General features: G+C 42.5%; 1 protein-coding gene across 1 annotated transcript; it reads left to right on the forward strand.

The window, feature by feature from the left end:
* Window positions 1–65,200: 65,200 nt before the first annotated feature.
* Window positions 65,201–119,845, forward strand: EDARADD (EDAR associated via death domain). Its single transcript, XM_056113644.1, has 5 exons — window positions 65,201–65,254; window positions 70,097–70,136; window positions 79,773–79,831; window positions 101,651–101,696; window positions 118,862–119,845. Exons 1-5 carry the CDS (start codon window positions 65,201–65,203, stop codon window positions 119,242–119,244), a joined length of 582 nt encoding a protein of 193 aa, XP_055969619.1. The 3' UTR covers window positions 119,245–119,845.
* The last annotated feature ends 5,312 nt before the right edge of the window (window positions 119,846–125,157 follow it).

Raw genomic sequence — 125,157 nt, forward strand, 5'->3', positions numbered from 1 at the left:
TAAATTAATATCTTGACTTAGGTATAAATTGTGGTATGTGCTTGGTGATAAGATTTCTGATATTTACATCCTCCTTCCCTTCGAAGGTTAACAGGATGAAAAAGTCACTAATATGAGTGCACCGTCTTTCCTAAATGTTTATAGAGCTGTAAACCTCTCAAGTTCTTTTTGCTAGACAGGATAAAGTTAGAATGATTTGTATTGCTAAAAGAGGTCATACAATGAGAAATGTCACTTTGGAGAAAGCTCATTTTTATAGTCAACACATTGACTAGGCTGGCGATTAACAAGTGGTGTGCTCAGGATGAAAAACATAAGAAATTCAATGACTGGTGAACAAGCTCTTTAATTACGTCCCAGTGTTCCACAGAGCATTGTCTCTAGCACAGAGATTCCCTGAAAATCAGCTAACAGGACTGGCACCTAGAGTAGCTTTAGGGAGGAAAATGTTATTTTTTTTTAAACTTGATCATCTTGACTTGCTACTTACTGTATAAAATCTTCAGGAAGCAGCCAGTGAGAGGTCCGACGGCTCTTCCGCTGACTGCCCGCGTTCGGGGGGTCCGGGGTCGCTCGCCCACCTGGGACAGCCTGGGCCATGGGGTAGACAATGGACAAAATGGGGGCCAAACTGGTTGATTGATCAGATGCCATTTATTCCTATCTCATCCCCGTTCATTCCTGTCTCTCTCTCTCTCTCCTCTACTGGGCCCTGATCTGGAACCCCTTACTCCTTCTGGCTCTGGCTCTGGATCCCCCAGCCCACTCTTACCACCTAGTTAAATCCCCAAAACCTGAGGGGTTGGGGCTTACACATAGGTGTGGTTACAATCAATAGGGGTAAAGTTCTTTCAGGGGATGCTGCTTCTAGGACATATTCTCTTTCAGCAGAACGACCCACCCCAGGGCAGAATCCCATGGGTGTGTTTCTCCTCTCCTTCTCCAACAAACATATAAACTGGTAGCATGGTAGCACTGTCCTCCCATTGTTCATCAATTTGCTCGAGTGGGCCCAGTAACATCTCCATTGTGAGACTCGTTGTTACTGTGTTTGGCATATCAAATACTTCACGGGTAGCTTGCCAGGCTTTGCCGTGCGGGCGAGATACTCTTGGTAGCTTGCCGGTCTCTCGGAGAGAGTTGGAGGAATCACGAAGGAATGAAACCCGGCTCGGCCGGGCTGGCTGCGTGCAAGTTGAACGCCCTACCCGCTGTGCTATCGCTCCAGTCCAACATATAAACATTCATAATATTAATCATGTTGTTTGGACACAGTAAAAGATCCATTAAGCTTATAGAATTGGTCTCCTGGGGGTCATCTCCATCTCAGACTACAGTGCTCAGGCCAGATTAGTCTTTCCTATCATTAGGAGGGTCCTAGTCTTGTCATTACTTTTGTATCATGACAGCATTTGTCCATGACCATGCTCTTAACTTATAGTTAAGAATCGTGGCTCTCACCAGTTGCCCCCACGAGCGGCTCTCCAGCACGGCCACAGCCCTAGAAGCACAATGACCTAATGCAGAACCCAGCAGCTTGGAGCAGAAAAGTGAAAGGACTATGCGTTAATCCAGGCAATCATTTCTGCCCAGAGGGGAAAGGGTGTTGCTCCCTTCCGCCCTCCTCCCTCTGGAAAGAAAGATGGCGGCCACATGGGAGCCTTGTGGACAGCAGGTATGAGCCGGGGGTGTGGGGGCGACTAAAACCTCATGGGAAGGGGGGCATTCTGGTCCGTCCTTCACGCCCTACCGAGGTCACCAGTTGCCCCCCGCGAGCGGCTCTCCAGCACGGCCACGGCCCCAGAAGCACAAGGACTTAATGCAGAACCCAGCAGCTTGGAGCAGAAAAGTGAACGGACTATGCATTGATCCAGGCCATCAAGTCTGCCGGAGGGGAAAGGGTGTTGCCCCATTCACCCTCTCCTCTCTGGAAAGAAAGATGGCGGCCACATGGGAGCCTTGTGGACAGCAGGTATGAGCCGGGAGTGTGGGGGCGACTAAAACCTCATGGGAAGGGGGCCGTTTCGCTCCGCCCTTCACGCCCTACCGAGGCCACCGGTTGCCCCCCGCGAGCGGCTCTCCAGCACGGCCAGGACTCCAGAACACAGAAACCAATTTCTTAACTATCTGACTTTCAGTAGAAATACTTCCAGGGTCAATAGGTAAAAGAGCAGAAATCCAAAACCAACATTTAATTCTTGAACCCAGCCGTAGAAAGCAAATCACTTCACAATGCTTTTTCAGCATGTCTGATTTGGGAGGGGGGGTAAACTCTAAATAATAGTGGTGAATCTTTTATTGAAACAATGAATCTAATCAAAGCAGATAGAGTGTTAACTAGAATTCATCTGCCTCACAGGGACGGGGAGGGGTGGGGGGTGGGGTTTTATTGGGGTTCTTCATGGTAAAAAATAAGTATTGGTAAAGGGAAATGTGTTTGATATTTGCATGACTGAGACATAAACCTGAAAGCTTTGTAACCTTTCCCACAGTGATTCAATAAATAAATAAATAAATAAAAAAAGAATCGTGGCTCTTTGGCCGGCCCATTTTGATGCCAGGGTAGCTCACAGCTTGCCCTGGGTCCATTCAGTCCCTTGTCAAGACCCTGCTTTTGGGGTGTTAGAAACTGGGGGCAACTGAGGCTCAAGTTAAGAAAGCAGATGCCCGGGAATGATTAATATTTAAAGGCAACTAAATCACAAGTTACAAAAGCATAATATTAATAATTGTCTTCTTGTGTCTAGACAAAAGAACATTGCTTGAATGTAAACTATTCAAAAGACATAAGGAGAGGAGAAAGGCAACATTAACTTACAATATAAATTCAGTGTCCTAGAAAGATCTGACCTTACAAATTAACAGAATCTGATTAGGGGGAAAAGCTGATTAACTGGTTGGGGAAGAGAGCATAAAGAAGTGGTTACAGATGAACAAAGGAATGGGAGTGACTCAGGAGCACTTTGATGGGATTAACCCAATAAACCTAAACTACCTGAGGCTATGTAGGAAGGACAAAACAGTGTCATCCTACAACTTACTTTTATAAATAAGATATAGAGTGTATTACTCTGAGACATTTCTATATTGTGATGTGAAAATTGCCTTCTCACTCCCAAACACTTCACATAACAAGCCTACAATACTACCATAACTAAACACATTCTTAGGGTCTGCTTGTTTCCCAAGAGTGGAAAGGATCCCTCAGGAGTCCCTCCTTTCCCACTCCATCAGAATTGCTTTTTCTACTCTTATCTCATGCCTAAGAGTTTGGTCAAGCAGATAAATTCACCAACTTTAAGGAATGAGAAACCACCACCAGATTACAAAATTTCCAGTAAACCAGAAGAACCAATATCTGCCTTTTCTACCATTCAGATAAACTTAAACCATATCTTCGTTGAGTGTGAACAATCATTGAAAATGACTAACATGTGTCCCTGTAAATACATGATATTTGCACACAGATTTTACAAACTCGCCAACCAAAAAATGAATTCAAGCAAGTGTCTTCTATGGTTTTTGCAATGTTGCACAAATGGTTAGATTTTGTTAAATCACTATGACAATGAGAGTTGTAAACAATCACTCTGGACAAGAACTGAGTGCTGAGGGTAGAACATACATGATAACCTTTCAACACCTGTATTGCAAACCATAATGCCCAAAAGGAAAGGGGGAGAGAGAGAGAGAGAGAGAGAGAGAGAGAGAGAGAGAGAGAGAGAGAGAGAGAGAGAGAAAAGAAAAATTTCTACTACAGAGAAAGTCTGGGGTGTGGGTGGGGTGGTGGTGGGGAAATTGGAAACATTGGTAGTGGGAAATTTGCACTGATGAAAGGGCAGTTGTTGGAACATTGTATGGCTGAAACGCAATCATAAACGACCTTGTGATCGTGTATCTAACTGTGATTTGATTTTAAAAAAATCCATTTTGAAAACATAAAAGCATGCAGCCAGGCCTCTGAACATACCCAGGGCATTCTAGACCTTTCAGAGTTAGCCTCTTAGCCCTGCTGGCCCGTGAAGGGGCTGCATGGGGCCTGGTGAGGACAGAATGGGGATGGAGTGTGAAAGAGAACAGACTGGTTTCAGCCTGCTGGGAACAAAGCCCATATCTATTTTTAATCTCACCTCCACAACCTGGGTCGGTGCTCAGTGCCTGGAACAGCATAAACTCGCCCAAAGTGATAACAGTTGCTATTTGCTCTATCAAGTCACTACTAAGCTCATGTTGAATGTTGTCCAAGAGACAAAGCCAAAGGGCCTAAGGTGGAATTTGACAGAGTACTCCCACCTCCAATAATGGCCCCAAGTGGCTACCACTATTTCTCTTCTACTGAAAGATGTTGACCTTAATGTGCTCAGGTATCGTGAGATTAGGGATGGTAAGAAAAGTTTAACAGACCCAAGATTGCATCAGCTTGATTATGTGACTAATGACTTTACCAGGCCTTCTCTGAGTCCTTGGACTAAGAGAATAGTGCCTGAGATCTCTGGTTCAACTCTAAACCTCTGTCTGAAGTCCATGTACCCATTTGTATATTGGATTTCCTAATGTCACAGAACAAAACCTCATCTGAAACAAAAGTAAATATTACCTCTCTTAATAGAACTTTAGTACATTCTTGCGCTCTCTCTCTCTCATACACACACATGTACACACTCACACATGCATGCACATACGCACATATACATGCTTACACATTTAAGAACAGTAGCAAAACATTTCCCTTTCTAATTACTGGTTAAGGTCATTCTTTAGAGTCAGGGAGTTAGCTCAAAAGGCTGAAGTGCATATCTGTCAGGTCCTGGGTTTGATTGCCAGTACTGCATGACTCTGGAGGATAGCTGGCTGTAGCCCTGGTGACCGTGGCACTGAGGAGCCCCTCCAAAACATCAAAGTCATTCTTTATGCCTAAAACTGCTTCTTTACTACACTATTCTGTTCCATGACTTCTGACTAAAGCAGAACAAGAGGTGGTGCCTGTCTCCTCCTAGATATCTTATCCCTCTGCCTAGGCTCCTAGGCATTGCCAGGATTTCCCCCTTGTACTGTCCTTTCTTGAACATTCCCACTCTCCTAAGGGGAAGTGAAGCGATGTTTGCTCGTCACAATATACAACAAAGAAACCAAAGACCAAAGGAATCTGCAGCTGGTCGTGGATAAAATAAACTCCAGGGCTTGTGACCCAGGATACTGTTGTGTAGTGGTAGAAGGTAGATGGCTTGGGGGGGGGGGGGGGGGGGCGGGGCACAGACAAAGATACTCCAGAAGTTCTAGCTCCTACATAGGTGCTTCTTTTTTTTTTAAATTTTTATTAGTGAAATACCATGAGGTACAGTTGTAGACTTACAAATTTTTGTGCTTGGGTTTCAGTTATACAATGATCGAGTACCCATCCCTCCACCAGTGCCCATTCTCCACCACCACTAATCCCAGTACATAGGTGCTTCTTAATGCATTATAGCACCAGACTTCTTGGGACGAATACTTTTCAATCCCCAATTCTTAGTTCTGCTCCTGTTTTGGTTAGGGCACCACACCCAGAAGTGTGCTTTGGGGACTGACCCAGTTTGACAGCATGTCAGGCAAGCGCCTTACTCCCTGTTTGATGTCTCCAACCCTCTTTGTCTGCAGTACTTCAGACACTCATGAGTGTCTATTTTAAAGTCACCACTGGCTGAAAGCCGTGATTGGCCCAGAATTCCCTGATCTCTTCCCTTCAAGCTTATTTGTGCTTCAGACAGAACTGTGGAGAATGTGTCACTTTTCCTTGAGTATCTAGCACTATCCCTCCACAAAGGCACCAGCGGTCCTTCTTTTATACTGGTGCAACTTTTTCCACTTCCAACACCTCAGCTTGAGCACGCTAGCATTAACTCCATGTTTTACCCCTTGCACTGATTGCTATGGACTGAATTATGTGTCCCCACCCCACCCCCAGACTCCTAAAAGCTCAGTCTAGTTCCCAATCAACTATGTTTGGAGATAGGCTTATGGGGGAGCAAAGGTTAAATGAGGTCATCAGAATAGGTGCTAATCCAATTGGACTGTTATCCTTATATGAATAGTGAGATATTCCTGAACTCTCTCTCCCCTGAGTGTCCTCATCTCTGAGTGTCCCTGGAGAAGCAGCCAGCTGAGAAAATAGCGAGAAGCTGCCCGCAAGTCAGGAGTGACCTAATGGCAGTGAACAACTGCTGGCACCCTGATCTTGGTCTTCTAGTCTCTGCACTTCAGAAAAATAAAGTTTCATCCTTCAAGTCTCTCAATAGGGTGTTCTTGATCATGTCAATCTAAGCAAATACAGAGAGAAAGTCTTCGCATGGGTATTTTGAGGAAGGATCTAAATTGTCTCTCTACAGCTTCCTTTATATTTCAGTCAGAGAAGGCACAGTCACTCGAAATACACATAACACACACACAAACACACACATAAACACACACGTGCGCACGCACACTCCTAATGCAGATATCAGGCTGTGTGACTATTTTTTTTTATCCTCTAAGCTAAATGTGGCCTCCTTTTCTGACTGCTTTACCATCTGCCATGAGTAGTTACTCCTGTCTACCACTCTGTAGCCCAGGAAACCCTCCCATAGATTTCTTCTGATTCTGAAGTGGACCCTCCTAAAAAAACTATTCTAAAGCAGAAATCCAGAAAAGAAGCAACTCTAACAAGCATACTAATTCCTAGGATAAAACCCTAAGATTGGATTTTTTACGCATCAATAAGTTGTTTTTTTTTTTAAGGACAAAAGACCAAACATGATGGCCTCTCATTATCTGTATTGCAAACCATAATGCCCAAAAGTAGAGAGAGAGAGTAAGACGGAAATTATCCACCATAGAGGCAGGGGAGGGGTGGGTTGGGTGTAGGGAGGCATACTGGGGATGTTGGTGGTAGAAAATGTGCACTGGTGGAGGCATGGGTGTGAATTATTGTATGAAACTCAAACATGAAAGCTTTGTAAGTGTAGCTCATGGTGATTCAATAAAAAATAATAATAAAGGACAAATATAATAAGTCAAATGATAAGAAGAGCCCTACAGAGCACAGGGTTTAAAATCACTGTCATGTGGATACTTGGAGTTCTTCCAGGCAAGCAAAGGTGGGCTCTTGCAAGAAGAGCAAGTGGAGGACTGATAGCAGATCAACAAGGGCAGTGAGTAGCCCTGAGTTGAGTCTGGGGCAGGGCGAAGGGGGCTTGTTAGCTTAGGAACCTGCATTTTGAGCACAGGTATCCAGGGTGACGATGAAGAATTGATAGAATGAAAACATTACTTCAGTCTGTGCTCTGCGCTATGATTGAAACTGGAAATACAATATGTCCACCCACAAACACCTTTGCATACCATAATCATTTCTTTTCTCTTTTGAAAGTGAGAGGGCACTCTTAAGAGGTGTTCAGGAAGACCAGAGGCCCCATAAGCAATTCTTGGCAACCCTACTGACAGTTCAGTGCAAGGGCCCAAGGATGTGATGCTGCTGGGGCCTTGGGTGGCAGGGAATATGCAGGCCACCTCCATAGTGCTGAGGGCCTCCAGGGATTCTAGGATGGCACCCTACAATGCTCAAGGGACTTTGTGATGCCAGGAATCAAAGTCAGGTCCAGTGTATTCTAGGCACGCCCCCTAACCATTGTACTAAATTCTGGCCACCGTTTTTTAATTTAAAATACTTTTCTGGGGGTTGGACACAACTGACAGTGGTCAGGACCTAATTCTGGCTCTACTCAGGAGTCACTCCTGACAGTGCTCAAAGGCCACAGGGTTTCACACATGACACTTTACCACTTTTGAGCACCACCGCCGCCTCAAAGGGCCATAACCGAGGTCAGCTGCAGTTAAGGTGCTATCCCATCCTTCTAGCTTCTATTTAATAAATATTTTTTTGCTTTTTGGGTCACACCCAGCAATGCACAGGGGTTACTCCTGGCTCTTCACTCAGGAACTACTCCTGGGGTGCTCAGGGGACCATATGGGATGCTGGGAATCGAACTCGGGTCGGCCGCATGCAAGGCAAAAGCCCTAGCTGCTGTACTATCGCTCCAGCCTTATTTAGTAATTTTTAACAATGATTATGTTCTTTATGTATTCTCTGCTACCTACCCAAAGAATATTGAAATCACACGTCTATCAACTAAGTGCTTATATGCTGAAAATAGTAGATTTTCAAAGTTCTTGACTAAAAAGAGAAATATTCAAATATTAAAGCATGGCAGTTAACAAACGAGCAACAGTTAACTGCATTTAATCATGTTCCAGTTCTACTTTACCATTTTATTTTATTTTAGGTTTAGTTTACAATACTGTTAATGATAGGGTTTCATGCATACACATTACAGCACCATACCCTGCACCAGAGTGGCTACTTCCCTTCACCATTGTCCTAGTGACCCCGCGCCCTCCTCCCACTCCCCCTTCCCTCCCCTGTGATGTGCTTCCTACTAAAGATCAGGTCTCAGTTTCTTAAAGAGCAGGAGCACAGGTATTCAGCAGGAAACACGCCACTTGAGGGGGCTAGGGAGTAAGACAGGGAAAGGTGAGTGGTGGAGGGACCTTCAACCAGGGGGAGGTGGTAGTGCTCAAAAGTGGTCAAGTGTCATGTGTGAAACCCTGTCAGCAGCAGTACTGTAAAGTGCAAAAGCTGTGGTTTTGCATATCTTTAAAAGCTCCTTATAAATTCAGATTGGTGGATGGATGGAGGGGATTGGTGGAGGGACGTGAAGTTGGTGAAGGGATTCATGTGGAAACACTGTATGTCTGAAACCAAACATGAATTACTTTGCAATTTCATTGTGACATAATTTTTTTGAAAGTTCTAGTTTCTGTTACCTTTGCTTGTTACTTATATCCCTATATTGTTTCTTTATATTCCACTCATGGAAAGATCACTCTGTTTCTGTCTCTTTCCTGCTGACTAACCTCACTCAGCTTCATACTCTAGATACATAGCAGTCAATTGCAGGATTTCATCTTTTATTTTCTACAGCTCAGTAGTATTCTACTGTGGATCTGTGCCATGGTTTCTTTATCCAGCCATCTGTTCTTGGACTCCTGGTTTGTTTCCAGATTTTGAGTATTGTAAATAGAGCTGCAATGAACATAGGAGTGCAAATGTCTTTTCTGAATAGAGTTTTTGGGCCCTTGGGGCAGATGCCAAGTCATATGGAAGCTCGATTCCTAGTTTTTTTGAGAAGTACCCATATTGTTTCTATAAATGGCTGGACCAGCCAGAATTTTCAAAAGAAGTGAATCTCTTTTTCCCTACATCCACACCAACACTCATTGTTTTTGTTCTTTATGATGTGTGCCAATCTCAATGGTGTGGGATCATATCTCATTGCTGTTCTGATTTGCATTCCCTTAATAAGTGATACAGAGCATTTTTCATATATGTTTTGGCCACCTGTATGTCTTCCTTTTTTTAGCTTTTTGGGTCACACCTAGCGACATTCAGGGGTTACTCCTGTCTCATGCACTCATAAATTACTCCTGGCGGTGATCGGGGGACCATATGGGATGCTGGGACTCGAACCCGGGTCGGCCGCGTGCAAGGCAAACGCCCTACCCGCTGTACTATCACTCCAGTCCCCCTGTATGTCTTCTTTGAGGAAGTTTCTGCTCATTTCTTGTCCCCATTTTTTGATGGGGTTGATTGGGTAACCTCTTGTAAAATTTTACCAGTGCTTTATATATCTTGGGTATTAGCCCTTTATCAGACAAGTGAACAAATATTTTCCCCAGTTGGTTGGTAAGCCTTATTATTCTGGTCATCATTTCCTTTGCAGTACCAGAACTTTTTGGTTTGAGGTAACCCTATTTGCTTCTCCTGGCTGCTATTTGCTTGTCCAGTGGCATTGACTCCTTGAATATACCTCTAGCTTCAATGTCAGTGTTCCACCTATGTTTTCCTCAATATAGCTCACGGATTCAGGTCTGCTAATGAGCTCTTTAATCTATTTTGAGTTGGTCTTGTGCATGGTGTTAGAAAGGGGTTTGAATTCAATTGTTTGCATGTGACCAACCAGTTTTCTAGCACCATTTGTTGAAGAGACTTTCCCCGGTCCATTTCATACTTTTTGTTAACTGTCCACATCCCTGAAGATCTCTCTTCAATACTACAATATTTTGATTTCTACAGCTTTTTATTCTAAATAAATTGAAGCTTTTTATTCTAAATAAATTTTTTATTCTAAATAAATTGGCAAACTCCCCGTGGCCTACCAAATATGCCAAATACCAGTAACAATGATGGGTCTCATTCTCCTAAATAGCCTTGAATATAATCTCAGGGCTAGGATGAAAGAGACGTTACTGGGGCCTGCTCGAGGCAATCGACGATTAACAGGATGATGAAATGAAATGAAAAAAATTGAAGATGGGGAAAGAAGCATTCCATTTTCTCTTTCCCGTAGGATTTCTTTGGCTACTTTGGCAAGGGGCAGGCTGGGTGGTGTGTTTCATATGAATTTCTACAGCATTTAATCTATGTTTTTAAACAGTGTTATGGGTATTTTTAGGGACTGCATTTTTCTTTATATTTTAAATGCATAGTATTATAGTAACAGAACTCAAAGGTGTCTTACCTAGATTGTGGAAACCAACCTGATTCTACAGTGCTTTACTATACCAAGATAAAAGAGTGTGTAAATTTTAATTTCAAATCATAATTTTCAACAAATTATGTCAAAGATAATGTGGATAAAAACTTGTCTATGCAACATAAAATATATTAAAATAATTTCTGTAGCAAAGTTATTACTGGTAAATTTTTTCATTTATCTTTAATAATCCCAGTAAAAAAGTTTGGATACTTAAAAAGTTTAAGATACTAAAAAACAGTTACAGGGTCTGGAACGATAGCACAGCGGGTAGGGCATTTGCCTTGAACGTGGCCGACCCGAGTTCAATTCCCAGCATATGGTCCCCCAAACACCACCAGGAGTAATTCCTGAGTGCAGAGCCAGGAGTAACCCCTGAGCATCTCCGGGTGTGACCCAAACAGTTAAAATAAATAAATAAATAACAGTTACAGCAAGGATTAGAGAGATAGTACATGGATTAAGGCACTTGCCTTGTATGCTATCAAGCCTCACACCCCTCAACCCTGCTAGGAGTAATCCCTGAGAACAACTGGGTGTGCGCTCATGTCCCCCAAATAAGTTACTGAAAATTCTTGAAAGGCCTCCTTGATGACTTTTTATTTGTCCTGAGAAATAGGGTTGAAAATCTGGACGTGGGGGAGGGTGCAGAGGAAACTGACAGAGTAACTGGCTGAAATATTAAAAAAACAGGAAACCGCACTAAAATTCAACCTTTTGAAGGAAAAGAAAAAAAATAACCCTTCTCTTTTTTACTCACTATGTAGGCTTGAGTATGAGAAACAAGCAAATGGCCCATGGTTGTCAAGCTCAGAGGCCAGGTTGCCCCAAGGCAACCACTGCTACCAATCCTGCCTCTTCTCATTTTTTTTTTTAAAGGAGGGTAAGGTAGAGAGGTTGTAGATCTGGTAGGATGCTTGCTTTGTACACGCTGACCCTGGATTAGATACCAGCATCAGATACGGTCCTCTGAGCCCTGCCAGGAGTTATCCCTGGGGAGAGTCAGGAGTAAGTCATGGCTACTGCAGTGTGTGACTCGAAATCAAACAAACAAAATATGAAATTAAAACCTGAATTCTGGGGCTGGAGCGATAGTACAGTGGGTAGGGTGTTTTCCTTGCACGCGGCCAACCCATGTTCGATTCCCAGCATCCCATATGGTCCCCCTGATCACCACCAGGAGTCATTTCTAAATTCATAAGCCAAGAGTAACCCCTGTGAATGCCGGGTGTGACCCCCCCCAAAAAACCCAAAAAACCTGCATTCCCTTCCTCTCCATCTACTGTATAACTAACAGGTTCTTTCAAGTACAAAAATAAAGGAGTGGAGAGAGAGGAGATAATATAGCAGTGCTTGCCCTACTGATTCCAGCACACATGTTCTCCTAAGCATCATGGACTGCTTTCCTGGAGACTCCCCAAGCACCCTCAGCTGTGGCCCTAGAGGCACCCAGCACCACAAGATTTGCCCTGGGAACCCCAGCACTGCTGGGCCCAAGCAATCACATCTTTGGTCCCTGACTCTTAAGCAACTGCAAAGCTGGCTGAATCAAAGCTAGGGCCCCACACCTGCCCTCTGATAACTGTTTGGGATGCCACCACCACCCCCCCCACACACACACAACAACACTGTAGCACTGTCCTCCCGTTGTTCATTGATTTGCTCAAGCGAACATCAGTAACGTCTCCATTGTGAGACTGTTAATGTTTTTTGCATAATGAATATGCCACGGGGAGCTTGGCAGTCTCTGCTGTGTGGGCAGAATACTCTCGGTAGCTTGCCCGGCTCTCCAAAAGGGACGGAGGAATCAAACCTGGTTCGGCCACGTACAAGGCAAACACCCTACCCGCTATGCTATTGCTCCAGCCCCATGAAACGACAACAACAGCAACAACAATAAAATGAGACATAAATCAAAACCACAAACATTTCAGAGAAATCAAACTATGAATTAAAAACAATTTTCATTTTTAAAAAATGGAAGGAGGGAACAGTCAAATGCTCTACCCCTGAACTGTGCCCCCTACCTGCTTTGCTATCACTGGAGCGATAGCATAGCGGGTAGGGCATTTGCCTTGCACGCAGCCAACCAGGCCAACCTGACTTCGATTCTTCCACCCCTCTCGGAGAGCCCAGCAAGCTACCAAGAGTATCTTATCGCATGGCAAAGCCTGGCAAACTGCCCATGATGTATTCGGTATGCCAAACACAGTAACAACAAGTCTCACAATATTACTGGGCCCACTCGAGCAAATCAAAGAGCAACGGGAGGACAGTAACAGTGACAGTGTGTGTGTGTGTGGGGGGGGGAATACTTGACATTGTTCAAGGCTTACTCCTGGCTCTGTGCTCTGGGATTACTCCTGGTAGGACTCAAGGGACTGCATGGGGTGCTGGGGACTCAAACCTGGGTTGGATGTGTTGGAGTCTAGTGTCCTACACGCTGCTCTCTCTCTTTTACACCTCTTTTTGCACCTGAGGGAACTTTTTAAATTTTTTTTTTATTTTTTAATTTTTATTAGTGAGACACCTCTGCAGGATGAAAGAGATGTTACTGGGGCCTGCTCGAGGCAATCGACGAATAACAGGATGATGAAATGAAATGAAATGAAAAAGTGAGACACCATGAGGTACAGTTGTAAGGTAAAAGGTAAAGGCCCTCCCGTTGATCGTCGATTTGCTCGAGCGGGCCCACTAACGTCTCCATTGGAGACTTTGTTGTTACTGTGTCTGGCATATCGAATACTCTCGGTAGCTTGCCGGGCTCCCCGGGAGGGGCGGAGGAATCGAACTCGGGTCGGCCATGTTGGCCGCTTGTAAGGCAAACGCCCTACCCGCTGTGCTATCGCTCCAGAGGTACAGTTGTAGACTTACAAATTTTCGTGCTTGGGTTTCAATTATACAATGATCAACTACCCATCCCTCCACCAGTGCCCATTTCTCACCACGGATCCCAGTGTCCCTCCCACCCCCCACCCCTCCCCATGAGGGAAGTTTTTTTTAAATGAGTGATCATGGCATCAAGATCAACATAATTTTTTAAAAAATGAGACCACTATTTTATCATACCATGAAATGAGATCAGGCAAATACTTACTGAAGTGATCTATCAAAAGTCTCCTAAAAAGACGCCCAGTTTAATGTGAGATCATCCCTGCTAGAACCATCAGTTGTGCTTTACATCCTTCTATAGTCAGCTGTGCCCAAAGACTCTAGATTCCCCTCTGTCATGCAACTCTGAAGCTTAATTCTCAGGGTTGACTACAGGTCTCCTGCCCATTCACCTCCCAGAATTAACTAATCCACAGAGAATTGAAACTTCCTATCCAAGCAGCCCAGAGTCATGCAATAAAATAGTCTTCAAGACTATACTAAGCAGACCTCTCTCTTTCTCTCTCTCTTTCTCTCTCTCTCTCTCGACTTCTGCTGCGTCAGTCTGATCACGATCACGATCACGACCATCCTGTTATTCGTCAATTGCCTCGAGCAGGCCCCAGTAACGTCTCCTTCGTCCTAGCCCTGATATTTTTTAGAAAGTGCCATATTCAAGGCTCTTTCAGAGTTAGGAGAATGAGACCCATCATTGTTACTGGTATTTGGCATATTGGGTACACCACGGGGAGTTTGCCAGACTCTGCCATGTGGGCAGGTTACATTCGGTAGCCAGCCAGTTTGTCCAAAGTAAGAATGAGATAATAAGATGTCCCACGGCCACAAATGCGGCTGCATGCTTCCAGGAACTGGTTTTATAGTCTCTGGGTCTTGGCCATTGATGGGATTACACAGCACCAGGGGGCCAGTTGGTGGGTGTGACCCCTTCCTACTGGAATTTGGAGGATCTGGGTGGAGGATGCTCAGCCCCGATCCTAGTAGGCTTGGAGATCTCAGTCCCGGGACCCGCATGCCTTTGTTCCTATGCTGGTACCTTCATGTGTGGATAAAACGTGGATAAAAGCTTGAAAATATTCTAAGTAAAAGAAGACTAGAGAGAGAAGATGACATATTGTATGATCCTATTTCTGTAAATCTCACTTATCACTTAATCACTTAACTTCCCGTTAGTCGTCGATTTGCTCGAGCGGGAGCCAGTAACGTCTCCATTTGTCCCTGTTGCGTGCTAATGTAGCCCAATGGCATCTGTTCGCTCCGGGAACATGAAGGGCCTCAAACCGATCGTTCATGATCTTGACGAAGAAGTCTGACCATCTGGAAGGTGGGCGGCCACGCGGTCTTTTGACATCCCGTGAAATCCAGTCGGTAACAGCTCTAGTCCAGCGGTCGTCTTTAAATCTCATTATGTGACCAGCCCATATGATTTTCGACACCTTGGCAAATGAGACAGCGTCCCTGATTCTTGATCATCGACAGATGTCAGAACTCCGGATTCTTTCTCTCATTTGAGTGAAACGTGATATTCCAAGCATAGCTCTTTCTATTCTTCTTTGGGAGACCTGAACAGCGTTCTCATCTTGTTTGCGTAGGGCGCAGGTCTCTGAGGCATATGTTAATGCAGGAAGAACAGTGGAATCAAAGAGATGTGCCCGGAGCCGGAGGTTCTTCGTCCTCTTAGCTATTTCTTCGACGTTCTTGAAGGCGTTCCAAGCCGCTTTCTTCCTCCTGCGCAGCTTGGGTGCCAGGTCATTTGTCATGTTGACCTCTCGACCTAGGTACACATAGCTGTTGCATTCGGAGATGGTTATTCCATTGAGAGCAAATGGGGCGTCAGGAACAAGGCTGTTTCTCATAAACATTGTCTTCGTAAGATTCAGCTTTAGTCCTACCTTTCCACACTCACGGTCAAAGTCGGCCAGCATTTGTGCCGCTTGGCTGATGTTTGGTGTATTAAAACAATGTCATCAGCAAAGCGGAGGTGGTGTAGTTGCTGACCATCTATCTTCACTCCCATTCCTTCCCATTCCAGTCATCGCATGATGTTCTCGAGGGTGGCACTGAAGAGTTTCGGTGAAATGGTATCACCCTGCCGCACCCCTCTCTTGACATCAACGGTCACTTCTTTGTAGAATGGTGAGATCCTGGTAGTGAATCCGCAATACAGCTCACGGAGGATCCTGATGTATTGGGCTTGACAGCCCTGATTGGCTATGGCTTCAATGACCGCTTCCATCTCAACAGAATCAAAGGCCTTCTTTAAATCAATGAACGTTAAACAGAGCGGCATCTTGAACTCCCGAGAAACCTCAATGAGCTTGGTTATCACGTGGATATGGTCGATGGTGCTGAATCCTTTGCGGAACCCGGCTTGCTCGCATGGTTGTCCTTCATCTAGTGTTCTGCCAATCCTATTCAGGATGACTCGAGTGAACAACTTGTAGATGACAGACAATAGGCAGATCGGGCGATAGTTGCCAATGTCATGCATGTCTCCCTTCTTGAACAGTAGTACGGTCTGCTGGTTTTCCATTGGGACGGAACCTTGCATTCAGACAGGTAGCAAGTGAAGAGCTGAGCCAGTGTATTGATGAGTACTGACGGCAGGTTCTTCAGGTGTTCAGGTCTGACCTTGTCTGGGCCGGGTGCTGTTTGTTTCTTTACCGACGAAATGGCGTGTCGGATTTCGGAAGGGAAAACGTTGGGAACGACATATCCATCCTGTGGAATTTGGTATGTCGGCAAGTGGACATGGCTATTTCCACTACCCAGCCGTCGCCACACTCCAGGATGCTTTCTGGACCCGCGCGGCAGCTCCGGGCGAGACCCACGCACGACTGAAGACCCACAGAACAAGATAAGCGGAACTCTCTGAGTCCTTGGACTCCAGGCTCAGCGGACCCAGGGACAGAGCTTCTCTGCTTGCTTCCACCACCACAGGTGACAAAGGGATTCTAATCAGGAACCCCACCCTACCTTGCCCTGTCTGCTTCCATCAACCACCCAGGGATCGAATTGTGCACAGGAGACCCACCCTACCCAGATAAATACCCCACTGGCAGACTTCCACTCTCGACACTACTTCCACTACCCAGCCGTCGCCACACTCCAGGATGCTTTCTGGACCCTCGCGGCCGCAAGCGGCCATGCGACACATCATAAGACACTAAATACCCATCTTCTGGAATTGTTGTACCATATCTGATAGGGTTCAAATATGGTAACACCTACAAGGGTGATTAGAGGTCGCCCCAAAAGCCTCTATCCCTCTTGGAAAGACTGGCAAGCAACCGAGAGTATTCCGCCCGCACGGAAGAGCCTGGCAAGCTATCCGCTGTGTTTTTGATATGCCAAAACCAGTAACGACAACTGGTCTCATTCACCTGACCCTGAAGGCTTCACCGACATGGCAGCACTGAGAAGGATGAGAAAGGAGAGGCCAACAAAATCTCAAGGCCGACGTAGGCTGCCACAACGAAGGAAGACAAAAATGATCGTCTGTACTTTCAATGCACGTACGCTAGCATCAGTTGCATCCATCGAGGACCTGATGGTACAAGCGCGAATGATCAAGTACGACATCATTGGTCTGACCGAGGCAAGAAGGCACGAATCTCACCATGCCGTTTTCGACACTGGAGAAGAATTGTTCCTCGGAACATGCGATAAAAGAGGTGTTGGAAGTGTCGGTGTCCTTGTCAACACAAACTTGGCCAAGAGCATTGATTCATTCGAATGCCTAACAACCGGAATCGGACGTTTACATTTGAATAGATGTGGCTCACTGCCTGCAGTTTCTATCTTCGTTGTCTACGCACCAACATCTCATTATGATGAAAGAGAAATCGAGAAGTTCTACATGGAGCTAGAGAAGTTCTATAAAGAAGAACACACCTTCTACAAGATCATAGTGGGTGATTTTAATGCCAAGATAGGACCGAGAAGATCAGCTGAAGAACTTCACATCGGGACCCATGGCCTAGAATGGAACGAACAGGGTGAGAGACTGTCTGAGTTCATCATGTCGACCAAGACCATTCATGGTAACTCACAGTTCCAGAAGGCAGAATCTAAACGATGGACATGGGAGTCTCCCGGTGGACGATTCCACAACGAAATAGACCATATCATATTCAATCAACGGTTTTGCCTGACTGATGTCGCTGTTGTCCCAAAATTTCGAACGGGATCAGACCACCGTCTCCTTCGTACAAAATTCTACTTCACAGAGCGGGGAGAAAGGGCTGCAAAGTTCAAAAAGAGAATTCCCAGAATGACCACCAACTGGGAACTCTTTGGTACTATTGCGGCAACATGGGAAGATGCCATTGTTGACAACATTGACGAGGAATACGATCAACTGGTTCAGCACCTCCATGAATGTGCGAGGAACGCCAAGAGATAGCCACAAAAAATCGTCTATCTTCGAAAACTCTTGAGCTAATTCGCCAGCGTGGTTTAGCGCATGCCTCAGGCAACCGCAAGCTAACGTCCGAGCTCGCAAAGCAGTGCAGAGATGCGATCAAGGAAGACCTCAAAGAGAGAAGAGCAGAAGTACTGGTAGATGCGGCAGAAGCTGGGAAAAGTATTCGTAACGCCCGCCTGTCCTTCGCCAACTATAAGACCAAGATGACTGTCCTCCGACGTCCTGATGGATCCATCACATCCTCCAGAACGGCAATGGAGAAGATTATCCATGACTTCTACTCAAATCTCTTCGATAGCCATGTAAATCTCAGAATAAGTAAATCAGTAAAAACAGATTAGCAGTTGGAGATATGGAGATAAAGGAGAGAGTAACTGTTTAATGAATAAGGCACTTTATTGCGGGGTAAAGAAAAATGTCTTGGAAGTGGAGAAAAGTCATGGTTGCCAGTTTGTGACTGAACTGAATGTCCCTGAGTTATTCACTTTAAGGCCACAAGCACAATTCTGGAAGCTGGAGCCGTTTTTAGCATGCTCAGAGCCCTGGGTCCATCCCTGTGACTGCTTAGACCTTCCAAGCACCCTGGGAATAACCCTGGCCATCCTTGGCACTACTGGAATTGTTCCCCCAAAAGTTGGGCTTTTTGGGGGGGGGGTCCACACATGGCAGTGCTTATTTCTGGCTCTGCACTCAGGGATCACTCCTGGTGGAGTTTGTGGAACTATATGTGGTGCCAGAGATAGAACCTGGGTCAGCCACATGCAAGTCTTACAAGGCAAGACTATATTTTTACTTTAAAGTGAGTCTTTCTTGGGCCAGAGCAACAGCACAGCAAGTAGGGTGCTTGCCTTGCACATTGCAGAATCAGGTTCTATCCCCAGCACCATGTATGAACTTCTGAGGCCTCCAAGAGTGTTCTTTGAGCTCAGTTCAGAGCCAGGAATAAGCCCTGAGCTCTGTCAGGTGTGCCCTACCAAAAAAACAGATGTAGGATTTTTGTTTATTTGAGGGGAACACCTCTATACCCAGCAACACTCCTGGAAATGCTGGGGGAACCTTGGTCGTCTGTCTGCAAGGCAAGCACCCTGCCTGCTGTACCATCACTCAGGTCCCAGATGTCATAATATATCTGCGTGCTAATGAGAACAATTTGCTCGAAAGGAAAATTGACAATGCAGGGGAAGAGAGAAATATAGAAGGAAACCAAGAAGGAATGGAATGAGGTGTAGAACTGGAGGGTGCAGGCAGGAGTGAGATGGGAATGGAGGGAGGTGCTAGTTGGCTTAAAAAGCATCTCTAGGGGCTGGAGCGTTAGCACAGCCTGTAGGGCATTTGCCTTGCATGCGGCCAACCCCGGTTCGATTCCCAGCATCCCATATATGGTTCCCTGAGCACCTCCAGGGGTAATTCTTCAGTACAGAGCCAGGTAACCCCTGTACATCGCCAGTCTGATCAAGGTACTGTTTCAATGTTCTTTGCTCTATTTAAATCATCTCACTCTCTTAGAAATTTATTTTACCACCCCAGATCCAGCAGCATCTCCAGTCCCTTCACTTTTTGAAAAGAACTGACCAGAGGTCTTGGGAATACAAAAAGCTAGTGAAGAAAAAAGATAGCTTTCAAAGATTGGGTGAATAGCAAAATGAATAGGGCTGTAAACCAAACTAGAGCAGCAAAACCGCAAGGCAGGGAATTCTCCTAAGAGCAACACTAATAAGAACAAAAAAGACCGAAGTTTTGTAAAGGTGCCAGGAGATTTCCAAGAGCTGAACCAAGCTTTGCATTCAGGAGGCCTGGGTTTGATGTCGGGGACCTTCAGATCTACTAGGAGGACCGCCAAGCACAGAGCCAGGAGTAGTTCCTGAGCACGACCGGGTATGGCTCACAAACAAAGAAAAATTATGAAACGATAATCACTATAAACTGCGGGTATAGAATTATGGGAGACCTATCTAAAAACTACAGACAGCCGTTGATTTGGCTGTCATCCTTCCCTGCTTATCCTCTCAGCAGATTGAACCACTTTAGCTGTTGAGCTTCTTCCCGCTACTCCCAGTTACTGTTGAGCCCCAGAGTTTTCACCCTCTCCCTAACAGCACCTATAATTTCCTGGGCTTCAGACAAGGGCCCCCCACCCCCGCCAGAAGCTGAGGATCACAGTAGCTCCAGTGCACCCTAGCCTTTAATTCTGCGCCTCCACAATCACTAGTCCGAGGCGCTGTCCCTGTTCGGCTCCCTACCTACAAGTCTAAGAACCCGACCCAGGTCAGAGGCTGAGATGCTGCCAGCGAAGCGGCGCTTTTCAGTACGGCCCCGCCCCTCGGCTGAGGCCACGCCCCTCACCCCGGGGCCATGTGGGAGTTGTAGTCTTGAGGGTCGTCTTGAAGGCGGAGCCAGCGTCCAGGCAAGCTTGAGAACTGCACGTGCTTTTTTGCAGCCAGTGAGCCGCAACCACCCGGGCCTCCCAAACTAGAGAGGGGTACGCGCGGTCTGTCTGAGCTTGGGCTTCTGCCGCTGCCCCCTTGGCCCCTGTCACCCGGCCTCCTGGTGACTCTTACAGTGACTGCCCAGACCATGCATAGCTTTGTGACCATGCACAGCCCCGCGGGCTCAGGATTGGCTCGGGCTTTCCAAAACTGTCACTACCCGTTCGTTTTCCCTTTCCTTCCTTCTCTATTCTTCCATTTCCCTTTAGGTCATGGCACATAAATACTACGCAGTGCTATCTTACATAACTTGAGCCACCCCAACGGCCTTTCCCCACTCCCCTCTTTCTTATAGCCTCAGACCGGCGCTGATAAATTACGCCTTGATTTGTGGGATTATGGCGTAAACAGAGGCTGTTCTCAGAAACCTACTGTCCTGCAGGTAGCTGAACTCACCCTCCTGCCCAGTGAAATTACAATGCATGAACGCCCAGAGGAGGTGCCCGCCTTTTCAGGTCCGCAGTGAACCTGTTTGAAATTTAATCCAATCCCGGATGATGAATACTTAGAGCTTTCTACTGATTTGTATGAAGAAAGACATGCGTGGGTTTCTCCTGTGACAGTCCAATAAGTATTTGCTTTTAATTCTACTGTAGGGAAGGAAAACACTTTTACCTTCTGTCTTCCTAGGTGTTCCAGCAGGAACCCTGGAAATTAAACTGACAAAAGACATTAACAAGAGGGGCTGGGAATTTCAGACGAAATAAACTCCAGGAGGACGCCCACATGATTTGGAAATGAAAAAGAAGCTCAAAGCTGTTTGGGAAAACGAAGGGAGCAGGTAATGTATGATAAATAAAAGATGTCTGGGTTAATGTGGCTTGAGAGTTTTAGATGCAAAAAGTTATTTCCAAGTGAAACTTTCTTCCTGGGACAGAGGCACCTTTATAAGTGGAATTTTCCTTTATACATGCTTTTTTTTTTTAAACAAAAGGTATACTTTAAAATATCCCCAAAGGGATATTTATATTCTATTTTCAGTTCATCAACCAGGAGGTAAAGAACCTCTCCTGTATCCTCAACTTGCTTATGCTAAAGTTTTTCGTGGCCTTTAGCTCAAACTAATCCTTATGCGAACGAGGCATATTTGGGGTGGGATACTCTGATGTCCCTCAAGACATAGCTTGGAGCACATAGTAAACAATACTCACTTTAATGTTGATTCAAATACTCACACTTTAAAGTTATTATATTACCAAAATTTATTGGTTCTAAGATTTATTCCTCCCCCATTTTATTTTATTTTATTGGGGTGGGGGGTGGGGGTTAAACCTTGTTGTGCTCACGGCTGACTCTTGGCCCTGTGATCAGAATTGATTTCTGGAAGGACTCAGAGAAACATATGTAGTGCCTGGAATTGAACCCAGGTAGGCTTCCTGTAAGTCTGGTCTTTACCCACTGTACTAATATCTCTGGCCCTCTCCCAAATTATAATGTCTTTTAAAGTGAAATCCATCTGTCCCTCGATGATATATATGTGACCTTTTTTCTCAATATTACATAAAATACGTTGCATTTGGGGTCAGGGTGTGGTTCAATGGAAGAGTCTGGATATTTCTTATCCCTAGTATCATCAAGCATTGCTGAGTGTAATCCCTGACGTTACAACTACAGAGAAGAGGGAGAAACGTGGCCGAGCTTACTTCTGAGGAAGTAAAATCAGTCCGAATAAAACTTCTCCTTGCCTTCCCTTTTCCCCCAAAGCCTAACGTCAGTTTATCCTTATTCCAAAACCTAAACTTTACTTTGTTCAGGTTAGCAAATAAGATGGAGTATGGGGATCAGTCCATCAGGGGATTTTATTGTTCATTCTGGCATCTAGTAGTCTGCAACCCACTCTTTCTAAAAGCTTCCCTGTCCTGTTATTACCACCATCATCATTATCATTATTCTCTTATTACTCTTCCAAATAATAACCCCTTTTTATGATTGCGAAGACAATATGGTTGCTTTGAAGACAGGAGTCCACCATCTTCCAACCTGCTCACTTATTGCCGATTACGTTTTTCCTGACCAGTCACTGTGTCTTTTTAATGTTTGGCCTTTGAGCAGCAGTAAAACTAGATCTTCGATTCAATTAAATTCTCTCTTAAGGCTTGTGACTCTAGCTATCTTAATACTCTGGTGGTTCCTCTTGCCCACACAGTAGTAATCCTATTCATTCAGCCTAGTGTTATTATGGGAAGGTAGGAAAATGAAGGCCGGATAACCAAGGTAAATCCAATTGATCATTTTAGATCTCACGTACATAGAGTATTGCCAATCATGTATATATACATATATCATATATATATAAACAGCAAAGTATAGGGATAAGTAATGTACATAAATGCAGACCACAGTATAAGTAAGCATTCAGATGTGTGGACATGGACTTTGGAAACAAGGAGAGAAAGACAACAACTGTGAGAACTCATGCAGCTGCTGTTGGGGTTTCAATCCCAGGCATGGAAGTTTCTGTTTCTGGGACTGTTACAGCCTGCAGAGATATACTTACATGAGCTAGAGAATGAAGAGCTATTAACTAAAGGAATTGGGACACTGGAGACGTCCAGATGACCAGTCATCTGGTCATCAGATGTGGACCTCGGAGTGAGCTGATTTTGCTACAATGGCACATAAACTACTGCACCCCTATTCCATATTCTGAACTCAAACTCTATCATGAGATGTCTCATCTTCCACGCCAGCCCTCTCCTACCAGAACCTGTGACTATTCTGACTGGTAGTTTCTCCTGCCAGTTAAAAAACCTGGCACATTCTTACCATTCTTCAAAGTTGTGCTCAAGCATCACTTTTTGGCAAACCTTTTGCTGGGCCTGCAGAGATAAAATAGCTCAGTGGTTAGGGGAACTGGCTTGGCAAGGGAGTATCACCAGAAAGTGGTCTCCAGGCCCTGGAGTAACTGCCCTACCTTCTACACTTGGCAGTCTTTATCTACATTACACTCTCTTTTACTGCACTGTGAGTACTTTTAACAGCAAAGCTAAATTCTCAATCGCTGTTTTAATTTCAACTTTAAAACTCCATCTAGCACTTGTTCTGTTGTATCTGATTTCCTTCGCCAGGCTCATGATTTTTATCTGTGGTGCCCTCTTCTGGACACTTCATAGATGGCATCCCTCACCTACCACAAAAAAATTGTAATAGCCATGAGACTTTTCAGTAAAGGTGTTGTAGAAATTTCTAGAACCGTGAGGAGGGAGGGTTTATTCAGAAAGAAGTCTGCAAGTTGTTTCCTAACACTGATGATCATTACAAGTTTGCATAGTTCATTATTAGCATATTCTTTTTGGGGGGTGGGGGTTTGTCAGGGATTGGTCACACCCAGCAGGCTTACTTATGGCTTTGTGCTCAGGGATCATTACTGGTAATACTCAGGGCATCATATTTGCTACGAGGAATTGATCTTAGGTCAACTGTGTGAAAGGCAAGCAGTTTGCTATCTTTCTGGTCCTGTTAATATATTCTTATCTGATCAATATTTTTGGGAAATGAGAAAAGAGTCACACGGCTCTAGAGTCATTCCCGTTCAAGGTCTGTTGGTCTGGACTTGCAATAGGTATCGATTCTTGCCAGTGACTGAGCATAAATTAAGGTCTTAAAAAAATCTCTCTTTGAGGATAGATATGTGACTCCAGCACTTGCCTTATACATTGTGACCCCAACTGTAGAGCTGGGAGTAGCTTATGACCATTGCTGAGTATGGTCCCAAAGACTATTTCCGGTTATGAAAAGTGGTTTCCTTATTCTTTTTCACCCAAATAAATAATAAGATGCTTCTCTGAGTGAGTTATAACTTCTGCTTAAACAGTCATCTATCTTTTAAAAGGATTTAGATAATTTTAAGTTCCATATATTTACACATGTAAATGCAAATGTTCTCATTTTAACTTCTCTGATAAATGAAATTTAGATGCCTTAAACTCCAATAGTGAAAATATTGGTACTTTGATGGTAGTTGTGATATAGTCAAGTATATTTTGAAGAGGCATGAAATTAACCTCCTAAAATGTATTTAGGCAGGGGCTGGAGAGATAGAACGCAGGTAGGGTGCTTATCTTGCATGTGACCAACCCAGGTTGGATCCCAAGTATTTCCCATATGTTCCCATGAGCATGGACAAGAATGATCCCTAGACACAGAGCCAGGAGTAAGCTCTGAGCACAGCCAGGTATGTCCTCAACCCCCCCCCCCAAAAGAAATTAAAACATACATAGTCCTGTAAATTGATGCTGGCTTAATTTTCAAAATAAAAGTCTACTGCTTTTGGTTAAATTGTTTCTTATTAACCCATCATAAATGTGTCTGATAACAGTGTAATGTTTTAATAAACATTATCAAGAAAAAAAGTTTAGTTATTTGCAAGTATTTGCAGTATAAACATTTTTCACATAAAAACAATTCATTTTTTCACATAAGAGAAAAAATTCATATGTCATTGTAACAACAGGAATCCATAATAAAATCCTCAGGAACCTACAAATATCATCAGTCATTTATCAAATAGATATTAGTCCCCTACTAGAGTCAGACCTTCAGAGAATGTGAGCAAAAGGGAAAGTATTGTTTTTTATTTTCTGCTACTATATTCATTTCCTCATTATTCCAAGAGGCCTTCTTAGTGGGATATATTTTCTGTTCACCTAAAGATAATCAAACTATGTTTATGTTTTTTCATTCCTCAAAGCCTTTGAAAAACAAAAAAATACCAAATGGAAAATAATTTGTTCCATTTTTTATGAGCATTTGTGGTTGTTTTTATTAGAAGTGTTTATACAATACTGTCTAAAATCCAACTATTAATAACTATAAATCATGGTGCTTTGATAAAATTTTAAAAAACTGATATTTTTTGCCACTGATACTATACATAATGAGAATGAAGGCACAAGTTACTAGAACTTATGGGACATGGTAAAAGTTGTGTTAAGAGAAAAGTTTATAGCTCTATAAACATTCCTCAAGAAGGAAGAGCGAATCCACATATCCTTACAGCTTAAGGTCTTAGAGAATAACCAACAAAAGGATCCCAACCCAGGAAGGAGGAAGAAAATCATAAAACTTAGAGGAGAAATTAATGAGATGATGCCCAAAATACAATCTGAAAGATCAATGAAACCAAGACTATTTCTTTGAGAAAATAAACAATATCCTTTCTTTTTTTTTTATTAATTTTTATTAGTGAAACACCATGAGGTACAGTTGTAGACTTACAAATTTTTGTGCTTGGGTTTCGATTATACAATGATCAAATACCCATCCCTCCACCAGTGCCCATTTTCCACCACCATGGATTCCAGGATCCCTCCCACCCCCATTCCTCCCATCCCACCCTGCTTCTGTGGCAGGGCATTCCCTTTTGTTCTCTCTCTCCTTTTGGGTGTTGTGGTCTGCAAAAGAGGCATTGAGTGGAAATGATGTTAGGTCCATAGTCTACTTTCAACATACATCTCCCATCCTGGGAGGATCCTCCAAACACCCTTTATTTGGTGCTCCCTTCTCTATCTGAGCTGCCCTTTCCCCTAGAATACCCGGCTAGCCTCTAAGCCATGGAGTAATCCTCCTGGTACTGATCTCGGCTATTCTTGGTTATTAATCTCCTATTTTGTTGCTTTATGTCCCCCAGATGAATGCAATCTTTTTATGTCTATCCCTCTTTTTCTGACTCATTTTGCTTAGCATGATACTTTCCATGTAGTACCACTTGTATGTAAACTTCATGACTTCCTCTTTTCTAACAGCTACATAGTACTCCATTGTGTAGATGTACCAAAGTTTCTTTAACCAGTCATCTGTTCTTGGGCACTCAGGTTTTTTCCAGATTCTGGCTATTGTAAAGAGTGCTGCAATGAACAAACAATTGCAGATGTCACTTCGACTATGCATTTTTGCCTCTCTGGGATATATTCCCAGAAGTGGTATTGCTGGGTCAAATGGGAGCTCAATTTCTAATTTTTTGAGAATCGTCCATACAACCGATGCTGGCGCGGATGTGGCGAGAAAGGGACACTCCTTCACTGTTGGTGGGAATGCTGACTGGTACAATATCCTTTTCAAGACTCACAAAGAAAAGGAGAGAGAAAACCATAAAAAATAGAATCATAAATGAAAAAGGGGGCATCACAACAAAAACTACAGAAATTTAAAGGATCATCAGAGATTACTTTGAGAATCTTTATGCCATGAAACAAGAAAATCCAGAGAAAATGGATAAGTTGCTGGATTCTTATAGCCTCCCAAAGTTGATCCAAGAGGATGTGGAGTACCTGACAAAACTATCCCCATTGAGGAAATTGAAAGGGTAATCAAAAGTCTCCCCACAAACAAGTCTTGGCCCAGATGGATTCACAAGTGAATTCTTCCAAACCTTTAAAGAGGACTTACTCCAATCCTTTTCAAGCTCGTCTAGTACATTGAAGAACCAGAAACACTTCCAAACAGTTTCTATGAAGCAAATATCACCCTGATACAAAAAGCAGACAAAGGATACCACAAAGAAAGGGAATTATAGGCCATTATTCCTGATGAACATCAGCGCAAAGATCCTCAACAAATATCCTAGCAAACAATCCAATGACTTATCAAGAAGATCATGACTAAGTAGGATTCATTCCGGGGATGCAAGGATGGCTTAACATTCTCAAGTCATTCAACATAATCCATCAGATCAATAAAAGATAAGAACCATATGATGATATCAGTAGATGCAGAGAAAGCATTTGCCGAAGTCCAGTACCAGTTTATCATGAAAACTCTCAACAAAAAAGGGAATAGAAGGAAGTTTCCTCAATATAGTCAAAGTCATCTACCACAAGCCCATGGCAAGAAACTGAGTTTACACCTGACCCTGCAATACCAATTCTGGGAATATATATCAAGGGTGTAAAAAAGCACAGTAGAAATGACATTTGAACCTATATGTTCATCACAGCACTGTTCACAATAGCCAGAATCTGGAAACAATCCGAGTGTCTTAGAACAGATGACTGGTTAAAGAAACATTGGTACATCTACTTAATGGAATACTATGCAGCCGTTAGAAAGATGAAGTCATGAAATGTGCTAAGTGGATGGACATGGAGAATATCATACTAAGTGAAATAAGTGAGAAAGAGAGAGACAGAAATAGAAGTACTGCACTCGTTTGCGGAATATAAAATAACAATATGAGACCAATGCCCAAGGACAGTAGAGACAGGGCCAAGACTATTGCTCCATAGTTGAAAGCTTGCCTCATGAGCTAGGGGAGAAGGCACTTGGAATAGAGAAGGGATCACTAAGTCAATGATGGTTGAGGGATCACTCGGGATGGAAGATGTGTGCTGAAAGTAAAGTACTAAACATGATGGCCTCTCAGTATCTGTATTGCAAACCAAAGTAAAGAGAGAGTAAGAGGGAAGTTGTCTGCAATAGAGGCAGGGGGAGGGGTGGGATGGGTGTGGGAAGGAATACTGGGGACATTGGTGGTGGAAAATGTACACTGGTGGAGGGATGGGTGATTTATCATTGTGTGACTGAAATTCAAACATGAAAGCTTTGTAACTCTATCTCACTATGATTTGATTTTTTAAAGTGTACATAATGTTCTGGCAGGAAAAATTTGAAGGTTTAAACTGAAAAAATGAAGAAGATAGGTTTTTCAACAAATGGTGGAATTGCACATCCAGAAGCAAAAATGTGAATTTTACAGATTTAAACCTCTTCACAAAAGAGAGCATAAAATGGATCACAGATACTATTTCTATTCTACATGATCACAGTCCTCCCGTTGTTTATCGATTTGCTCGAGCAGGCCCAGTAACGTCTCCTTTGTGTGACTTGTTACTGTGTTTGGCATAGAGAATACGCCACGGGTAGCTTGCCAGGCTCTGCCGTGCGGGCGAGATTCTCCGAGAGGGGTGGAGGAATCGAACTCGGGTCAGCCATGTTGGCTGCGTGCAAGGCAAACGCCCTACCCGCTGTGCTATCGCTCCAGCCCCCATAGATACTATATAACTATATAACTATATAACTATATAAATAAAAATATAAGTCAATTAGGTACCATTGAAAAAGCATAAATCATCATATATATGGCAAGAATTTTTGGGGGAGGGGGACACCCCCAACAATGATCAGGAGTTATTCCTAGCTCCATGCTTGGAGTTACTCCTCAAGGTGCTCAAGAAAACCATATGCGATGCTGAGGATCAAACCTGGGCCTCCTGCATCCAGTGCATGTGCTCAACCCATTGAACTATATTTCTGACCCATGGCAATGACATTGCAGATACAATGCCAAAAGTATAATCCATGAAAGAAAGAGTTGATAAACTGGACCCTATTAATAATAAACATGGCTACTTTGCAAAAGACACTCTCAAGAGTAAAAGCAGTGAAGTCATAGGCCAGAAGGAAATCTTTGTAAAAGACATATCTGGGACAGAAGACATAGATAGCTTGCCTTACATGTGACCAACATAATTTATATTCCCACCACAAAACAGATCCCTAAACACAGAGCCAGGAGTAGCTTCTGAACACAGCTAAGTACAGTCCAGAAAGCAAAAAGCAAAAAATACCACATCTGTTAAAGAATTTTTCTCCAAGAGAACCAGTTCTTTTAAGTGAACTTTTATACTAAACTATAAACTACTAATAAACTCTTTAAAAAAACTTAAAATTAAACGAAAAAATGACCAAGTTATCTTAAAAATATTATTGCATTAGCAAGTACTTTGAATATGACATCGAATGGAAGCAATGAGATAGGTCTTTTGTTTTCCTTGTTATTGATCATAGCAAAACATCTGTTTCTCCGTATAAAATATGTTGTGTTCTCTTTGGAGATGTTCTCTATACATGTATATGTCCTTATGCACATATTTGTGTTTATGAGTATAAATAAATACAAGAATATATTCAGCTGCAATTTAATAAAATAGTTGATACATAAGTTATATCCAATTGATGAATGGTGCTATTAAATCCATCTGTATCCTTACTGATTGTTATTGGACTTGGCCATTTCTGATAGAAGGATATAGAACTCTCCAATTGCAATAATGAATTAAATCTATTTCTCTTTGCAGTTCTGTCAGTTTTTGTTGCTCTCTTTTTAGGCATATTTATATTAAGGATCAATTCATCTACAACCATAACACTATACTACAAATATTACTCAAGAGCACAATAATTTCAAATCCTAGTTTCATAAAACAAAATAACAAGTACAACAAAAATTCCAAATTGCCATATAGATATATATATAACTACTTCTTCGCTTACTCATCTGAACAATGTGATAAAAGTTTCTGAATCAGACTGACAGCATTATTATAAGTTAGGTATACTGCTGATTAATCTTCACTCTCTGTCTAGTGCATAAAAATAGCCTTTTCAAGAGTTGGAGAGATAGCTCAATAGACTGGTCTCATGCTTTGCATTTTTCCATTTGCTTGTGTTTTCTATTTTTTTTAAACAGTGCCTTAGCTTTTTATATATTTTAACTTCTTTTGTTAAGTAATTTTTAGGTGCTTCTTGATGCAGTATAAATAGAATTTTCTTGATTTTTTTCTTCTTTCTTTGTTTCTTGCATGTAGAAAGCAGCAGATTTCTGAATATTACTTTTGTAATCTATAATTTATTATATTGGCTTACTCTCTTTGTTGTTGTTTGGGAGACCTCAAGTAGAGCTCAAAGAACCTGGAGACCATTCTCACTAATAAGCAATCCAGTTGTGTGAAACTTACAGTCCACAGGCCTGGCAAAGAGGTTCTACTTAGACCCAGTGGTGCCAAGAATTTTCAGATAAATTACCTGGTGGTGCTCAGGGGGTGGTGTAGTGATGGGGATCATGTATAGGGCCACCCATGTTTTTCAGCCTTTTTCAACAGCTCTTTGGTTTATTTTGGTTTATTATTTCTTTCTTTTTCTTTCTTGCTTATTTTTGAGGGGGGACAGAGTGGTCCTGGGCCGTGCTCAGGGTTTACTCATGTCTTTGTGTTCAGAGATCACTCCTGAGGGGCTTCAGGGGACCATATGTGGTGCAGTAGAACCAATGTTGATCATGTGCAAGGCAATGCCTTACCCACTGTATTATCTCTCCAGCACCCAATGTATTATTGCTAATAGTACTTTGGTGCAGCCTTTGTCTACATCATTTCTGTTATGTCCTTTGAAAATTCCATTTTTTTAATTTTTATATTTTATAATATTTTATAGGGTTCAAATATGGTTTGAACCATGGGAACACCTACAAGGGTTATCAGAGGCCGCCCCAAAAGCCTCTATCCCTCTAGAGAGACTGACAAGCTACCGAGAGCATCCTGCCCGCAAGGCAGAGCCTGGCAAGCTATCCATGGCGTATTCGATATGTCAAAACCAGTAAATGCAATGGGTCTCATTCCCCTGACCCTGAAGGAGCCACCAATACGGCAGCGTTGAGAAGAATGTGGAAGGAGAGGCTGATAAAATCTCAAGGCTAGGCTGCCAAACTAGGTTGCCAAAACGAAGAAAGACAAAAATGACTGTCTGTATTTTCAATGCACATACGCTGACATCGGATGCATCCACTGAGGACCTGATAGTACAAGTGCAAAAGATAAAGTACAACATCATTGGTCTGACCGAGAAGAGAAGGCATTAATCACATCATGCCGTTTTTGACACTGGAGAAGAACTGTTCCTCAGAACATGTGATAAAAGAGGCATCGGTGGTGTCAGTGTCCTTGTCAACACAAACTTGGCCATGAGCATTGATTCATTCAAATGCCTAAAACCCAAATCGGATGATTACACTTGAATAGATGTGGCTCACTGCCGGCAGTTTCTATCTTTGTTGTCCATGCACCAACTTCCAATTATGATGAAGGAGAAATCAAGAAGTTCTACATGGAGCTGGAGAAGTTCTATAAATAAGATCACACCTTCTACAAGATCATTGTCGGTGATTTTAATGCCAAGATACAACCAAGAAGATCAGCCGAAGAGCTCCACATCAGGTGCCATGGCCTAGAATGGAACAAACAGTGTGAGAAACTGTCTGAGTTCATCATGTTAACCAAGACCATCCATATTAACTCACAGTTCTAGAAGGCCTAATCTAAACGTTGGACATGGGAGTCTCCCAGTGGACAGTTCCACAACGAAATCGACCACATCATGTTTAATCGACGATTTTGAGTGACTGATATCGCTGTTGTCGCAAATTCTAAATGGGATTGGACCACTGTCTCCTTCATGCAAAATTGTACTTCACAGAGCAGGGAGAAAGGGCTGCAAAGTTTAAGAAGAGAACTCCCAGAACGACCACCAACTGGGAGCTCTTTGGCACTCTTGCTGCAGCATGGGAAGATGCCGTTGTTGACAACACTGATGAGGAATATGAGCAACTGGTTCAGCACCTCCATGATTGTGCGAGGAACGCCAAGAGAGAGATAGCCACAAAAAAATGCTTGTCTTCGAAAACTCTTGAGCTTATTTGCCAACGTGACTTGGTGCATGCTGCAGGCAACCGCAAGTGAACTTTCGAGCTCGCAAAGCAGTGCAGAGAAGCAATAAAGAAAGACTTCAAAGAGAGAAGAGCAGCAGTGCTGATAGATGTGGCAGAAGCCCAGAAAAGCATTCGTAACACCCGCCTGTCCTTCGCCGACTACAAGACCAAGATGACTGCCCTCCGACATCCTGATGGATCTATCACATCTTCCAGAAGGGCAATGGAGAAGATTATCCATGACTTCTACTCAGATCTCTTTGATAGCCACGTCTATCTGCCCACATACCAAATTCTGCAGGATGAATCTGTCATTCCCAATGTTCTCCCTTCCAAAATCGACATGCCATTTCATCAGTAAAAAAACGAACAGCACCTGGCCCAGACAAGGTCAGACTTGAACACCAGAAGAACCTGCCACCAGTACTCACCAATACACTGGCTCAGCTCTTCACATGCTACCTATCTGAATGCAAGGTTCTGTCCCAACGGAAAACCAGAGGACTGTACTAACTGTACAAGAAGGGAAACATCCACTACACTGGCAACTATTGCCTGATCTGCCTATTGTCTGTCATTTACAAGCTGTTCACTCGAGTCATCCTGAATAGGATTGGCAGAACATTAGATGAAGGACAACCATGCGAGCAAGACAGGTTCCATGAAGGATTCAGCACCATCGACCATATCCACACCATAACCAAGCTCATTGAGGTTTCTCGGGAGTTCACGATACCGCTCTGTCTAATCTTCATTGATTTAAAGAAGGCCTTTGATTCTGTTGAAACAGAAGTGGTATCAAAGCCCTAGCCAATCAGGGCACTCAAACTCAATACATCAGGAACCTCCGTGAGCTCTATTATGGATTCACTACCAGAATCTCACCATTCTACAAAGAAATGATCATTGATGTCAAGAGAGGGGTTCTGCAGGGTGATACCATTTCACTGAAACTCTTCAGTGCCACCCTCAAGAATGTCATGTGATGACTGGATTGGGAAGGAATGGGAGTGAAGATAGATGGTCGGCAACTACACCACTCCGTTTCACTAATGACATCGTTCTAATAACACCAAACATTAGCCAAGCGGCACAAATGCTGGCCAACTTGGACTGTGAGTGTGGAAAGGTTGGACTACAGCTGAATCTCATGAAAACAATGTTTATGAGAAACATTCTCATCCCTGACGTTCCATTCGCTCTCAACAGAACGACCACCTCCAAATGCAACAGTTATGTGTACCTAGGTTGAGAAGTCAACGTGACGAATGACCTGGCAACTGAATTGCGCAGGAGGAAGAGAGCAGCTTAGAACGCCTTCCAGAGCATTGAAGAAATAGCTAAGAGGATGAAGAACCTCCGGCTCCAAGCACATCTACATCTCTTCCATTCCACTGTTCTTTCCGCATTAACATATGCCTCAGAGACCTGGGTCCTACGAAAACAAGATGAGAATGCTATTTGGGTCTCCCAAAGAGGAATCGAAAGAGGTATGCTTGGAGTATCACGTTTCACTCAAATGAAAGAAAGAATCTGGAGTTCTGACCTCCATCGATGGTCAAGAATCAGGGATGCTGTCTCGTTTACCAAGGCATCGAAAATCAGATAGGCTGGACATGTAATGAGATTTGGAGATGCCCGCTTGACAAGAGCTGTTACCAACTGGATTCCACGGGATGTCAAAAGACTGTGTGGATGCCCAACTGTGAGTTGGTCAGACTTCTTTGTCAAGACCCTTTGTGTTCCCAGAAAGAGCAGACACCACTGGACTACACTAGCACGTGACAGGAATTAATGGGCATGTTATTTGGGCCCACTCGAACAAATCGATGAGTAACGAGATGTCAAGTGATCAAGTGATTATTATAATATAAATATTTGTATAAAACATTTTAATATGTCACTGTATCACTGTCATCTCGTCGATCGTCAAATTACTCAAGTGGGCGCCAGTAATGTCTCTATTTCTCCCAGCCCTGAGATTTTAGCAGCCTCTTCTTACTCATCTTTTCCCAATGATTGGAGGCTCTTTCAGGATCAGGGAAATGAGACCTGTTGTTGTTACCGTATTTGGCATATCGAATACACTACGGGGAACTTGCCAGGCTCAGCCCAGGTGGGCGGAATAGTCTCAGTAGCTTGCTGGGCTCTCCAAGAGGCATATTTATTTATAAATACATAATATTTATATATTTTTCTGTATGATTTGTTGCCTACTGTCTGAACCCCATGAGATATGGTGTAGTAATTGTGGAAAATGGGTAGGAAGTGTCTTATAATGTGTTGTGCACTGCAAAGTGGCTGCACGGCCCAGAAAGGGTCCTGGAGTGTGGTGGTGGTTGGGTAGTGGAGGCCAGCTGCCAGGGCTGGGTCTCTTGGGGCGGGGAGGGCTCTCACCCGCCCCACAGCCTGACTCGAGTCTGGTGGCATGGTTGTGGAAGTCTTCTTTTATACTCCCATCTGGGAGGAGCATTCTGAGTTCTGGAGGTGGCCGATGAGGAGATTATCTGGTGCCAGCAGGCTGTGGCTTATGGGTGTGATCCCTAAGTCACGGAAGACTTGGCGAATCAGGCAGAGGATCTCTGTTCCAGGACTCTGTTCTTGGAGTCTGGAGTCCAAGGTAATGAAGTTCCGCATTACCTGGGTTCCATGGGACTTCATTCATGTGTGAAGCTCTGTGCCAGGCTGTGGGGACTCCGCATCTGGCTGTGGGGTGGGTGAGAGCCCTCCCCACTCCAAGGGACCTAGCTCCGGCAGCCAACCTTTACTACCCAACCACCACCACACTCCAGGAACCTTTTCGGATGCTCAGGCTGAGCCTCACGCATGAATGAAGTCCCATGGAACCCAGGTAATGCAAAACTTCGTGACCTTGGACTCTGGACACAACAGGACCCCAGAACCGAGATCCTCTGCCTGCTTCCCCCAGTCTCTGGTGACTCAGGGATTACACCCATAAGCCACACCCTGCTGGCACTAGATAATCTCATTGGCCACCCTCCAGAACTCAGGATGCTCCTCCCCAATGGGAGTATAAAAGAAGGTTTCCAGAACCATGCCACCGGACTCTGCACCAGGCTGTGGGGTGGGTGAGAGCCCTCCCCACCCCAAGGGACCCAGCCCCGACAACCGAGCACCACTACCCATCCACCATCATGCTCCAGGACCCTTTCCTGATGCTCAGATTGATCCTCACGCATTTTAATATAAAATATCTTATGTTTATTTATGTTAAATTTTATATAAATAAAAATTCCACTTGTATTTATTTTCATGTATATTTTATTTTCATAACATTAGTTCACAGTAGTTCATTACAGATAATTTTCAAACACCAAACCCACACCTTCCCATCACACCTTCCCAACACAATAATATAGAAGTATGTGAAGGTTGTTGTATTTCATTCTGGAGCCATTTAAGCCCAAGTATAAGAGAATACAAGCAAGTCTGTTAAAACCAGACAAATGTGGTCTACTTTTGGTAAGTAAATGGGTTAAAGTATAAGAGGTTGCGTGGCCACATTTGGCCGCAGCTCTAGGAAATTCTGCAGTGCTAAGCTTTAGTTTATAGTCTCTGAGTCTTGGCAGTTGATGAGATTACATGGTGCCAGGGGAAGTTCATGGGTGTGACTGCCAAGCTTCTGGAAAACTGGAAAGCTGGGATGAGCAGGCTTGGAGATCAGTCACGGGTTCCCTTATACCTGGGTTTTTCTGCTGACTCCCTCTTGGGTGAGACATCTGAGCATGTGGAGAGAGGCCTTGAACATGGTGGTGGTTGGGTTCTGGAGGTTTTTGGCTGCCAGGGTTCTGCTTGGGGTAGGCAGGGAAACTCAACCCACCCTCCTCCGAGTTGCCCCGGTGAAGACAGCCTGGCGCAGGGTCAGGACATTCTGCGGCATGAATACCTTTTACTTCTATTTCTTTCATAATTGTTGTAGTTAAGACTCCCAACTACTACACTGAACAATAGTGGTGAGTGTGAACATCTTTTCCTTTGCCCAATCTTAAAGAAAATTCTTATATTTTTCACCATTGAGTATGATGTTACATTGAATATGGTGTTTGTCATGAATGACCTATTTTGAGGTATGTTATTTTTACCTCCATTTTGTTGATTATCATTATCATAAAAGTGTGTCAAATTTTGTCCAAAACTTAATATACCTTTATTCACATAATAATATCATTTTTAATCATTTCTGTTTTCCACATGTTGTATTGCATTAAATTATTTGCATATTGAACCATATTTATATACCCATGGTAGCTTCTACCTGTATGATGTATCCTTTAAACATGTTTTGAATTAAGTTCACTATGATATGATCATTGCATCTTTGCTTATCAAGTATAATGGCTTATACTTTTCTTTCTTGTGGAGTGTCCCTACATGCTTTTGGTAAAGGGTAATGTTGACTTCATAAAAAGTATTTGGAAAGATTCCCTTTTCTGTATTTTTTTGGGCATCTTAAGCTCTCGCGAAACCTCAATATGCTTGGTCACCATGTGGATATGGTTGATCGTGCTGAATCCTTTTCGGAACCCGGCTTGCTCTCATGGTTGTCTTTCAACTAGTGTTCTGCCTATTATATTCAGGTTGACTTGAGTGAACAACTTATATATGTCGGACAACAGGCAGATCGGATGATAGTTGCCAATGTCTTGGATGTCTCCCTTCTTCTATAACAGAATCGTCCTGCTGGTTTTCCATTCAGACAGGACCTTGCATTCAGACAGGTAGCATGTGAAGAGTCGAGTCAGTGTATTGATGAATACTGGTGGCAGATTCTTCAGGTGTTTAGATCTGACCTTGTCTGGACCAGGTGCTATACGCTTCTTTACCGACAAAATGGAGTGTCGAATTTTGGAAGGGAGAACATCGGGAAGGACATATCTATCCTGTGGAATTTGGTATGTGGGCAGATGGACGTGGCTATCAAAGAGATCTGAGTAGAAGTCATGGATAATCTTCTCCATTGCCCTTCTGTAAGATGTGATAGATCCATCAGGATGTCAGAGGGCAGTCATCTCGGTCTTGTAGTTGGCGAAGGACGGGCAAGCATTGCGAATGCTTTTCCCAGCTTCTGTCACATCGGCCAACACTGCTGCTCTTCTCTTTTTGAGGTCTTCCTTTTTCACTTCTCTGCACAGCTTTTTGAGCTTGGACTTTAGCTTGTAATTTCCAGAGGCTCGTGCCAAACCACGTTGGCGAATAAGCTCAAGAGTTTCCGAAGACAGGCATCTGTTTGTGGCTTTCTCACTCTCGGCATTCCTCGTGCAGTTATGGAGGTACTGAACCAGTCGATCATATTCCTATTCGTGTTGCAGCAATAGTGCCAAAGAGCTCCCAGTAGGTGGTCGTTCTGAGAGTTCTCTTCTTAAACTTTGCGCCCTTTCTCCCTGCTCCGTGAAGTAGAATTTTGCATGAAGGAGACGGTGATCTGATCCCATTTGGAATTTGGGGACAACAGCGACATCAGTCAGGCAAAACTGTCGATTAAACTTGATGTGGTCGATTTCATTGTGGAACTGTCCACCAGGAGACTCCCATGTCCAGTGTTTAGATTCGGCCTTTTGGAACTGTGAGTTACCATGGATGGTCTTGGTCGACATGATGAACTCAGATGGTCTCTCCCCCTGTTCGTTCCATTCTAGGCCATGGGTCCTGATGTGGAGTTCTTCAGGCGACCTTCTTGGTCGTATCTTGGCATTAAAATCACCGACAATGATCTTATAGAAGGTGTGGTCTTCTTTATAGAACTTCTCCAGTTCCATGTAGAACTTCTCAATTTCTTCTTCATTGTAGTTGGATGTTGGTGCATAAATGAGGAAGATAGAAACTGCCGGCAGTGAGCCACATCTATTCACGCATAATTGTCCAATTCGGGTTGTTATGCATTTGAATGAATCAATGCTCATGGCCAAGTTTGTGTTGACAAGGACATCAACACCACCAATGCCTCTACTGTCTAACGTTCATCGATTTCAAGAAGGCCTTTGAGTCTCTTGAGACTGAAGCGGTCATTGAAGCCATAGCCAAACAGAGGGTTCAAACTTAGTACATCAGAATCTTCTGTGAGCTGTATTACGGATTCACCACCAGAATCTCATCATTCTACAAGGAAGTGATGATCGACGTAAAGAGAGGGGTTCGTCAGGGTGATTCCATTTCACCAAAACTCATCAGTGCCAGCGTTGAGAACGTCATGCGATGACTGGAATGGGAAGAAATGGGAGTGAAGATAGATGGTCGGCAACTACACCACCTCTGCTTCGATGATGACATCGTTCTAATAACACCAAACATTAGCCAAGCGGCACAAATGCTGGCCGACTTCAACTGTGAGTGTGGAAAGGTCGGACTGCAGCTGAAAATCACCAAAACAATGTTCATGAAAAGTGAACTAGTCCCTGACGTTCCATTTGTTCTTAATGGAATGAACATCTGCGAATGCAGCAGCTATGTGTACCTGGGTCGAGAACTCAACATGAGGAACAACTTGGCACCAGAACTGCGCAGGAGGAAGAGAGTAGTGTGGAACTCCTTCAAGAGCATCAAAGAAGTTGTTAAGAGGACGAAGAACCTCCGGCTCCATGCACACCTTTTCGACTCCACCGTTTTTCCTGCACTAACATACGCCTCAGAGACCTGGGCCCTACAAAAACAGGACGAGAACACTATTTGGGTCTCCCAAAGAGAAATCAAAAGACCTATGCTTGGAATATCACATTTCACTCAAGTGAGAGAAGGAATCGGAGTTCGGATCTCCATCAATGATCGAGAATCAGGGACACTGTCTCATTTGCTAAGGCATCAAAAATCAGATGGCCTGGACACGTAATGTGATTTAGAGATGACTGCTTGACTAGAGCTGTTATCGACTGGATTCCATGGGATGTCAAAAGGACACGTGGCCACCCACCTATGAGATAGTCAGACTTCTTTGTTAAAACCCTGAACAGTTTAAGGCTCTTCGTGTTCCTGGAGTGAGCAGATGCAATTGGGCTACACTAACATGCGACAGGTGCTGGTTACTGGAGACGTTACTGGTGCCTGCTTGAGCAAATTGAAGATCAATGGGATGACAAGTGACAAGTCAAGTGACAAGTATTTTTTGGAAAAAGTTTCAGAAAAGAATAAATCATCTCTGAAGGTTTGGTAGAATCCACTAATAAAACTTTCTAGAGCTGGGCTTTTGTTTATGAGGACACTTTTGATTAAGGTTTCATTTTTACATAAAAATGTTTCATTTTTCATTTTTTCTTCATTTTTCTGTTTAGGTTTTCTTTTTCCTCATGATTCAGTCTTGTGTGGCTGTATGGTTCTAAGAGCTTCCCCATTTCTCCTGGCTTCTACAGTTTAGTGGATCTAAGTTGTATTTGGTAGTCTTTTGTGATTATTTGTATTAATATATTTTTATCATAAATTCTCCACTTCAATTTCTGCTTTTATTTATTAGGGGTTTCCCTCTTTTTTATTTTTTGAGCCTAACTTTTGTCAAAAATTATTCCTCCTTTAAAAAAATCAATTCTTGGTTTTACTAAACTTTTGCATTCTCTTTTGATTTCTGTATTTTATTTCAGAAGGTGTGGATTGGGCCTAATCCAGTGGTGCTCAGGAATGACCCCCGAAGTGCAACAGGGAACCATGGGTAGTGACAGAGATTTTAATTGGGATTGGCAGGACACAGGCAAATGTTTAATCCCTGTACTATTCCTCTGCTCGTTTAGCTCTAATTTTTATTATATCCTTTCTTTCACTGACTTTGGGTTTCGCTTTTCTTTTTGTAGTATTTTTTTTAATTGAATCACCAAGAGTTACAGAGTTACAAAGTTGTTCATGGTCAGGTTTCAGTCATACAGAGTTTCAACACCCATCCCTCCCCCAGTGCATATTTCCCACCACCAATACCAATGTCCCTATTTTTAACTCCTGCCACCCTCCACTCAGCCTGTCTCTATGGCAGGCACTTTCCTTCTCTCTCTCTCTCTCTCTCTCTCTCTCTCTCTCTCTCTCTCTCTCTCTCTCTCTCTCTCTCTCTCTCGCAGTTCTTATCCAGTGATCATTTCCAACTATCTTTCCTTCTCTATCCCAACTGCCTTCTCCCCTAACACTATAAAGATATATGATTTATTTTTGATTTCTCATTTTCTCTGATCTCAGCCTGTATTACCATAAACTTCCCTTTAAATACTGTTTTTAAAATATTCCATTGGTTTTGACAATTTATATCTTATTCTTTCTGTTTCCAGTAATTTAAACAATTTGTCTTTGATTTTCTCATGAGTCCAGTAGACAGTAGAATGTTATGTATTCTCCAAGTAGCTGTTTTTCCCCAGATTTCTTTTGCAGTTATTTCTAGTTTTATTTCATAGTGATCTGATTTCAATCTTTGTTACTATATTACTGTAATAACACTTGTTTTCTGTCTCAATATGTGGTTTAGCCTCGAGTGTTCCATGTACACTAGAGAAGAGTATTTATTGAGATTTTTTTGTTGTTGTTAGGGATGGGGTGGAGAATTCTGTAAATATCTATTAAGCACACCTTATTCAATTCTCATTTAAGGCTGTTTCCTTATTCATTTTCTGCCTGATTGATCTATCCATTAGTGAGAGTGGGGTGTTAAAGTCTCACAAATCTTTTTTTTGTTGATATTTTTAACAATTGCTTTATAAAATTTTATGCTTGCTTGGTGGATATATGTTAATTATGAGTGTTAAGTACTCTTGGATTTATCCCTTAATTGTAGCATCAAGTCTGACTCTGTTATCTTTTTTTAATCTTGAAACTTATTTTTGTGTAAGTATGTTGCTACCTATTTTCAGACTATCATTTGCCTGCATGCTTATTTTCCAACCTTTTTCATTAAGCCTATGTTTAGCACTGGAGTTTCCTGCGGACAGTACGTTTTGTTTTCTGATGCATCTAGTCTCTCTGTGGCTGGTGACAGGTGGGTACTGACCATGGAGGTCATGAAATAATCGATGTAAAAGTATTCACTGCCATTTTTCTATATTTTGGTCGTACTGCAGTTCATTTCTGTTTCTTTGCTCTCTTACTTTCTCTTCTTGTGCTGTGATATCTGTTTAGGGATCAGATTCTGTCGGTCTATTCTTTGCTTCTTTCTTCTAGGTGTTTTTATTCAATTTTTTTGAGGTTGCCATGAGATTTACTTCTAAGCGTCACACTTATATTCTAGTTTAAGTTGAAAACAAGAATCGAATTCATTTTAAGAGTCCCAATTATCCCTCTCCTTCAGTTCCATACTTTTAATTTTTTTAGATCTCATTACCTCCTAGTGGGATTTACTTTCTTTTTATAGAAAACTATTTAGTATTTCTTGCAGAGCTGATAATAGTAGCAATGAATTTTAACTGCTTTTGATCTAAAAAACATTTTTCATCACTCCCTCAAATCTGAATGATAACCTATCTAGGTTAGAGCACTCTGACTGGAATGTCATTTTTTCCAACTTTTTTAACATACACCATCCTCTTCAGGTATGTAGAGTTTTGTTGAAAAATCTGCTTGTCTTACAAGTATTTCCTTATATGTAATAGTTTGATTTTTCTCTAGCTAGCTATTTTTAAAATTCTTTCTATATATTTGATTGATTTTTCCATTTTAATTATAATACTCTCAATGTGTATCTCTTGGGTTTATTTTTCTTGGACCTCTTGAACTTTCTGGAGCTAGGTATCTGTCTATCTCCTCAGTTTGCGAAAATTATTTTGTACAGCACGCAGGACACTTGTCTTGCATGTGACCGACCTGTGTTCAATCTCTGTCATCCTATATGATCCCCCAAGCCCCACCAGGAGTGAACCCTGTGTGCAGAGCCAGGAGTAAGTCCTGAGCACTGCTGAGTGTGACCCCAAAACAAAAAATTCCAAAAAATCAGAACATTCAGTCCCTTTCTCTCTGTCTCTTCTCTTTCAGGAACCCTTATAACTCAAATATCACTCGTCTTGATTTTTGTTCCATAAATATCTTATATTATGGACTTTTTTTTCAATCTTTTATTCTCTCTTAATATCTCTCCTCTCTCCTTTTCTTCCCAATATTATACATTTCTTTCAATAAAAACTCTTTTGCTTCACTAAAAATTTTTAAAAATTCATATTATTTAATAAAACATATTTTTTACTTCTTTCCTGATCTTTTTTAATGACTTCTTCCACTCTATCCTTGAGTTCACTAATTAGAGCTTCAACTTCTATTAGCCTACTGCTGAACCCCTCAATTTAATTTATTGTCAATTTGTTACTTTATTTGTTAGGTCTGTTTGAATGTTTCTTATACCTTTTCTGTCCTTATGAAGTTCTCTTCCATTGATGTTATTTCAGTGGGTATCACTAGGAATATTGCTTTGAAATCTTCTTCAGGGACTTTGCCTGTCACCGTTATGCTTGGAATTCCTCTAAACCTTTTGTTTTTATCCATCAGTGTGAGTTTATCTGTTATTTAACTGTGGCTTATGCTACTTAAGGGCCTCAACCTGGGTCCATGTTCAAGTGTACCTGGGATGGTGACAAGAGTATATGATCATGAATGCCAGACAGTGGCTATGGTACCAAGTTTGTGTGGGCCTGGGAATCTTCAGGGTCATGATTGTCCTTCAGTGTCTGGATAATGGGGGTCAAGTAGACTGAGTGGAAACCAGGAATTGTACCTCCTAGTTGCTAATATGGTAACAGATATTGCACCAAGGCTGAGTGGGCCCACATGGTGATCTCAGTTTATGGTTGTTTGTGTCCAGCAGTAGAAATGGCACTGATTTCAATGGGTCTGGCCATCAGCTGAGCATTCACAGTGTAAGAATACAGCAATGGTTGTGATACTGGAGAGGCAACAAAGGTGGTTTTCCTGGTTGTTCCTAGCACATATGAGTACCTGATAAAGACTGTAGCATTGAGGTCATGTTGACATGTGTGGTGCCCAGGGCTGTATGGTAGTGAGTGTTTGGCAATGTCTATGGCACCAAATTTAAGTAGACCTGGGTGACAACCAAAGGTCTGAAGTTATGGGTACCCAGTGGTATCTGTGCTCCAAATTCAATCATAACTAGGTACATCCAGGGTATTATGGTATGTGTTACTGGGTTTGAATGATTCTGGGTGGCTAGGGAATCTGTGCTCAGAATCTCTTTCTTTAGGCTCATTAGCTCAGCTATTTACTAGGGATAAAAATATCTTTAGATATTTGGCTTATGGTCTGTCACTAATGGAGCATAAGAATCAACATGGAGGACTGGAGTAATAGCACAGTGTTTGCATTGCACGCGGCCGACCCAGGTTCGATTCCCAGCATCCCATATGGTCCCCTGAGCACCTCCGGGGGTAATTCCTGAGTGCAGAGCCAGGAGTAATGCCTGCGCATTGCTAGATGTGACCCAAAAGGCCCTCCCGTTGATCGTCGATTTGCTCGAGCGGGCCCAGTAACGTCTCCATTGGAGACTTTGTTGTTACTGTGTCTGGCATATCGAATACTCCCGGTAGCTTGCCGGGCTCTCCGAGAGGGGCGGAGGAATCGAACTCGGGTCGGCCATGTTGGCCGCGTGTAAGGCGAACGCCCTACCCGCTGTGCTATCACTCCAGCCTGGAGCACAGCGGGTAGGGCGTTCGCCTTACACGCGGCCAACATGGCCGACCCGAGTTCGATTCCTCCGCCCCTCTCGGAGAGCCCGGCAAGCTACCGAGAGTATTCGATATGCCAGACACAGTAACAACAAAGTCTCCAATGGAGACGTTACTGGGCCCGCTCGAGCATGTGACCCAAAAATTGAAAAATAAAAAAAGAATCAACATGGGGTGCATAAATGCTACTATCAATACTATCAATAAGGTTATAAAAGGTCATCAAGATGGTGCTTGCTAACAACTTTAACCCCTGTTTATACCTATAAATTTCTTGGCTCACATTCTAGTGCTATACTTTTAGGGCTGTAGGATTAAGGTACTGGATGTTCTGTGCAACTTCCCTCTTTGCAGGAAAGCAAAAAGATTTCACCTACAGTGTTCTACCTCTTAAAGTCAAGGAGACATTTCCTTTTGTGGGACTCCTTCCTCTATATCCTTGGCTTTCATCATGCCACATGTGCTGGGCTCTGCAAAGCCCAGGTTGTCTATTTCTTCCAGTCTGTGATTATTCTGTTACCTTAACTAAGCACCATTGCTAGAATTCTTAATCCTGTCATCTAAGATCCTTCTAGCCATCCTGGTGGACTCACCACACTAAATAGCTACTTTAACTTTTTTTTAAATACATTTTGTTTTGATGGTCGGCAACTACACCACCTCCGCTTTGCTTTGCTGATGACATTGTTTTAATAACAGCAAACATCAGCCAAGCGGCACAAATGCTGGCCGACTTTGACCGTGAGTGTGGAAAGGTAGGACTACAGCTGAATCTTACGAAGACAATGTTTATGAGAAACAGCCTTGTTCCTGACGCCCCATTCGCTCTCAATGGAACGACCATCTCCGAATGCAACAGCTATGTGTACCTAGGTCGAGAGGTCAACATGACAAATGACCTGGCACCCGAGCTGCGCGGGAGGAAGAAGAGAGCGGCTTGGAACGCCTTCAAGAACGTTGAAGAAATAGCTAAGAGGACGAAGAACCTCCGGCTCCGGGCACATCTCTTTGATTCCACTGTTCTTCCTGCATTAACATATGCCTCAGAGACCTGGGCCCTACGCAAACAAGATGAGAACGCTATTCAGGTCTCCCAAAGAAGAATAGAAAGAGCTATGCTTGGAATATCACGTTTCACTCAAATGAGAGAAAGAATCCAGAGTTCTGACATCCGTCGACGATCAAGAATCAGGGACGCTGTCTCATTTGCCAAGGTGTCGAAAATCAGATGGGCTGGTCACGTAATGAGATTTAAAGACGACTGTTTGGCCGCCCACCTTCCAGATGGTCAGACTTCTTCGTCAAGATCATGAACAATCGGTTTGAGGCCCTTCATGTTCCCGGAGCGAACAGATGCCATTGGGCTACACTAGCACGCAACAGGGACAAATGGAGACGTTACTGGCGCCCGCTCGAGCAAATCGACGACTAACGGGAAGTTAAGTGATTAAGTGATTTGTTGTTTGCATTTCTTGAACCAATACTCATAGTTGCCATTGCTATTTTATAATATCTTGATGTCATGTAGGACAAATCTTCTTCCTTTGCTACTCTTTTCCAAAATGAGCTTGAATTTACCCTCCAAATAAATTTGGGATCAATTTTATATTTCAACAAAACCTTGTTAGATTTGGTTTGCACCAAATCTAGGGAATCATGTCTACCTTTAAGACATGGAATCTCCTTACCTATTCACCTAGTATAGCTCTTAAATAAATAATTTATTCTTAGGTAAAGATTCATAGTTTTTGTAGTATTTTTACAGTTTTATTGAATTTATTCCTGGTCACTTTGTCACTTAAGTTGCTGAAGCAAGTGTGAGCTTCCCCCAGTCCCCAGCCTCACTTTGTTCTTGTTGGTATGTAAGAAAGTTGTTGGTTTCCACATGCTCGAACGAGCCCCACCCGTGAAGGAACTGGCAGAGGAACCCAGGTATGTGGGACCCATGACTGAGATCTCCAAGCCTCTCAGATCGGGACTGTGCCTCCTCCACCCAGCTCCCCAGTTTTCCAGTAGCTTTGTAGTCACACCCACAAACTGACCCCGGCACCATGTAATCTCATCAATGGCCAAGATCCACAGACTATAAAATAAAGCTCCTGGAAGAGAGCAGCGCAGTTTTTCTGTGTGACCTCTTGTACTCTACTCTGATGTACCTAAAGTAGCACACATTTGTTTGGTTTTAACATACTGGCTTGTATTCTCTTATATATGGGCTTAAATAGTCAGAATGAAATACAACTTTCACACACTTCTCTCTAATGGTGATGAGAAGATGCTCGCTGGTGGGGTGGGTGTTTGAATATTATCTGTAAAGAACTACTGTGAACTACTTTATGAAAATAAAATGTATAAAAATCGCAAAAAAAAAAGTTGTTGGTGTTGTATATGTCGAGCTCCCAGCTTAATTCATTTATTGGTTCGAATAGATTCTCAGTTGATTCATTTAGCCTTTAGTTCACTTTCTTAGCTTAGATCTAATAAATTCAAATCAAAGTTTGTTAAAAAAAAACTGATGACCTTTTGTTCTGGGAACATTGGAGGGTAATGGACATTGGTGAGGGCATTGTTATGGAACATTTTATACCGAAAATCAATCATAAATATCTTTGTAACTGTAAAAAACAAATTTTTTTGGTATTCTGCTAAAAACTGATGATTTTCTAAGTTCCTGAGTCACCAAAGTTTTTTTTTTGTTTTGTGTGTGTGTGTTTGTTTTGGGGGGGAGGCACACCCAGCAATGCTCAGGGCTAGTGGCCAAAAGGTGACAGACAGGATGCAGTACTATATTTATCTATCTATTTATTTATTTATTTATTTATTTTTAATTTTAAAAATATTTACTTATTTTTATAAAGTTGTTCATGTTGATTTGTTACATTCAATATTCCAACACCAATCCCACCACCATTATTTTCAATTTTCATTATTTTTCCAACCACCCCTCAGCCTGCCCTTATAGCAGGCCCTGAATAATTTATTTTCTATTGCTTGTTGTAAATAATTTGCTAAAATTGATCAAAAAATGTTTCCTTAGAAGAAAGTATGTGAAGATTGTTGTATCTCGCCATGGAGCCATTAAGCCCTTGTATAAGAGATTCCTAAAATGGTGTTACAGGTTAAGTCTTGTGGGTTTAAATTTTATTAAGTGAAATTAGTTGCCAATGTGGGGACAGCACTATCTTTATTACTGGTCTTTGTCCCCAGCGGGGAGCATGCTGAACCCTGCAGAGCAAGTGTAACTCTGCCTCCAGTGACTGTTTCCTGGAAAGGCCAATGGGGGAAGCCACATTTCTGCAGATAGATGTGGGGATTTTTGTTTCTGCTTTGTTGTTAGAGCCATACCTCAGGGGTTATTTCTGGCTCTGCTCTCAGAAATTACTCCTAGCAGTGCTCTGGGGACTATATGGATGCTGGGGATTGACCTGGGCTGTGTATAAGGCAAACCCACTACCCACCATACTACCACTCTTGCCTTGGTTTGTTTAGTGTTGAGGGAGAGGGGGAAGGGTGGGGGGGAGGTGTGCACACTTGACAGTGCTCAGGGCTTAGTTCTTACACTGTGCTCAGGAAATCACCCTTGTGGGGCTGGTGAGGGGGTGGGGGGATCAACTGTGGTATTGAAAATTAAACCTGGGTCAGCTGGATGCAAGGAAAGAGCCTTACTTCACTGTATTTCTCCATCCCACCAATCACAGTCTTTATTCTGCATTCTAGGGATACAGAGCACAGGAGGTCAGACTCTTGTGTGTTAACACTGTAAGTTTTAGTTGGCCATTAATAATCCTGGGTTTACCTTTTCCTCCTAAAAGAAAAATACAGAAAATATTCTCTAACTGACTCCAGATAGCTGTTTCAGGTCAATTTCTTTGCACAAGAGGAAGAAAAAAATTGCAATTTACAAATATTCATTAAGAGGAACTGTAGCACTTGCCTTGCATGTGGCTGACTCTGGTTCAATTTCCGGCATCCCTTCTGATCCCCTGAGCCCTTCAGGAGTGAATCTGATGACAGATCCAAGAGGAAGCCCTGAGCACCCCTGGGTGTTACCCACCCCCAAATGAAAGAACATCAGAAAAAATTAAAAAGCAGCTGGCAATGGTGCTGAGGACCAGAGCGCACAACTCACCTGTGATAGGTATAGTTTCTAGAATAAAAGTGCTGTCTGGGCTGGAGAGATAACTCAAGAGAACTCAGTCATCTTTTCCCCGTTTTTTCTTTTCTCTCCACATCTCCCACTCCCACCCACGGAACTGTGGTTTTAGCAATGTATCATACTTGGAATTGCCTACGCTTTTCTGTTTCCTTTTGAGAAACCAAAACCAAGAAAAAAGTGGTTTCTAACTCATGTGTTTTAATAAGTAAATAATTGGAAGTAAAGTACAATCCCTGGCACCACATATAGTTTCCTGAGTCCTATCAGTGATCCCCTAACACAGAGCAGGAGTGGGCCCGGAGCACCACCAGGTGCGGCCTCAAAACCCAGCCTCCCCAAAAAGACATTCAAGGAGTGAAAAACAGAGGAACACTTAAACATAGAATATCAATTTATAAAGATATATACTCACCTATGTTCACTGCAGCACTCTTTATACTAACCAAGATCTGGAAACTTCCAACAATTCCCAAGCTACAAGATACTACAAAATTGTGCATTTTAATGTTTTAAAGTTTTATTTTTAAATTTAGCTAAACTATTTTAATTGAAAAATATTAATGCTTAAATACATACACCATAATGCTGTGCCTTGTCAAACAGGGCTTGTCAGCAAAAATGATAATACTTATTTAAGCTTTTTAGTCCTTGTAACGTTTGGAATGCAACTTTTGCTGCACATATGCAAACCTACAAGGCAATCAGTTCCTGTCAAACAAGGAAGGCTTTAAAAGGCAACTAAAAAACACTTACAATGTTCAGATAGGAGTTTTTCTCACACTTGGGGAAGTATAGAAATTCAATTCTGTAATAAATTACAGTGTACTGTAAAGATTAAATGGTCCCTGGGTCTGCCTCCCTCCTTGCTCTGTTCTATCCTACACACAGCTGCCAGACTAATCCTCCAAAAACACCAATTTTCATATGCCACTTTAAAAAAAACCTGCTTCCTGTTGACTGAAAAATAGTTTAAAATACTTTGTCTAACATTCAGGGCTCTTCATGATGCAGTCACAGACTCCAGAGTCAAGGGTGGCATTGCCACCTCCTAATATATCATGGACCAAGAGAGAGAATGGTGATACTCCAGAGGAAAACTTTTTTGTTTGTTTTGCTTTTTGGGTCTCCCGCCAGCAATGTTCAGGGCTTACTTCTAGCTCTGAACACAGGATCACACTCTAGGCAGTGCTCCGGGGACCATATAGGATGCCAGGCACTGAACCCGGGTCTGCGACAGACAAAGCAAACACCTCCCCACTGTATTTTTGTTCTGAACGCCCCCCCCAAATTGGGGTATTTTTAACTGGAAGTTAGATGGCAAGAGAGATGTAGTACCACTGCCTTAACTCACGCTGAACAAGATCTAACAAGTATCTGTTCTAAGCACAGAAGACAAAATGATCTTATTAACTCTCATTTAGGTCTCTTCTATGCAGGCACTTTCACAAGGTCTTATCAAGAAAACTTTACAAAGGGACTCTCCCATTCTGGAACACAGTGAGACTCCCGTAATCCGGAATTCTTAAATCACAGACATTGCTCTTCTAGCTATTTTTATATAGATCAGACCCTATCAGGGAACCTTTCCTAGGTTCATCTGTACATGACACGTCTGCCCTTTAAGATAAAGAAATATGAAATTCAATCATAAAACCTATTACCTTAAATTTCATACGTTTAAGGCACACCCCAATTGGTACAAAATAAACAAAAACAACAAATCAAAAAATGAATCAAATAAAGTATACTCATTCAAAGATTGCATTCCTGATAATCATCTTTATCGGTGAAGATATAAGACTAACACATTCCTCCCATTTGAGGCTATACTGTCGTGAGTGAAATTCTCAGAATTTGCGGGAGTTTTCATGGCAAACTCAGTCTTAGTTACCACCAGAGCACTTGCTTTCTTATCTTCAGTTCTTTCTTTCATGCACACTCACCTCCTTCCATAGTGAGAGAGAATTTGAAAATCTTCCTTGATCACCAGCTCTTAAGAGTTAGGAATTTCTCACTTTGGTTTCTCAACAGTGTGGCATTTTATTTGGTGCATGGGGGGGGGGGGGGGGGGGGCATTAGGGATTAAATCATTATATTAATGAAAAGTTGTACTAATTATTATTACCAATCAATCCACCAATCAAAATTATACACAAGCACTGTAATAAATACTGGTGCATTTATTTTTTGGAATAAGAATATAAATTCTCCTAGTAATCTAATTCTTTTGATAGACTATTCCAAGGGCAGAATGAAGATAAGAAGAATAGCTGACTTATCTGTACATATTGGCACTAATTTTGATCTTTTAACATAGACCAAATTTTATCAAATTTCCACAACCCTGGGAATTCTTACTGACTCAGAGTTTGGGCTACCCACTAAAGTAATGCATTCATGATGTCAGTCTCATGATGAGTCAAATGAGAATGTTTAACTTGGTGACTGCCGAGTCTGTTCTTCCCATTGACTGCGATCCTAAACCATGAATATTTTGTTACTGTTTGTTGGTTTGGCCACACCTTATAGTACTCGGGTTTTATTCCTAGCTCTGCACCCAGGACTCATTCCAGGCCGGGTTTGGGAGACCTGATGTTGTGCCAGAGATTGAACCCGGGTCTGCAGCATGCTAGGCAAGTGCCTTGCCACTTGTACAACTGCCCTGGCCCCCATTTCATTATTATTCTTAAACATGCCCCCAAACGGTCAAATTTATGTGAAAACCCTGGCAAGCATTGCAAGTAGAAGAAAACAAGCACTGTAATCAAGTGTGGGACCTCTAGAGACCAGCATTGCCAAGAGCAGGCCTGCAGCAACCAAGCGTTTGTAACCCAGCTGTATTTCTTTTTAATTTTTATTAGTGAAACAGTTGTAGACTTACAAATTTTTGTGCTTGGGTTTCAATTATACAATGATCGAGTACCCATCCCTCCACCAGTTCCCATTTTCCACCACCACTGATCCCAGTATCCCTCCCACCCCCCCCCAACTCCCCCATCCCTGGAGCGATAGCACAGCGGGTAGGGCGTTTGCCTTGCATGCAGCCAAGCCGGGTTCGATTCCCAGAATCCCATATGATCCCCCGAGCATGCCCAGGAATAATTCCTGAGTGCATAGCCAGGAGTAAGCCCTGTGCATTGCCAGGTGTGACCCAAAAAGCCAAAACAACAACAACAACAACAACAACAACAAAATACTCTTTGAATAACAACAGAAATGAAAGCAAGACATACTGTGATAGCAAGTAGATTTTATGAGACATTTAATATTAACTTATTGGGGTCTCAATTGTGGGTGAGGGGTGCTCACACCTGGTGGTGCTGAGAAGGGGGACCATGTTGTACAGCAAGGAAGTTTCTGTGCTCTCCCACTGAGTCACAGCCCCACTCCTAACTTTCACTGTGTTTTTGTAAATAGAAAAAAAAAACCCAAACAACTCTTTTTGCATCATCTCTTATAAATTCACAAAGCACAAGGGAAAAATAAAGATCATTATGGGTTTTGCTTGTAATGCATACGAAAGGAGGTAAAAGGCAATGAAATGAAAGGGTGATAACCTCAGAGTCACTGTCACTGTCATTGTCACTGTCCTCTGGTTGTTCATCGATTTTCTCAAGCAGGCCCAGTAACGTCTCCATTGTGAGACTTTGTTGTTACTGTGTTTGGCATATCGAATACCTCACGGGGAGCTTGCCAGGCTCTGCTGGGCAGGCGAGATACTCTCAGTAGCTTGCCGGGCTCTCCGAGAGGCGTGGGGGGATCGAACTCCGGTGGGCCATGTTGGCTGCCTGCAAGGCAAACGCCCTACCGCTGTGCTATCGCTCCAGCCCCCAGAGTCACTTTCTTCAAAAAATTCACTTGCCGCATTACTGCCACCCACCATGTATTGATAGAAAAAGGAAGGAGTTGTCAAAAGAGAAATTAGAGTTCGAGTTTTGAAGAGCAAGCCAGCTTTACAGCAACGCTGGAGGTTGTGTTGCTAATCAGATAGCCTCAGTTGATAGTGGTTGGGGACAACCAACCTCAGAGCGAGTTCTATCTGCATGAGAAGTACAAGAAGAACCACAAATCAAACCTCGAATGCTTTGTCAGAGAAAATACCCTTTAAGAAACGTTTCCCGTTTCCATCAGAAGGCACTTACTAAACGGAAGTTTATCCTCCCACCCACAAATTTCCCAGACCGTTTCATGAGATTGTATTCTCTCTTTACACACAGCAGGGCCTTCTATGAGAGTCTCTGATTTCTTCTATGGCTTGCCTGGGAGAATAAGAAGGCAACCTGGAGCGCGAAATGGGCCTCAGCACTACTAAAGAGATGGGGAAGGACACACAGGCAATCCCTGGCCACCCACAGGGTATGTAAAGCCTTGCGCCTTCCTGCATTTCCCCAGGACGGTGCTTTTAGCCAGAGGCTGATCCACTGTAGCTTGCTGCTAACTGCGCTCTTCCTTTCAAACCAGCTTCTTTCTATTCAGGGGCGCAGGAAGACTCAGCTAATCTAAAAAAATTAGAAAGAAAAAAATCTCAAGGAATTCCTATATTTAAATTGCTCATGTCTGCTGTATAATGAATTTGTGACTGATGATAGGTTTAATTGAAATGTCACTGTCACTGTCACTGTCACTGTCCTCCCGTTTTTCTTCATCGATTTGCTCAAGCGGGCCCAGGTTGAAATGTAACAATCTTAAATACATTCTTAGCAAAAGATCCTACCCGAGGTTCACGCAACTAGGGTGAAATCCCTTTTAAATAAACTTTATCCCTGCCCCCCTTAAAGGACCACTTCAGCACTTCACAGAACCCCCTTCAGAGCTGTTTTTACCAAGAGAGACTGGGGGTGAGGGGTGGGGGCGACTCTCGGAGGGTGGGGGCACGTCTTTTTTTTTTCATTCCCATTTATGCGGCACTTACCCTGGAGGTCATGTAATAACTAATGCCAAAGGGGGTAAAAATCAAAATAGAAATTATAAGCGTGTGCCATCACGCAGCGGCATACTCTGGAAAGATCAGGAAATGGTTTAAATATCAGACCGCCGGCGGGCATCTCAGCCCAGGCCTGTGAGAGGAGACTTGGGTGCCTGCTTGGGGGGGGGGGGGGGGGGTGTCAGGGTGCGATCTGGGAACAGAGAAGGCAACTCAAGTGGGCCGTAGGTTTTGGGCGGGGAGGGCTGGTGGGGAGAGGGGGCAAGAGGGGTTGCTTTTTGTTCTACTGGGGAGTGAGGTGGGCCACATCCCGCCGGTGCTCAGGGCTTCCTCCAGGCTCAGAGCTCAGGGATCACTCCCAGGGGGGCTCGAGGACCACTTGGGGCGCCGGGAGGGTCGCGTGCCAGCGCCCCCCGCGCGCCGTACTAGCCTCGCAGCTCCTGCCGCGGGCTTTCAAGCGAGGGTCGCCCTCCTTCCCCGGCAGCCCCGCTCGGAGCGCGGCTGGGGGACCCGGAGAGGGACCCGGAGGACGCCCCGGGCGCGCGGGGGCCGCTCCCCACGCCGCAGCCCCGGCCCCGCGGCCCCCGGAGGGAGGGCCCGAGGGCCGCGCCGAGAAGGGGCAGGAAGTGAGCGCGAGAAAGGAGCGGGGGAGCCGGGGAGCCTCGGAGGAGGAGCGGGAGGAGCGGGAGGAGGAGGGGGAGGAGGAGCGGCGGCGGCGGCGGCGGCGCGCACGGGCGGCGCTGGGCTCAGTGTTCCGGCAGGACCGTGCAGCCCCGACGTCCCGCTCTGCTCGCTCGCCGGGCGCCCTCCTGCCCGCCATGGCTGCTCCGGACGACCCTCTGCGCGCAGGTAAAGTCACGCACCTGGAGCGGGGACCGCGGCCCGGCCAGGCGGCGGTGATGACTCCCGGGGGCGCCCTCGGACGACCCCGAGCCGGGGTTCCCGCGGGGCGCATCGGGCGACAGCGGCCGTGTCCGCCCGCCGTTACCCCGCGGGGTCCCCGTCACTCCACGCGGGACCGGGACCGGGACGCCTCCTCCCGCCTCCCACCCAGCGGCCGCCTTGGTTCTGGATCGGGAGCCCGGGTGGAAGCCAGTTTCCCCGACTGTCTGTCCGTCTGCCGGCGGATGGCACGCTCTCCCCGGGGCGCTCTTTCTCCCGGCTCCCACGCGGTCTCGGTTCTGCGCTTTCCGCCTTTGGCTTTTCTGCGTTTGCGCTGAATAATGGCCCTCCGAGCGCTTGCACAAACGAGTGTTCTCCGCACCAGCAGGCCCTGCCCACCTTCTTCTGCACGATGGATCCCACCTGTAGAGATTCGTGCTTGGAACGGCCTCGAGTTCAGTCTTGATTTTGAAATCGTGTGTGCTCCTTACCCGAGATCCAGATCTGGATTTTCTGCTCAGTTTCTCGCTTGGGAGTAAAATCCTCCGCCGACTTCATCTTTTAGAATTTCTATTCTTGCTCTTCCATAACCTAAGCCTGACCTCAGCGAAGGTTAATGGAACAGAGGTTGAATGACAAACTGTCTGGTCTGGTCACATCTCTGTTGACCTGTGATGTTCTGGGTTTGGGGATTGCCTGGGTTTCCTTCCTTCCTTCCTTCCTTCCTTCCTTCCTTCCTTCCTTCCTTCCTTCCTTCCTTCCTTCCTCCCTCCCTCCCTCTCTCCTTCCTCTCTTCTTTCTTTCTTTCTTTCCTTCCTTTTCTCTCCTTCTTTCCTTCCCTCCTCTCTCATTCTTTTCTTTCTCTCTCCTTCCTTCCTTCCTTCCTTTCTTTCTTTCTTTCTTTCTTTCTTTCTTTCTTTCTTTCTCCTTCCTTCCTTCCCTCTCTAGTTCTTTTCTTTCTCTTTCTTTCTCTCCCTCCCTCCCTCCCTCTCTTTCTTTCTTTCCTCTCTTTCTTTCCTTCCCTCCTCTCTCGTTCTTTTCTTTCCCTCCCTTTCTTTCTTTCTCTCCTTCCCTCCTTCTCTCTCATTCTTTTCTTTCATTTCCTCTCTTTCTTCTTTCTTTCTTTCTTTCTTTCTTGCTTGCTTGCTTCCCTCCTTCCCTCTCTAGTTCCTTTCTTTCTTTCTTTCTTTCTTTCTTTCTTTCTTTCTTCCTTTCTTTCTTTTTCTCTCTCTCTCTCTTTCTTTCTTTCTTGCTCTCCCTCCCTCCCTCTCTCTCTTTCTTCCTTTCTTCCTTCCTTCTTCCCCTACTATTTTTGGTGTTTCGGGCCACACCCAGAGCTGCTCAGGGCTTACTCCCAGCTCTACACTCAAGAATCACTCCTGACAGGACTCGGGACCACATGTGGTGCTGGGGACCCAAACGGGGCTCACCACCAACTTACCTGCTATATTATCACTCTGGCTCTCATTGCCTGTGGTTTTTCAAAGTAAATCCTAAATTATTCATCAGGTAGGAAATAGTAAGCATTTTCTCAATTGGCCATGGAAAATAAGTTGCAAATAAAATGTAAAATAGTCCCCAAATCAGTGGTACCAAAGGGACGGTCAAATAACAACTCAGTGTGTTGAAAGCCTCCTCAAGGGTTCCTCATGTGATGAGGCCACCAGGGCAGTTAATCATCTTAAATGACAGGGTCCAGAATTCTGGTGATGGTGCTTGACACAGGATGTAGGGATGCTCACAGCCTGAAACAAACAGGCAATTTTGGAACAAAAGGACTTTGAAACCCAGCACCTGCGGCATGATGAGAGCTGAGGGTGTGATATGAGCAGGGCTCTGGCAGAAGAGACTGTCTCCTAGGCTCTGTGAATTCAAACAAACTCATAGGAGCAATCTTGTTGCCCTTTTAAAGAGAGGTGGGACTCTTCAGTAGCAGTTTCCTAGTCACTTCCAGAGATGTTAAAGATATTTTCAGGCATTTGAAGACTGTCCTCCTGCCCTTACTCATTCTGAGCTCCCAGCAATAGGAGGATTTATTGCTAGGAAGATGTATTCAGATGTATAAATGTCTTCCTCTTCGAAGACTGCAAATTAGCTCTATAATCTCTGGGATCCATTGGCCTACTCCGTCCATGTTGTAGCATTTGCTAAACTGAGTTTTCTCTTTGCCCCCAGACCAAGTTGCACAGTCGTGGCTCGATTTCCTATTCTCAGCCTCTGTGGTTGTTTTCCCACCCACTCTTGCCTTCTCCTTTCTCAATCACCAAAAGATAGCTAATGTGACCTCTGTAGACACCTGCATTGATTTCCCACCAAATCTTCCCTCTTCTGAGGGTTTCCGCCCTGTACATCTGACACCACCTGTCTCACATCCTCATGGTGTTTCCTTGAGTGCCTTGGACCCCTGCTTCCCAGAACCAGATACAATTGGAAGGTCACTAGGAAGCCTCCCTGACTCCTTACCTTTTCCTAATTTCAACTTAAAAAGTCATTCAGCAGGGCCAGGAGATAGTACAGTGGTTAAGGTCCCTGCTGGGCTCAGTGCCCAGCATCACATGGTCCCTCGAACATCACCAGGCATGCCCTCTGACGCCTTCAGCACCACTGAGTATGCCCTGGCCCAGTACTGCAGGGTCCAAGCAGCATCGCACCCTCGGGCTTTTGCATTGAACTAGACCGAAATTTGCCAAATGGGCCCCTCAACCTCCTGAGGGTTTAGGAGGCCCCCCCAAATATTACCTAAGCTTAGGAGATAGCTCAGATAGTAGAGCTCCTGCCTGGCAGATGAGAGGCTCTGGATTTGATCCCCAGGATTGTTTACCACTGCCCAGCACTGCCGAAGTGACAATGGTGGCCTCTAAGCACCACAGGACCTTTACACTGCTACATGATATTGCTCTGTGCTCCCTGAGCATTGCTGGGATGACCCCTATTTAAAAAAGGACCTATATCCAGCCCTATGTTATCCGCTCTCAGTCATTCCATACCTTCCCTTTCCAGCACTCACTAACATTTCTGTGATTATTTCGTAAATGGCTCACACCAACACACTGCACTCTGTTAGACTTTTAGCTTTTAGATAGATCATTGCTCATCTCACCTGCTTTATTCCCAAACTTAATTTCAAACATATTATCCAAAACATAGTAAGCTCTGGCTAACTAGGAGTTAAGGAGAAATATAAAACAAATACTTCAAACTGCAAACAGGACACCCTCCCATATTAGTTAGTCCTAGGAACTTATTTGTGAGATGAGCACTGATAACTGAGAAAGATGTTTACCCATCTGCAATAAAAAAAAGTGTAAGTGTATTATCATGATGCTGTGATGAATTTAATTCTAAGAGCAATGTTTCATACTAAGGAAACAGACCTGAGGCCACCTGCCTGCCTCATGAACCCCAGCAGCAATGGAGCTGCAGTCAGAACCAAGGGGGCACTGCTTTCAGAGGGACCGTTGATTGAAGAGCGAGATTACCCTGTAATCATTCCCAAATTACCAGAGTGGAGGCAGGTTTTGGTTTTCTTCCCCAGCCCTGCTTCTCCCATTTTTTCCTCTCGATGCCACTGCATTTCTTTTCCTTTCTTACCCAGTCATTGCTTTCTCTGTTTTCTTCTCTCTACCCTGCAAAATTTCCCTTGTCTGAGCCTCCTCTTTCCCTCCTATGTTCCACCTTCCTTTTCCTCTCTTCTATGTCCCTCTCTTTGTAGGAGGGAGCACTTGTGCTTTGCTACCCTTTAAGATACGCTACAGGAGCACACTCTCTTGATTCTTGGTTCTCTCTCAAGAGGATCAGCCCTTGCTCTCAGGTCTTAAGATGACAGAGTGAGGTTGTGGAAAGAAACTGAGAGAAGATAAAACAGTCAGCATGCCTGCATGGCTATATGGTTCTTCTGCTGTCCTGTGCCTTTAGCAATAGCACAGTGGGAAGGGCGTTTGCCTTGCATGCGGCCAATCTGGGTACGATTCCTCTGTCCCTCTTGGAGAGCCTGGAAAGCTATTGAGAGTATCCCACCCGCACGGCAGAGCCTGGCAAGCTCCCCGTGGCATATTTGATATGCCAAAAACATAACAGTCTCACAATAGAGACTTTACTGGTGCCCGCTCGAGCAAATCGATGATCCACGGGAGGACAGTGCTACAGTGCTACAGTACTGTCCTGTAAGCTTCTGGAATCATAGTTATGGTTAGGATTTGAGGCCTGCTTTACAATCAGCCCTGGAAATAGTGTTAGGTCCTAAGAAAAGCTTTGGTACAAATAACAATCATCGTAATTAGTATGACTCTCCCAACAGATAGAAGCTAAATTAGCTCTGAAATCACAGGTTGAAGGCAGTGCCCTTCACTCTTTTCTAGAAAGCACAAAGGCCCCTTTGTGAGTGTGATATTTTGGAGAGCCAGGAAGCTCTGACATGTTTCTCTCTTTGTTTTCTCCCAAATGACATCTTTCCAGGGCAATCTTTGAACTGACTTTGAGAAACTGTCTCGAGGAACTGTTGGCCCTCATCTAATGTGACTAATCAAGGGAGATGTCAGAACGTGACATCGAAGCTGCTAGGCAGCTCACCAGGATGTGTATGTGTGTGTGTGAGTTTGTGTGTGTGTGTGTGTGTGTGTGTGTGTGTGTGTGAGTTAATAAGCAATGCTGCCTTCTGGAGAAGCAGCCGGAAGTGGGGCCAGGCAGAGATTCTGATGAGTCCAGGATGAGATTTGGGTCTCTTTTGTGAATGGCGGATTTTGCATTTGGAGTTGTCACTGGAATGGTGAGGGTGTTGGGAATCTTGTATTAAATATGTTGTGTGTTTTTAAAATAGGTGCCTTTCCAGTGTTGTTCAGGGTAGGAGGGGTGAGGGGCCACTCCTGGCAATAATCTGATGTTGAATGCCAGGTAATGAAGTGCTCAGGGCCTGGTCCTGAGAACCACCAGGGCCATACCTGGTGTCATTTGTGGCGGTCACTTAAGCTATGCCAAGAAGTGCTGAAATGCCATCTGATGCCAGGGTCATACTCAGGACCTTGCTCATACATGGGCCGGCTCCTCTGAGCCATATCCCTGGCCTGAGTGACTGTATTTTGCATGTGGCAGAGGCATAACTTCGGGAGGTCAGAGAGTGAGTGATCTATTGCAGATTGAGCTGTCTTCCCTCAAATTATGTTGGCATCCTAATCCCTCATGCCTCAGAACATGACCTTTGTTGGAACTAGAGCTTTTAGAGTAATAATAAAGTTAAAGCAAGTTCATTGGAGTGGGTTATAATCCTGTGTGATCATAACCCCGCTACCAATGAGCTATTTGGGAGTGAGAGAGATCACTTGGGCATCCAGGGAGTATGGTTTGCCAGATCCAGTAATACAGTGGCCTCTAGCACTTCTGGGCTGGTGCAGGACTGTGTCGCCAGGGCCATGAGTCCATACTACTTGGTTAAATACCACCAGGAGTGGCCCTGATCCCTTTAGCGCTGCTTGGGAGGTGCCTCTAAAACAAATTTTAAAGAAAATTAAAAGGAGTGTTTAGACACAGAGTTTCCCCCAGGCAAGTCTGACAGGTAATAAGGGCATGAACCTCATTTTTGAATGAAGTGGAAAACAAGCAGATTTGAAAGCCAGGAGATCTTAGGTCCAGATTTTGACTTTCACATTTTTCTGTGACCTTGGGCACTTAATATGTCAAAAGTGGAGGGACCCTTTTGTCTTTCCAGGGTTCAGAGAGGAGTGGAGGCTGTGTGTACACCATGCAGACTCCAAGTACTAGGTGACCAGGGCTCTCCGTATCTAGTATCTCAATCTGAAGATGCTGATACCTAGGGGAATCCTCCTTGAGCCAGAAGGGCCTGAGATGGCTCCGTATTCACTCCAGAATATCACAGGCTTGACGCTTAGAGCCTGGTCACACAAGTGACTGCAACCCATGAATCTTACTCCTTCCTGACATGCCTCAGAGTCAGGCCAGCTTCCCCCTCTAGGGGCCTTGTTGTACCTGTCCCCATGACCTACTCAAGCCTTCTGAGGATCTTTCCAGAAGATACTCATGTGATGTCCATGGGTTTTCCGGTAATCTGGGGTGATCCACAGCTTGCTCAGAGTCAGTAGTCCAGAATAGTGACAGCAGCTTTGGGAAAAACCACCCCCTGATTCAGTCTGACTACAGGAGCAGTAGGATGGTCCCTCCCCAACACCTGGACTACCTAGCTGCTGTTTTGACTCCTCCAAGCTCACCTGGTCCCCCTTTCTGTGGTGGCTCCTTTGTGCCCCACATCCCATCAGATATCGGAGCCTTGTCTGAGAACCCAGCCTGGTATTACCTGTTATTCGTCGATTGCCTCGAGCAGGCCCCAGTAACGTCTCTTTCATCCTAGCCCTGAGATTATATTCAAGGCTATTTAGGAGAATGAGACCCATCATTGTTACTGGTATTTGGCATATTTGGTACGCCACGGGGAGTTTGCCAGTATTACCTGAATCCTGTAAAAAAAAAAAATACCAAACACTTTAAAGCTTCTAAATAAACTGTAATTTTGTACTTACTATCACAAATGTGCAGCTTCCAAAGCTCTCAGAAATACATTAGGACAACTTCGTACTGCCCAACACTAAAATAACCAGGATCCATCCTCCTCCAAGTCGCCTCCTGCTTCCACCCTCGAGAACATCATGTGACGACTGGAATGGGAAGGAATGGGAGTGAAGATAGATGGTCGGCAACTATACCACCTCCGCTTTGCTGATGACATTGTTTTAATAACAGCAAACATCAGCCAAGCGGCACAAATGCTGGCCGACTTTGACCCTGAGTGTGGAAAGGTAGGACTACAGCTAAATCTTACGAAGACAATGTTTATGAGAAACAGCCTCGTTCCTGATGCCCTATTCGCTCTCAACAGAACGACCATCTCCGAATCGAAGAAATAACTAAGAGGACGAAGAACCTCTGGCTCCGGGCACATCTCTTTGATTCCACTGTTCTTCCTGCATTAACATATGCCTCAGAGACCTGGGCCCTACGTAAACAGGATGAGAATGCTATTCGGGTCTCCCAAAGAGGAATCGAAAGAGCTATGCTTGGAGTATCACGTTTCACTCAAATGAGAGAAAGAATCCGAAGTTCCAACATCCGTCGACAATCAAGAATCAGGGATGCTGTCTCATTTGCCAAGGTGTCAAAAATCAGATGGGCTGGTCACGTAATGAGATTTAAAGACGACCGCTGGACTAGAGCTGTTACCGACTGGATTCCATGGGATGTCAAAAGACCGCGTGGCCGCCCACCTTCCAGATGGTCAGACTTCTTCATCAAGATCATGAACGATCGGTTTGAGGCTCTTCATGTTCCCAGAGAGAACAGATGCCACTGGGCTACACTAGCACGCGACAGAGACAAATGGAGACGTTACTGGCGCCCGCTCGAGCAAATCAAGGACTAAGGGGAAGTTAAGTGATTAAGTGATTAAGGTCATAAATGGAGTTTCACCTGAGGAGATGGTGCTCTAATTACCATATTTCTCAGGGTTTTGCCATATTAGCATACAGTTAGTTTTGGTGAAAAGAGAATGGTGCTGATGATGCTATGATAAGAAGAGAGAAGAAAAGACAATATACTAGCTTCTTCCAGGCAGGAACCAGAATGTGGAAAACAGAAAGGAAAAGCTAGACAGTTAAGCACACATCTGTCTGTACCTCTCTGAAGAACATTTAAATGTCATATTCTTCTCCATCTTTTTTTTTTTTAGTTTTTTATTTATTTTTTATTTATTTTTTAGGTAAAGATGCAGCCTGGCTGCTCTGGGCCCCACCTCCTTAGCATCTTCTGTGGCCCTCCCATTGTTCATCAATTTGCTTGAGCAGGCCCAGTAACGTCTCCATTAGAGACTTTGTTGTTACTGTGTTTAGCATATTGAATACGTCACGGGTGGCTTGCCAGGCTCTGCCGTGCGGGCGAGATACTCTCGGTAGCTTGCCAGGCTCTCCGAGAGGGGCGGAGGAATCGAACTCGGGTCGGCCATGTTGGCTGCGTGCAAGGGAAACGCCCTACCACTGTTTGATTTTTATTAGTGAATCACCATGAGGTACAGTTACAGACTTACAAACTTTCGTGCTTGTGTTTCAGTCATACAATGCTCAAGTACCCATCCCTCCACCAGTGCCCATTCTCCACCACCACTGATCCCAGTATCCCTCCCATCTTCTCCGTCTTGATGCTTTCACCCATGCTGTTCCTTCTGCCTTGGTTGCTTTTTTCTACCCTATCTTGTCTCCTGGCTAACTTCCGTTCATCCTTCTGGACTTAAATATCCCTCCCAGGGCTGGAGCAATAGCACAGCAGGTTGGGCATTTGCCTTGCATGCAGCCGACCCAGGTTCGATTCCCAACATCACATATGGTTCCCCGAGCAATGCCAGGGGTAATTCCTGAGTGCAGAACCAGGTGTAATCCCTGAGCATCGCCGGGTGTGACCCAAAAAGCAATATATGTGTATATATATATATATATATATATATATATATATATATATATATATGGAGGATACAGGCAAATGCTCTCTCCCATGCAGCCTGGCTGCTCTGGGCCCCACCTCCTTAGCATCTTCTGTGGCTTATTGTCAGAAACCAAACAAAGAGAGGTTTCTTCACACTGCTTCTGCTTTGGAAATATTCACACCCACTGGCAAAGAAATGCGGACTGCTCAGGCACATGCTCTGAAGAGGAACATTGAATGAGCACTGGCCCAACTCTCGTATCAGTATATAGTCTGGCGTGGCTTTTGGAGCTCCTGATGGCATTCTAAGACCGAGTGCCTGGTTTACAGAACTTAGCAAGGATGTAAAGGGCAAAACCAATGAAAGTGGACTCTGGACTGCCCCAAGGGTGCCACACTGAGTAAGATGTACACTCTACAAATCTCAAGTACTCTTCCAACAGAATAAGTGTATAAAAAGTTTTCCCTTCTTGTGGCTAGAGAGATGGCACAGTGGGTAGAAAGAACTTGCCTTGCATGTGACTGACCTGGTTCGATTCCTGGCAAGAAAAGAAAAGAAAAGAAAAGAAAAGAAAAGAAAAGAAAAAAGTTCCCCTCTCTTGGAGAAGGGGTGACTTTCTTCCAGCGTATAAATTCATAAAATCTATCAGTGGCCTTAACCTCAACCCATATGTTTTTCTATATTTTCTCATAAAGTTCATTCACTGCCACAAGTGGCAAAAATATAAGAAGAAAAATAAATTTTTTTGAGAAATAATAATATTTATTCTTTTTTTTACATCACACATTAAAAAAATATTTTTGTATTGAATCACAGTGAACTACAGTTACAAAGCTTTCATGTTTGAGTTTCAGTCATACAATGATCGAACACCCATCCCTCTACCAGTGTACGTTTTCCACTACCAATGTCCCCACTATCCCTCCCAACCCTCCCCCAGCCTCCATGGCAGACAATTTCCCTCTTAATCTCTCTCTCTACTTATGGGCATTATAGTTTGCAATACAGATACTGAGAGGCCATCATGTTTGGTCCTTTATCTACTTTCAGCACACATCTCCCATCCCTAGAAATCCCTCCAATGATCATTGACTTAGTGATCCCTTCTCTCTCCCAGCTGCCTTCTCCCCCAGTTCATAAGGCAGACTTCCAATCCTGGAGCAATCTTCCTCGCCCTTGTCTCAACTGTCCTTGGGTATTAGTCTCATATTATGATATTGTATAAGAAAAATAAATTTTTTAAAAATTTATTTATTAAATCACTGTGAGAACAGTTACAAGCTTCAGGTTTAAGTCTCAGTCATACAATGACCAAGCACTCATCCCTTCACCAGTGCATATTTTCCACCACCAAGAACCCCAGTATACCCTCCATCCCACCCCTCCCCCTGCCCGTGAGGCAGATGATTTCCACTGAACCCTCCTCTACTTTGATTACATTCATTATTTTGACAAAAGATGCACCATTATTATTTGGAATTTTCCCCTAACAATCAGACCTGCTGAAAAGGCATCATGAAATAATTTGTTTTCTATTGCTTATTTTAAAGAGCATATGATGTCACATGGTCGCAGTTTTAGATTTCTGATATTTTACTAATTAAGTCTGGAGGGATTTCTGCCAAAAGCCGAATAGTTCCAAGATTGGTTTGTGTGCCTCTGGGTCCATGACCGTGCCAGAGAGCTGTTCGTGGTCTCAGCAGGGCTGGAAGGATGTGCTGGTTCCGCCATGAGACTGCAGTTGCCCTGTCACCTCTGGCTCATACCTAGCTGTACAATAGGCTCTGAGGCGACAGCCACTGTGCTGCCAGGGGTGGGGGTGGAAGGCTGAAGGGACAGGCACTCTTTCCTCCTGGGGGGGGGGGGGCGCGGGGAGAGGGTGCATGGCGTCGTAGCTTACTGCATAGTCCATTCACATTTCTGCCAAAAGCTGCTTGGTTCTGAATTAGATCCATGTGCCTCTGGGGCCATGGCCATGCTGGAGAGCCGCTCGTAGGGCAGAAAATTTTTTTTTAATTGAATCACTATAAGATACAGTTACAAAGCTCTCATGTTTGCATTTCAGTCATACAGTGACCAAACACTCATCCCTCCACCAGTGCACATTCTCCACCACCAATGTCCCCAATATTACTCACCCCTCTTTCCAACCCTAGCCCTTCCTCCATGGCGGACAATTTCTCCCATACTCTCTCTCAACTTTTGCACATTATGGTTTGCAATGTAAACACTGAGAGGCTATCACGTTTGGTCCTTTATCTAATTTCAGCACACATCTCCCATCTCGAACGATTCCTCCAACTATCACTGACTTAGTGATCCCTTCTCTATTCCAGCTGCCTTCTCCCCCAGCTCATGAGGCAGGTTGCCAACTATGGAGCAATATTACTGGCCCTTGTGTCTACTGTCTTTGGGTATCAGTCTCATATAATGTTATTTTATATTCCACAAATGTAAGATCTCTTTTGGTTTGCTAAAGCTTTGTTGGTGTGGTATTATTATTATTATTTTAAAAAGTCACATAAAATCATCTTGAAGCAAATATATGTACATATATATATATATATATATATATATATATATATATATGTTTGGTAGTGCTCGAGGGCTCTAGGCGTCCCTCCCAGTGATGCTCAGTCGCAAGACCAGAGGTTCAGTTGAGGATGTATTGTTTCTGGGGATCCAAGATGCTAGGGTCCAGCAGGGCTACAGTGTCAGTGCTTGAGGACCCACAGTGCTTAGGACTTGTGGTGTTAGGGATTCAACCTGCTTCATTTCATGTACTAAATCCCTAGCACATTGATGGCTAATACTTTAAGATGATAAAAACAAATTGCTGAAAGGAACAGAAGTGAAAATTTAATAATTCCTTCCCAAAGGTTCAGATAAATATAATATGCAAGATTTTTTAATGTCATGGCTATATAATTTGTGGAATTTTGTCACTGTGAGTTAGTGTACATAAGTCAATGTTTGGGAAAACATCTGGTGATTTAAAAAATAAAACTTACTGTGTTTATCTCTTTTTTGATGCTATTTGAACCCATTCCTTCTAATTTTCTCTCTATTACCTATCAAAAATATGTTTTCTCCAACTTGCTGGGGCTAGTTTTCTTTTGTATTGAGGATCGTTATCAGAGGACACATTTGTGCTTTTAAATTAAAACAAAACAAAACAACACAACACAACTCTCTCTTTTGTATGTGTGTGTTTATGTGTGTGTTTTTCAGATCACATGGCGAAGGAACCAGTGGAGGACACAGACCCCAGCACTTTATCGTTTCATATGGTAGGCTACACATGTACATTCACAGGGATATATTTTGTTTTTCTCCCACGTTATGGCTTTAATTTTTGTTACTCTAGTACTCAGGGCATTCTTTCTGGAGGACCAAAGAGATTGGACAGTGGTCAGAGTATATGCCTTTCATGCAGCCAAAACCATTTTTAATCCCTGGAACCATATGGTGCCCCCCACCACCAGGAGCAGCTCTGGAACCCCCCAAGCCCAGCTGGGGTGGCTGAGTAATTCCTAGTACTGTGAGGCCTGAGCAGCACTACATCGTCAGACCCACGCATTGAACCACAGGATTGACTGAGCTCCTTGGTTCCTGAGTGCCACTTGGAGACCCCCCAAATTGAGCAGTCTTTCCAAAAGTGGGGGATACTGCACTCTCCTACCTGGGAAAGGAGAGACTCTGGAATTTTCCAGGGTATGGTAGTAGCCTCTGGTGCAGTTGGGAATGCTTTCTGTTTGTTCATTTAAGAAGGTAGTGTTCGTGGTCAGAGAGTTAGTTTAGCAGACCAGGTGCTTGCTTTGTGTGTAGCTGCAGACCTGGCCTGAGTTCTATCTTCAGCACCACCTATGGGTCTGCTGAGCCCCTGAGCCCAGGGTGATGCCTGAGGCAGATCCAGGAGGAAGTCTACACACAGCTATAGGGACAGGCCATCCCTAACCACACACAAAATAATAGCAATAAAGACAAATGAAAGGTAGATTTCCAGGGGGACACTGGGTAATTCTTTTCCTCAGAAGGAGGTAGGCCAACCAAGTTTGGAACTTTGAACATGAAAGCTTGTAACTATCTCACAGTGATTCAATAAAATTAAAAAAAAAAAAGAAGACTGAAATGGGCACTGCCCATATCACACATGTAGAAAGGGCATGAGAGAGGCATGGGGGAGGAGGTGAGTTGCCCAGGTTGGAAGCAGCCCAGGCCTATTCTAAGACAGCTGTGGAGAAAAAGAAAGCAAGCAAGCCAGATCTTGTAGAATTTTATTTCTTCGAAAAGACCAGTTCAGAGGGTTTATAGACCATGGTTGCTGAGGTCTGGAGAGAGGATGACAGGATTGCCTGCAAAATAGCATGAGGGATCGTTTTTAGGTGTTGAAACGTTCTGAATTTTGGTGGGCACCTATGGATGGTAAGCTTTTGTGAAAATGTCTACTCTGTACTTAAGGTGAGTGAATTTTGTAGTTATAAGTTATTTCAATAAACCTAATATGAAAATAGGTATGTCTTATAGGTATAATAAAAATAGTCAGCAACAAAATAATCTGAATCTAAAACCAACAACACAAACCCCAGTGTAGCAACTGACTTCAAATTCAGCCACACCAAAAACACTCAGTGGATACCCTTTAAGGTGTGACAAAGGTTTAATGTATGTGTTTTTTCATCCTGTGCTGGAGTGATAGCACAGCGGGTAGGGTGTTTGTCTTGCACGCGCCAACCTGGGTTTGATTCCTCCGTCCTCTCGGAGAGCCTGGAAACCTATTGAGAGTATCCTGCCTGCACGGCAGATTCTGGCAAGCTCCCTGTGGCATATTTGATATGTCAAAAATTGTAACAACAAGTCTCACAATGGAGACGTTACTGGTGCCCACTCGAGCAATTCAGTGAACAACTGGAGGACAGTGCTACAGTGCTTCATCCTACAAAAAACCCCGAGAGATGGTGGGCAGGTACTATTATCCCTTTTCTACGGACGAGAAACTGAAGGTTAACTGATCTAGATAAAATTCCCTGAGTAGAGTTCAGTTCTATATGGTATTTTACTTCTTGCTTAGGACCAAAAAGAAAATTTTGCCACTTTCCATGTGTTACTATTATGTAGTGGGAGATGTCTTCCTTGTTTCACAGTGTTTGGAAGATGTGATCCACTACTACAGAGTCACTAATAATTTTGATTAATTTGGGCTAACAAAAAAAGACATCTAACAGAATAATTGAATTCATTGTCCTTAGTTCTTTGGTCCTTCACAAGGCCTCTCAGCATCGTGAAGGCCTGTGTTTGTTTTTATGACTTGTAATTAGCATTTTGTAACTTTGATTTGAGAAATATGAACAGCAGAGTGGATCAAGTTCTGAAACACAGTGGCAATTAATATGAAAAAAAAATCCCCTGTTTCTTAATTTTCAAAGACAATGCAGAATCCTATCTATCACTCCCTCTGTTGTGAACTGTTCCTAAGGCCTTTGATTTCTGTCAAGCTTCCCTCCCTTTACCTCAGCCCCACTTTCCACTGTGATTATCTGGGTGTCTCATTCTCTTTCCTGACCACAGTTTCTCACTCCCATTCTCCCTCCTGCTCACCTTGGCTTGTGGCTCCTCTGATCTCTTCTCTGTGTTAGGAACAGTGAATTTCTCCCCCAAACTTTCCCTGCATAATTTTCTCACTATAACAAAGGAACACATATCAGGTGATTTAAACACCACAAATGTGGGGTATAGGAGGGACCTTGTGCTTTACATGCTAGAGGCCTAGGTTTTATCCACAGCACCAGTTGTGCTGAGCACGTCTAGTCCACAGCTGAGTGTCACCCAAGCGAAAAAGAAAATGGCGGAAGTGGGGATGGGGGACACTTAAAACCCATTAATGGTTAGATATCCGGAATCCATTTGTTAGTATGGATTCAGGCTGCCTCTGAAACCTGTAAGGAAGAATCCTCAGAAAGATTTAGGCCGGGAGAAACGGACCTTAATTGATTAATGATTAATTATTGATTTCTTTTGTGAAGTGAGTTGGAGGTTCAGAAGTTTTTCTGTCCAGCCTCAATGATTTTCCTAGGAAAGGCACTTGAAACAAAACCCTTGGATCTACCTTTGCTGTTGCTTTTTCTCTGTTCAAGGAAGAGATGGGAGAGGTCTACAAGGAAGTAGGGGTACCACTTAGAGGATTTAGGACAATGCACCCGCGGATTAAGGGGTACTAGAGTGGAATTTGACAGAGACTAGGGAACTGGGCGGGGAAATTGGGCACCTTCTCACTCATGTACTCATATGTAACTTTCCAGAGAATAAGTATCTTATTTCTGGGCTGGAGCGATAGCACAGCGGTAGGGCGTTTGCCTTGCACGCAGCCAACATGGCCGACTGGAGTTTGATTCCTCCGCCCCTCTCGGAGAGCCCAGCAAGCTCCCGAGAGTATCTCACCCGCAGGGCAGAGCCTCGCAAGCTACCAATGACGTACTCGATATGCCAAACACAGTAACAACAAGTCTCATGATGGAGACGTTACTGGGCCCGCTCGAGCAAATCGATGAACAACGGGAGGACCGTGAAGTTATGATGTTAGCTGAGAGTTTGTTCCTACTGTGCTTTCATATCCTGGGATATGTTACTTCTATTCCCTAACCCCCACCCCCTTATTTTGAGAATCTTTATCATGAATAATATTGACTTTTTTTATCTTTACTTTTATTGACATCGTATACCATATTAATTGATTTACATATATGCAGTCATCCTTGATCCTTAGAATGAATCCCATTTGATTACTGTACGATCCTTTTAATATATTGCTGAATTCAGTTTGTTAAGAGTCTCTGTTTCTGTAAGTATCAGGAATATTGGTCAGTAATTTTCTTCTTTGTGCCGAGCGATAGCACAGCGGGTAGGGCGTCTGCCTTGCACGCAGCCAACATGGCCGACCCGAGTTCGATTCCTCCGCCCCTCTCGGAGAGCCCGGCAAGCTACCGAGAGTATCTCGCCCGCACGGCAGAGCCTGGCAACTCCCCATGACGTATTCGATATGCCAGACACAGTAACAAGTCTCACGATGGAGACGTTACTGGGCCCGCTAGAGCAAATCGATGAACAACGGGAGGACAGTGACAGTGACAGTCACAAGTATCTTGTTTCTAGGACTTTAATAACCCACATGTTTGAAATGCATCAGAGATATGAGTGAACATTTACTGTTTTCTGTTTTGTTTTCCTCTTTTTGGGTCACACCCGGCAATGCACAGGGTTACTTCTGACTCTGCACTCAGGAATTACTTCTGGCAGTGCTCGGGGAACCATATGGAATGCTGGGGATAGAACCCAGGTCGGCCACGTGCAAGGCAAACACCCTACCCGCTGTACTATAGCTCCAGGTCCCAGCATTTACTGTCTTCTGCACAGTGCTTTTCTCCCCTCCTGTGAACGAGGTCTATAGAGTATATAAAAAATGATTATGTACCCTTTGTGCCCTCAATAGACTTTTTCAGTCCTGCCCTAGTCAATTCAGGACAGAGTTCTGTAATAGTGATACTGGCCCCAAGTGATTATTTATTTATTGTTTAGGTTTTGGATGGTGCTCATGGCTACATCAGCCTTTGTGCTCTGGCGTTGGTCCTGGTGGTGTGGGAGGACCGCGAAGTGTCAGGGATCAGACCCAGGTCTTTCACAGACAAAGCATATAACCCTTTCAGCTCTCTCTAGCCCTTAGAGCTCTATCTCCCCAGCCTGGAATGCACCCTTGTTAACGCAAATGCATGTCACAGAGATGATGAGAAGAAATGCTTTCTCCCCATAACTATGAAAACTAATGCTCCTCAGTTTTAATGGCAGGAAATGCAGAGGGGGGAAAAAAGCACAGCAGAAAAGAGAGGAAGTATGGTTTAGTGGTCAGGACAGAGACTATTTGGTTTATTTACCTTGTATTCTAACATTAATTTCTTGTCAACTTTGATGGAGAAATTGAAAATAAAATGGGTCAGACCTATTGCTAAGACCTAGGCAGAAGACTTCAAATATTTTAAATGAAAACTGTGATTTTTCCCAAGACAAATCTTTCTTTTCACTTTGATCTTATAATTGATTGTGTTTTAAAATAACTCTCTTCTTTCTGTTGGTTTCTACAGTCAGACAAATATCCCATTCAAGATACAGGACTCCCTAAAGGTATGTACAGTTCATATAGCTACTGAAACTTGTGATTATTTTATGTTGTGAACAAAGCACTAGTCACAGCAAATTTTCATTATTTAAGATTGGGAAACCAAAACATCTGATAATCATGACTTGATGATTATCCCAGGCATGAATTTTTTATTAAAGTTTATAAATTGCTATTATAACAAGTTGTAAATTCCATTCTAGTGGTCTTTTTAACTCATTTCATTATAAAATGAAAATGACCAGGACTCTGGGTTGTAAATAACAGGAATCTAACTCAGATTTATTTCAAAAATGGATGAGGGACTTACTGGTTTAGGAGTTTGGAGGTACTGGTAGATTTATTAAAATGGTGCTCTCAGGCTCTCTCTGTCTCTGTCTCTCTCTCCTGTGTCTTCTATACTGCTGTGTTGACTCCTTTTTCGGGCAAACTTTCTCCATATGGCAGGGAGGATGGTCCCTGACACCCCAGCTTTTCCATAGTGCAATTCAAGATGGCAGAGAGATACCCTTTTCCTGCCCCTCCCCCAAATAAAACTTTAGGGAAATTGTGATATCCTTGGTCCATTGTCATCGGAAGGATGAAGGACTTTGGCCAGGTCTGAGCCTTGAGGTTGAGAGGGTGTGAAATCATTTCTATACAAACCATGGAAAGTTTCATTTGTAGACAAGGGAGTAAGGTGTGCTTGTCACGCTGCAAAGCTAGACGTGCAGTGGACAATACCCCATAAGCAGACCACAAAAGTGGCTAAGCTGAAATTAGTTTCTCCTAACTTAACCCGTGGGCTGGTGCGCAAGACTGTGTCCATGTTGGAGGTCAAGCTGATGGTTGATAACACAGAGTGAAAGGGTGGGCTGGGGCGAGGTGGGGACAACCATGTCTGACCAGCCTCAGAGTTGGAAGGGGCACCTGTCTGGTTTCCTGGTGAGGGAGGACTTCCCAGCCCATGCAAATGTGGGTTTCCCCAGTGATCTTCTCAATTTTGGGTCGCATAAGAACCCAGGTTGGAGAGTTGGGAGCGGCACCCAGGGGCAGCCCCTGGTTAAGTCTAGAATTCTACCAAGTCTCTCCTGCCCTCCACTGCTTACCCAGCAAGTCTTAGCCCTGCTCACTAACTGACACCTGTAGAGTCTCCCTCCTGTTCTCCCCCATGGGAAGGGAAAAATGGTAAGGGAAAAGAGGATAACGGCCAAGTTTGAGTACAAATCCTAACGATACTGGGGAACACACTTACTTCCTCTTTTTATGGAACACACTTACTTCTTCTTCCCTGTGAGTCACTTCTGAGTGTCCTGGGCCCCCAGTCTGTGAAAATGGAGGTGCAGCTGAACAGCCAGTGAGTGAGAGAGGAGCAGTGTCCTAGGCAGTGGTCAGATGTCAGTTCATAGTGAAGAATCATCTGGCAAGCTTGTTTCAAATGCAGGTTCTGGGCCTCACAGCCCTTAAATCATGTTGTGGTGGATCTGGAATCAGGTTCAGGAACTTGCACTGTAATAGCAGAGTTGTTGCAACACAGAACTGACTTTGAGAGCTTGTCTGAGACTCTTCAAGAATTTGCTGGGCGTGGGGCTACAGAGATAGCACAGTCAGTAAAGCGCTTACTTGACATACAGCCAACCCAGGTTCGAGTCTCAGCATCCCATATGGTTCCGTGAGCACTGCTAGGAGTGACTCCTGAGTGCAGAGCCAGGGGTGGCCTAGCCCCCAACCCCCTTAACAAAGACACACACAACACAGACACATTCACAGACAGACACACACACACACACACACACACACACACACACACAAAAGAATTTGCTGGTAACGCCATTGAGGCTTATAGGAGAGAGAAGGGCACTGGAGCCAAACTGCCATGTGCTGCAGGTAATGTCACATCTCAGGGTTTTAGTTTTCCACCCCCAGGGGAAGGAGGACAATGTTGACATCCATTTCCCAGGGTGCTTGGGAATCAACAAAAACCAGTCTGGATGGTGCATGGCATATGTGAATTCCAGTCTTGGTGGCAAGACATCTGGCAAGAGATTTGTAAAAAATCAGTGCGGGGACTATTTGAAAACTGCTTAGCAGAGAGGCAGAGCAGTATTACTTTAAACAAGGACTGTGACTCTGCCTTGCATTGTGAGGGCTCAAGCTGTCTAAAGGTTTTTGTGTATGTGTGTGTTTTCTTTGTATCACTGAATTTGATTTCCTGTTTTGAAAGGAAAAGATTGTTTCTTAGCAACCTGATAGCACTGTAACTGAACTACTGGGTTTCTCCTAGAATTTAAGTTTGACAAAAACTTAAATGAGACTTGGGGAAATAGCTCAAAGGGCTGGAGTGCACAGGTGTGGCCTAAAAAAAGAGAAAAAATGATTTTTTTCTGTCCCTATTCATGAGGAATAATAATAGTAAATGCATAATTTCTTATTTCCAGAGAAATATGTTATACGTAAAATGAGACATGTCCAGAAACTTAAAAACTTACTCCAGGATTTGAATGACTAATACAACAATGTATTATTATGTATATTTTAATATACCATAAAATGGCCAATGTCATCCTTTGATATATATATAGTGATGATCTCACTGGAATTGTTTTAGGAGAAAAAAACCATGTGAACTAGAGAAGAAATTAATTTATAGATAAAATAAAATCCTCATCCAAATTCAGATGATGTTCTTCAAGGATTTCTAATTCTCAACAACAAAGTTTGTGTGGAATCATAAAACAACCAGAAGAGCCAAAGTCATAGTCCATAGTCAGAAATAAAAAAATTGGAAGATGTCCCATTCCCTAACTTGAAATTATACTAAAAAGCTATAATGAGCAAAATAGTATGGTACTGGAATAAGGACAGACAGATCAATGGGTTAGAATCGAATACCCAAAGACAAATTCCAAGATCTATGGCCAACTAATTTTCAACAAGGGATCTGGGTACATGAAGTGGAGTAAGGATAACCTCTTCAACAAATAGTGTTGGAAAAACTGGATAATCACATGTGAAAAGAATGAAGTTAGATACCTCACACCTTACACATAAATTACTTCAAAGTGGATTAAAGACCTTGAGTTGAGACCAGAATCCATAAGGTACATTGAGAAAAATAACAAAAAAATACTCCAAGATTGCTACAGTGCAAGTATAAATATCTGATCATGGAATTGTTAAGTTCCTTGTCTAAGAATTTATTAAGCTGTTTGTTGCTAGTTGAGCTTCTGTTTTTGAGCCTTATTGTTTTTATTTGTTGAGTTTGGTTGGCTTCTGTGTTACCTTCCTATCTAATTTGGTGTGCTTCTACCGGAATTTCAGGATTGAGGAGCTAGGAGGTGTCATGAAGCTGTATATGTGGCCCAGTATAATCTGGGCTGGAGCGATAGCACAACGGTAGGGCGTTTGCCTTGCACGCAACCAACATGGCCTACCTGAGTTCAATTCCTCCGCCTCTCTTGGAGAGCCCGACAAGCTACCGAGAGTATCTTGCCCGCACGGCGGAGCCTGGCAAGCTACCCGTGATGTACTTGATATGCCAAACACAGTAACAACAAGTCTCATGATGGAGACGTTATTGGGCCCGCTCGAGCAAATTGATGAACAACGGGAGGACCGTGACTGTGACCGTTATAATCTGGGTCAATGGGTTGACATGGCATCAGGTAAGGGAGATGGCCATGGCTGCAGGAACTACAAGGGCTGGGATAGGAAGAGGCTGCCCACCCATACTCTGAGAAGACACCAGGGTTCTCAGCTTGGGAAGAGAGTACCTGAAATTATTTTCAGTTTAGTGTCTGTGCAGAGAATATTAGTGAAGAGGTGAAGTTGAGCCCTTGATGTGGCTGCAACAGTGGGGTGTGGGTGTGACTGCCATGACTTTTCCAGGGTGATACTAAGCCCACCTGCCTCCCAAGGGCACCTTAGAGTTTTCAGTTGTAGGGATCAAAGTTTCCAAGAATTTTAGCTGTTTGGCTGCCTCTCCTCAGTGATTAAGTCAGGCATTCCCAACAAAATAGAGTAGGGCCAGAGGGTGAGTCAACATGAAGTGACTATGAGAGTTTTATACTATTGGTTATTGTTTATAGAATTTTTTATTGGGCTGTTTTAAATCATCTATATGTATAATTATGTCATCTGCAAATGCTGATAATTTTACTATTTTTACAAATCTCCCCCCCCTCCTTCCCTTCCTTTCTTTCTCTTCTAGTTCATTTCCTCTGTTCAATTCCTCTGTCTCTTTCGAAGAGCCCGGCAAGAAAGGAAGGAAAGGAGGGAGGGGGGAGGGAGATTTGTAAAAATAGTAAAATTATCAGCATTTGCAGATAGCATAATCATACATATAGATGATTTAAAACGGCCCAATAAAAAATTCTATAAACAACCTTCCTTCCTTCCTTCCTTCCTTCCTTCCTTCCTTCCTTCCTTCCTTCCTTCCTTCCTCCCTCCCTCCCTCCCTCCTTCCCTCCCTCCCTCCCTCCCTTCCTTCCTTCCTTCCCTCCTTTTTTCCTTCCTTCCTGTATCTGGCACTTCCAATACTATATTGAACGAAGTGAGCATCTTTGCTTTGTGCTTGATCTCAAGAGGAATTCTTCCAATTTTTCACCATTGACAATGATGCACCGTAGCACTGTAACTCTGTCCTCCCCTTCTTCGATTTGCTCAAGTGGGCACCAGTAATGTCTCCATTGTGAGAATTGTTACTGTTTTTGGCATATTGAATACACCACAGGGAGCTTGCCAGGCTCTGCCCTGCTTGACAGTAATAAATGCCTGAGAATTTGTTGTAGATGTCCATTACATTTTTGAGGACGATTACTTCTATCCCTGTTTTATTAAGGGTTTTGTCATAAAAAAGGTCTTAAACTTTGTCAAAAAGCTTTCCCTGAATTGATTAATGTGATCATATGATATTTGTTGATATGGTGTCTTACACTAATTGATGTGTATGTGTAGAATCATTGTTGCATCCCTGGAGTATATCCCAATTGATCATGGTATATGGCCCTAATACTTGCTATTGTATTAGGTTTGCTAAGATTTTGTAGAGGAATTTTACACTAGTATTCATCAGGGAAATTAATCTGAAGCCTTATTTACTACTAGTGTTGATTAATTAATGTTGGCTTCATTGAAACTATGAGTAAGCATTCCTTTTTCTTCAATATTTTGGAAGAACTGTAGGAATAAAGGTAGGAAATCTTTGAAGAACTCACCAGTGACACTATCTGGACCAGGGCTTTTGTTCTTGGGAAAATTGTTAATTACTATTTCAATTTTCTTGCTTTTGATTGGTCTGTTTAAGTTTTCTATTTCCTCCTCATTTCATTTTAGTAAATTATATGATCCTAAGAATTTCTTTAATGATTTACACCTCAACAGCATAGAGTTGTTCGTAGAACCTCTTATATTTTGTATCCCTGAGGAGGGTTGTTAAAATATCCCCTTTCTTATCTCGGCAATTCTTGGGGGGTGGGAGGGATACTGGGATTAGTGGTGGTGGAGAATGGGCACTGGTGGAAGGACGGGTACTAAATCATTGTGTAACTGGAACCCAAGCACAAAAATTTGTAAGTCTACAAACTGTACCTCATGGTGTTTCACTAATAAAATTTTTTTTAAAAATCCCCTTTCACCTCTGAGCCAATTTATTTGGGAATTTTCCTCTTTCTCTCTTGTATAGCACAGTATTTTTTTAAAAATATAATTGAATCACTGTGAGATACACAATTACAAAGTTGTTCATAACTGATTTTCAGTAATACAATGTTCCAACACCCATCCCTTCACCAGTGAACATTTCCCACCACCAGTGCCCCCAGTTTCCCTCCTGCCATCCCCCATCTCCCGCCCCATCTCCTGCAGCCTGCTTCTATAGCAGACACTTTTCCTCTCTCTCTCTCTCTGGCATTGTTGTTTGCAACACAGGACCTGAAAGGTTATCAGACATATCCCTTGACCTCCTTTCAGCACTCAGTTCTTGTCCAGAGTGATCATTTCCAACTCTCACTGCCATGGTGTAGCACAGAATGCTTAATGTCTCATATGAACTTCTGGCTTGATTATGATGAATGGAATGTGATCCTTTGAGGGAAAATGTCTTTGAAAAAATATGTTTTCTTAATAGCTGGCATTCAAAAACAAGGAGAAATCTTACATACAAACATAACTCATTGGTTTTTGTTGTCATTTTCTCTAATGTTCCTGATGTTTCTTTTGTTGAAAATTTTTGTGGTGAATTTAAGTCTAATGTAAAATAATGTAGATTCATCCTACTGCTAGTTACTGTGAAAATTTTATCTTAAGCATAGTTGATATTTTGGAGGCCTTTAGAACAATTTTTAAATTAAATATAGAAGTAGTTCAGTTTAGAAAAGTTAGGAAAAATAAGCAAGTACTAAGAAAAACACAAAAGTAGTTTGGAAATTAAATTGTCACAATGTCTAAAATTAGAAAGCTAACTTGTGTTTTACATGATATATTAACTTGCATATTGACATAGACTTGTTAATAGGTATATGTATTCATAGAAAAGTTAATATCTCAGGGAGCCAGAGAGATAGTATAGTGTGGAGCAAACCTGGGTTCGATCCCTGCAATTTCAGATGATCCTCTGACTACCTGACCACCACCAGAAGTGATTTTAGAGTGCAAAGCCGAGAGTAACTCCTGAGCATTGCCATGTGTGACCCCAAAACAACAACAATAAAAAAGTTAATACACCAAACATCTTCATTACTTGCTGTACGTTATTATTCTACTCATTTCATTGGTACACTCTCTCACATTCAACCTTGACCGAGACTCTCTTGAGACTTTCTTGATGCAATAAAATCAACCCCCTTCTCAAACTCATGACACCAAGACAAAAATGACAAAATAAAAGTTTTCCTTGTAAGAGGGTAAAGGGATGTAGTGTGATATGAACACAGGAGTATTTGAAGTATTACAAGAGAAAAAGTTATGTTTTTAATTCAAGTTATTGTTTTTTGGGGGGGAAACACTCACAAAATTGCTGTTAATAATTGTAAGAGCCATTAAAAGAGTTACTTTGACTATTATGCTGTTGCTTTCTGCTGTGAAGAATCATGCTTTAGTGTGATCAGAATTCTGTGTTCTGTCCATTAGAATGTCAGATTTTGGGGGGCCCTGCTATTGCAGTTAAGGAGGTATCTATAGTAGGACCCAGGAATCTATATTGAGAAACAACCTGGGCTTCTAGGTTTCATTTTGAGAAACAAAGCCTAGATAGGATCTCTACTGCTATAGCTGAAAAGACAGATACTGTACGAGGGGCCAGAGATATGGTAAGGGGGTTAAGGCATTTTCCTTGTGTGTGGCCGACCCTAATTAAATTCCAGTACCTCACGATCCTGAGCATTGTGGGATGCACTCAAGGGTATCTCAGGTAACTCCTACATTTAACAGAGCAGCATCCCTTACATTGAACCACCAACCATTGGCCTATAATTGCTGAGAGGGGCACACTTGTCCCTGATCTTGAGAGCCACATAAAAAAATATTATACAGGATCTTTATAAAGACCATGCTTTCAGTTATATCATGGGATAAAATTAAGGAAAATAGTCTTTTACTCCAGTCTAAATTTTGTAGGGGTCAATGAACATAACCCCATACTTTGAACAAATCTAACAGCCCAATTCATGCTAAATTAGTATTAATGAATCTAAAAAGTTATTGTCTGAAGCAAGCTCTATTTAGTCTTAAATGTTTAAGCCCCTCTTAAACAACTCTTTCTAAGACTGAGCATACGTGTCTGCATGTGTGCCTTGCCTGCTCTGAGCACATGTGTCTGCACATGTGCTCAGAGCATTTATAGCTATAAATATTTACAAAGCACAATGCACTTCATTGGTTGAACACTATTTCTGTCATCCTTCAAATTTAGAGTGCATCACTGACTTACTTGGTGAAAGACTAAAATCTAATGGAACAAGTCAGTTTTTTAACACTGTTAAAATATTCACCACAAATCAGAGAGGTGCAAAACTGGCATATGCTTAAGAGGAACAGTGATGTGACGGAAGTTTCTTTGTCGCAATCAATTTTGAAAAGTTGTTCCACATTGAGCACGTGTGTTCCATTTCTCTGACTTTCACTGGCACTCCCCACTTTAACAATAGAACTGAAAGGGCTTCTGTATGACTTTTAGAAGGACGAGCTCTCTGAGATCAGACAAGATAGGGTGTGTTCAGAGTGGTATGGCCGTATACAGAAAGACAAGTAGGATTCCACTTTTTCCTGTCTGGAAAGCTTAGTAAAATATCAGACAAGTGAAAAAAACTAACAGGACTATGGTGTAAGGTTTCTTAGAGGATAATGTGTATAATGGGTGAAGGAGAGATCCTGCCCTTGGGCTGTAGAGATAGATGGGCAATTACATGACGCTTGATTCTGGAAAGAAGAGATCGACAGCATGCCTGAGTCATATATGCTCACAGTCTGAGTGAGGAAGGAGAACATTCTATGCTGCTCAGAATCCCATAGGACTTGTGCTGGGAGGGAACAGGAGATGGAATGAACAGACAGGGCACTATGGAGACAAGTATTGCAGTTGCAAGATGTGCAGTGCCTCCTGAGTCCCCCCAAAGGGATGTGATTAGCTAATCAAGTTGATGAGGTTTGCCAATTCACACACTTTAGTTAATTTAGATCCAATATTGGAGGGCACAAAGGCAGTTAGCAATCTTCTTATCTATTGGCTATGTAAACCATTTTATAAATCTTGGGTTTCTAATTAAGTCTTTGAACAACAGTTTTTATCCTGGAGATAAGAACATTTTAGTTGGAAATTAGGACATATCCATAACAAAAATAATAGAGGGGCCAGAGCGCAGGTAGAGCACTTGCCTTGTACACAACTGACCTGGGTTTAATTCCTGGCATCCTATATGGTCCCTAGAACCTGCCAGGAATAATTCCTGAGTGCAGAGCCAGGAGTAATCCATGAACATCTCCGGTGTGGCCCCAAATCCCCCAGATAAATAATAAATAAAAATACAGCACCGTAAAGGTCAAAGTATAAGTCTGCTGGAGATGGGCATTTCTGTTGCAGGCAGCCTTCCCCATTTCAGTGAAGTTAAATCTGGTCAAATGCCTTGTGATTGAGCTTCTGTTGATTCTGTTAGTCATGCTAACTGTTTTGACCACTTCCTATTTACCGCATTAACAGAGAAAGGATCTTATGCTAAAGTTACATAGTTAGGTGAACATGTTACCCTACAGTGAACAGATGAAACAGACAAGGTTTATATGGCATATATAGACACAACCTGGGAGCAAAGGATGCTGCGGGGTATACCTTCCCATTGTGTTGCACTTGGGAACAGAGTGGATGGCCAGGAGTTGTACAAGACAGGCTTTGTATATAGCAAGAGGGTATGGTGGCCCTGGTTCTCAGTGGTGAGATGGGCTTGTCTATATAGCTCTGTCAAGGCACTAAAACCCATCTCACAAGGGTATTCAGAGGCTTTTCCTGGTCCGCATTAATTAGGTACATTGTTTAGCAAAGTGTATGGAGTGGGGAGAGAAAACCTCCTGAGATTAGCAGGTGATGGTGACAAGGCAGCATATAATACTAAGACTTTTACTACTGACAATGCACGTTCTTTATCAAGATTTGTGTCTTTTTTCCCCCTCAGCTGAGGAATGTGATCCAATTAATTTGAACTGTCCAGCAAATTCTGATGTGCAAAATCAGGTAAGAGTAACTTCAATTGTAGCTTGATCCTTTGGTACATTTGAATCCTAATAGATTGCATTTTTAATTATCTTATAAAGCTTAAAAAAGTAAGGTGTGTGTGGAGGTATGTGTGATAGAATGCATTTTTGCATGTGTGAGGCCCTGCATTTGAGTCCCCCTGCCTGGTGGGAAAAGAGAGAAAAAAAGAGAGTGAAAGAGACACGGACAGACAAACAGATGGAGAGAGAGAAAGAGAGACTTTTTTAAGTCATGATAGAACTTCTCTAATAGTAGTTTTGCAGTTATTTGGGCTGCAGTGATAGCACAGTGGGCAGGGTGTTTGCCTTGCTGGTGGCCAGCGGGGCTCGATTCCTCTGCCCCTCTCGTAGAGCCCGGCAAGCTACTGAGAGTATCTTGCCCGCACGGCAAAGCCTGGCAAGCTACCCGTGATGTATTTGATAGGCCAAAAAACAGTAACAACAAGTCTCACAATTTGTTGTGAGACGTTACTGGTGCCTGCTTGAGCAAATCGATGAATAATGGGAGGACAGTGCAGTGCAGTGCAGTGCAATTATTTACAAAACTTTTAACTTTTTGATATCAGAAGTCAAACATTGACATTATTTTATTGTCTTTTTCAAAAAAGTAATGATGATAAAATAATTGTTGCTCTTTTAAATTTCAGATAGGATTAGTATGTACACAGAATCAAAAACTGTCTACTGTTGCACTATTTATCTTTTGGAGTGCTCGAGCTCGAGCGGGCCCAGTAACGTCTCCATTGGAGACTTTGTTGTTACTGTGTCTGGCATATCGAATACTCTCGGTAGCTTGCCGGGCTCTCCGAGAGGGGCGGAGGAATCGAACTCGGGTCGGCCATGTTGGCCGCGTGTAAGGCGAACACCCTACCCGCTGTGCTATTTGGAGTGCATCCTTCTGAATACCGTCTTAGGTCACCCTGTGCTTCAGTTACTTCTTAGACCATCTCTTGTCATGTACTCAGCTCATGAGCAAAAGTGTACAGGACCTCACATATGCTAAACTTTATTAGAGCAATAAATGTCTCAAAATAGCTTTGTCTTACTGCAAGGTCAGTTCTACTCCTTCCGTTACACCAAGTTAATGTTTAACAGAACAAATTTGGAGTTTTGTTTAGTCTTGCTTTTAAAACTTCAGTCTGTAATAAATTATTCATAATTTGGATAGTCAGATCACATTTGGCATGAAGCAAAATTATAACATTGATAAACAAGAAATTTTAATTGTAAATGCAGTTTTCTTGAATATGGTCAATGATGCAACTTTTTTTATAACTCATTTTATTTTTATTACTTTGGATTTGGGGCCAAACTGGTATGCTTGAAGCTTACTCCTCTCTCTCTCTCTCTCTCTCTCTCTCTCTCTCTCTCTCTCTCTCTCTCCCTCTTTGTGCTCAGGGCTCACTCCTGGCTCTGTGCTTGGGGATCACTCCTGGCAGTACTGAAAAGGGCCACATGTAGGTCATCTGGATGTGAGTCCAGCGCCATACCCACTGTACTATCTTTCCAGCTTCTAAATTGCTACCTTTAATTGCAACTACCTGCTTTGAATATATTATTCTTATTTATGAATTCTTTATATGTGACTGAATTAGTAAACCTAATGTTTAAATTTTCCCCTTTCAGTCATTAATTTGTTTAGCAAAGCTTTATTCCTCACATTCATTGTTATATGATATAGTCACCTTTAAAGATACAAGCTTAGTGCATTGTTTAATTTGCTTTCAGGGATTTTCCCAAGCTATTTAAGATTTGTTACAGAGTCTACTTTAGGATACTGTACAGTATTTTTTCTAATTCTAATGATAGAGTTCTGTCCATTTCGGTGAGACTATACTAAAAGATGACAATATATTTATCACCAAAAAGGGAGGGAGAGCAGGAAAACCTGATTTAAAATTTTTCTAAGTTCCATTTCAACAAACATGAAAGATTATTACAATTCTGAAGAAAAGCCAGAGTATTCTAAGTTCTGTTTTTAATGGCATGCTTTCTGTTTTTTAAAAAAATATTACTCTAACTCATTACTTCTGTTGGCTACTTCTTTTCTAACCTATAAGGTTTGTTCTAACTGCTAGATATCCAGGATAATTCTTTGAAACCATCTTGGCAGAACAAAGAAAACTCATTAGGTGAGGAACATTACAAAATGAAAACCAAAAAAATCCCACCATACTTCATTTTCTATAGCTCAGACATTAAAAACAAGCTGAAAATATGTTCTTTAGCATATTAATATTTGTTATTTTTGTGATTTTTATCATTTAAAAACTAAGCTCTACTTCTACTAAGACTTAATTTTAGTAACTTTATTTTTACATGTTACAGGGGAATTCTGATGTTAAGAATTAAAGTCTGAGGGTCTGGAGAGATAGCATAGCAGATGGGGTGCTTTTCTTGCACATGGCTGACCCAGGTTCAATCCCCAGCATCCCATATGGTTCCCTGTGCAATGTCAGGTGTGAGTCACCCCTGAGTATCATCTAATGTGTCCCCCCAAAAAAGCAAACAAAAAAATTAAAGTTTGAGACCAAAGAGATAGTTCAAACGGTAAAGCACATACCTAGCTTATGTGAGGCCCTGAGCTCGATCCTCAGCATTAAATGACCCAGTTCCCCAGCACTGCTAGGTGTGATCCTTATTAAAAAATAATTAAGTCGGCTCTCTCAGACAAATGTTCATGAAGAAGGCTTTTCATGGAATAATTTCAAGTGAATCCTTTAGCTATCAGACTCTCCTCTTCCTACAGGGTATTACTTTGAATATACTGAGCATATTCAATATGCCAAAAGCAGTAATAACAAGTAACAACAAGTCTCACAGTTTGTTGTGAGACGTTACTGGTGCCCGCTCAAGAGAATCAATGAACAATGGGAGGACAGTGCTACAGTGCTACTGAGCATATGCTTGGAGGCCAAATATCAACTGAATATTTTGGGGCAGCTAAAACTGGGAAAAAGGAAAGATGAAGTCCCTAGTCGGAGCTTACAAATTTAGATTCTAGATGTTTCTAGAAGGTCTGGTTCATATGTTTTTGGCATATTGAATATGCCATGAGGGGCTTGCCAGGTTTTGCCATGCGAGCAGGATACCCTCAGTAGTTTGCCGGGCTCTCTGAGAGGGGCAGAGGAATCAAACCTGTGTCAGCTGCGTGCAAGGCAAAGACCCTACCCGCTGTGCTATCACTCCAGCCCTATTTTTAAACATACTGAATAAAATTTAGAAAAGTGAAAAACTCATTTCATCTATCACAATTTCATCTATCATAGCTATTTTTGTCATTTTGTATACATTTTACATGCATAATTACACAAAACTATTTGAAAATAATTTTATATCTTGCTTCTGTTGCATAAAATTCTCTAACAATAGATCCAGCTTGTTCCATTGCCTTTCCATCAGTGCAGAGGACCCCATCATACCACTAAGAACATTTCCCAGTTTTCTTGGAGAACTATTCTAAAGTGCTAGTAGCTTGGGCCAGCTCCTTCTCTCCTGGTGGGACAGCAAGCACCTCATTCCCAGGGCAGGGCCTTTCAGGGGGGCGCCTTGTGACTACAAAAGACTAGCTCCCTGGCCCTGCCATCAGGACAGCCACCCTAGTATTTCACATCTCATACATACACACATGAGGGTCTCAGTGGCACAGGAATTGGACCTGGAGTTTCTGTAGATCATAAGGCAGTCAGCTACAGAAATGAGGGGCTGGCCTCCCTCTTGGGCATCCCAACAAGAGGTGATTTTGAACACCATCACCACTAGTAGGCTTGGAGTATCTGCCACTGAGTATTTAGAGTGGTGGCATGTATCATGAGGAATTAACTTGAAGCTTTTATATCTTGCCCAGCGGAAGAATAAAATTGGCAGCCTCTCTTATTTATTAGATCTTGCCTGTAAGTCTAGTCAATGTATAGTTTAGGAAATACATAGCATTACAGAGAAGCTGAGGAGTGGATCTTCTCTTCTTATATCCCTGTTTTAGAGAGTTTTCCAGGGACAGGTGATCAGTGGCTGAGTAGGGACCTGGGGCCTCCGTTCTGCCTCATACCCACCCTCTAGTTGCCAGTAATTAGCCTTGCTGATAAACCTCTTACTGGCTTCTGATTAGGCAGACTTTAGTTTTTTCCACAGATATAAATGATATCAGTCTGGCAGACTAGCCTGGCTAAAATCTACTGGAACAAAATTGGTAAGGCTGCTCTTTTCTTTAAATCAGCCTGAGAGATAGTCGGCAAAGTCCCATTCAGCAGCCCCCTTGCCTTGGCAACCAGCCTGCTTACCTATCTGCAAACCTAAAGCAATTACATGCATTTTAATAACAGGGAATGGGCCCAGCCAGCATTTGCTCTAGATGATATCTCAGTGAGTCAGCTCAGCGGGTCCCTACTTGCTCTTCCTGATAGACAGCAATCCTTTCAAGCTCCAACAAGATCTCTTTAGCAGATTGGCGAGTCCTGTCGTTTGTTCTCAAAAGGAAATCCAGATAGTTCTGGTTTTAGGAAATGCTTGGTAATTCCTTAATTCATTCCTGATATGAAGCTTAGAGAATGAGAAACTGGTGCTGCCAGATGAAACAAGAAAAATTTCCCCAGAACTTGTGCTTGGTATGTTTAATTCTAGTGAGACTGAAATTCTTATTTCAGCCTTACAGTCCACACAGGACTCTCTTTATTGAAGTAGGCTGTGGAGCATTCTGAATATGGAACCCTCTGGGAATTCAGAGAGAGGAGAAGGAATTCCAGAGTCCTCTAAGGGGAAGTTACCTGTTCAGTGATAGTAACACTAGTCTCTCCTGGCTTTATGCACTTCACACTCTGTTTTTTTTTTCTGTATCTTCCTTCCTAGTTATTTATAGAACTGAATTTCTCATCTTCAGGAAGGTGATGAAGGGTGTTGCATTAGCACAGGTGGATAGATTTGCAAACCACTAAAAGGTTGGAAATAAGTGAAAGATACCAAGTGAGCTTGAATGGAGTCTTTAAATGTCATCAGTTTTCTTCTTGATACCCTAACCCAGTGTTTCCCAGTGTGAAGGACTTAGTGGGGGAAGGGAAAGGCAGTAAACTTTATGCAGATGGGACACTTTCTGTTTTCTTTTTGTTAGTAAAATAAGATTTCTGGTGGTGTGTGATTGGGAGAGAGAAACCTCTGACCTAGACCATTGGTTTTCAGCTGCCAGTTTTTGGTCCGTGGTAAATCCACAAGCATACACAAGGCTGAAAGCAACTGGTCTATCATTGGGGTTATCAGCTCTTGTGTGGTAGGCCAGTGAATACTCTTTAGGTGTGGAAAGGTTGAAATTTTTGCCTTACACAGATAAATATCTGACTCAAGTCTCTAAATGGTACTAAATTTCCTTAAGTTTCATCATCTCTCCTTTTTGAGACTACATTTATTTACTTGAGAAGTGCTCTTCCAGTGACATAACACCTGAGAGCTTGTTTGGGGGTTCTAGCAGGGCAGTGCAGCTACTCGTATACCCTCAACCAAAGATCAGTCTGTCTCTATTCGGCGAAGACCATCCTCTTCACCAAGTGCATAGCTTCGGAAGGGACTCACATGGAACAGTGAGGAAGGAAGGGGACACCCGCCTAGCCAGCCAGATCAGCTGAATCAACTCTGGCGATTAATGGGGTAACAGATGTCACAGCCAGATCTCCTTCACATCCTGACCTCCCACTTTGTACCATTGACGGGGCCACATGCATCTTGTCTCCTCTCACATTGTCACTGCAAGCAAGCTGTCCCTCTGGGACTCTGAGGTTCCCTTCTCTGACCCAACCTTGTTTCTTTTCTTGCTTCCTCTTCTTTAATTCTTTTGCCATATGCTTAGTTTTCAACTGTCTCACTTGTCAGGTGTTTTGGAGATATTTTTGTTGGGATTTTTGGCATTTAAAGACCCCTAAACCTAATTTTGAGGGAACCAGATTCAGGACTGTCTGCATTTTCTGGTTTTGATTGATGGAGAATATGATAAAATGAAAACTGCTTTTCCTATGATGACTTGTGCTACCCAGATATGCTTATCTTTTCAGGAACTTGGGTACTTATATTTGAAAATGTAAAGTGCTAGGGGAAAATGGATTTTCCACCATAACTACTCTTCCCTACTAGATCATCACCCAGAAATAACCCAAATAAAAATTGAAGGAATTTATGACCCCTAAACTGATTTTGCAAGAAATATTCAAGGAGATCCTATACAATGAGAGGAAGTCTGATCTAAAAGTAACAGGACACCAAAATAAATAAATCAACAAAAGGGGGAGTGGAAGGGAAAGAGTAAAATTGTGAAGCTTTTAATAACCCAAATTTCTAATGAATTATTAATAAAATGAGATTGATATCAAAATGCCCAACAGGTTATAAACATAGGATCTTACATATAAACACCATGATAATGTCAAGGGGGAAAATCATAGATGAACTACATAAAAAAATTAGAAAAGTAACCTAACAAATAAATGTGAATGCAGAAGTAAAGAGAATAAGACAAGATAAAAGAACAAACTACAAATGCCCCCAAATCAAATTATAAAATAAAAATAAGGAACTGAGGGTACAGTGGTTAGGGCACATGCCTAGCATGTACCTAACCCAGGTTCAAATCCCAGCACCACATGGTTCCCTGAACATCATCTGTGCAGTCCTAGAAGCACTCAGCACTGTTAGGGTGACCTGGGTATTTCTGGAACCAGAGCATCCAAACAGCATTGCACCCTCAGGCCCAAACATAATCCCTCTAAACACAGCTTGGGAGGCCAATAAATAAATAAGGACTTCTGTTTTAATAATTACCCTTATTCTAGGGGAAAGGGCAGTTCTGATAGAGAAGGGAGCACCAAATAAAGGGTGTTAGGAGGATACTCCCAGGAGGGGAGATGCATGTCGAAAGTAGACTATGGACTAAACATGTTTGCCACTCAATGCCTCTTTTGCAGACCACAACACCCAAAACGAGAGAGAGAACACAGGGGATTGCCCTGCCACAGAGGCGGGGGGGATGGGGGGATGGGGGTGGGGGGATATTATCCATGGTGGTGGAAAATGGGCACTGGTGGAGGGATGGGTATCTGATCATTGTATAATCGAAACCCAAGCACAAAAAATAGTAAATCTACAACTGTACCTCATGGTGTTTCACTAATAAAAAAAAGTAATTAAAAAATTACCCTTATTGTTTATGATATGGATTCACCAAGTGGAAGGAATGGGGTGGCTGAGTGGATTAACAAAAAAAATTTAACTTTTTGCTGATTATAGGTAACTTTCCTTAGCACTAAAGACAAGTAAAGGTTCAAAGAAAAGGGTTGGCAATCTTAAATGAATATAGTAACCTAATAGAGTCAATTATAGCTACATTTATATTAGATAAATATAATTCTAGTTTAATGAAAGCTAATAAGAGACAGGGACGGACATTATATAGTGATTTAAGGCTTAATATAAGAGGATGTAACCACTAATATATATGCATAAAATGATAGAACATCAAAATATAGAAAGCAATCATTACTAAAATTAAAGATTGATACTGATAACAGTATAACAATGGTAGGGGATTTTAATAGCATTTAACAACCAGGGGCAGATTAGCCAGAGAAGTAGGGAGCAATAATGTTAAATGACAAATGACCAGATAGTCTTTTTTTTTTTTTTTTTTTTGCTTTTTGGGTCACACCTGGAAATGCACAGGGGTTACTCCTGGCTCTGCACTCAGGAATTACTCCTGGCTATACTCATGGGACCATATAGGATGCTGGGAATCAAACCCGGGTCAGCTGTGTGCAAGGCAAACACCCTACCTGCTGTGCTATCGCTCCAGCCCCACAAATGACCAGATAGTCTTAATAAATACTCATAGAATATTCCACCAACGCAGCAGAATTTACATTTTTCTCAAGTGCACATAGGACATTTCTAGGGATAGAGAATATGTTGGGATACAAAATATTTGCTAATAAATAAATCTATAAATATTTAAATTGTACAGGTTTTTGTAATGATCAGGATGTTGTAAAACTAGAATCAACCTCCAAAAGAAAACTAAAAAAAAAAAACCCTAACACATGTGGAAACCAATATTATGCTTCTTAGTTAGCATTGGGACCATGATGAAGTTAAAACACAATTAAGAAAAACAACTTGTGGAGTAATTACAAGGATCATAGCCTTACTCTGTCCTTCAGTATCTGCAAATACCTGCTTTATATACTTGTCTAATTTTGCAACTGTTTACATTGTGAAAGTAAGTACCTAATTTATTGTTGCTTCAGGATTTATCCAGATAAACAATAGTAAGGATAAAATTTAAAAAAGAAAAAAAAAATCTTGTAGGAACTAGAGAGATAGTCCAGGGGAGTACTCGCTTCCCTTGCATGAGGCCTACCCTGGTTCAATCCCTGACTCTACCTGGTCTCCCTAGCACTGCTGAGAGCATCCTCTGAACACAGAGCAGGAGTAGCCCCCGAGGACTGCCAGGTGTGGTCCAACATGTTCTTCCCCTCCAAAAATAACCCTTGGAGACAATAAAGTAATGAATCAAGTAACCAGAATGTATGCAATGCATCAAAAGCAGTACTAAGAGGGAAATCAGTCGTGCTATAAGCCTACACTAAAAAGCAAGAAAAATATCCAATTGTTTAACCTTACAACCAAAGCAACCTGAGAAAGAATAATAAAACCAAAAGTTTTAATAATAAACAAAACCAAAAGTAGAAAGAAGGAAAAAATGAAAATTAGAGCATAAGTAAATGAATTTGTAAGCAAAAGGACAATACAAAAAGATCAAAGAGAAAGCAGATGTAACTCTTGTCATCTAGAGCATTCTTGCACCTGAGGCCTGAGTTTGATCCCTGGCACTGCATACCAATGTCTGAAGCACTCCTGTATGCCTGGTGGCTTTCCAGGTACCTCTGGACCTGAGCACCACCAGGTATGACCCCTATTTAAAAATTACAAAGAAAACAAAATATCAGTGAAACCAGGAGTGGGTTCCTAAAAAAGATGAACAAAGTTTGTAAAACTTTAGACAAGTTCAAAAGAGGAGGAAATTACAACAAATACAATCAGATATGAAAAGTGTTAAAACTGCAATAAATTCGATAATCTAGAAGAAATGAATACTTTTTTTCTTTTAGTGTTTTGGACCACACCTAGATATGTTCAGGGTTTACTTCTCACACCCAGGGATTACGCTCAGGGATTTCTTCTAGAGAATCATGTGGAACCATATGCGTTGCATGAGGAACAATATGCAGTTCTAGAGATCAAACCCAGGTTGGCTGCATGCAGGGAAATTGCCATACCCACTGTATTATCTTTCTGGCCCCATAAATAAAAACTTTAAGGAAAAATTCAGCCTACCAATAAGGAAACAGGTTGAAATAGAAAATTTCAATAAACCAATCACATGTAAGGAAATTGGAAAAATAATTTAAAAATCTCTCTCCAAATATAAAAATCTAGAACCAAATGACTTCACTAAGGTAATTCTATAACACGTACAAAGAATAATTTAGGCCTACTAGTCTCAAACTCTTCCAAAATATTGAAGAAGACAGAATACTTATAAGCCTGTTCTAAAGCCAACATTTTCTTAGTTTTTTTTGTTCATTTTTGGGCCATCTTGGCGATGCTCAGGGGTTACTCTTGGGTTTGCACTCAGAAATTACTCCCAGCAGTGCTCCAGGGACCATATGGGATGCCGGGGATTGAATGGGGGTTGGCCACAAGCAAGGCAAATGCCTTACTAGCTGCACTGTCGCTCTAGCCCCCAAATTATCCTGATTCTAGAACCATACAAGGGCATCATAAAACAATTACAAGACAATATCTCTGATGAACACAGATACAAAAATTTAAACAGAATACTGGTAAGTCCAAGTTTACAATACATTAAAAGAATGATACACCATTACCAAGTAGACTTTTTACCAAGGATGTAAGGTTGGTTCAATATATGCAAATCAATTAATATAATGCAGTACGTTAATATCATACATTAATATAATACAATGAGATGTTATACTTTTTATGCAGGACCTCTAGATTCTATTCCCAGCACTGCATGGTCCTCTGAGTATCAAAAGGAGTAACTCCTAAGCACCAACCCAAAAACCAGGTGTGACCCCAAAAGTAAAAACAGAGAATGTGAAATTACTGAGGTGAAGACATATGTGCCAAAGTATTTATTGCTCAATTATTTACAATACCTAAGATGCAAACCACCAAGGTCCTTTGGTAAATGATTGGATAAAGTGTTGTAATATGCACAGTGCAATACTATTTAGCTATAGCAAAAGATAAAATTTGAGCAAAAGGAAAGGATGAGGATTATTCCAAACAAAATATGTTAAAAGGGGGGCTGGAGCGACAACATAGCAGGTAGTGTGTTTGGCTTGCATGCAGCTGAATCAGGTTGATTCGATTCCCAGCATCCCACATGGTCCCCCGAGTACTGCCAGGAGTAATTCCTGAGTGCGTGAACCGGGAGTAACCTCTGTGCATTACCTGGTGTGACCCAAAAAGAAAAAAAAATAATTTCAAAAGAATAAATATTGAGTGATTTCATCTCTATGTGCAATATAAGAAAACAAAGCTGATGGATGAATAAAATAAAATAAATCAGAATTTAGGGGTTAGCAGAGGGAATGAGTGTGTGTGGGGGAACAAGTATGAGGGAGAACCTAATGTACAATGGGTCTTTTTAATAATAAATAAAAATATGATTTTGAATGCCTTTCATTTTTATGATTTTGCTATTGTTTCAAAAAATTAAAAAATAATGGAAGAAATTATTCAAACAATTAGGTGTTATTTAGACTCATTAATCTTTTTCTATACTGGTATTTGAAGCCAAGTGATCTTCAGCTAGCAGTGATGCACTCCAGGAAAATTATAGATAGAAGCAAGGAGTTTATGAGTGTGCTTCTTCATCACACAGCCTTTGATTTTAGGCTCTAGCATGCCGTATCCAATAACTTACATCTTGGGAGTGATAGAAATATAGACAAAATCTCTCTAGGGACTGGAGAGATAGTACAGTGGGTAGGGTGTTTGCCTTGCATGCGGCCGACCCGGGTTCAATTCCCAGCATCCCGTATAGTTCCCTGAACACCGCCAGGAGTAATCCCTGAGTGCAGAGCCAGGAGTAACCCCTGTGCATCATGGGTGTGACCCCCCCTCCACCAAAAAATAAAAGCTCTCTACCTCTCTATAATATCCGTGGCTTTGTGCCTACTTGAATTAGTTCACCTGAACTGTAGCACATGCAAAACAGGAGCTAATGTAAAGCACCTTGTGATATTTCTGAACAAAATCAACTGTACTTTATACACAAAAGGAAAATTCCCCCCTCCTGCTTTCATCTTTGAAACCATAGAAAAGGTATGAAATTACACCTGAACATGCTCTGCCTCAAAGTTGTAGGAACAGCTACTAGTCTTTGACCCCTGCTTCAACTCTGAAAGTAGTAGGTCTCCCATGTAATTGGATAGAAAAGTCGTTGAAGAAAAGAAAGAACTCAGTCTATACAAACCCACAGGTTTGCTCTCATCCTAACAAAGCCCCATTGCGTTTATTTCAAATGTATATTTTTCATTTTTCATCCTGTAAAATTTTCCTTCTTCTGAAATCTCCTTTGAATCCTTGCCCACTTTTGAGCTTCCTTGTAATTCTGTCTCCCTCCTCAACATGTTTTTCCTATGATATCAATATTTATGCTTGTGTCTTTGTTCCATTATTGGACTGTAACCTGAAGGCAGCAGGAATGAGCCTCCTCCTGGCCGAGAGTGGTCTCTTACACAGCAAAGGTGCTTGATTAGCATACCCAGAACAAAACATATTTCTGAAACTCTGATACTGGAATATATTTTCAAAGAAATAGATACATTCAGTTTCCTATGATGCATATGATACTTCATTAGAAGTTAAAATAAATGTAAAATTTTACTATAGTAATAGTAATTGCTATTAAATGAAAACCATATTTGAAATGATAAAAAGAGAACTGAGTTTAAATTTAACTTTTAACTCAGTTTAAAACTTTAGAAAAAGTAAAATTTTAGAAAAAAAACAGTAGGAGGTTCATAGTCTTGACCCAGTAGTTAAAGCAGATGAATTTTAAAGCATCCAGAGGCCATTCGCTGACTGTGTAATGGGAGAAAGTTTGGAGGAGTCCCAATGCTTTATCAGCTTTCTTACTCTTGCACACTTCAGCGTTTAAAATCATATTTCCAAAATCACCAACCAAAATATTTTCTTTTTATATTAAGTGGGGCTGGAGCAATAGCACAGTCGGTTGGGCGTTTGCCTTGCAAGCGGCCAACGAGGCCGACCCGAGTTCGATTCCTCCACCCCTCTCAGAGAGCCTGGCAAGCTCCCCGTGACGTATTCAATTTTCCAAACACAGTAACAAGTCTAAAAATGGAGACGCTACTGGGCCCGCTCGAGCAAATTGATGAACAACAGGAGGACAGTGACAGTGACATATTAAGTGATGCAAGGTAACTTTAATTGAATACAGTTTGCTTGGGAAGATACGAGAGGAGAGAATGAGAGGAAATATGTGTTCAAGAGAACACAGGCTTCTCCAGAGTGAAAACCTCAAGCAAGCAAAGAAACACAGAGACAAGCAAGTGAGATGCATATTCAAGGGAGAACACGGGCTTGAAGAGCAACCCCAAAATATTTTCTGAAAGCAGAGACCTCAAGCATTCTCCCAAAGAAGCTAGCAAAATCATCAAGCATCATTAAATGGGACTGGTATTGTAGTGTCTAAGTCCTTAGCACAGGAAACATTTCTTCAGGCTCTCTGTCTGAATTTAGGTTACTGCAATACTGAGAATAGAATCAAGGGGTCCTCACAAAAAGTACGATGAGATCTCATTGAGCTATCATCTCCCGGACCCTGATTTCATATACTTTGCATATCCAGAAGGAGGGTTTCTGGATCAGACGGCAGTTTTATCTTTATTTGTTTCAGGAAGTTACTTATCTGTTTTCCAAATTGTTTTTATTAATTTACAATCTAGCCAACAATATATGATGGTTCCTTTCTCTCCATTCCCTTCCTAACACTCCTTGTTACTGGACTTTTTTATGTGAGCCATTCTAATAGATAAGGACTGGTATCTTATTGGGGTTTCAATTTAATAAATGACAATGCTTATTTGTTTTTATGAGCCTGTTGGCCCTCTGTGTGTTCTCTTTGGGGAAAAAGAATGTCTATCCTGTTCTCTTGCCCTTTTAAAATGGAATTGTTTTCATTGTTGTTGAGTTGCAGGAATTCTTGATATGCCTAGGATATTCCTCTGTTGTCACAGGTCTTAAATCTACGTATTGAAGGTGGCCTCCAACCTCCCCATGCTATGATTTGCTTAGCCTGTCATGCTTCCCTACTCATTCATCTGTCTATTTTGTTTGAGAATAATAAAGATGAAACTCTGTGAGATCACTAAGTAGGAAGTATTTAGAGATGGAACTAACTGTCCAAAACAGTATGTTCCACAGAAGCGACCCACTGTGTTTGGGTCATTTGTCCATTCCCAAGTGACCCCAGATTTCCAGAGTTGCCTCTTCAGCACCCAGGACCTCAGCTCTCTATGCAGAAAGAGGGACCAACCCCCACCTAATAACCTAACCCAAGTGCAAAACTAGTATAACCTAGCCAACTTTCTTTCTGCTCCAAGAATTCTTGGCAGCAGTTAACACATTTGCTCAAATATAAGGTAATTCCCCTATATTCACAGTGGAAGGCTTTGCAAAACGGGGTGTTTTTTTTCTTTAACCTACTTTAATACAAAAAACATAGGTGTTGAACCTTGCAGTACCTTCAAATTTCCTAAGAAGTTTAAGAAAGAAGTTCAAGTAGTAAAATACACACACTGCATTTGCCATCTGGGCTCTGTTTAAGTATATAGAGTTCAGTGGCACTAGTGCATTCTCGTTATTGTATACCATCACTGCCTTTCACCTCCAGATGGTTTCATATTCTCAAACAGAAATGACCCATCAAATAACAACTTCCATCCTCTCTCTCCCCTCACCTTGTGAGGACACTGTTTTACTTTCCTTCTCTGAATTTGACTTCATTTGGCACATAATACATATGGAATAATGCGGAATTTCCTTTCACTTTTGGCCTATTTCACTTAACTTGATTTCCAGTGGATTCATCCAGGTTGTAGAACTTCAACATTCAAGAATTTTTTTCCTTCTAAAATTGAATATTATTGTGCATATTTTAAATACACAACCATTCATCTGTAGATGGATATTTTAATTATATCCTTATTTTTTAAATCTAAGGTAAAGGTAAAGGCCCTCCCGTTGATCGTCGATTTGCTCGAGCGGGCCCAGTAACGTCTCCATTGGAGACTTTGTTGTTACTGTGTCTGGCATATCGAATACTCTCGGTAGCTCGCCGGGCTCTCCGAGAGGGGAGGAGGAATCGAACTCGGGTCGGCCATGTTGGCTGCTTGTAAGGCGAATGCCCTACCACTGTGCTATCGCTCCAGCTGGAGTGATAGCACAGCGGGTAGGGCATCTGCCTTGCACGCAGCCAACATGGCCGACCCGAGTTCGATTCCTCCGCCCCTCTCGGAGAGCCCGGCGAGCTACCGAGAGTATTCGATATGCCAGACACAGTAACAACAAAGTCTCCAATGGAGACGTTACTGGGCCCGCTCGAGCAAGTCGATGATCAACGGGAGGGCCTTTACTTTACTTTACTTTTTAAATCTAAATCTTTTCTTTTTTTGGCATACAGATTTAATTCCACTTAGGAATTATTATTTAAAATTTTGTTTTAATTCTTAGAATTATTTTATTCTACTTAGAAGCTATTATTCTTTTCACAAAACCAACATTTTAGGTTGGGACTTTATTTAGAATTAAGAAAATCATCAAACTTTGTTTATATGTTGACATATAAACAGTATGTCAACTGCAGTACTTTGTTTATATGTTGGTAGTTCTTAACTCCTAGGCTGTAGGACAAGAAGATCTGAGTTCAATCCCAGGCACCACATGGACCCCTGAGCACTATGACAGAAGTAGCCCCTGAACATTACTTGTGTATGCATGTGCTCAACTCATCAGCCTCTGGTGTTTTTCTGGTTTGGGTTTTGGTTTTTTAGTATGGGAGAGGTGTGATTGGGAATTATTGGTCCGCAACAGTGCACAGGATCTATCCCTAGCTCTGTGTTCAAGGGATCACTTCTGGTGGTGTTCATGGACCATATGCAATACTGGGGATTTGAACCAGGGCCGGTCACATGCAAGGCAAGTGCCTTAACCCCTATACTATCTTTCTTTATTCCCCGATAGATGTTTTTAAGAAAATCACTAAGATGCTTGACAGGAAGTAGACAGAAAGCTGAGGGAAACCAGAAGGATTAAGTAAAGATGTAGCCTAACATATATGACGATGAAGAGGATAAAACAAGAGCAGGGTCAGATGGACTGAGGGCTGGGAGGAAAGCATCCCGAAGGACAGTCTTTCCTCTGGTCTGGAAATCACAGACTTGTTGCTGTGTTTCTTTTCTTTCATTACCCCCAGCTCATCTTCCTTCCACAGGTTTTCAAGTCCTGTGTCTGTCTCAGATAGTAATCAGCACAGGGAGATAGTACTGCTTGGATGTGAGCCTTTGCCCCATGGTTTAGGCACCAGAAAGCCATTAGCCTTTATTCCCAATATAGCAATCGCTTGAGGGTGGCACACAGAGGAAGCTGTTGGAACATCCAGGACACATCACCCAGACTGGATTTGGAGGCACCCAGGACATATCACCCAGACTGGGATTCGGAAGCTTTCTGGAAGAAGTGATGTCTACACTGAGGCTTCAAAGATAGGAGAAAAATGAAGCAGATAGAAAGATGGGGCAGGGGTGGGGGAGGGGCATTCCAGCAGATACAGAGCCAGAAGGTGCTGAGCCACTTATGTCTCCTTTGGCTCCACCAGCTCCTGAGTCCCACCTGCTGGAAATGCTTTCAGAGTTCATTGTTATCTCTTTGCCAACCCCTGTCTTCTCAGGGCTTCCAGCATTCCTGGCTGCAATCATCTCTCATCTCTTCCCTCCCTTCCTCTCTAATTTCCCTTCCAACTTTTCCTTTCTCATTCCCTTTCTGGCCACCACAAAGTGTGGTGTCATCCCATCTTGCTCTGCACTGCCCATCTCTTCTCTTAGTCTCTTATCCATATTCCTGCCAGAGCCTTGCCTGCATACCAGCACCCTGTTTCATTTATTTTTTTTAAACCATTTTCATTTGGATACTGGGATTTACAATACTGTTGATTAAACTTTTTGTGAACACATCATTCCAACACCAGAGAGCCCACTTCCTTCCACAGTGTCCCAAGCACACCTTCTACACCATCCCTTGTGTAAGCTCAGTTTTATAGAAAAAAAACTTCTCTTCTGATAATTACTTTGACCATTTGATCTCTCTGTGTGTGTCTCTATCTCTGTCTCTGTCTTTCTCTGTCTCTGTCTCTGTCTCTGTCACTGTGGAGGTAGTGGTGATACCTACACATATGCAGGTAAACACCATGGTTTATTTTTCTGGGTTTTGGGCCACACCTGAATGTGCTCAGGGATTGTTCCTGACTCTATACTGAGGTGTCACTGTGGAGGGTCTCAGGGACCATATGGGTTCAAACTTAGGTTGGCCACGTGCAAGTCCAATGCCTCACTTGCTATACTATTGCTCTAGCCCTGAACAACCCTGAACAGCCCTGAAATAATTTTTTATTCTGAAAGATATTACATCTTGTCACTTGCTCTTCATATCACCCATTTTACTCATCTCCCTATTGGCTCTATCTCTGCAGAGGCCCTAGCGTTAACTCGTTCTCTCCTAGATCAGAAAATTGCCGTGTGATGGACCCTCATTTTCCCTTACCCCATTCCCAATTATCTGACTTCCCTGACAACCCACAGAACACTATGTTCCGTAGGCAGGTAGGGATTTCCTGCTTTCTGAGCCCATACAGCTCAGAAGATACTCTGCTACTAGAGGGAGACTTTCAGGGAACAATTCCCAACATTGCCTATACTCATACAAGTCTGGTTTCACCAACTGCTGTGCAGACCACATGCAGCTTCGCTTCCCCATCTCTTCTCCCTCGAGTTCCGTTCTCAGTTTATTTAAAACAAAATGCCCTATGGGATCTGAAGAAGTTCTCCTTCCTTGCCCACTCATGTGAGCCTCTTCCCTTTCCTTCTTAGTTCCTACTCTCTAAATTTTCAGTAAAGTCTTATTCGAATGTCTCTGATTCAGAGAAACTGCCTTCATTTTTTTTTTAATCTTATTGGAAGAAACTGGTACTCTTATTTTCTCTCTATCTCCTTCTTGGAAACCACCGTATTTTGCTTTGTGTTTCAGTCTTTCCTCTGCCTATCTGACAGCAAGGCCTTGAGGCCAAGACTCAGGTCCTTTATTGTTGTATTTAAGTTCCAACCTGGACCTTGTAGCTATTAACTGCCCCACAAAATTGGTGCTGAAGTTAACTGCCCCACAAAATTGGTGCAAGAAGTGTGGTTTGAGTAAGACCATAAAAGTCCACAAAAAACAAGTCTTTTCTGGCTTCCTCTTTAAGAAAACTAACATCTCAACCAGTAGCAGAGCATAACCACCAATGTTTGAACAAAGATGGGTGCAATGAATTCAGCTTCTCTTTATTTTCTTTCACCAGAAATTCTGATTCCTGTTCCTTAGTGTCATTCTCAGGACAATTCTGGCCTGACTTCGGCTGTGTTAAAATTTTCTCCGGATAAGGAGAAAACAATTCAGATGTGCTGTGTAATGGATTCTCTACTTGAAGCACAGTTGATGTTTTATCGGGGACTGGGATCAAACCACAAAATCTGTCAGGTTTTTGCAATTGTATTTCCTAACACTCCCTTGAAGGCCCTATTTCTCTTCCCCGCATGCACATTTCCAGCTGGGTGAGCAGAACGGTGACTGTGTAGATAAAGCGCCGACCTGCCCGGTCCTGCTGGAGTGAAGCAGATGGGAAAAGGCAGGTCTCCACATGACCCGATTAACAGTGAATAGTGGCCCAAATGTTGTGGAACTTCTGGGTTTATCCTTGCAAAAGTCGCAGAGAGACTTGCTCTTTCAGAGACTTCCTATAACTCTTACCAGATATATGTGCTTATGGAGAGCAAGTTGTTTTTTTGTTCAGTAAAGACAGTGGTGAGGAATAAAGCTTAGAAGCGAGAAATATTAGATTAGTTAGGGAGGAAATTAGTGGCTAAGACAGAGGATTGCTTCTTGGGGGAAAGAATTAGGCTTGTAATTAGATAAATGTTTATGTGCTGCTGAGACATAGGAATTTATGAGCTTGGAGTGAGGAGAAAAGCTTTTTAGAAGATTAAGAGCAAAAGGCTGCTTAAAATGTTGACACACCCAGACAGTTAGCACATCCTTAAGGGTAAATCTCTCAGAACACTGAGAATGTACAGGACTGCAGAGATAAGATGATGTTATCAGTCACCTTAGTATATAAATGAGGAATTAGAGACCAGCATGGGTAAATTGGCTTGAGGTTAGTGGTTAGAGTTAGTTAACTGGCATCAGATTAGCTGAATCAAAATCTAGGTTTTTGTTTTTGTTTTTTGTTTTTTTTTTTTTGGTTTTTGTTGGCCATACCCAGTGGTGCTCAGGGTTTACTTCTGGCTCTGCATTCAAAAATCACTCCTGGAGGTTTGCTCCATGGCTTGGAGGCCAGCCGCACTCACTAGGGGGAAAAGGCAGCTCAGATAGAAAAGAGAGCCCCAAATAAAGGGTGTTGGGAGGATTCTCCCAGGATGGGAGATGCATGTTGAAAGTAGACTATAGACCGAACATGATTACCACTCAATGCCTCTTTTGCAAACCACAGCACCCAAAAGGAGAGAGAGAACAAAAGGGAATGCCCTGCCACAGAGGCAGGGTGGGATGGGAGGGATGGGAGGTGGGAGGGATACTGGAATTAGTAGTGGCAGAGAATGGGCACTGGTGGAGGGATGGGTACTTGATCATTGTATAAATGAAACCCAAGCACAAAAAATTGTAAGTCTACTTCTGTACCTCATGGTGTTTCACTAATAATTTTTTTTAAAAAAATCACTCCTGGAGGGGCTCAGATGACCATAAGGGGTGTCTGGGATTGAATCTGGGTTGGTTGTGTACAAAGCAAGCACCGTGCCTGCTGTACTGTCTCTTTGGCTCCTAAACCTGGAGCTTTTGATCCAATTCTAATGTTGTGTCTATAATACCACATATAATACTATGAATGAAGAAGGTAATGTTAGCTGCCAAGAGAGAAGATTCTAGTTGTATAACGATGAAGCTAATAAAATGTATGCAAGGGCTGGTCCCCCTTGCTAACTTCATGGAAAATACACACACACACACACACACACACACGCGCGCGCGCGCGCGCGCAAGATCAGAGTTAATATCTGTTTATGGCATATCCTGTACCATGTCCTTAGTCATGAACATAGAAACTTAATCAGATGAGCAGAAACACGATGATCTCTCAAAAAATTTCCAGCTTGCTTTTAAAAAGCAGTCTCTCTTTGCTGCTTAAAAATTACAAATGTATAAAGCTGGAAAGATAGTACAGCACGTAGGGCACGTGCCTTGCATTTGGCTGACCTGGGTTCTGTCCCTAGCATCCCATGTGGTCCCTCAAGCCCACCAAGAGTGATCTCTAGTACAGAACTAGGAGTTACCCCTGAGCATTGCTGGGTGTAGCCCCAAAACAAAAACAAAAAATTACATATGGTAAAGGAAATAATTCTAACCTATTATATAGGTTATAGACCAATAAATAACAAGCCCAGCACAAAGTAGATACAGAGGAAAGTAAGTTAAATAATACACAGTGTATAATAGACTAATGACACTTTGTTTTGTGCATTATTTTGTATATGCATATATGATAGGGACAATAATTTATTCAACAAACTTTTCTGGAGGATCAGCTTTGTGCATATGGAGGAGACACACAGAAGTCCCTGACCTCTAGGAGCTTATTTTCTAGACCTTAATTTCATGGTTCTGGACCTATTAAAACAGTGGTCTCAAGACCCACCTCCTTCCAATTCCAGGTTTTGATAAAAACTCTAGATTAAAAAATTGAGAGGTTTGCAAGGTGGGTCACACCTGGATGTGCTCAGGGCTTACTCCTGAATCTGCCCAGAGATCACTTCTGGTAATGCTTGGGAGACCATATTTGGGGCCAGAAATCAAACCTGAGTCCGCTCTGTTCAAGGCAAGTGTCTTACCCGCTGTACTATTTCTCCAGCCTCATTTAGAATATTTTTAATATCCCCACTCACCTATGGGTATGGTTTTAAATTTTTTTTATTGAATTGCTGAGATACACAGTTACAAAATTGTTCATGATTGGTTTCCAGTCATACAATGTTCCTACACCCTTCCCTTCCCCAGTAAACATTTCCCACCACCAATGTCCCCAGTTTCCCTCCTACCACCACCACCCCAGCCTGCCTCTATGGCAGACACTTTTCTTCTCTCTCTCTCTCTCTCTCTCTCTCTCTCACTCTCTCTCTCTCTCCTTTTCAGCATTATGGTTTGCAGTATAGGTACTAAAAGATTACATGTATATATCTTTTTAAAAAATTATTTTATTTCATTTTTTAACTTTTTTATCGAATCACTGTGAGATAGACGCATACAAAGCTGTTTTTGATTGGATTTCAGTCATGTGGTATTCCAACACCCATCCCTCCAGTGTAGCTTTCCCAGCACCAGTGTCCCCAGGTTCCCTCCCATCGCCCTTCCCCCTACCCCTTGCCTACCTCTATGGCAAACGCTTTACCTCTCTCTCTTTCTCTTTCTCTCGCTCTTTCTCTATCAATCTCTCTTTCTCCTTTGAGCACTGCAGTTTGCAATATTGATCCTGAGAGGTTATCAATAATATCCCTTTACCTACTTTTAACACTCAGATATTGTCCAGCATGATCATTCCCTGCTATTATTGTCATACTGATTTCCTCTCTATCTTTACATGTATATCTCTTTAACTCCTTTCAGTAACCAGTTCTTATCCAGAGTGATCATTTCTATCTATCATTGTCATAGTGGTTCCTACTCTGTCCTAATTGCTCTCTCCACCGCCACTTGTGGCAAGCTTCCAACTATGGACCAGTCCTCCAGACCCTTGTTTCTACTGTCCTTGGATATTAGTCTCATACTATGTTATTTTATATATATATATATATATATATATATATATAAAATCGACCCGGGTTCAATTCCTCCACCCCTCTCAGAGAGCCTGTCAAGCTATTGAGAATATCCCGACCTCACGGAAGAGCCTGGCAAACTCCCCGTGACATATTAGATATGCCAAAAACAGTTACAAGTTTCACAGTGGAGACGTTACTGGCCTGATAGAGCAAATCGATGAACAAGGGGAGGACAGTGCTACAGTGCTACTATGTTTTTATTTATATCCCAAAGTGAGTGTGATCATTCAATATCTGTCCCTCTCCCTCTAACTTATTTCATTCAGTTATGATTATTTCACTATCAATGTCCATCCATTTATAAACAGATTTCATGACTTCATTTTTTCCTGGCAGTTGCATAGTGCTCCATTGTGTAGATGTGCCACAGTTTCTTTATCCAGTCATCTGCTCTCGGGTTGTTTCCAGATTCTGACTACTGTGAATAGTGCTACAGTGAACATAGAAATGCAGATGGCTTTTCTGCATTGTTTTTTTTTTTGGCCAATGGGTATGGTTTTAATGACCGTTGCCTCCTTTTGGTTTTTTAGGAAGAAGAAAATGGCTTTCCAGATAGTACTGGAGATCCCCTTTCAGGTAAATGATTGATTCAGTAACTATCTGGGCTTCAGTGATGGCTAGCATGACTAAATTAAAGATAATTTGAGACTGTGTTTATCATTAACTTGTAAAATCTGCATCACGAATCTTACACTGCACTAAAGAAACTTAGCAACTGCATGCCCTGAGCAACTGCAAGAAACTCTTAAGATGTCACAAAAATCTTCAAAGAGGGATTTCTTTGAATTTATTCTTGCTTGTGAAGGGCAGAATAGGGTCTTAGACTGGGCAGAATTTAGGACTAGACAACGGTCAGAATCTAGCAGACCTCACCTCCCTTCTTCTCTGAGTTTTGGGAGACAAAGTATTGGTAGGGAAGTTCACCAGATAGAGAGCAATGGGATGTAGGTAAATTAAATCAGGGTGAGAAGAGCTGTCCACTGCCTCCATTCTCTCTCTGGGCCCTGGACTCTCAGATGGCCTAAGGGGCTGTTTTTCACATCAGGTCATGCTCCTATTCTACCTCTTCGTTTAGGTACTTGACCAAAGAAACAATCAAACTTTTCCATTTTTGTAAAAAGCAGGAACTTTGACAATATTTAGATTTCTAATTGATTAACCACTTGGAAAAATTAAACTATGGTAATAGTGTTTCAAAAATAGAAGCCTCGCCAATATTTTCTGTATATTAAAAGATGTATATTGAATGACTAAAGTCTTCAGGGTTTTCTTTTTTTCCTTCTTAAGGGAATAGATAGGATACCCATAAACAGCAGACACAGGCTTAAATCTGAAGCATCTAGTTGGGTGAGGTGAGCATGGGGGAGCATCTGAGCATCCATGCAGATGGAATATTAAGTTTCTTTCTCTATCCTGTATATAAAAATTTCTAGCATAAGTACCTGAAAACCTTCCCTGCTCAAACTTTAATCTGCACATGCGTGTATAGCAGTGTAGCACTGTCCTCCTGTTATTCATCGATTTGCTCGAGTGGGCCCAGTAATGTCTCCATTGTGAGACTTGTTACTGTGTTTGGCATATCGAATACATCACGGGTAGCTTGCCAGGCTTTGCCATGTGGGCGAGATACTCTCAGTAGCTTGCCGGGCTCTTCGAGAGGGGCAGAGGAATCAAACTCGGGTCGACCCTGTCGGCCGCATGTAAGGCAAATGCCCTACCTGCTGTGCTATCCCTCCCAAAATATTCAGGGAAATCCATAAAGGGTTGTGATTGGCCTAGGTGGTAGAGCATGGTTCCCCCCTCCCCTGCCCAAATAGAATCGTCCGAATTTTTAGATTTTGTGAACACACATATGATTTTTCTCTAGTAAAAAAATCTATCTTATTTTTAATTTAAAACATTTTTTAAAAGTAGCTTAGGAGCCAGAGCAATAGTACAGAGGATAGGGAATTTGCCTTGCACATGACCAACCTGGGTTAGATCCTCGGCATCCCATATGGTCCCCTGAGCACTGCCAAAAGTGATTCCTGAGAGCAGAGACAATAGTAAGCCCTGAGCATTTCTGAGTTTATACCCCCCAAAAACCCAAAACAAACAAAAATTAAATTAAAAAATAGCATTTAAAAATAAATATCACGATCATGACCATCCTGTTGTTCGTCGATTGCCTCGAGCAGGCCCCAGTAACGTCTCCTCGTCCTAGCCCTGAGACTTTTTAAAAAGTCCCATATTCAAGGCTCTTTCAGTGTTAGGAGAATGAGAACCATCATTGTTACTGGTATTTGGCATATTGGGTACGCCACGGGGAGTTTGCCAGACTCTGCCGTGTGGGCAGGTTACATTCGGTAGCCTGCCACATTGTCCAAAGTAGGAATGAGATAATAAGATTCACGGCCACGGGCTTCCAGGAGCTGGGTTTTATAGTCTCTGGGTCTTGGCCATTGTTGGGATTACACGGCGCCAGGGGGCCAGTTGGTGGGTGTGACCCCTGCCTACTGGAATATGGAGGATCTGGGTGGAGGATGCTCAGCCCCGATCCGAGCAGGCTTGGAGATCTCAGCCCCGGGACCCGCATACCTTTGTTCCTCTGCCAGTACCTTCATGCATGTGGAGAGTGGTCTCAGCAAGGTGGTGGCTGGTTCTGGAGGTCTTCAGCTGCCGGAGCCCTGGTCGGGGTGGGGAGGGAAACTCAACCCGCTTCCCTCCAAGGGGCTCCGGCAAGGACAGCCAGGCGCGGGGGCAGGCGATTCTGAGACTATAAGACCCAGTTCCCGGAAGAGAACAGCGCAGAGTGCAAAAATAAATATAGTTTAGTAGAAATGATTACACTAGTGTCAATATTTATGGCTTTGATATAAAAATCACTGCACCTTGACCACCACCAAAGCACTAAAGACCCTCCACCACTGTTCTCATATCACCTTTAATTTGCCTCTTCCTTAAACTTTTTAATGATATATCCCACAACCACTAACGTGAAATGTCAGCTAAAATAAAAATTAATTAAGCAAGTTGTTAAGGGCTATCTATAAATCCATCAAGGACTTGTAAGAATTAAGGTCCTTCTTAATTAACTTTAATCAAGCTTTGTGGAGTCTCTAAAACTTTTTACTTGTATTAAAATGAAATGGAAAACTTTCAAAGAGAATAAACTCTTCACAGAGATAGCAAGTAATAATACTGAGAGTAGAAACTGCTGTTGTGGTCAACGTCTTTCGCCCTTAGCGGGATGTGGTCCAGGTGGTTTATAGATGGATCGTGGGGAAGTCAGTGGATGGGTGGATTTCTTCCCAAGACCAAAGGTATTAGAAAAAAAGTTGTTTGAGTAAAGGGATAGATAGAAAATAATCTCACACATCTACAGAATTTACAGACAAATAATAGTCAGGGAGCAACAAATGGCCAAAGCAACAAAACTAGAGATTTGGTCCACAGATCTGGGAAAGAGGAATTGGGATCAGGGACCTTTAGGAACTTGTGGAAGGAAGTGGGCACTCTGGTGACATCTGTCATGTTGCAGTGCTGTATTTTAAGTGTGAAACTATGCATCATGGAACAGTACAATGCTGTTTGCAGTGACGGTACTGTAAATCACAGTACTGAAATGAAGATTATATTCCAGGAGACCTGAGTACTTAGAAAACAGGGGAGTATTAAAAAGATAGAAAAAGATACTAGAGTGATCAACCCAGCAAGTTAGACCACTACTCTGCACTTGGCCTGTTCACTCATGGGCTTTAGTTTGGGTTGGGTTGGGTTTGGGGGCTACGGTTAGCAACATGTAGGAATTACTCCCATAGGGAAGCCAAGAGCCCAGCCCAGCATCCCATGCCTGTTAGCCTATTGAATCATCTCCCTGTCTATCACAGTAGATTTTGAGAGGTCTTACAAATCTTTCAGCTTGGTGCAGATCCAGTCAGCTTGATGAATTGATCCCTGTTAAGATGGCGGAAAATAGGCACTGATAGAGGGATGGGTACTTGATCATTGTATAATTGAAACCCAAGCACAAAAATTTGTAAGTCTACAACTGTACCTCATGGTGTTTCACTAATAAAAATTAAAAAAAAAAAAAGATGGCCTCAGGTTGCAGTGATAGCACAGTGGGTAGGGCATTTGCCTTGCACATGGCCAACCTGGGTTCGATTCTCAGCAACCCCTATGGTCCCCTGAGCACTACCAGGAGTAATTTCTGAGTGCATGAGCCAGGAGTAACCCTGTGCATTGCTGGGTATAACCCAAAACGCGAAAAAAAAAAAGATGGCCTCTAGTGCTGGGGCTTTCAGACTTACCCAAATCTCTACCAGGGCTTCTCCAGGAGATTTTTAAGTGCCAATGCTAGTTATGAGTTGGTATCAGAATATTTCTTCATGGCTGGCCCAGGTGATAGTAGCTGCTATGGCAGAGGCAGTGCCCCAGCAAGCTGAATCTTTGTAGGATTAGTCTGACTGCATGCAGTGGGCTTCATGCCCCCTGGACCCTGGAAGGTACTAGAGACATGTTCTTGGATGTCCCCTAATAGGCGTGCTCAGGTATTCGGCTAAATTTTGGGTTTTGTTTATCATAAAGAATTAAATAGATATTAAGTGATGATTGTCGACTCTAGATTTATCTTATTTAAAAACACTAATTTATCTTTTATCCAGGTATCTGGCCCTTTTCTAAGCAATTGACTGATGTCACCTTCTTCTAACTACTTTGTTCATGATCCAATTATTTTCTTCACCAGAGAGTTGTGACAGATGCAGTGCTGTGTCACATGGCTGGCTCTCATGTCCTCTGTGATGTGCCTTATGTAAACATAAGCCTGTGCCTGCCTCAGTTCACCCCAACCACTAGATAAAATTTCAAGAAGACATATTTGGGCATTGATTTACTAAGACCTTCGGAGAGCCCGGCAAGCTACCGAGAGTATTCGATATGCCAGACACAGTAACAACAAAGTCTCCAATGGAGACGTTACTGGGCCCGCTCGAGCAAATCGACAATCAACGGGAGGGCCTTTTACTAAGACCTAGTCCAAATAAGGAAACAGAAAGTCTTTCCATTAGCCTCATCTAGTGACAAATGTCTGCATTTGTTCTCAATAGTCAGTTTTTCAGTGATGTTTTTCTGACTTAGGACTTGGATAATTTAAAACAAACTTCCCCTTAGAATTGCATGTTGGGGGCAGAGTATAGTAGTGGGTATGGCCCTTGTCTTCCACACAGCCTATCTGGGTTCGATCCCCAGCATCCCATATAGTTCACCAAGTCTGTCATGCTTGATTCCTAAGCACAGAGCCAGGTGTAACCCCTGAGCACCACCAGGTGTGGCCCCAAAACAAACAAACAAACAAACAAACAGACCAAAAATAAGTTTTTAAAAGTGGGTCTGAAGAGATGTACAGAGGGAGCGCACTTGCTTTGCATGTAGTCAATCTGGGTTCAGTTACCCAAACCCCATATGACACACAAAGCCCTGCCAGGAATGATCCCTGAGCATAGAGCCAGGAGTAGTCCCTGAGCACAGCTGGATGTGACCAAAAAAAAAAAAACAAACAAACAAAAAAGAAAAAGAAATGCATGTAAATGGAATTTTCGTTTTATTTAAACTGGATCTATAAAGAGATACTTCATTAGTGTTTCCCATAAGAGATGTGTGTGTGTGCCTGTGTGTGTCTGTGTGTGGTTTCTATACTTCAGTACCATTGGTAACAAAAGTTCAGACCCCACATGATTGACAGCCTAAATTCATCCAATTTGTCACTTATATTCCCCATTGCAGCTGCCAAACTTGGTTTCTCCTTAAAAGGGTTTTAGGGAGAGAAAATGAAGTCAGACCGTTTTCCCTTTTGTTAAAAGATCAAACGCCCACCAGAAGCCCTTAGGTCCATTTCTAAGTAGATAAAATAATTCTTCATCATTTTCCAGCTTATATAACTAACAACCTTGGATGAATAATGTGGTATGTGTGCACCCCAGTGATTTATCAAAGCCGTAATCTGACACTTTAAATATATTTATTTCCAACCACATTGGAAACCACACACAGAAAGAAGCTTGCATTTATATTCTTAATATACATAGCTACAGAAGCATTTGTCTCTACTTTGACACTTGTTGGTATTTGGCAGGCTTCTTATCTGATAATTTATAGACACCTGGGATGGAGTTAGTTTATTTCAGAACCACAATATTTTGCTATCTGCAATGTTGCCAATATAAAGTGCTTACTGTTTAATTGTTTGAACTAACTCAAGGCCTCGTTATCCCAGAGAACATTATTATACATAATCTGAGAGCTACCAGTGGTACCAGGCTCAATGGAGGGAAACACCCGTGTGGTAATAACTCTCAAAAACCAGAATGTGCAAGATAAAACAGCATCTCCCCTGCAGGGAGACACATTAAGTCTATGTGTGATCCACTGCCAACATCCTGACTGGAGCCATTTTCTCGGCTCAACTAATCATGACCTTTGTGAATTCTGAATCTTGTTCCAGTTCACAATTAACTGTTAATTGACTCAAGTTTTATAACCTAACACCCCCAAACTTGAGAATTGGACACTGCATTGGACATGAACTGGTGCTTATGATTGTTTTAAATGCCATAGATGTACCATGTGGATGACATGCTTTATTCCTAAACACTTCTTTCAAGTGCAAGGTAAATTGGGAGAGAGAAAGAGTGCAAGGTAAATTGTGAGAGAGAAATAGAGAGAAGCCAAAAAGTTGGAGAAAAGAGACAGGATCATGCCCAGGAAAATCCATTCCTCTGCCTGTGAGTGTGGAGAAATATCTGTCCACAGACTGTAAATCACCCTATAGACATGAGCTCTCTTAAAGAGAAGTGCTTTTATGCCATATAAATAATTTTGGCCAATGTTTCTAAGAGTTTACTCTGTAGTTATCTTTAAGGTAGTTTATTTCAGCCCTGCAGATTCCCAGGGAAGCTTTCGAAAATTCCCATGTCCTCCCTGCACTCTAGACCAATTAAAGAAGAATCTCAGTGGGTGGGACCAGACATAAGGATTTTGTAAATCTCCTGGGGGTGGGGGGAGACTTCCATCTTGTGGCCAAGATTAAGAACCACTGCCTTAAAAAGAAAAAAAAATCTCTTGGTTATGATCCCTCGCCCACATCTAATTCTTTGTTGCATACTTATAGTGTGCTAAGATGAGGTTTTAATGAATGATTTCATTTAATCCTCTTAACCTTCTGAGATATAAGTATCATTATTTCATTCTGAGAGTGAAGATATAGGCTTTTATTAAATTGAATCACCATGAATTACAAAATTATTCATGATTGAGCTTCAGGGATACAGTGCTTAAGCATCAGTCCTTTCACCAGTGAAGATGTAAACTCAGTAACCTGTCCAAGCTGTACACTTGAACAGTGTTAGCTGGTACTGACAGTCATGGCCTGTCTCGGAAGCTCATGTTCTTAATCTCAATGGTTCACAGTATACTTCTTCTCCATAGCAACCAGTAATTTTTTTGCTTTTTATGTGCTAATTTATCCCTTTTAAAAAGTTTTTATTTGTTTGAAAACACACTGGGTAGCTAGTTATAGACAACCCAGGGGGTTTTGCTTTAATTATTTATCTATGTCATATTCTTCGTTCATTAGATTTATTCAACAATGTTGGGCTGGAGCGATAGCATAGCAGGTAGGGCATTTGCCTTGCATGTGGCCTTCCGGGTTTGATTCTTCCGCCCCTCTCGAAGTTCTTCCGCCCCTCTCGAAGAGCCCAGCAAGCTACTGAGAGTATCCTGCCCACATGGCAGAGCCTGGCAAGCTCCCCGTGGCATATTCAATATGCCAAAAACAGTAACAACAAGTCTCACAATGGAGACGTTACTGGTGCCTGCTTGAGCAAATCGATGAACAACGGGATGACAGTGACAGTGATTCAACAAATGTTATTGGGCACTTCCTGTGTGCCTGGAAGGAAACAGTGACCCCAGACATTTAAGTCATATTTAGTTTAGCTTATATGTTGATGGAACTTCCTGACAATAAACACAAATAAATAATTCATAACGTAGTAGGAATAATAAATGATGATAGTGGGATTTTGCCTGGAAATGGATGGTGTTGCTTTAGCTCAGAGGCTGGATCAAAATTGAAATAATTCGAAGGGCTCAGACTTGTGGATAGCTGAGAAAGGAGAACCTCAGGGAAACTATCTAGCTGTGGCCAGGACAGGTATGGTGAAGCAGTCTCAATGGGGGAGGCTGGGAAATGTCAGAATAGGGTCAAGGACAAGTTAAAAGGTAACACACATCTATCACCTCTGACTCCTTATAAAAGTAAAACCGAATAATGTATATTATAATGTAGTATTGTAGCTCACCACTATACCACTATATACATTATAAGGCTGGAGCGATAGCACGGCGGGTAGGGCGTTCGCCTTACAAGCGGCCAACATGGCCGACCCGAGTTCGATTCCTCCGCCCCTCTCGGAGAGCCCGGCAAGCTACCGAGAGTATTCGATATGCCAGACACAGTAACAACAAAAGTCTCCAATGGAGACGTTACTGGGCCCGCTCGAGCAAATCGACGATCAACGGGAGGGCCTTTTGGGCTGGAGCGATAGCACAGCGGGTAGGGCGTTCGCCTTACAAGCGGCCAACATGGCCGACCCGAGTTCGATTCCTCCGCCCCTCTCGGAGAGCCCGGCAAGCTACCGAGAGTATTCGATATGCCAGACACAGTAACAACAAAGTCTCCAATGGAGACGTTACTGGGCCCGCTCGAGCAAATCGACGAACAACGGGAGGGCCTTTACCTTTACCTTAGTATTGTAGCACTGGCCTCCCATTGTTCATCAATTTGCTCGAGCGGGTCCAGTAACATTTCCATTGTGAGACTTGTTACTGTGTTTGGCATATCGAATATGCCATGGGGAGTTTGCCAGGCTCTGCTATGTGTGCGGGATACTCTCGGTAGCTTGCTGGGCTATCCGAGAAGGCAGAGGAATTGAACCCAGGTTGGCCAGTTGACTGCATGCAAGGCAAATGCCCTACCCGCTGTGCTATCGCTCCAGCCTTATAATGTATATGTAACAATATACATTTGTATAATATATACAAATGATGTATATGTAACACCTGACAAAATGTCCTCCCTGTAAATTCATTTAATTCACAAGAACTTTGTGGGATTTTTGTGGGTTTTTGGGTTACACCCGGTGATATACCTGGCTTTGCACTCAGGAACTACTTCTGGCGGTGCTCAGGGGACTATGTGGGATGCTGGGAATCGAACCTGGGTCGGCCGTGTGCAAGGCAAATGCCCTACCCACTGTACTATCACTCCAGCCCTCACAAGAATTTTTGTCATCTTCATTTTATAAGGAATCTGAACTTTGTTAAATGCCTTTTTAAAAAAAAGTCAAACTCTAGATGTTGGAGCAATGGGATTTATAATCCCTATCTTATACAGATCCAGAATTGGGGTAATTCTAGATTATACTTATAAGGAAAGGACGCAGTGAGGGCTGTTGGTTATACAATATGCAATGGATGAATATTAGGTATGATGGTGATGACCCACTGAGAAACTTAGCCCTGATAAATCCTCAAATAAAGTCTTCTTTTGTTTAATCCAGTTTCAAACTAGACTTGATAAAGAGCAAGCCTTTCCAGGCATGGAAGAACTCATCAGAAATGAGAATGGAATGGAATGACATGGTCTACTTTTGCTTTATATCAGTTGAAAATACGTGATTCAAATGTCAAAATACTCTTAATGAGGATCCTAATTGTTAGAGAATCTACATAAGCTTTCTTGCATTAGTAAATAAATTCCCACCCTCCGAATCCTTCTATTTCCTCCCCAAACTTAGAATAGATCTATCTTCTTATATTTTAATTGCTAATTTCCATCAATATCTCTTTTCTGCCAGAAGATACCAGCAGCATTTTCTTTATTTCATTATTCTCTCTTTTGATTCTAAAAGTCATCAAACAATAATAACAAACCAATCTTATCTCCTTTGTAAAAGAGCTTATTTACTCATTTATTGAACAATTTATCTTCTACTATACCCTGTGCTTGAAATTTTGAAGCCATAGAAATATCCTCAATTTCTGATGAGAAAGTTCTTTGGTCACAAGTCTCTCTTCATGATTGCATCTCCCTCAAAGGCAACACCCAGTCTACCCTTCAATGTGCACTATATCATGATCATGTTTAAAGCTCAATGGGACAAAAAGTATTTCATGGAGGGGAAAAAAAGTCTTTCCTCTATTTAAGTTCCCCAGAGAACTAATTATAGTTTATGGTAAAGGCAGCTTTAAATTCACTTGTGTTGGCAGTTCGTGTAGACTTCAATTCAGCAAATGGTTTATTTGTACCATTGAAAATACAAAAGAGAAACATCGATAAATTTTTAGCATATAATTTATTTTAAAACACAATTTAAAGTATCCAGATAAATATAGTAATTATAGAATATTGGGAAATATCTGTTGCTAACATTTTTGTTATATCTACTTCCAGATTTGTCTCTATGCTTGTGAAGACATGGTATGTGCTTCACATGGCTACGAAGGAGCTCTTTTTTTGTTTTTATGAACTCTGAAAGTATACTTAACTCATTTGTTTCCCGTGCTCTTTTTCACTAGTCAGGCAATTGTTCATTTCACCCTATCTTTTAGAGTAAAGAAAAGTACAAAATAATCCTCTTAGAGTGAGTGTCCCACGGTGCAACCAAAGTCTTAGTTTCTTGTTCACCTTTCTTAATATTCTCCTTACATGTTGTGGAAGAATTTAATTCAGCAAACTTAAAAACTCAAATGTGGAACACACTGCAGAAAGATGCAAATCTGGTCTCAGACATTTGGGGAATAAAGGGAAATGAGAAACTCATTATGGAATTTCTCACTCCAGCCAGAGTCAGGAGATGCAAGCAAAAGAATGAGTTCTGAGTGAAGTACTCCAGTCAGTAGCCAGGGGAGATTTTATGAAAGGTAGATGGGAGGTGAGTTTTATAGATTGCAAAAAGTTCAGTTAAGGGAGGAAAGTTCCATAGATGAGGATCAATTAAAGGGAAAGGGAATGGAAAATGAAGACTAGAAACCACCAGAAAAAGTATGAAAGTGAAAAAGAGAGGCACACTTTTTCTACCTATGACACTGACACAAACTTTTTGTTGTTGTTGTTGTTGTTGTTGTTGTTGTTGTTTGGGTCACACCCAGCGTTGCTCAGGGGTTACTCCTGGCTCTGCACTCAGGAATCACTTCTGGCAGTGCTTGGGTGACCATATGAGATGCCAGGGATCAAACCCGGGCCAGCCATGTGCAAGGCAAATGCCCTACCCGCTGTAATATTGCTCCAGCCCCTGACACAGACTTTTTAAAATATATATGTACAAATTTTTAATTAAGTAATGTTTTTAATTGAATCACTGTGAGGTACACAGTTACAAAGTTGTTCATGATTGGATCATATGATGTTCCATCACCTGTCCCTTCACCAGTGTTCATTTCCTACCACCAATGTCCCCGATTTCCCGCCTGCCTGCCTCTCCCCCCCCCACCCCAACGTCCTATCACTTCTCACTTCTCTGTCTCTCTCTCTATCTCTCTCTCCTCTCTCTCCTTTTGGGCATTACAGTTTGCAATGCAGGTGCTGAAGGTTATCATGTCTGTGACACGGACTTTTAAAAACTTATACTTTGTTCTGTCAAAAGTGAAAAGTACCATTAAACAATCATTCTGTTCTGGCTGGGGCATAAACTGATATAGCCTTTCTTGCTGGGAAGCAATGTGGGGCATACTCCTTAGAATGCTCAGTGAGATGATTAAACCCATTCTTGGTGAGATGATTAAAGATGTGATGCAAAACACTGAGTTATTATTGCTCCTAGTCATTAGTCATTACTGAGTAGGATTACTCGTAGGATTTTGGGAAAACCCTTAAAAGTTCTATATAAAACCCACACTCAGGTTTCTGTTTTCCACAATGAGTTTGTCTTATTTTTTTTCTTTTTTTAATTTATTTTTTCAATCTTAAGTTTCTGAGGTTTTCAGAACATCATATTGACTGAAACCCAATCACGAAACTTTTTTAAAAAGGAAATTCAGGGCATGTGGCTGACACAGCTATTACTCCCAGCATCCCATCTGAGCATGCTAGGAGTGATAGTAGTGACTCTACTCCCTGAGTGTAGAGTCAGGAGAAACCCCTGAGCACTGTTGGGTATGCCTTCCCCCAAAAAAAAAAAATTAAAAGGAATTTGTAAGTTAACTATTCGGGCACTAGAATAGATTAGTTTTTCTAAACATTTAAGTAACATTTAAGGAACTTGGATAGGAAGAGGATCCCGCAGAACTTCTAATAGACGGTGGGAAACTGGTGAAAACAGGGGGGAAGTGTACAGGGACAGCAAGGAACTACAAGTGTAAACAGAGGAGTTGAAATGTTTTCAGTGCTCAGAGGGAGAAATTTTAATGCTGTTGAGGTCCATGGAGATGGAGCCTTTGTTTGGCTTCACAAGAGAAACTTTCACTTCTGGAGCCCAAAAGAGCAGATAGGGCTTACCATTCATTGATCCTTTCATGCATTCACTTACTTGTTTTCTGTTTGTCTTGGTTTGGGGACCACACCTGGCAGCACTGAGCAGTGCTCAGTGCTCGGGGATCAGCCCTGGAAGTGGATCAAACCAGCTTCAGCTACATACAAGACAAGTGCCTTAACCCTTGTACTTTCTCTTTGGCTCCTACATTCACGCACTGTATTCAGTAAAGATTGGCTAAGAATTTTCTCTGTGCCAAGGGCCGTGCTCATTCCTGTAGGTACAAAGAGAACAAGCCTTATATTCTAGAGAAAGGACCAGTCTAGGTTGTTGGGAGTGGCAGAAGTGACCAAAGGAAGAAAATGTAGAAGAAAAAGGAGAGAGCTAAGAACAGTACTAGAGGGCCAGAGATATAGGAGAGTTGATAGGGCATTTGCCCTTTATGCAGCCTACCCAGGTGAACATCCCACAAGGTCCCCCCAAGCCTGTCAGAAGTGATTCCTGAGTGCAGAGCAGAAATAACCCCTGAGCATCGCCAGGTGTAGCCAAAGCAAAATGAAAGAACAGTATTAGAGCACTTTCTCAGTAATTCCAAGGACTTGATGAAGACAGCCTGAGATGTGAGCATGTAAGGTAGATAAGGGAAGGGATATGACCAGGACCTACTGGGATAAGACTGGGAATATAGGGATATGGAATCAATCACGCTGTCCATTGACAGATGGATGGATTATGAAGATGTGGAATATATACACAAAGAGTACTGTGTAGCTGCATGAGTGATGAAATCATGCAATTTGCTACAATCTGGTTGGAACTAGAACATATCATGTTGAATGAAACAACCCAGGAAAAGAAAGAGAAAGACAGAATGATTTATCTGTGGTATAGAGAACACTGGATGCGGAAATGTACTGTAGTAAAAGAGTATGCCTAGATCCCCCTTAACCCTGTGTTTAGAGAGGACAACAAAGGGAAAAAATCAAAGTGGGAAGAAGAGAACAGGAAGTAATGGGTGAACAGGCCTCAGGGCTTCGGTTATACAGGCGATATGGGTGAATGATAGAGCTATATATCCAAAACACAGACTCAGCAACATTGAATACATTGAATGCATAAGCTGCAACCACTGGAACTTTGTAACGCACCTGTCAAGTTGACAGGTGGGATGGGGTTGGGAGTGGGGAAGAAATATGAGAACACTGATGGAGGGAAGTTGACACTGGTGGTGGGAATTAGTATTGAAATATTATAAGCCTAAAACTCAGCTATCAACTTTGTAAATCACAATTCTTTAATTAAATTTTTTGAAGTTATTAAAATAAAAAAGATGAAGAATGTGGGGTTTGGCTGTCAGATGGAATCTGCAGGGAGGGTGCAACCTGCAGAGCAGTGAACAATGCCTCCAAAGTGGAGGGACGTTTGGTATCCAAGGGAGCTGGTGAGGGGGACACTAACAGGAAACTTATGTCACCATGTCAAGTAGGGACTGACTTTTCCATAGTTGATATTTCTGCCCATCTAGAACTGGATTCTGATTAGCAGTTGAAGTTTAGGGCGCTAGGTCCAGTCTTGACAAGATTTAGCCAGAGCTAAGCCGTAGTGACAGTACAGTGGGTAGGGTGTTAGCCTTGCATGCAGCCAACCCCGGTTCTTTCCCCACCACACCCCATATGGTCCTCTGAGGCCACCAGGTGCGCCCACTTAGCACAGAGCCAGATAGAAGATATAAAGTTATAGCACTATAGCACTGTTCTCCTGTTGTTCATAGATTTTCTCAGTAATGTCTCACAACAAATTGTGAGGCTTGTTTTTACTGTTTTTGGCATATCAAATACGTCATGGGGACCTTGCCAGACTTTGCCATGCAGGTGAGATACTCTTGGTAGCGTGCTGGGCTCTCCAAGAGGGGCGGAGGAATTGAATCCAGATCGGCAAGGCAGATGCCCTAACCACTGTGCTATCATTCCAACCCATATAAATTATAGATGTAGCTCAATAGAAATATGTGATTGGAGATGAGGGGAAAGAAAATAGACACACGAGGCCGGAGGGATAGTATAGGGGGTAAGGTGCTTGCCTTGCATGCGTTTAACTAGAGTTCAATTCCTGACACTCCATATGGTTCTTGGAGCACTTCCAGTGATCCCTGAGTGCAGAGCCAGGAGCAAGCCCTAAGTACTGCCAGATGAGCTCTCTCCCCTCAAAATAGAGATTTGGGGATATTTGAGTGAACTAGCATCTGGAAGAAGTAGGGGAGGGGAGGTCTCAAAGGCAGAACAAAGTTCTACAAAGAGGAGGGATACTCTGCTGCCCAGTTTTTGTACAAAGTAACCGACACATGGCATTGTGAATGTAATATATTTGTAATATATTGTTTTCATCATCATCAAAATGCAACACCACTAGAGAAATTTTGGAAAATAGAAACACAAACCTACCATATTAAAACAATAACTATTATTATCTTTGTATATTTTTCTTCCACAATAATCTAAACATAGAGGTTTCACAGAGTTTTTATCAAAGGACATACATTCTTACAACTTGCATTTGTCAGTTAACACTATAGCACGTAGTCTTTGTGACTATGTACATTAATTTTTCGTGAAGTAATGCAATAATTTATTTCCACTTCAGTTGTTCTAAAAATGGATATAAGTAGGGCTGTAATAATATTCACTGTCCTCCCGTTGTTCATCAGTTTTCTCAAGTGGTTCCAGTAACATTTCCATTGTGGGACTTTTTGTTACTGTGTTTGGCATATCGAATACATCATGAGTAGCTTGCCAGGCTTTGCCATGTGGGTGAGATACTCTCGTTAGCTTGCCGGGCTCTCCGAGAGGGGCAGAGGAATTGAACCTGGCTCACTAGGCAGGTGGCTTGCAAGGCAAACACCCAACCCACTGTGCTATTGCTCCAGCCCATTATTCACTATTAAATCGCCATTATTCACTATCAAATATATTTCATATTTTTGCTTTCAGCTGGATTCACAGAGCCATGTTATTGAGTCAGAGTCTCAAGAGGCTTCTTATGTTATCTTTTGGGTGCTTTTGCCTCAAAATTTCTAGTTGTTCTGTCATGATCATTAAAGTGACTCTCCCCTTTCCTAAGTTTTCTAAGTTGAAATATTTGTGACTCACTATAGTAAAGACCATCTTAGTAAACTCTCACAGTATTTCCCAAGTCAGTGATTTCTAACATAGCTTTTGACTCTTAAAATTCCTAAGAAGGAGGGACTGGAGTGATAGTACAGTGGGCAGGGCATTTTCCTTGCACGCAGCCGACCTGGGTTCAATCTCCAGTATCCCATATGGTCCCCCAAGCACCACTAGGAGTAATTCCTGAGTGCAGAGCCAGGAGTAACCACTGAACATCGCTGCGTGTGACCCAAAAAGAAAAAAATCCCTAAGAGAGGTCAGGAGACCTGGTACCATAGAAGAATGTAAGTTTCCCAGGCTGCTGTGTTGTGCAGACACTGCTTATAACTTTATTATAAAATAGTCATGGTCACAGTTCTCCTGTTCATCGATTTGCTCAAGCGGGCCCAGTAACGTCTCCATCGTGAGACTTCTTATTATTGTGTTTGGCATATTGAATACGTCACGGGGAGCTTGCCAGGCTCTGCCCTGCAGGCAAGATACTCTCGGTAGCTAGCCGGGCTCTCCGAGAGGGGCGGAGGAATCAAACTCGGGTCGGCCATGTTGGCCGCGTGCAAGGCAAACGCCCTACCCACTGTACTATCACTCCAGCCCAACTTTATTATAAAAAACCTTGCCAACACCTTTTGCCTACTCTCTTCATCCTCCTCCTAGTAAGCTCCCAAGGGCTACAATGAGGCGAAAGATGACTGAGGGAAGAATGATGCCATTTCTCTGAGCTGGGGCTCTCTTCTTAGTGAGGTTCAACTCAGGAAGCCTCCTCCTCCTCCTCCTCCTTCATCCCACTGCACACACCTCAGGGCATTGGCCACACTTCAAAGGCAGCCCCGTGGGTGAAGAAAACACGAGATAAAGGCACAAGGATGATAAGGTGACCATAAAATTTTTAAAAAAAAAAACCAACTTTGTTGGCATTATCACTTATCGCTCATTCTCAAATATGAGCATGAAGTGGATAATCCTGTTTCTGTGTCTTTTTTAAAAGAAAAATACCTATTAAGGAATTGTGCAATCCTTTACACCTTACCATGCTGTGTTTGGCATTAAAAAGCTGTCAGGGCTGCCTTGTACTTTGGAAGGGTACAAGGGCTGAGGCACGGGCAAGTCTGAGCTGGTTCACTCATAGGGTGGCAGAGTCTGGCCCTTCTGGACAGATCTTACCCCCACCCCCAACCAGAGCAAGCTGCCCTTTAATGACCCCATTATCCTACTTTGAGGCCAGAGATCTCGCAAGTGCACATTAGAAGACAGAGTCTCAAAAAGAAAGGGGGGCTGGAGCGATAGCACAGCGGGCAGGGTGTTTGCCTTGCACGCGGCTGACCCGGGTTCGATTCCCAGTATCCCATATGGTCCCCTGAGCACCACCAGGAGTAACTCCTGAGTGCAGAGCCAGGAGTAATCCCTGTGCATTGCTAGGTGTGACCCAAAAATTAAAAAATAAAAAGAAAGAAAGGGAAGCTAGACACTCTTACTGTTGTTCACAGCAAAGCCACACATCCTTGGGGATAAAGAACTTACTGTGTGCATTCACAGAAGTATTCTGAAACACACCTTCATAAGGGACTCTGTGCTCTGACAGATGAATCAAAAGTGCCAGGTGAAGTTACCAGCCTTCCAGCTGGCTGAAGCTATCAGAAAACTGGCAAATTTATCACAGAACTTTGTTAGGTTAGTTTTGTTTTTTGGGCCACACTCTGGTAGTGCTCAGGGCTGACTCCTGGCTTACACTCGAGGTGTAAGCTTACACTCCTGGCTGGGCTCTGGGAACCATATGGGGTGTTGGGAATCAAACCCAGGTCAGCTGTGTAGCAAGGCAAGTACCCTGCCCTCTGTGCTACCACTGAATTCCACTCATACAAGGTATGTAAAGTGATAACCAGTAATGAAATGTAAATATTTTTAAAATACTCTTGTACAAATTGATATCCAATAAATGAGGTGGTGGTTGAGTAATTATCAGTGGCCACATTCTTGATACTGCCTAGTCTTTTAGTCGAGGGCTGAAGAGGTGAATGCAGATGTAGGTCTCTTGCAGATTTAAGGATTGTGCTGTTTGTCCCTGCAGATGTCATCGAGGACAAATCCTGTAAGGATAACTGTACCTGCTCCTCCTGCTCACTCCGCACCCCCACCATCAGTGACTTGCTCAATGATCAGGATTTACTGGATGTGATCAGGATAAAGCTGGATCCGTGTCACCCAACAGTAAAAAACTGGAGAAATTTTGCAAGCAAATGGGGCATGCCATATGATGAACTGTGTTTCTTGGAGCAGAGGCCTCAGAGCCCTACCCTGGAGTTCTTACTTCGGAACAGTCAGAGGACAGTGGGCCAGCTGATGGAGCTGTGCAGGCTCTACCACAGGGTTGACGTCGAGAAAGTCCTGAGCAGGTGGGTGGAAGAGGAGTGGCCAAAGAGGGGGCACGGCGACCACGCAAGGAACTTCTAGGGCTTTCCTCTTTCTTATTCACCTCTTTGGACCTGGAATGACCACAGGTGAAGGAGGAATATGAATTGTTTTCTTTGTTCTAAGAGTTTAGGCTGAAGACATGAACAGTGGACATTGGTTTTTCCCAAAGTTAGTAGTTTTGCGAATGGGGTAGGTTGTGTTTTGGTGGTGGATTTTTATTTGTTTTGTTTTGCACAACTGTTTTAATTTAATGTTAGAATCTGTAATTGAGGAAAATATCTGGGAGCCTCATGGCTTACCTACAGAGTAGGGCAACAGCCTCTCATCAGGATGGATTCATGCCAGAATGCAATGAAAGTGTTCACTCCTGTAAACGTTGCTGAAAGTGGATCTAGGAAGGACTGTGGTTGATGACGCCAAACAAGCATCGTTGACAAGATCCTTCATCATCAAGTGTTCCCATGACTTATAAGAAAACAACTGAATGATGCCATATTGTTTGTCTGCCTTTACTTTTTTTGTTAAAAAGTATTTGGGTAAATTAACAGGATATTGGTATTATTGTGATGACCCCCTTTACCACATTTGTGCTATCTTTTTTTCATTCAGTATTTTCATAATCTATGTTCTATCAAGAATGTCATTTTCTCAAGTATCTTTAAAAGTAGTCGACGGTCAATGGTTATTGGGAGGGTGGGGTCCAGTATCATTAGGTAATAAGAACTGTAGGAAGGGACTCAAACTGTTCCTTTGGTTACTTATGACTTTTTAAAAATTAAAATACTTGCATTTAGGCATTTCATATAAGGTTGAGTCTTCCATTCTCTGAGATGAAGTTAAGAAAATGATCACCATAGGTGAACTCTTGATAACCCACTATCAGGATAACACTACACAGTGGATTAGCCAAATTGGGGGGCTTTTATAGTAATGCTGGGAGGGAAACTGTAATATATGATTTTTTAAGTATTATTAACGATCTTCTTTCATGGTTTAGAAGAAGGAAAAGTGTGGGGATGGGAAAGTTTGTTTATGCAGAGACAAGACCTGTTTGCTTTTCAACAGAGAGCTCTGTGTGACAATTTCATGAAAAGCACTTTGGTTTTGGCTATGGGATAAGAAAACTAAAGCATTTCATTCCATTGCAAAGATTTTATATAAATCCATGACTAAAGTTAACAGGGAAAGATTGGGTTAACAAATAACATTAAAGATTAAGAAAATTTCTTTTAAAAGTTATATTTTATTATTATTTTTCCAATGTTACAGTTTTACTTGTAGATTGCTACACTGTAAAATCAGCTTTGCCATCAATGTAAACTCTAAACTAAAAACCTACGCTAAAGATTTACTCATCACTCCTGATTCAATGTGAATCACATCCAGCCCTTCCCAGCTAGCTAAATCTCACAGATAACTGGCAAATTTATCAATGATTTTTGTTTGTTGGTTTTGTTTTTTGTGTCACACTTGGTGAAGCTCAAAGCTGACTTCTGCCTCTACACTTAGGAATCATTATTGGTGGGGCTCAGAAACCAAATGGGGTTCTGGGAATCAAACCCAGGTCAGCCGTGTAGCCAGGCAACCACCCTGCCTGCTGTACTATCACTCCAGCCCACTCTCACAATGCATTTAAGTAGCCAGTAATAAAATGTAAATATTTTTTAAATAGACTCTTGTGCAAATTGATGTCCAGTGAATTGAGGTGGTGGTTGAATAATTATCGGTGGCCACTTCCGGGTACTGTAAAGACGAACTTTTAATGGGGTTCTACTCTTCTAGGAATTTTATTTTATATGCCATATTCTCATTAGGCTACCCATGACCAGTGTCAGACTTACTGTGGAAAAATATGAATGAGCATATGACCTTCATTGTTGACTGATCAGGGAAGCTGAACTGAATTGTATCTAGTCTGTTGGCACCGGACCTGCTACTGGGTGGTCATCACTCCCTTGTAATCTGCCACCGCCTTGGAACCTAAGAAGGGGCTTCCACGCTGACATGTACTGCTAACTGCCAGCTGCCTAAGTGCCGTCATTTTTGACGTCCCTCCCTTCCCAAGCTGTGGCAGAACTCCCTCCCCTCCCACCCACAATCTTCCCTTCTTCTCTTCCCCTTCCCGCATCTACCGGAAAACCTGTCACTTCATCTCAGCACAGGCTTGCAGGGCCCGTAACCAGTGTGGAGGCAGGAGGACACGGGATGGGCGAGGAAACACCCTTCCTGCTCCTCTTTCTTCCTCCCACACTCAGGCCTCCACCATCCACACAAAGAGAGACAGAAAGGACAGATGGCCTCTCCATTCTATCCCAGCCACTGGTCCCAGGGAGAGAGGATTGGAAGGGATTGGTCCTTATTTCCAGAGATCCCTTCCACCTCCAGCTGACAAAGGGCAGAAAAACAACTGGAAGAAAGGAAGGAGAGAGGATGGAAATCATACAACCCTCCCCACCCCTGTTGCTCCATGCACCCCCCTGGTCTTCTCCCAATTTCCTCACTCAGAAGAGCCCCCACCTCACTCTGTTGAGGGCATGGCAGACCAGAGTGCCACTCCTGGTGGCTCAGAACTACAGTTGAGAAGGAGGAGTGGGTGGGTGTGTGGACATTGAGCGTCTAATCCCCTCCCACAAGACCACAGCTACAAATTAAAAACAAAAACCATTTCTAGTTTCTAGTACCCCACATTTAAAATATGGGAAATGTGGTGGAAAACTTTCCATGGAAACACCCATAAAGAGTGATTAGGTTCCAGAGAACTCTGAGTTCTTAACTTCACAGATTTCAGAACTACACTCTTTGTTGGGGCTGACTTAAGAACACTGGCCCCTATTGGCACTGCTTCTGTGGGACATATCTCCAAGATTCCAAACTCTAAATTTCACTCTCAAAACTGACTTTGAACTTATCGTCATACTGATCTAGAACATGGCTACTGCTTAGAATTATCAGCTGAACTTACCTTGGAGTTAGATCAAAGGTGTTAAGACAGAATTTAAGCAAAGCTGAGTGTGTACCATTTTTTAAAATTCAGGAGTTACAGGGACACCACGTGACCACAGAGTTCCACCACTCATCTTTCCAGTTGGTATTATTTCCAGAGTCCTGATTGCTAATAATTTTACCAGAATATTTTTCAAGTTATGAAGACTGTATAGTAATATTTCATTGTGTTACATATATAAATATGTAATTTTTTTACTGAGATACAACTATAACTCAATTGTACAATAATCCAACTTTCTCTGAAGTTAATTTAGAATAAATACTGTAATAACAGAAATATGTTGATACTTTACAAAGACAAATGTGGAAAAGAAAAAGTTACCATTTGGTAAAATAATCAAATAATTATTCAACTTTGTGTTCATTAATACTTGGCTATACTCTCTCTAATACACATGGAGATCCCTGTTAAATTGACCCTTTGTAAATCAAACTGCTTCTGATGAGGTCCTTTTGCTATGAGAAGGATATCTCTAACTCAATTTAAATATAAGATCATTTACTCAAACTTCCCATCTGCTATATTACATGATAAGACTATATAATACACATTTTATTCAGTTGCAATTGAAATACAAGGAAATGGAAAGCAAATTTGCATTAGACAACATGCCTACCTAGGAGATATATCTGCAGAAGACTCTCATATGAGAGAGACACAAATAAAGCTTACATTATTTTGCCAGAATATTCAAGATAGTAATATTTATTAATTAGTTAGTATTCATATTTAAGATACCATCAATATTTAAGATAATCTGTACAAACAAGTAACCCATTTTGTGACCTTAAGTATTATTCAATAAGTAAAGTAAAGTAAAGGTCCTCCCGTTGATCATCAATTTGCTCGAGCGGGCCCAGTAACGTCTCCACTGGAGACTTTGTTGTTACTGTGTTTGGCATATCGAATACATCACGGGGAGCTTGCCAGGCTCTGCTGTGCGGGCGAGATACTCTCGGCAGCTTGCCGGGCTCTCCGAGAGGGGCGGAGGAATCGAACTCGGGTCGGCCATGTTGGCTGTGTGCAAGACAAACGCCCTACCGCTGTGCTATCGCTCCAGCCCAGTTTCAGTTATCATTCAATAACTGAAAATTTATAGTTATAGACAAATAATGCAACACCTCAATTTTAATAACAGCTTAAAAAATTGTTTTGGGAAATCAGAGAAACAGTACAGGGGAAAGGTACTTGCCTTGAGTATGGTTGACCCCAGTTCAATCCCCAACACTACATATGGTCTCCTGAGAATGGAGCCAGAAATAGTCCCTGAGCACCACTAGGTGTGCCCCTTCTTTTCTTCTCCTTAAGCTTCCTCAGTAATGCTGGGAGCCACCAGGACTACACAATCTGGTGGTGCTTGGGAAGCCATGCAATGCTAGGGAATTAAAACCTGGATCCAATGTATGCTATATATACACGCTGCCCCTTGATCCAGTAGCAAAATTTTATGTGGTACTGCCCTCTGCTGGAGCAAAAAAAAAACCTACACACACACACACACACACACACACACACACACGTGCACATGCATATTCATACATACACTTTCTTTTTACTTGCTTGTTTGAGACAAGCATAAAGCCACCTTCTATTACTTATTGATTGTTAGAACAAATAAGGACACTTAACTACTGGTAAGGGATGAGTACAATTATATTAGCAATTGACAAACAAACAGAATGTGTCTGGCTAATTTTGAATGCAGGTTCTAGTTCCCTGTATGTGCCCGCCCTACATTGTCCTCATGCAGATCAAATGGGTGACCATTCATTTCTAGCAAAAATTCCATTTTCTGGGAATTATTTTTAAAGACTCGGGTAGAACTTTTGCTCCAAGAAATTCAGAGTTAGTTAGCAACTTGTAGATAGTTATTTTCTTTTCCCTTTCAATTTAGCAATAGTCCAACTTTAACACTCAAAGAAAAATACACAAGGTGTGGCTTCTTGTTAAAAAGGAAAAGGGATGAATTTCCCTTGGGTGAAGCAGACATTGTTCAGGAGCACTAGTCTCTATTCATTTTCTGTAATAAATAAAATCATGCTCATTTAAATAGAGGATTAAACACCAAAGTTGAACAAATTTTCTTTCCCTTTCTACGTCATCTCAGTTTTTTCCAAGGTGATCATCCTTACATTTCCCCACATCTGAACTCCCTGTTCTATACTTTTCCTCTCCTTTGGGTCCATGTTGTTGCTCTTCATGTTGTTTCACTTAGAGCCCTTCACTCATTGCTGGAATCAGATTACCTCCATGTGTCTATGGGCTTCTCTCTCCCAGATATGGATTGATATGACCCTCCTTTTCCAGTTATACAACATGCAGAATCACTTTGTTGAATTGTCTTTCATAAGTGAAACTTTGAGCCTAATAATGTTAAAACTGTTTTCTACTCTTGTTCATGAGCCCTGTATAATTACCTGTCCCTCCAAGAAACGACTAAGAAATCTCCTCCCTATTTGTTCCATAATTTCCTTCTTGGAAATCCAGACTCCACCTTCTGAACCAGGTGTCCTTGGTTATAAATTGAGGAGGGCAAATTGTATTTCTCTTGTATTTAGAGAGGAGGTGGCCTTGATGCTCAGCCCCATGCTAGGATTGCTGGAGCCTTCAGGCCAGTTTGTAGCCTGCTTGATGGTATCATCTCCTAGGGAAAATTCAGGACAGGGAGACTATTTTCTTCCTTCCAGTGGTGGTGTTCAGCTGACAGTGATCCCTAAAAGTTACCTTCATAGTTGAATCAGATCCAAGCAGTCAGTGGTACCACTTGAAATGCAGCCACTGAAGTATGATCCTTTCAGAAACGTAAAAGGGCCGATGTCTCCTGACTTCCTACTCTAAGTCATGCTCACCTGTGACAGCTTGAACCATTCTCCATAATGGCACACCCTCAGAAGCTGCATGGAAGCCAAATCTTCAGCAGATGAAGGCCATGCTATAAAATGACT

The sequence above is a fragment of the Sorex fumeus genome, unplaced genomic scaffold (genome assembly GCF_029834395.1).
Source record: "Sorex fumeus unplaced genomic scaffold, SorFum_2.1 ptg000021l, whole genome shotgun sequence".
NCBI lineage: Eukaryota > Metazoa > Chordata > Mammalia > Eulipotyphla > Soricidae > Sorex > Sorex fumeus.

Excerpts from the sequence above, each read along its gene's own strand:
- EDARADD (XM_056113644.1), top strand. The coding sequence starts at position 65,201 with ATGGCGAAGGAACCAGTGGAGGACACAGACCCCAGCACTTTATCGTTT. Across the intron at positions 70,137-79,772 it reads AGATACAGGACTCCCTAAAG|CTGAGGAATGTGATCCAATT; the intron begins GTATGTACAGTT and ends TTTCCCCCTCAG. Across the intron at positions 79,832-101,650 it reads ATTCTGATGTGCAAAATCAG|GAAGAAGAAAATGGCTTTCC; the intron begins GTAAGAGTAACT and ends TTGGTTTTTTAG.